The following is a 144,179-nucleotide window of genomic DNA, read 5'->3' as shown; positions in this document are numbered from 1 at the left end:
TTAAATGTACTTAATACTTATAGTATTATTTTAATTATATTTTTTGCCCTCACAACAAAGATGAACCAAAGTCGAGAAAAAAGGTATTTTAGTCAAAATATCCAAAAGCCCAATACCTCATTCCGTTTATACTATATATAATAGTATAGATATATTGTATATTATATATTTGTACTATATATATAATTTCGGTTTACGGATTATGGTTTGATTCAGTTTATAAAATCCAATAAACCAAACTGAAACCATAAACCGCAATTTAGCAAAATGTCAAACCGAATCAAATTACAAATTTGGTTCAGTTTTGTGGTTTGAAACATACAATGAACACCCTACAAAGAACAGAGTTTATAATTTTAGAGCAGTAAGCTTATATATGAATAGGATGATAATGTCAGGTGTGGCCTTGTTGTCATCCACCCTGAAAAAGCTGAAGTACCAAGGAGCAAAAGTTTGTTTTCAATATTATGATCACTGCTACAAATGCATGAAAGTGAAAATCTTAAAATTCTGTAAACAAATAACAAAACAAAGTAAAATTTGAAATAGAACCAAAGATCAGAATTTGTATTCTCATACACCACTGCAAATGAAATTGCACTGAGAACAAACTAACTGGCCTTGGTGAATGATTGGAAATTACTAGCTAGTCAGTTCATCAAACGACTACAAACATAGATTTTACTTCATTTCCACTTCTTTTACTGCCTCTTTTTGTTTTGTGTTTTTTTTCCTACAAGTTCCTCATTTTGTTTGCAACTGCAATTGTATCTGTATAAAGTTGCAGTGGCTAGATTAATTTGCTTTTCAGTATTGATGTGTTTTCTCTTAACTTTGATGGTTTACTTTTTTTAGTATTCGGTGCTATGCAATTGTTTATGGAAATGATCGATCGTAATACATTGGAACCGTCTGCATAGAGACTCTGATCATGTAGACTGGTTCTGTAACTACATCACTGCGTTTAGTAACTTCTTAGCTGTGTTGTTCGAAAAAGGAAAGAGAATTGGGCAATGATAAAAGCTCAAGTCGTTCCAGAAACGTGGATTTGTGAAAAAACTGCGTTTGCCGGGAGTCGAACTCGGGTCTATTGCTTGGAAGGCAATTATCCTAACCGTTGGACTACAAACGCTTGTTATGTTAACAAGAGGAGAGATATAAATGTTTACACGTGTTTCATGATTTCATCTCTCTTAGGGGATCCACTCCCCATATGACCTGTTCCAACATCTCTATCACGAGACATTACAACTGCACGTTGGGAATATCTCCCTTATCATTCATATGGAGATATTCTCAATGCATGGCAATGGTGTTCTATGGATAGTGATGTGGGAATGGTTTGTGGGCAGGAGATCCTAAATCCTAAATGATCTCTCCTACCCTTTATCTTCTTAAAAGAAATATTTGATATGCCCATTACCGAACCCCTTGAGGCATGTGTTTTGTTAATAAGTTGCCACTTGCTAGCCTCAAGGAAGCCATGTTGTTTCATTTCCATAGAGTTTCAGCTTGGATTGGTTGGGTCATATTAAAGTAAATCCATGCCTAGCCTAATACTTAGGGGTTATAGAGGTAGGATTAGAAATTGTGAACAAGAAAGAATCGAACTAGTAGAACCAGATGCCTAAGGATGCAAAACAGTCATTTACCCCATCAAGGTAATGACAAAAGAACTAAATAAAACTAAATAAAGCATTTATTACCATGAACCCAAAAAATGATAATCCACACACGATTGATGATTTTAGATCAAATAGTTTATGTAATGTCATATATAAAATAATTGCGAAAAATTTTTATTAAGAGAGTCAAACAACCTCTCTTGGAAGGTATGATATCCCAATATCAAAATGCATTTGTCCCAAGGAGGTGTATTGCTAATAATATCCTCATTAACCACGAGATGTTTAATATAATGAAAATAAACAAGGAGAAGAGTGGAATCATGGCATGCAAGATTGATATGAAAAAAGCTTATGGCATTTTGGAGTGGGACTTCATAGAAAATGTCCTTAGAAGATTTGGTCTTAACTATGGTGGATCCATCTTGTTATGGAATGTGTTATCACTATTTTGCACCAAATCTTGTTAGTGACTCTCCAATAAAATCATTTACCCCATCTAGAGGAATTGTCCAAGGGGACCCCCTCTCCCCATACCTCTTTGCTTTGTGTGGTGAGGCCCTTAATTACAAGGTTGGTGTGTGCTAATAATGGTAGTGGAAATAACCATCTTGGTTGTAAATACTTCCTTCCAGAATGCTCATAAAATTAAAGAGGTGGCTCTGATGCCTAACTGAGTGGTGACGAGTTAGAGAGGTGGTTCTGATGCCTAATTGAGTGGTGACGAGCTGGAGAGGTGATCTGATGCCTAATTGAGTGGTGACGAGCTGGACAAGTGGCTCTGATGCCTAGCTAAATGGTGACGAGTTGGAGAGGTGGCTCTGATGCCTAGTTGAATGGTGACGAGTTAGAGAAGTGACTCTAATGTTTAACTGAGTGGTGACAAACTAGAAAGGTGGCTCTGACGCCTAACTAAGTGGTGACAAGCTGGAGAAGTGGCTCTGATGTCTAGATGAATGGTGGCGAGCTGGAGAGGTGGCTCTGATGCCTAGCTAAATGGTGACGAGATGGAGAGGTGGCTCTAATGTCTAGCTGAGTGGTGACGATCTGGAGAGGTGGCTCTTATGCCTAGCTAAATGGTGATGAGCTGGAGAGGTGGCTCTGGTGCCTAGCTAAATGGTGACGAGCTGGAGAAGTGGCTCTGATGTCTAGCTGAGTGGTGACGAGTTGGAGAAGTGGCTCTGATACCTAGCTGAATGTGTTAGACAATGTATGCCCTTAGCTCCAATCAGAATGATGTACATTATGACATTTAATGTAAATGAATAAAGTACATATTTGATTCATGTTATTATGGTGTCTTTCTGTGTAATACCCTTAAACTGGACACATATGGGACTCGTGTTAGTTTAGAATCTTCACAGCCATTGGATAGATCTGGGAAGATTTATCCTGCCAAAACTAACACTGATGTACCGCCAAGTTGGTTGGGGTGGTTTGTCTCAGCTGCCAGGGTGAGACATGAGGTACATGTAGTGTGGGGTTTCTTGAAACCCTGAACCAAACCAGAATTCCAGTATTGCCCTGGACCTTGGAGATAGATGGGCAAAACTAGAATGTTACACCTGACCCCTAGACTCGATTATGATACTGCACTACGTGTCGGATTGGGCTATCTTTGATATGCCAATCAATGAGATCCTTAGAGGGGGTCAAAACCTGGGTATGTTGGGACAGTCCGAGAATTCATCTGAGTGGGTGATCAAAGTGACAGGATCAGCCACTTTGTCAGACAAAGTGAATGATCAAGGATGCACTCTCTCTAATGGAAACCAGAACTGCCGGCAGTCGATTTTAACCGTTGAAATTTGTTTTGCAAAATATATTTATATAGAGATATACATATATATATTATGGTTTCAAAACGTTTGCAAAAGGTTTTAATTCCTAGGATCCATGTGAGTAGAGAGTGCAGCACTGTAGTTTGCAGCCGATGGAGAGGTCTTCTCTTGTCGGGCATTCTTTGATCATTATGGGCTGAGAGGTTAAGTGTAAGACCATTGAGGGTAATACCTGATGGGCTGATCTTGCATCTGCCCACAGTCATTGGGTTTTATAAGGTGGCTTGACCCAAGGACCATTTAGTGTAAATGTTGGGCCTATTAAGAGCCCATGGTGATGGACTCAGGGGTTCACTATCTTCTACAGTGAATTCGGCTAGGCCTTGTAACAAAGGCTGGGTTGAACCCATGTGGCTGATGTGTAGATCAATATTTGGGTCCCACGCCATACAAGGATATCCAACTAGGCAGCAGTTTGGAGGATAAGTGAGCACATGGACTTAATGGGCATAAAGCCCAATTTGAATTGGCTTAATTAGATTAATTAAAGAAGGGCAGTTATGGGATTTAGATCAGCAGATAGGATAAGGGATTGCCCCATCCACTCAGAGAGTTTAGATCCAAATAAAGATTTGGATCAGGAATCTTCTAATTGGATTATGAGGGATGATCTTTATCTACAGATAAGATAAGGGATTATCCTTATCTCTTAAAGAGATGTCCAAATCCAAATACAAGATTTGGATAAGGAAACCCCTAATGGGATTAGGAGAACCTCTCTTTAAGGCTATAAATAGAGGAGAATGGTGAACCCCAAATCATACTTCAGTCTTACTGATTCAAGAGAGAAGACAGCATACAGTTGGACTGACGTCATCTTCTGCTCTTGCCTTCTCTTGCTATTACCGCCATTACCAGTTCGATCTCCACATGTAAAAGCGATCAAGAAAGGGTTCTTGATATCACCTTTTGGCAGAAAATGTGATCTGAAGTCGTGCTCACTCGCCCCTCCATCAGATTCTTGGTGAAGAATCAGGTTCTTGTTGAAAAACCATTCTACTGATTCTGCTCCACCCTATGCTATGTCATCCTCAGTGGGAGCAGTCTTTGGTATTCTCCTTGGGCTTGAACACCTTCATTGGGGGTTACTACTACTCTGTATCAAGTATATCCCTCTCCTACCTTTTGGTTTCAGATCTGGTTCGGTTTGGGTTCAAGATTAATCCTTGAAAATGCAATTTTCTAAAATAGGGAATGTGATTCCCACATGGGAGAGAGAAATTTTTGAAATTTCACCCAACCTACCTGCAGGGTTCGGCCATCCATATGATGGATCTCTCATCCCTTCAGAATGGTGACGAGCCAGAGAGGTAGATCTATTGCCTAGCTAAATGGTTCTGATGTTCATTGTTAATTTTCAAAAGAAAGTTGAGATGGGTTAGTGATAAGGAATGTTGGGGGTAGATGTAGTGGGTTTATCGAGAGGTCTAGTAATTTTTTGGAATCTGAATATGAGAATGAAAGTCAAATTAGCAAATGAGATGATGCTCACAACATCTGTTGTAGTAGTTACCAACATTTAAAAAACCAACCCAAAGACCAAACAACTTTTGCCTCTAGGTCACAGGTCACCGATTCGACTAGCCGGGTTGAACGATTCAGATCATGCCACGTCAGTGCATATATGTATTAAGTATATATTTATATACATATTTATATGTATATATATGTGTATAAATATATTTTAGTAATAAATAATGTATAAATATGTTTTAGATATGTTATATGTATTATTTTATATTTAATTTATGTTTTTTAATTCAATTTGTAATTTGAGGCCAAAAAAGGTGTTTCGAAAAAATAGCGAGGCAAGGCGCCTAGGGTTCCTTGGGACAAATAGATCTCGAAAAATTACCCAAAATAAAGAAATCACCCTAATCGGACATCAGAGTGCAAAGTTATGGCCTTTGAAAGTTTGCATGCATTGAGTGTACAACCCGTGACTGGGTCATCGGGTCGAACGAGTCAACGATCTAACCAGACGGATTGAATGGTTCTTGATGGTGTGCGATCTGGTGCTCCCTACTGGAGGACAACTCAAACATCAAGCTGGTGAGGTCACCTGGTCAAGCCACAAGAAGACAAGTCAGAGTGTCCGAGGTGCTTTACCCAACGTGGGTACTCCGATGCTTAAGTTAGTGAATTGGAGTTTTTAGATAGAGAGGGAGAGCTAAAAGCAATATAGCTTGAGTGTTTTGAGAGCTAAATCGTGCATACCTTGTAAGGCTAGAGGCAAGGCCCTTATATAGGTGAGTTGCAATAGGCCTCACAATACGTGTCTGAGATCTTCGGCCCGCCTGGTCCAGAGTTGGTTTAGCACTCAAGGACGAACTCCGTGTAAGATGATAAGGCTTATCTAGGTCCGTCAGAATCACAAGATGAGGATGAACTCCGTTGACATGGTGTCATGACCCCAGGGAGATCAGAGATAGCTGGCTTGATTACGGATAAAGGTTACATGGCACCTCGACAAATCAGTTCATATAGTCAAGCTATTTGAGCCTTGGTCTAGCTAGGTAACCCGAGGTGCGCAAGGTAGCTGAGTTTGCTGAGGTTGTTGAGCTTGTTGAGGTGTCACCTCATTGCTCTGATCATTTGATGAACCAAATTATCCCTCATCAATTGTCCCCACTACTGAACCTAACATGGTCAACTTGGGGCAGGAGTCTTAACGAGCCAAGAGGATTTGGTTTGTACTTCGGCTCAGACGTGGTTCAACCAATTGTTCAGATCTAGTCAATTGAGCTGGTTCGACCTTGGGGGCAAGGTCGCGTCTAGGGCACACACAGACATCACACGATCATTAAGCTCTGTGGATGTCAAAAACACGCTCAACTGTTTTTGCCTCGATATACGAATAGTCACGCCTCGGGGAACCGTTGGATATGTTCTATCTAGATTGTCCATGCTCGGCTTAGGTGGTTATAAATGTGGCCCTTGGGGACCCATTTCTTTTGTCCCAAGTGAGTTCCAAAGCATATTGAGGTCACAGAACGCAGTGTTGTCGGAGTCTTCAACCAGGTCGGCAAGGCCGGTCATTTTGTTCTTTAGGTGAGTCGTCTTCCTTTGATTTTCCATTATGTCTAGTGGTGAGTCTAGTAAGGAGAGAAGGTAACTTGGTCAGGCCGAGGATGGGTCCTCGGTCCAAGACAATGAGGTTCCCATAAAGGGGCTTCGTCTTCCCATCGACCATCTAGGGCCAAGGTATCAGACCACTTCGGTCCCACCGAGTTGTCTGCCGACGATATCCATGGACTCGCAACTCAGTTTAGGATCCCCGACCAATTCGACTACTCCCTTCTTATTGGGTGTTCCCCTGGGAACATGATGAGGACAAGGTCGCCATCTTCGAGGAGGCTCTGAAGGCAGGTCTCTGATTTCCTCTCCATCCCTTTATTCATGAGGTCTTGAAGTATTACAACATTAGCCTCTGTTAGTTACACCCGAACTCCATCTGCACCCTAATCAGTACAATTTCTCTCTATCATCATGTCAGCCTTCCCTTAGACATTAGGACCTTTGTCGACCTTTGCCAAATAAAGCATAACCCTACTAGCACCTCGGGTAGGGATAGTTAAGTTTGGCAAGCCAGGTTGAGTCCTCCGGGTTGGTCATCGTCTCAGGCTCGAGCATTCCCTTTCTTTATTTTATTTTATCTTATTTTATTTAAGTTTGGCCAAGTCATAGACTTCTCATGTAGTAGATATGTCAAGAGTTCCAATTTCCAGGCTACTTCACAACATGAGAAGGAAGAAGAAGAAAAAGGTCACCCACGAGGAAGCAGCTCGGGTATCGGCTCCCGAGCCCACAAAGCCAAGTGCTGCTAAGGAATTCCCAATTGTCAACTTGGTCGAGGAAGATCAGCCAGAGAGGACTTGAACAAAGACCAAGGCAGCCCAGACATCCGAGGTGCACCGTTTACCACTTGGGGCCACTACGACCGGTAGTTCGGTCGTGGAGGACGTTCCCGAGGGTAGGCATACCATCATGGACTTTAGGACCACCCTGATTAAGCATAAGGAGGTCGTCTTCCCTGAGGGGGTCATTGAACTTTGAGAGGTTCGTCCTAGCGAGCTTGGTGGCAAAATCATGCACTACCTCGTGATGGTAAGTTCCCAATCTCCTCATCGTGTTATTCCCGATCTGCGTTCAATTCTTAGCTTCTGTTTTCTTTTGTATGTGAACACCTTAACTCACTCCCTAGTCGGGAAATCCAAAAGGCATCTAGCGAGGGTTGAATCTGCCGAGGCGGCAATGAGTGATTACCAGTCTTGGGTTGAATGGGTCATTTCACTTATCAGCGACTTGAAGAATGAGCTAGTCATAGAGCAGAACTGGATTGGTGAGCTGGAGCTTCACGTCGAGAAGCTCAACTAGAAGCTATCGAAGAAGTAAGCTCACTTCGTCGAGCGCGAGGCATAACTCCTTGATGAGGTCCAGGCTATTGGGGAGTTCAAGACTTTGGCGAACTTCTTGAAGGAAAGGGAGGACTTTGGCACCGGTACCTTTCACTAAGGTTTAAAGCTATGTCGGATGCTAGTGGGGTCAATGTACCTTGAGCTTGACCTTTCCAAGATAAAATGCTCGGCCTACACAGACGAGATGACGGATCGGGTCGACCTAGAGCTTGACTCCGAGGATGAGGTCATCAAGGAAGCAGTAGTTGGTGAGCAAGCCATTGGTGCTAATGTCGATGTTACTGAGGAGGTTGATGGTGGGGCGGAGGACCCCTTTGTACATATGTAACATGCTGAGCCTCCGAGCTCAGCCTAACATTTTTTTCTTCTTTTTTTTAATGATGTCACTCTTTATCAACTTTAGTGAGATTTTCTTTTTTGTGCACCTCACATTTACATCGATGAACTTCAAAAATTAATTATGGGATTATAACCCAAAGTGGCTAGGTGCCGAAGCGAGTAGGGATAGTATGGGATGATGACCCGAAGTGCCTAGGTGTCGAAGTGAGTAGGGATAGTATGGGATGATGACCCGAAGTGCCTAGGTGCCAAAGCAACTAGACTCTTAATTTGGCTAAGGCAAAACGTTGCCAAGGTATCATACTACCAACGTGTCTGGAGGTTGATGTAGGGGGCCTTAGAACTAAAAGCGACTTGGCTTCCCCTTGTGCATTTTAACCAAAGTGCTTGTAGCTCAGCTAGACTAGGTCGCCAAGGCAGGTGGACTCTTTATTTTGTACTTAGTGAAATTTTATAATTTTGGTGGGCATCAAACTTCCAAACTCAAATTTAATAATACCTTCTTAAGTAAACCATGTTCCACAGACGGGGTACATGTCTCCCTTTCAACGTGTTGAGCTCATACGTTCCTTCACTGACCACCCTAAGTAGTTTGTAGGGACCTTCCCAATTCAATCCTATCTTTCCTACACCAGGCTCAAGTACCATAACTTTCCAATGTATCAGGTTGCTAACTCGAAATTGGCATCTCTTGACTTGGGCATTATAGTATCAAGCTACTCGTTGTTGATAGCTCACGGCCCGAATGTAGGTGAAGTCCCAGACTTCTTCTACTAGGTCAAGGTTGGTTTGTAGCTCATCTTCATTGGTCACCTCATCGTACACCTTAGACCGTAAAGCACTTCGATCTCAGTGGGGATGATAACCTCTGTGTCGTACGTTAGATTGACAGGAGTCTCTCCAGTTGCTATTTTGGTCATAGTTCGGTAGGCCCAAAGAACGCTAGGCAGTTCATCTGCCCACAAACCCTTAACTCATAGAGCTGAGCTTTAAGTCTGTAGAGGATTGCCTTGTTCGTTACCTCAGCCTGCCTATTTGCTTAGGGATAAGCTACAGAGGTGAAATTCTACTAGACCTCCATCCCGACACACAAATTCTAAAATTTGATATCTTTGAACCGCTTCCTGTTGTTCGATATCAACACTTTGGGGAGTCTGAACCTACAAATAATACTCTTCCAGAAGAAATTCTGCACATTCCAAGCTATGATGGATACCAACTAATGCTGCTCACTCCTAGGTAATGCAAGAACCGAGGTCACAACTAGATAGTCCCTGCCAATTGGGCAGAACCGAGGCGAAAGGACAAAGCCGCACTCCAAGATATGAAATCAAGAAAATTCCAGGGGCCCAAGGAGTTATCCCCGAGTAGACACTCCAACGCTCAAGTTAGTAGAAAATTGTGGGTGGTCGGGCCGAGTAGTTAGAGAACGGTGCTGGTTCGAGCAGAGTAATAGTATCGACTCAAAATTTCGATCCTTTACCTTGAGTGGGAGGTACCTTTTTATAGCCAATGATCTGTGTCCTTTCCGGATGAGGTTTCTGGAGTTATCGGGATGAGATTAACCGTCGGGGTCTTTGGGATAAGACCTAATCCCCAACGTGGCTAAAGAGACAGGGTAAGACCACAAAGGTGATGCGATGCTGATGTGGCCAAAGAGATAAGTTGGGCCACGAAGATGACACGGTGCTGGCATAGCCGAAGATATAAGGCGACCACGTAGGTGGCATGTGGCATCCAGAGCCAGCTCAACCATAACCCGAACACCACTCCACCAGCTCTGAAGTCGAGGAGTGAAGTGCTCGACCGCGGTGTGGCATGGAAGAGTTCTTTGGTTCTCGGCTGAGGAACTTGAACCTAAGGTTTGGTTGAGCATTTGATCTAGACTGCACGACTCGAGGTTGGACCAGTTTTTTTGGTCAAACCGGTCAATTCAACATAGATTCCATTTCTGAAACAGGTTGTTAGAGGCGTCATGTCACTTCCTGAAGCTCTATGTGTGCAAAGGGTGGTAGCGCCAATTGGCCTTCCCAAACTTGTTAGAGCGGCGCTTGTTCTTTGTCGTCGATCTCGCTTTAATCTAGATCGTTGAGAATTCTATAAATAGAGGGGAAGAGCATTTCCCCTCTGTCATTTGCGAAAGGAGTCACTTGGAGATATCAGAGAGGAGTAGTCTTCGGTGCTCAGGGTTTGCTTAGGTAAGATATCTTCCTCCTCCTTATGTTCTTCCTCTTCCTTTGATTTCCCTACTTCCTATTATGAGTCCGAGTCGGGTTCTTTCATTGAGACTACCGTACTCAATGTTCTTGAGACTAGTGTCTAGCGGGCCAAGGTTGAAGACTTCGAGGGAGTAGATTCTGTTGGGGTTGTCGAGATTGAGGAGGCTGAGGCAGGGCCATCAACTGTGGAGGTCGAGCTTCCTACGCGGGCTGACCACCGATTTGGGACCACTTCGTGCTACCTAAACCCCAGGGATATGGCTCGGATCCGGGCTTTCTACTGTATCCCCGAGGAATACGAGCTAAGGTGTCTGAGGTATGGTGAGAGGCCTACAGATGCTCAATCGGACGAGCTCTATGTATATGAGAAAAATCTAGAGTCCGGGATGAGGTTCCTATTACACGAGGGAGTAGTTAGGGTGTTCAAATGGTACCAAGTATTGTGAATGCAACTGATGTTGAACTCCTTTAGGTTCCTAATTGGTCTTATGTCTTACTATTTTATCCACGATGTCGAGCTTACCCTAGGGATAGTAACCTACTTCTTTCAACTGGAGCACCACCAGCAGGGGTACAACTACTTCTTAACTAGGTAGCGCATTAAGGTGTTGGTCGAGACCCCGTCCTCAGTGAAGCACTGGAAGGAGAGGTTCTTCTTTGTACGTTTTCCCAGAGGCTCACCTTTCCCAGCCGTGCTCCAGGAGCAGAGGATTAAGGTTTAGCATTTTGCTTTAGCCTGGCTTACCGAGGAGGAGAGGGCGGTGATAGGCATGATTGAGCAGACAGACGTGATGCGCTACACGTCCTTCTCGATGTTGATCTGCGTCAGGCTACTGAGCGAGGAGGTCGGTCTGTTTCGTCGCTCTAGTTCTTTATTTGCTGATCTCTTCTTTTCCATGCCAAGATAGGTGTAGCCGCGGTACTTAGGGGGCCCATCCCAGACCTGAGGTAGTGCTGCCAAGGTCTGCCGAGAGGGCTCCCCAGCAGCAGAGGAGAGTTAGGCAACGGTCCGAGAAAGAGGTCATGGTGGTCGACCCAGAGGAGGGCACCCAGGCCGTCCCACCTTCCCAGTAAGTGAACGCGTTAGAGGGTGGCAGTTCACCTCTCCACATGCCATAGTGGAACGTCCATTCTAAGGATGGACTTGCAATGGAAGGTGTGCCTGAGTAGCTTCTCCGCGGCATCTTGATGCGGGCCATGAGGTAGGAGGCGGAGGAGTCTACGAGCGGCACCCTAGAGAGCGCACTCCTTTTTCAGGTCGCGTCGGTAAGTCTATGCTTGCACTTCGTTTTCTTTTTGGTCAGTTGAAGTCATTGTACTGACACTTGGATTTTTCTTTACAAAATGCTTGCTCGGCGGTCGTGGTGGTCGACCATCTTTGGACACTGCAGTGCCTCTATGAGGCAAGTCATGCCAAGGTCTTGCAGCCGATGGCTCGGTAAGCTGAGTTGGAGGTGGCGGGTGCGCAAACGCCGTGCTTGAGGAAGAGTTGGCCAAACTAAAGCACAACATAGATGAGCGGATAGATGATAACTCTATATTTTAATTCCTTAATGGGCATCATTTAAGGGTTACCTAGGCCTTAGAATAGTCAAAATGTGCCCTTTTCCCAATTAAATTAAATATTGTGACCTCTAAGGGTCCTTGTGCAAATCCTGGGTAAATATGGGGAAGTTTCAGGGCTGAAATGCAGTTTTTGGAAAGCTAGTGTGAATTCCAATTGAGAGAAGGTGTGTTTCTGTGAAAAACTGAGCACAGGAGGGCACCTCCTATCTACCAAACCCAGATAGGTACCCCTCCTATTGTATTAGCATACTCCACTCTCCTTAGCTATCCCTAGGGCGCCTCCCGACTCATTCTTTTCACCTCTAACAAACCCTAGTCGCCCCTAATTATCAAATCTCCACCCTCCACTCTCTCCTAACCTCTAATCTCAACCATCCAAGCCTTAGCAACCCCTCATACACTTAGATCTCTCCCTATACAGCATCCCAGCCTTACACCTCATTCTTTAAACCTCAACCAATCACTTTAGGGTGCCATATCACATAGACCAATCACCTTTCTCCAGCTATAGATGCCCAAATCTGCACCCTCCATTCTAGGTGCCCAAATCTCAGCCCTATATAATATTGGGTGCCCTCTCCTTCTCTTTTCAGCCTTAGGATCTCCTTAGAACAATCCTAACCCTCCATTCTCAAATCCTAGGGTGCCTATATTTTTGCATAAACCCAAGAGCTAACCATATCTTCCTCTCTAATCCCAATTATGTCCACCATTTTCTATAAAAGGGACCCAAGGGGCCCTTGAGAAAGGGTTGGTCAACTCACCCAGTTTAGAAGGCTAAGGTTTCTTGAGGAGTTTAAGGGTTGTAGAAGGGAAGGGCGCCTAGATCTTGTCAGGAGGGGTTCCTACAAGCAGTCTAGCCAATCTACAACTACCGCCACTAGATTTGATCAGCCATCCCTTTCATTTTCTTTATTTTCTTTTATGTTATTTCTATTCTGGCAATCTTTTAGGTTGGATTTTGCCCCCAGGTAAGACAGAAGGCTGTTCTTGAGAAGTTCAAGGGTAGAATAAGAAGAGAACACCCAGGCAAGAGGAGGGGTTCCTGCTTGCAGTTCGCCTAGCCACTACTGCGACCTCGGGATCTAAATCCCAACCAGTTTCCCATAGTTTTAGATTTACTTTTTACGCGTGTTTTTATTTTCCGTTCATTAATTTCCTGTTTTTATTTTATTTTTGCAATTTATTTTTATCAAATTTAATTTTTGTATTCCTTTTTGCAGATCTGAAATTCGACCAGGTAAGACGGAAGGCCCAACTCGAGGAGTTCGAGGGTTAAAGGATAAATCCAAAGACTGCTACCTCTGACCGAGTTGCAGATTTTTTTTATTTAGTTTCTTTTTATTTCTGTTATTTATTTATTTTTTGGCAATTTTTACTTTCAACATTGCTAGAATTTTATTTTAATGGATTCCAGTTCAGTTAATTAAATTTTGTGTTTCTGCAATCTCAAATCTTGTTATTTTGTCCGGATTGAAGTATGTAACAATTTTTCCATCGCTACCCTGTGGATATGACCCCTTTCTCACCACTAACTATGTTTTGTAGTTATGTTCAGAATCGAAAAAATTTATGCATATTGAAATTGGTGTTCCAAATTAGTAAACGACACGATTCCGGACACACCAACAGACACCATCCGCAATCTTAAGGGGCGCATCTCCGAGCTGAAGGTGACGTGGTAGTGGCTAAAGAAGGAGGTCGTCGAGAGGGAGGCCCAGGCAGGTGAGGAGAAAGTTGCTTGGTTTAGGGGCTCGGTGGAGTACCCGCATGAGATGGATGATTTTACCATGTGTTCCTTCGAGACGGGGTTCAATCTCTTCCGGAACAAGATTCTGCACTAGTTCCCCAACATCGTTGAGGTCGCACAGAGCTTGGGTCCTTATGATGTCGACACCCCTCCCGCCGAGGACAACACCACCAATGTCGAACTGCCCAGAGAAAATGAGGAGGTCGATGACCACCCTACCGAGGACTGAGGCGTCTACCAACAACTACTACTGCTACTGTTGATTTGATTATGTTCACCCTTTATGTTGTCTTTCCCTTTATTTTTCTTTATTTTTGATGATGTAACAGCTCGTATGCCATGCTTGAAACTATGTACAAACTCTTTGATTAATGAAAAAGATGTTTTTGGTTCCGAGCTTGCATACTTGTGCTGCTCTCTCTTCCCTTTATTTTACTGAACCAAGTTGTAGGCCTCAGTCTTGTTACGACTGAGGTCCGGGGTGGCTGAGATCTTCAGTCTTCAGCTTCCTTGGCTGAAGTGTTTTCTGAGCTCTCATCTCTTGGGGGGTGCTCGATTACAAGTCTCGGAAGCTTTCAGCTCTTTGTGGGCAAGTTGTTACTCAACTATCTCTGATCTTACGGTTAGTCAGTAGGGTGTGCGAAGTTCGATGACCACCCTCTGGCATTGAGAGGTGGAGGTGTTCTTCCCCACTTTGGGTTCTGCTGTCAATGGCCGTGTAAGCTGAATTGGTCAGCTATACGCTGCTGGGCTAGTGTGTCGCTATGTTATGCAGGCTCTGGCTGTTATAGGCCGACCGAGTCATTGCGCAGGCATTTCAGCTATTGACAGTTCAGTTGGACAATGTGTAATGTACGGTGTGTGTCATGTGATCTGTCGGGAGGTACATGGCATGCAACGTGTGTTGAACAACTGAGTGCAAAAGAAAGTTGTCTTTACTGATGTGAAATCATAAGTAGTACATCTTTAGGTTCTCGGTTTTCTAACTCTTCGATAGTTGCCTTCCGTCATCAGGGTTCTTGCGGTTAGGCGATTTTCTCGGCCTGAACCACTCCCTTCTCCGGTGGTCCCCCCACTTGAGATCATAGCTATGACCCCGACTGGGGGTGCCCTAGGTGGAGGTTTGCCCACTGGCCACAACTCCTCCGCTCTCTCATCCTTATTGTCAATAAACCCATCGAGGAATCTGCGCTTGACCAAGACCTTGATGTGGTGGTGCAAATCGTAATAGTTATCGGGGTTGTGGTCTTGGTCTTAGTGGAATGCATGGTATTTGCCGTGGTTCCTCTTACTCTCAGACTTCATCTTCTCGGGCCATTGGACATAGTTACGGTAATGAATTTCCATCAGAATTTCAAACTGCAATCTATTCAGCGGCATGAAATTTTTGTAAGTTGGTGGCGGGGTCCTCGGTCTTCGTCTTGACCGGCAATCCTGTCTCTTGTCGTCTCAGTCCGTCCTCTCTGTCCTACGTTCCACAGAATCTTGTCACTTTTTGTCGGGTTGTTCCTCCACATCTCTTTATTGTGGTTGTCTTTCTTCTGCATTGATGTACTTTTGTTCATGTGTCATCAATGCTGCTATGATTTGAAGAGGATTCTTGGAGATGAAGATGTTGAATGGGGAAGGGTGCAGACTGTGCTAACTAGCTATAACAGCCACTGGCTGGTTCAAGTGCTGAACTTGTAATGCCTCGGTGTTAAATCTCACCAGGTAGTCTCTGAGGGATTCTCCCTTCCTCTACCGCACTTGCATGAAACTTGCCGAAGTCTTCCAGGGCATTTGGCTTGTTGTAAACTGGCTCTCCAGTTGCTCCCAAGAGGAGATGAAGCGCAGGCGGAGGGAGGAATACCAGGTTAGGGCTACTCTTTTGAGTGTCTCCACGAAAGCTTTACACATCAAGCCTTCGAGTATGCCGTGAAGCATCATTTGGGCTTTAAAGGCTACAACATGGTCCTCGGGGTCCACAGTCCCATCGTACCTCTCAAACTCGCCAGCCGATCAGGGAAAGCTTGTCCACGATTTCTTGGGTGAAGGGGGGGCCCTTAGCGGGCTGATTATTCGGCTCCATTAGGCAGATCACGAGAGGGGTTGTACTTCTCTGAGTCTAGCTATGCTTCATATCAGTCTGGCGTTGTCGAAGTTCCTAAATTTCTGCATCTCTGTTATCCAGAACCGCGGTAAGTGTAGATTTTTCCCTTTTGGGCACAACTAGGTGATCTTTCACCGAACAGGACTTGGTGATAGGGATTGGCTATTTCATCCATTTGTCAAGCCTTTCCTTTGTTGGAATCTGGGCAGACTGATGAGCCTTGCTGTGGTTGTCCCGTTCGTGTGATCGAGATGAAGAGCTCAATCATCTCGAGGTCTATTGCTTCCCTTCGTCAGGCCATGCCCTGTCCTTGTCCGATCGGCGCGTTTTGGGGTCCTCAGGGTGAGGATTAGCCATCATACATGTCGGGGCAGGAGGGGGAACAATCTAAGGAGGCGGTGCCATAGATCCTAGCAACTGCATGATCTCTAAGATTTGATCGACCTTTTCTTGCATCGCCTGGAATTGGACAGAACGGGATTCCCAAGATCGGGATCGACATGTCAAGCGTTATGAAGCATTTCTTGGCATCTTGATCGGTTCTTAATTGTGCAGAGAGAGAATTAGGAATGGCCTTTTGTGCGATTCCCATAGATGGTGCCAATCAGATGCTGCTCGATCCTAGGCCATGCTTCTTCTTCTGGGCAACCTATTGCGTTTGTTAGGAGGGGACCTACTCCTATGTGAAGACAACTCCTCCATTGAAGACAGACAGAGGGTTCGACTTGAATTCCCAATGCAAGTTAGGGTGTCAGATGCCATTGACTATTGTGGTGAGCTGAACTACTAGTCGAGATTCAGGATTTGTAGGCGTTCCAAGTTAAACCGCCTGATGTAGTCTTAGAGCATCTCATCAAGTCACTAAACCACGTTTAGGAGGCAGGTCGATGACTTCGAGCATCTCTTGTTGGTGACGAAATGCATCGTGAAGAGGTTGGTAAATTGGTTCTAACTCTTTTTGGAGCCTGCAACCTGCACCGAATACCACATTCGAGCTATGTCTCGGAAAGTGGTTGGAAAGTCCATGTAGTGGCTCGTGTCATTCACCCCGTATAGTTGCATCAGGGCCTGGAAGTTGTCTAAGTAATCAACTGGGTCAGGGTACCATCATAAGACTCTAGGCTCAGGGCTTTAAAGTCCTTAGACCATGGGGTTGCAAGGATCTCTGGTGTTAGTGGGGAGGTGCAGATCAATGGTTGTGCTACTAGTAGGGCAGCAACCTGGCACACCTCTTTCCTTCCTGCCTCCTCATTGTTGTTGGTGGGAACGAGGTGGCTTCTCTCAGCATTGCGGCGTGCATGTTGGCAATTTCTTTTTTTCGACATACACCTCAATCGAATTGGTTGCCTCTGTCCTTATCGGGGCAATTGCTCGACTGAGCTCCTTGACTGGGACATGGTTCCAATCGTCGGCGTGACGAGGAGGGTCCGGAACCTGGTCCTAATTTTGGTCACCAGGCTGCTGGTTCTGATTCTGCCCAGCATTCATATTCTATTGTTGCTGCTACCACTGTGGTTATTGTAGTTGTTGCATCCCTACCAGGGCGGCAAACTGCTCCTCACACATCCTCATTTGTAGATTCATTCATTGGACGTACTGCACCAATTCATTGAATTATTGCACATCGACCCCAATAGGAACCATTGAGGGCTCGATTGGAGGGTGAGGCATGTTCACTTGGTGTAGGGGAAAGGCTGGGTTCTGATGGAGGGTGATTTGACCCGACCTCCTAACTAAGGGACACGTGGATATGACTCGACGTAAGTGACAACTCAGCATGACAGCTTGGCCACAACTCGGCGTAATGAGCTCGCTGAAACCGTAGCAGAACAGCTCGCCACAAGACAGCTCGCTACAGAACGGCTCGCTGCATGGCAGCTCACTGTTGAAGCTCGCTACGAAGGAGCTCGCAATTGGGGAGTTCGCTACAAAGGAGCTCGCTATTGAGCAATCCGGAGTCTTCAGGAAACTTCTTAGCCGACAAGACCGTGCTTGTCATTTTGCTCCCGCGTCTCTTGTCCGGCGGCGCAGCACCTGTCAGCCTAGAGGACTGCGCCCACGTCTCACGTCAGGCAGTGTCATGCACGACAGCTCTGCATAACGTCTCCCAAGTGACAGGACCGTACCCTGTGATGGATACCTGCGCCAATCGAATCAGCCTGATGAATAACGGCTGTAGTAGAGAATCAGAGGCGGTTACACCCGATTTGACAGAGCATTAATATATAAGGGCTCCATCCCCCAAGGAAAAAGGTAATTTGAAATTTTGTAATCGAGTAGTGCGCATCTCCACTCTTAGCTCGTTTCCTTCATTACTCTCAAATCTTTCCACCAGTTCTAACTTAAGCATCGGAGTGTTCCCGCCAGGCGAGCTCCCCGGGAATCCTTCATCTTCTCCTTCTCAAGTGTTGTCCGTTGCCAGCTAGGAGCGAGGCCCCTGCCAGCTAGGAGTGACCAGATCGCGCTACATCATTTGGCGTCGACTGTGGGAACCGCTTCAAAAGGCCTTCCTACACCAAACACTGCAACTTTCAGCAGGACTTCAATGGCTTCCTCCAGCAACGCCGGATGAAGTGCCGACCAAAACACCTTTGGGGAACGACCTCAGCTCCCCACCGTTTGCATTGGATAGTTCACCATCCCCCTCTCTGCAGACGGAGTTCCTACTCTAAACGTGCCTTAGATAATGGCACCTGTGAACGCTCCACTACCCTCCATGGTAGGAGCAACCTTCGTCGAACCTTCTATCCCTTCGGTGACCGGCCAAAACCAGCTTGAAGACCTGGTACACTGCATGCGAGCTATGTAGGCCCAAATGCAGCATTTTCAACAGTTCCAGCTGTATCAGCAGCAAGTGTTGCACCAAGTATATCAACAACAGTTTCTATAACTGCACCAGAACCAGCAACAAGTCCCTCCTCAACACCCCACTGCGTAGCAGGCTAAACCCCGCTGTCGTAGTGAGCAACCCCCCGCCGGGGAGAGACCTCCCAAAGTCAGAACCCTCTTGGGAGTCAGGTCTCATCCCACGGAAGGGAAAGACAAGCCACTCCCCCCACCTCGCAGCATGTGGTCAGGTCGGGAGAATCTCAACCAACCAGGCCCGCATCGCCTTGGCCTTCGCAATTCAAGATCCCGCCTGTTGAGAACTAGTTTGAAGTCGTGGCTACGGATTATAGGCAGGGCCCATCAATTCACAGCCATCAGCAGCAATCCAAGCCCCTTCCTGGGCCCATCGAGCTCGGCAACACAAAAGCGAGCAACACTAATGTCGAGCCAATGCAGCAGCGGAGACGCCACCAAGCTCGCCGAACTGTCACTCATAATCTGCCCAAGCTCTAGGGTAAGGAAGAGGTAAGCTCAGGCAAAGTGAAAGCCACTCTGCTCCTCTCAGTTCCGTCCCCCCTATCTCCAGAACTTCTTGTCGTCCCAATGCCGAAGGACTTCAAACTTCCTCCCTTGGACAAGTACGATGGATCGTTTGATCCAAATGACCACGTCGACGCCTTCCAGTCGCAGATACACCTGGCAAGAGCAAGCGAATCCTGCATGTGCATGGCCTTCTCAACAACCTTCAAAGGAGTGGCCCGCACTTGGTATAGAAACCTCGCTCTCGAGTCAATAAAGAGCTGGGCATAGTTCGTGCAGGTTTTCACCTCTCATTTCGTCACCAGCAAGTGTTGCCCGAGAACCCAAGAGAGCCTCGTTGGCATAGTCCAGAGGGAAGGGGAATCCATTCGGAGTTACATCAAGCGGTTAAATGACGCTTGTTTACAGATACCCGACCTGGACCCTGCAGTGCGGCTCACAGCAGCCAAGAAAGGTATCACGCACAAAGAATTTAAGTGGCACATGGTGGTCAATCGACCCAAGACTGTAACCGAGTTCCTCAAGCTCGCGGACCAATTCATAGGGACGGAGGAGGAGATCGGCCAGAAAAATGAAAGCATGCCCGAGAAAAGGAAAAGGGAAGGTGAGTTCTCGATCCAAGGGGACAACAAGAAGAAAAAAGACCCAGCTTGGGGGACAAGGCCAGGATAGCCTTTTCAAGCTCCTCCAGCAGAAAGGACTGACTATACACCCCAATACGCGAAGCAGGCCGAGATCCTTATGGCAATCAAAGACGCCCAGTATGTGAAATGGCCACCCCGGCTGAAAGGGGACCCCAATGTAAGAAATAAGAACTTGTATTGTAGTTTTCATAAAGATCACGGTCACAGTACCGAAAGTTGTAAGAACCTCCGCGACGAGATAAAAGAGCTCATTCGTCGTGGATACTTGAGAAATTTTGTACAAAATAATAATAATAATAATAATAATAATAATAATAATAATAATAATAATAATAATAATAATAATAATAATAATAATAAAGCAGATTGGCAGGGGGAGCAAGGTAGAGATGCTCCCGAATCCAGCAGCAGGCAAGCAGAGCAGCCGTAGAGACAGCCCCCTGAAGAGAGACCAGTTTGGAGGACTATTCAAGTGATCATCGGAGGTTCGATCGTCGCGGGCTGCAGCTCGAACATCAGCTCGAGAGGTCGGAAGAGAGGAGCAGAACTCCCCGAAGCGGCCAAGGACAGAAGACCTGATCTTCTTTACTGAGGACGACGCGCATGGGGTCCACTACCCCCATGATGATGTGCTCGTCGTAAAGATAAGGATCAATGACTTCGAAGTCAAGCGTGTCCTCGTTGACTCCGGCAGCTCAGCATACATTCTTTTCAAGACAGCATTCGACAAGCTTCAGCTCCAAGAGAGCGATCTCAAGCCCACAATTACTCCCTTGGCAGGCTTCTACAGAGAGGAAGTCAGGCCCCTGGGGAGAATCACAGTACCTGTGGAAGTCGGCACCTGGCCTAGAATAGTGTGGCTCAACCACAACTTCTTGGTGGTCGCAACTCCCTCCCCGTACAACACCATAATTGGTTGGCCCAACACCCATGCTCTTCGTGCAGTGATCTCCACTTATTATTTGGCGATGAAGTTCCCCACGGACTTCGGAGTTGGGGTAGCGCGAGGCGATTAGCTCGAGTCTCGCAAGTGGTACGTCACCGCCCTCAAAGGGAAAACCAAGGTGGTCGACGACCTCGAGCTGGAGCGACCTACGGAGCAATAAGAAGAGCGAGCTACACCTACCGAAGAGACTATTTCCGTGCCCACTTCGGCGGAGGACCCAGCTCGGACACTCCAGATCGGCACCTCAGTTCAGGAGCCCCTGCGATCTCAACTGGTAAGTTTTTAAATTCAAAATTTAGATGTTTTTGCATGGTCCGCAGCAGAGATGCCCAGCATAGACCCAAGCATCACCACTCACTGGCTAAATACTGATCCTTTAGTTAGGCCCGTTAGACAGAAGAAACGCAACTTAGCCCCGGAGCGCTGGAGAGCAGCTGGCGAGGAGGTCGGGAAGCTCCTCGCAGCCGACTTCATCAGAGAAGTCCATTACCCGAGCTGGGTAGCCAACCCAGTCCTGGTAAAGAAGGCCAATGGTAAATGGCGCATGTGCGTCAATTATACTGACCTAAATCGAGCTTGTCCGAAGGATTGCTTCCCACTCCCCAAGATTGACCACCTGGTGGACGCAACCTCAGGGCATGAGTTGCTGAGTTTCTTGGACGCCTACTCGGGCTATAACCAAATAAGAATGGACCCTGCCGACGAAGAAAAAACAGCTTTTATTACCGAGCTAGGCCTGTACTGTTACAAGGTCATGCCCTTCGGACTGAAAAATTCCGGGGCTACCTTCTAAAGACTTGTAAATAAATTATTTGAGCCATTGATCAGCAAGAAAATAGAATGCTATGTAGACGACATGGTCGTCAAAACTCAGTTTTCAAATGATTTAATAAAATATTTGCATTCTGTTTTCGAAATTTTGCATAAGTTTAATATGAAGCTAAACCCAAACAAGTGTGCCTTCGGTGTCACCTCAGGTAAATTCCTAGGGTACATCATCAACCGGCGCGGCATTGAGGCCAACCCGGATAAAATTAAGGCAATCATAGATATAAGACCACCCCGGAAATTAAAGGAGGTTTAGAGGCGGAATGGCCATATAGCCACCCTGAGCCGCTTCATGTCCAAATCGGCAAATCGCTGCCTGCCTTTCTTTAAGGCAATTAAAAGCAAAGGCTTTGAATGGACCGAAGAGTGCCAACTCGCGTTTGACGAGCTCAAAAGGTACCTCGCCAGTATCCCGGTCTTAACCCGACCCAAGGAGGGTGATGTTTTGGAGTTGTACCTCTCGGCAAGTGACGAGGTGGTCAGCTCGGTACTAATAAGAGAAGTAGATCGGGTCCAACGACCAATCTACTATGTTAGCAAAGTGTTGCAGGGTGCAGAGACAAGGTATCCAGAGATCAAAAAGTTGGCGTATGCGCTAGTAATTGCAGCTCGGAAGATCCGTCCGTACTTCCAAGCTCATATTGTCATCATCCTTACCAACAAGCCTCTGAGGCAAGTGTCAAATGATTTAATAAAATATTTGCATTCTGTTTTCGAAATTTTGCATAAGTTTAATATGAAGCTAAACCCAAACAAGTGTGCCTTCGGTGTCACCTCAGGTAAATTCCTAGGGTACATCATCAACCGGCGCGGCATTGAGGCCAACCCGGATAAAATTAAGGCAATCATAGATATAAGACCACCCCGGAAATTAAAGGAGGTTTAGAGGCGGAATGGCCATATAGCCACCCTGAGCCGCTTCATGTCCAAATCGGCAAATCGCTGCCTGCCTTTCTTTAAGGCAATTAAAAGCAAAGGCTTTGAATGGACCGAAGAGTGCCAACTCGCGTTTGACGAGCTCAAAAGGTACCTCGCCAGTATCCCGGTCTTAACCCGACCCAAGGAGGGTGATGTTTTGGAGTTGTACCTCTCGGCAAGTGACGAGGTGGTCAGCTCGGTACTAATAAGAGAAGTAGATCGGGTCCAACGACCAATCTACTATGTTAGCAAAGTGTTGCAGGGTGCAGAGACAAGGTATCCAGAGATCAAAAAGTTGGCGTATGCGCTAGTAATTGCAGCTCGGAAGATCCGTCCGTACTTCCAAGCTCATATTGTCATCATCCTTACCAACAAGCCTCTGAGGCAAGTGTTTCTCAAGCCCAAGGTCTCTGGTAGGCTGACAAAGTGGGCCATCGAGCTCAGCAAATATGACCTCCAGTACAAGCCGCGAACTACTATCAAGGCCCAAGCCTTAGCTGAATTTGTCGTGGAATGCACTTTTAGCATCGAAGTCCCCAGGCCGGTCGAGCCCGAGGCCCCCAAGTCGGATGATCCCGAGGTTCCCAGGGCGGTTGAACTTGAGCACTGTGAGGTAGCGACTAGATCCTTCACGTGGATGGCTCGTCCAACCAGCAGGGCAGCGGACTTGGAATCGTTCTATATGGGCCAAGCGGGGTGAAACTGGAGTATGTGTTACGCTTTGAGTTCGCAACGTCCAACAATAAAGCGGAGTACGAAGCGTTAATAGCCGGGTTGGCTCTAGCAAACGAAGTAAAAGCCAAGCACATCGTCATCTGCAGTGATTCTTAGCTCGTGGTCAACCAAGTTACAAGCGAATATGAAGCTCGTGAGCCAACCTTGATCGCCTACCTAGCCAAAGTATGAGAGCCTCTGCTCGACTTCCAGTCTCACTTCATCAAGCAAATCCTGAGATCTGAGAACGCTGAGGCCGACACCCTGTCCCAGTTAGCCAGCACCAGTGATAATACCATGAGAACCGTGTATACAGAGAACTTGCCTCGGCCTAGCATTCTCGGGGGGGCAGAGGGGGTCGCTCCTATCGTTCAAGCATAGCCGAGTTGGATTGACCCGCTCGCGAGCTTCCTGCTACACGGGACCCTCCCTACAGATCGCAATGCTGCCAGAAGGGTAGAGCGTCAAGCGGCCAAATACGTCATAATAGACGAACGACTGTACCGAAGATCTTACACCCTCCCTTATCTGCGCTGCTTGCGACCTTCCGAGGCCGATCTCGTGCTCCGCCCAAAAAGCGCTATGACATGGATACTACTGGCCAACGATGAAGGTAGACGCGATCGAGCTCATCAAAAGATGTGACAATTGCCAGAAGCACGCCAACATCCACCACTAGTCTGCCACCGACCTAAAGTATCTCACCAGCCCGTGGCCTTTCGCACAGTGGGGGATCGATATACTCGGACCATTTTCGCCAGCGACAGGGCAGAGGAGGTTCTTAGTGGTGGCAGTTGATTATTTTACCAAGTGGGTAGAAGCTGAACCTCTCACAATGATCATAGCGTGGAATGTGCAGAACTTCTTCTGGAAGAGTATAGTGTGCCATTTTGGACTACCCCGAATACTAATCTCTGACAACGATAAGCAGTTCAAGGATATTAAATTCCAGACTGGTGCAAAGATATGAGAATTCAACAAAATTTCACCTCGGTAGCACACCCTCAAGCAAACGATCAAGCGGAGGTCACGAACAAAGCCATTCTCCGCGTACTGAAGGCACGCCTCGACCGAGCTAAGGGACTCTGGGTAGGTGAGCTACCCAATGTACTATGGGCTTATCGGAACACGGTAAAGACCGCAACAGGCGAGACTCCCTTCAACCTCACTTATGGCACTGAAGCAATCATTCCAACCGAGATCGAGGTTCCCACGTTACGTCTAGAAGTGTACGATGACGAAGCAAACGAAGACGAGCTACACACCAACCTCGCCCAACTTGATAAAGTACGCGACATCGCATACATTAGGACTGCGGCCTACCAGCAGAGAGTAGCTCGGTACTATAACGCCAGGGTCATGAAGCGGAACCTCCGCGTCGGAGACCTGGTTCTTCGTAAAGTCATGGTAGTTGAGCCCGGTGCTGGTAAGCTCGGGCCGAATTGGGAAGGACCCTACCGAGTAAAGTGGGTGCTCGGGGAAGGAATGTATGAGCTCGAAACCCTATAACGGAAACAAATACCTCGGGCATGGAATAATGTCAACTTAAGTCAGTATTACCTGTAATCACCGAGCTGAGTGGACTACAAGTCGCTCTTCGAGCCAAAGGGTCAATACGCCGAGCTAACGAAGATCTTGGCACTAAAGCAACCAAAACTAGAATAAACTCAAAAAATATGAACTTAATGAACTAAAAGATAGAGTGGGAGATTTACCTTTTATACGTAACCTTGGTAAGGATTAGGCTTTAAGAAAGCTTAAACATGAAAGAAGACTAAAAAAAAATTAATCTAACTGGCTTTTTTAGAGGATCTCTAAGGGTTTAATCAATCAATCCCAAATTTCCATGATTTTTTCTGGGGTTTCTCATGCCCAATGGGGTTATTTTCGGGCATGTTTATGTTAAGTTCTAATTTAACTTCTCAATGGCCAAAAACCTAAATTTGAATTGGTCATAAAGGCCTATATATCACTTTCCAAGTTTAAGAAATGTTACTTTGGGTTTTTTGGGTTGTTTTAGTCTAATTGGTCTAGGTGTTTTAGTAGGTCAAGTATATGGCTGACATCAACCCCTGCCCTATTGAAGTCTCAAGTTAGAATAGATGAAGAGACGATTTAATCTGGTGTGTTAAAAATAGAATCCTTTTAATTTAATAGCCAAATAGCTGAATTAGGTCATAAAATTTGACATATTGGGGTTTTTGGATCCCTTATCATGGTGTTGAGGTCTGATTGATCAAATGAGATTTGGATTATGGAGATCTATGATTGGTAAGCTCTAATCAATAGAATTTTCTAAAATAGAATCTTGACTTGATAGTAGGTAAAATGAAGGAATATTGGGATGAAATGTGGTGAATAGGTACTTTTGAATGCCCTAAATCTGATGGAAGAGACAGACCGTTGATCAGAGGTGTGGATGGAAAGATTTGGTTCAGATCAATGTTTTAGCTTATAGGTTATCAATAGATGAAAAGTCTTGAAACAGAATCTTGTTTTTTTTTAATGGTCAAATGGATGAATTAGGTTACAAAACTCGACATACTAGGGTTTTTTGGGGCTTTGAGTATGGTGGTGAGGTCTGATTGATTACTTGAGGTTTAGATTATGGAGATTTAGGGCTAATAGCTCTAATTAATGAGATTTGCTAAGACAAAATCTATACTTGATGGGGGTCAAATGAGGGAATCTTGGAATAAAATTTGGTGAGAGGTATTTTTGAATGTCTTGAATCTGATGGAATAAATGGATCTTTTATCAGAGGTGTGAATTAAATATTTTGATCAAATTAAGGTTTTAGCCATTGGTTCATCAACTATTAAAAAGACTTAAATTACAATCTTGCTTGTTTTGGAATGAAATGAATGAATTTAAGGCTAAAATTGGATACATGAGTTATTTTGAAGTTCTTTGGAGTTAATGAGGGGTTTGGTTGCTTAAGCCACAACTTCTTGTGCGATTTAACCATAAGCACCAAATTGGAATCTTTGTTAATCGAACAATTAAATAAGAGAATTTTGAGTTGAAATTTGGTATGTGAACATAGATTAAGATGAAGAGTCAAGTGACAGGTTTAAGTCTAATAAATAATTTGTAGATCTTAGTTGTTTACTTTTATTCATTCAAGGCCATCGAAATGGAACCCTGGCATTTTTTTGGTTTATTGTCATAGGTTTGTGGTGAGATTTGAGGTTGATTGTATCCTACTATCCTTGAGGAAATGGATGTGTTGAATTTGATTCTATGGAGTCAAGGTTCTAAAATTGCGTAGATCAGAACCATTGGATAGGAAGTTGGTATGATGAATGGCAAATCTTTAGAGTTTGGTCACAAAATTCAACGTGCAACTAAGCTATAATATCCTAAGTCTAGGAGTTGTGTCTAATTGGGGTACAAAGACTATGTAGTGTTAGATAGGTGTAGGGATTATTTAGTTAAAATTGAAAAACCGAACCAAAATTTTTGTTTTAGTTTTTTGGATCAATTATTTTGGTTTTTGAATATTTGGGTTTCAGTTTCGATTTTTGGAATTAAAAATTTGGTTAACCAAAAAAACTGAATTAACTAAACTTTTCTATATAAAATGTAATGTATAATATATAATATAATGGAAGTTGATTTCATAATATATATTATATGTTATAATATATAATATAGTATATATATTATTAAAATTCAGTTTTCAATTCAATTTTTAATCCAATAAACCAAATGCTCAACCCTAGTGTTAGATATTGATCTCAATTAGCAAGTTTTAGGTTGACCTGGTTATGTTTTGAAGTTTTGGGGTCTCAAAAGAATGTATAAAGGAACCGAGCAAAAATTGGGTGTTGACACTAAAGGCAGGTTTTTTGTCAAATATGTTTACAATCTGGTGTTTAGGTTGAATGCTTCACCAAATAATGAGAGAATCCATGACACTATGTCTGTCTCAGTGGAAAAAAAATTAGGCGATTAAAGTTCCCCCAAAGATAAAACATTTCAGTCGGAAATGTTCTTTAAATAGTATAAAATTTAACCATGTTTTATTCAATTGAGGTATTAGGTTAAATGAGAAGTGCTCTCTTTGCAATGTGGCTAATGAAAATATTCTCCATGCCTTACTTATCTGTGAACATAATTCTTGGCTTGATGTTAAACTTAACCTCACTTTCAACAATATGGCTTCTTTATCTTCTTTTGCAGAGTGGTGGTGGTGTTGATGGACATCACAACTAACCTCAAATATCTGATCTAATTTTAATGCTTTGGATTATTTAGTTCTTATGTTGTGGTTGGTTTGGAAGGCTAGAAATGGTTTTGCTTTCAATAATGTGATTCCTAATGCAATGTTTACCATCTTATCTGTTAACAATTTGATGAAGTTCTGAACCCAACAAGAATCAATATAATGTTGGCAACATAGTCATCACCAAAATCAAGTTTCATTATCTTGACCTTTTTTGGGTTCCTTTTGTAAAGCGTATATAAATGAGAGCTTTTCCAAGTTTGGTTCATGTGGATATGGTTTTGTAGTAAGAGATAACTCTAATTCTTTTTTACTATCTTGTTATGGGTCTTGTAAAGCAAAACCTACAAAGTATGTTGAAATTTCTACTATTAAAGAATGCTGCCTTGCTGTTGTTTGTAGGGGTGTAAAGAATATCATGAAACTCTATGATTCTTTTTCAATAGTTAAGCTCATCAATCTTGAATGATATTTACATGATACTCTAAAATCTTTGATTGTTCCCTTGATTTTTGACCGATCTTGAACGATGTTTACAATTTATCAAGTCTAAATTTCAAGTTTACCTTGGTAAGTCAAAATCAAAACAGGTTGTCTCCCCTTCTTGCTTCGAAAGGTAAGGTTGGAGTAGTTTCTTCTTGGAGTTCTCTCATGGTTTGGTTGATAGGTGTCTCCTGTATTGTTCCTTTTTTTGTGTTTTTATTTCTTTGTTTGTAATATATTCTCATACCAAAAAAAAAAAAAAAACTCTACCATTAATATGGTGCCAAATTTCATGATGAACTCTTTCAAAATCATAAACAAAACCTTGGTAAATATTGATTGGAGAACTCAAAAGGATGCCTCCATGAACGCCAAGGATGCGACCTTCTACAACGTCAAGCTCTTCCTTTCTTTTTTTTTTTTTTTTTTGGAAAGAACGATGGAGAGGGAAGGGGCTTGAAAAAGAAAACTCCCTCCCTTCCCTTTTTGGTAAAAATGAGAAAAAGGTTAAAACAAAAAATGCAAGATTCAACTGATGTGGCAAGAGTATTTAGGTGAAGGGGACCGTTTCCCTAAGCTGACTCGATGCCTTGGGTCTCCCCACCATCCCCTATTTATAGGGCTTAAGTAGGGGTAGTTTAGATATTTTTAGGGTATTCTAGCAAAAGGAATGGTGAGGTATTTTGGGTATTTTAAGGGTTTTCAAGGGTAAAATAGTTAAACGATGTGTGTTTCAGGGTATTTGAGGTAGGAGGAAAGGTGGGGTATTTTGGGTATTTTATGAGTTTTCAAGAGTAAAATGGTTTACACGAAGTGAACTTTGGGGTATTTTAGGTAGGAGGAAAGGTATGGAGTATTTTGGGTATTTTATGGGTTTTTAAGGGTAAAATGGTCTAAATGAAGTAAATTTTCGGGGTATTCTAGGTAGGAGGAAGAGTAAGGAGTGTTTTGGATATTTTAAGTTCTTGGGGGTGCTCTAATAAAGTTGAAAACAAATAAGTATTCAGTTCCAAGGTTAGCAACTTTTGGGTGGCTAGGATTTATTCAGGAAAGGTTACTATGTTGATGCTATACCATAATAAAGTTGCGCAAGCAAATGACAACTTGTGAAATAAAACCTTGGTTTGAAGGCTAGGGATGGAGTTTTTAGGTGAAATTTGGTAGGGCGGGTTTTTTAGGGTCCCGGACTCGGCGCACTTGGCAGGGCAAGTGGGTCTAAAGAGACATGCATTTAGGGGATTTATGAGATCATGGCTTCTTGCTTTGATCAAGGGGCAAATGAAGGAGTATTGAGGAGAAATTTGGCAGGCCAGGGTTTTAGGGTACCTAGTCTTTAGGGGGTGTCGGATTAGTTGTGTGAAGTGTTTAAAGGGGGATTTGAAGTTTAAAGGAAGTTAGTGTCCACTTTTTTGGTACTGCCACATGGTAAGCATGCTTCAGAAACTTTGGAAGAATAGGAATAATAGGATTTTTAAAAATGCATGTCTCCCACATTTTAATTGTTGGGCAATATGTGGATTAATTGGAGCCCCCCTAATAAGTAAAATTGAAATTAATTTTGATGCCTCTAGAAGAAGTGATGGGGTAACTATAATAGGTATTATAGTTAGAAATCATTTAGGGCTAGTTATTTCCAAGATAAATAAGGATATTGGTTACATATGTAGGCGAAGCTTGGGTTGTAGTGAAGCCCATCTCTTGGTAAGGTTGTTTTAAAGACATGATGTCATCATTGAGGAAGATTCCAAGCTTGTGATCAATTGTTTAAAGGGTGGAATCAACATCCTTGGAACATCAACTTTCTCGTTAATGGCTACTACAATATTTATAGAAGGTTTCATCTCAACTTCTAGTATATGCAAGTATTTTCGTGAGGGGAATGCAATAGCAAATTGGCTTGTCAACCTGAGGGTTCTTCTAGTAGTAGAGTAGGGGTTAGTTTCTTATTTTGATTTTATTTGCTTTTGTTATGCATGGGAAAGAGGCAAAGAACTACCCCCCCCCCCCTTTATGTCTCTCCCATTTCCACTTTATAAAATAAAACAACAACAACAATAATAATAATGAAGAATAAGGTTGTGTTCAGCTTGATTCCATGAGTTTGTTGTTTTTGTTGATGTACATGTTATTTCCATTATCATGCATATTGGTTAACAATCCCTAAACTTAGGTGTAGGTTTAGCATTATTTTTGTCTGACTTTGATATCAAAAGGCATGATACCTAAAGAGAACAGATAACCAGTTGTAGACATTAAAATTTTCATGGGCTCCAAAATGAGCCCTACCCCCATAAAATCAAATTTGCTCATGGGCTTTAGTATGGACTAATCTATTTGGACCATACCCCATACTCTCAAATATGTGCATGGGCATAACATTTGGGCTTTCCTATTACAAATCCATTAGCATGGTGGAAGGGTCCATTTGGGATCTACTTTGAAGTCAGACTTAAATTCAAATTCAAACTCAAATTTAAATTACAAATCTTATTGATTTATGTAAATAATCCAACTAGAACCCATTCAAGTCGTAAGGATGGAAATATAGTCAATAATTAAAGAGAGAATAATTGATAAAAAATCATTCTCTCTAGAAATGGTAAATTGCCAACTCTCTTCTTTATGAAAGGTAACTAGAGCCAACGAAATATCTAGTCAATCAAGGAATACCTTCACATAGATGGAAATTATCCAATAATTGAAGAGAAAATAATGGATGATAAAGTATTCTCTCCAAGAATGGTAGTAATTACAACCCTTCACTCTCTAAAAAGTGTAAGGAGAGCTAATCAAATCCTTAATAGCAACAACATTCTTGAAGTCTTGTAGAATCCTTCTCTTGATCAAGCTTTCAAAGCCCAATTGAAGGAAGAAATTCCATCATTTTCTAAAGTACGGGAGCACGTCATTTCACCATCGGCTTCATCTCAAGTCCTTTTGATCAAGCTTTCAAAGCTCAATTGAAGAAAAAAATCTTCATCATTTTTTAAAGCACGGGAGCACGTCATCTAACCTTTGGCTTTAACTCAAATCCAAATCCTCAAGTTGCAAGAAGTAATCTCATAAAGTCCTTTTGGCTATAACTCATCATTTTCTTGAACTTTCTCAAAGATTCTCATCAAATCCCCTCTCTGACTTAAGCATCGGAGTGTTTTCCTGGGTAAAATATACCCAGGCACTCTAACCTACTTCTCTTTACAGAATCTCTCAGCTCGGACTTCTAGCTAGCCATCGTCAAGTCTGGACTTAGTTCAAGCCACCTCATCAGACACCAGGGAGCCACCTCATCAAGTTTGAACTCAGTTTGAGTGGACTAAAGAATGCTGGCTCGCCTTCGACAAACTGAAGCGATACCTTAGCTCACCACCCTTGTTGACCAGGCCAGAGGAGAGGGACAAGTTCAAGTTCTACCTCTCTACAAGTGACGAGGTGATAAGCTTAGTCCTTGTGAAGGAGGTAGACAAAGTACAGCAACCGGTATATTATGTCAGTAGGGTTCTCCACGCCACTGAAACAAGGTACCACAACATAGAGAAGTTGTCCTTTGCATTGGTATTAGCCGTGCGAAAGTTAAGACACTATTTCCAAGCCCATCATAGTGGTGCAAACTGACCAACCCTTGAAGCAAGTCCTCCTAAAGCCTGAGGTCTTAGGAAGGCTCACCAAGTGGTCAATCGAGCTCAGCGAATATGATATCCAGTTTGAATCGTGTGCGGCAATAAAAGCGCAAGTCCTGACAGACTTCTTTGTCGAGTGTACCTTCAGCTCGCCATCGCCCAGACAAGTAGAGCTAGAAGCTAGAGCTTCAGCCAACTTGGCGCCCCCACCTCACAAGATAGTGAGTTGGGATACAGAGCCCTGGATACTTCACGTAAACGACTCATCCAACCCGGGCGGGAGCGGAGCTAGGTTAATACTATACGGACCTTGCGAAACAAAGCTAGAATACGTGCTTCGGTTTCAATTCCGAGCATCGAATAACAAGGCTGAATACGAGGCCCTAGTAGCAAGCTTAGCACTGGCAAAAGAAGTGGGAGCTGGACAAATAGTCATATGTAATGATTCATAGCTCATCGTAAATCAGGTAAACGGGGACTACGAAGCACTAGAGCCCTCCATGGCAGCATACCTCGCCAAAGTAAGAGAGCTCCTCCCCAATTTTGACTCATGGTATCTCCAACAAATTCTGAGATCGGAAAACACAGAGGTTGATGCCCTTTGTAAACTTGCAAGCACGATTGATTCAACAAAACAAACTATCTACATAGAAGAATTACCTCACCCTTCAATAGAAAGGGCATGTGAGGAAATCACTAGCATCACAAACGCAGAGCCAAGCTGGACAGACCCAATCTACAACTACCTAAAACATGGAATGCTACCAACAGAGAGGAACACAACTCGGCGAATAAAACGACAGGCAGCCCACTACGTGATAATAGGTAAGCTGCTCTACAGGAGATCCTTCACATTACCCTACTTACGATGCCTAAGGTGAGCTGAAGCGAGCCAAGTTTTACACGAGATCCATGAGGGCCTTTGCGGAGGACACCTGGGGAGTAGGGCCCTTGCCCAGAAATCCTTACAGCATGGATACTACTAGCCCACCATGAAAGCAGATGCAACCAAGCTGGTCCAACGGTGCGATAAATGTCAACAACACACGAACATCCTACGTCAACCCGCCGCCGACCTAAGATATTTGACTAGCCTGTGGCCATTCGCGCAATGGGGCATAGATTTGCTGGGACCCTTCCCACCAGCTAAAGGACAAAAGAAGTTTTTGTTAGTAGTCGTGGATTACTTCCCCAAATGGGTGGAAGCGGAACCTTTAGTAACAATAACAGCTCACAGCGTTCAAAATTTTTTTTGGCGGAGTATAGTGTGCAGTTTTGGCTTTCCAAGAGTACTAGTCTCCGACAACAGAAAACAGTTTGAAGACATTAAGTTTCAAGATTGGTGCGGTCAAATGGGAATAAGGTAGAAATGTCGGCAGCACAGCCCCAAGCCAATGAGCAAGCTGAAGTTACCAATAGAGCAATACTACGAGGACTCAAGGCTCGGTTGTCTCGAGACAAAGGATTGTGGGTGGGCGAGCTACCCAGCGTGCTATTGGCCTACAAGATCACTGCCAAAACAGCAACCGGTGAAACGCCGTTTAATCTAACCTACGAAATCAAAGTTGTGATACCAATAGAAATAGAAATCCCAACCTTGCGATCTGAGGTATACACCAAAAAATTAAACGAGGAAGAGTTGCGAGCCAACTTAGACCTATTAGAAGAAACCAGAGAACTCGCTCACATTCATACTGTGGCATACCAATAGTGTGTTGCGCAATATTATAATGCTAAAGTCAGAAAATGTAACTCAGGAAAATCATGATGCCTGAACCTAGAGTAGGGAAGCTCGGTCCGAACTGGGAAGTTCCCTATAGAGTCTCTAAAATTTTCGGTAGGAATGCTTACGAAATTGAGACACTTGGAGGCAAAATGGTTCCCCAGGCATGGAATATAGACAACCTACGCTTGTACTATGCCTAAAATGGGGAGTCGAATAGCTCGCCAGCACCGAAAATCAGCTTGCCCAGTAGTAGGCAATAGATAAGCCTAAAATAACACAACACAGCTTAGTCACACAGAACAGACAAGCATAGAACATTGAAAGAAACAAACTCCTTTAATGCTGAAAAAAGGAAAAATGAGGAACCAAAACTCTTTCCCCTACAAGAAGCAGGCCAAGTGGCTGCCTGAGAAAAAATGGTTTCATTAGTTCAGACAATACGACACATAGTCCCCAAGATCTTAACAAGAGCATAAAGCCCTCTGAACAACTGAGAAGAATCATTAAAGACCACCACAGATTCCTCAGACGAGCTGAGAAGTAGGCTACTCGTCACCACCAGCATCATCCTGAGCCTCCTCACCATCTTCCCCTTCAAACCCCTCTTCCTCTTCTAGGGTCAGTGGCTCATTGTCCACCTGTGTGATGAGCTCGAGCGACACCATTCGAGAAGTAACGGAGTTGACATCGAGGTCGGGGAAAAGAGACTTAAGATAGCGGCGATACAGCTTGCAACCCCTCTCCATCGCAGGGATACCATCCAATGCCCGTTGGTTCTCATACGCAGGGGACTTCAAGTAAGAAGCAACCACCTCTGCCCTTGCCTGCTCAGCCCTTGGGCACTCCTTCTGGGAACACTTTGACCTCGCCTCTGACAGATTGTGCTACAACCGTTGATGCTCTAGACACCCCCCTTCGAGTCCAGCCTGAACTTCTTCACCTTAGGATTAAGCAAACCAACGTTGGTCTGTAGGCTAGCTCGCTCCTTCTGGTTGCAGTAAGCACAATCCGGCAATGTCTGTCCATAAGAGTTCGCCTACAAAAGGAAAGACAGGAATAAGGCACCACAAAAGGGGGGGGGGGAAGAGAGAGAAGGCACATGTATAATACATTGGGTCATCTGAGCCACAACCTCCACAAGGTCCATCTCGACAATCCGCTGCATGTTCACTGGAAGAGTAATGCACCTACCGATTTGAAGTGCCACCCGGGTATCACTCGACCGATCAATCACCTTCACGTCAGGAATATAGGGAATAAAAGGAGAGACTTCGGAGAGATAAGGGCCCACCTCTCGCACAGGCTAAGGGCCAAAAGAATCCTACTCTATAAGCATCGGGTCCCCCTCCCCTTCCAACTCGACAATGGGAGGAGTCCCGAAAGAAGAAGCTCCACCCCTCGACAGCCTGCGCTTAGCTTGGCGCTTCTTGCAGGCAGACCTCCGCTCAACATTAGTAGACATCATGGAAGCCAAGTTCACCATACCTAGAAGAAGCAAAGAGTATCAGTTACCAAATCAAAAGGAAGAAATGAATAGACAAGCGACCTGAACTGAATGTACAATAAGTGGCTAGGCATTCGACCCACCTATCCAGCTCAGGCCTGCCAGCACAAGCATCAACTCAGCCAAAAAATCCTCAATACTAACACGTTCTCGGACGAACTACTGAACAGCGGCCCACAGCTTGTCATCTTTGCACTCAGGAACCTTTTCAGGACTGTTGTACCAGGTAGTACCGCAGCCCTTGTCACCATGCTTCTCAAGAAAAAAGAATCACTGCCTCCAATTCCTAATCTTGTTGGGAAAGTTAAAAATTTTCTTCCCACTACGGAAGGGAAGATAGAAACAGAAGGGACCCAGAACCCGCTTCATGTGCACCAAAGCCGAGAAGGCCTCAATGCTCAGAGGAAAGTCATGGTGATGGAACAAGCTTATCAACCCAATCAGTGTCCTAACCCCATTAGGGGCAAGTTGGCCTAAAGACACTTGATAACGCCTCAAGACTGCCCCTCATGAACAAGCTCCCAAGGATAGCTACCAGGACCAGGCACGATCTACTAGTACTCGTCTGGGACCTCATACCTATGACATACCTCTACTATCTCTTCCCCTGACAACTGGGTCCCCCCAAACGAACTTGTCGTAGCCTCAATCTCTTCCCTTTTTCCTACCAAAGCCCCATCACAGAAAACCTCAAAAGACTCTTCATCAGAGGAGCTAGACTCCTCCCCTGACCCACTACAATGAACTTTATTCTCAGTAGAACTGTGAGACATGTCGAGAATGAAGTACTCACTAGAAGAACGCTAGGAAGGACTCGAAACGACAGCCGCCGAACTTGGTAAAGGAAGAAAATACAGCTTGCCCACAGAGAACATAGTTCACCTCAGCAGTTCAACCACAAAAAACATAAAACTCTCGCCACACACCTATCCTCAGGAAAATCCAAAGAACAGTGACAAAGTGGGGAACTCGAGGGCCCCCATATTTAAAGCTCACAGGAAAGAAGTCAACGGCCTAGATTTGGAAGCAATGTGAGAAGAGCATGTCTCCCACAATCAAGTGGCGCTTGCACTTGACAGGCTGTTGACAGTTGCAGGCAGGTGCACACGCTAAACCTGTTAGCGTTCCAATCGCAAAAATTTGAAAAGAGGAAATGGCACGGGTTTTCAAAATTTAAAAAGCCCACCATCTCACGATAGTAGACCTCATCAACCGCACCGAGCCGAACAAGCTGAACCAGCTGCGCTGAACCAGACCGGTTGAAAAGGCAAACCAAACCTGAGAACAAAAGCAAGTCGAAACAAAAATGCCCCAGGAACTTCTACTCTCTTCACCTACTAGATAGTGACTCGAGAGTGGGAGGCAATTGATGAGGGATATTTTGGTCAACCCACTTGACGGTGGACACGTGGACGTTGTCAGCAACACAACGTCCAAATCAATAAGACAGCTCACCAGTTCAACACGTGGCAGCTTATAACAGGTGCGTGGTCGAGCTGAGGCGAGCTCGGCCCACCGACAACGACAGCTCACCCAAAACTGTCCCGCGCGCCATGTCTAATCTAGTACCGTTACCGAGACTACAGGAACAACTCGTCGAACCATGCGCAATGAGACCCGCGGGTGACCTGTAACCGCCACGTGAATTTAGCAATTAACGACCCAACATTCCCTCAAACTATGGAAACAACTCCGCAGAAAGCTCAAAGACGTTGGTTAATGACACCTGAACACCCAATAACTATAAAAAGAACCCGGGGGCACTCTAAAAGGTAGGTTCACTAGAGTTCTTGAACTCTCTCAAGGATTCTCATCAAATCCCCTCTCTGACTTAAGCATTAGAGTGTTTTCCTAGGTAAAATATACCCAGGCACTCTAACCTACTTCTCTTCACAGAATCTCTCAGCTTGGACTTCCAGCTCGGCATCACAACTTGGTGTCGTCAAGTCTGGACTTAGTTCGAGCCACCTCATCAGACATGAGGGAATGAGCAAATCGTGCATCATCAATAACCATAAAGGATAATTACTTATATATACCTATATATTTAATAAACTATAAATCTTCCCTAAACTTTCAAAATCTACTTATATATACCTTGTTGACATTTCAAAGGTTAAGCCTAATAGATAAAAAGTAAAAGACAAAAATATCCTTAAATACTCATTAAATTTTCAAAATATGTTATTTTCTTTCTTTCTTTTTCTTTTTCTTTTTTTTTTCTTTTTCATTTCTTCCTTCCTTTCTTTCTTCTTGTTCTTGTTCTTTGATGCTACAAACACCAAATCTCCAACCCACGTCATTAGAACGTCAATCCAACGTAGGCCCTATTGTTGTTGGCTCCATAAAGAATCTTTCCATTGGAAAACTTGAGATGCAATGGGAGACTAATTCCAACTCTAACTACAAGTAGGGGCGGCAATTTCTCACCCAACCCACCTAACCCGCCCATTTACTTGGTGGGTTGGAAATGGGTTGATCACCCATTGGGTCAATTTAAATAGGTTAGGTTTTGGATAACATTGGGTTAACCACTAAAGATACAAGCATGAATTTCTTAGCCATTTTTTCTTCATTTGAGTGAAATAATTTATAATTAATGCATTGATTTTCTATTAATTATTGACTAAAATTAGTTTTTCCTTGAATCAACACACTCCGCCTAAATCGACATGCATCTAAATAAATTTGAATCGAGTCTAGATTAGTTCAATATGAATTGACCCGATCACCTCGATTCGATCCATTTGGGTTGGTCAATCTAATCCGAATTGGGACGATGTGGTCTGACCCAAATATAGATCTGGTATGGATGGGCTAACTTGACCAAGATTCGGACTAGCATGCTCCAACCTGAATTGACTTGATCCTCTAGTTTTGGTCAGGTTTGGATTAGTCGGTTCAGTTCAAGCTTACACAACCCGAACCAACACCGACCCGAATTTGTACTGACTTGGACTGCTTGCCTTGACCCAATTCAGATCGGTTGGCTCGGTCCCAAACCCATGCACAACTCGATAATGGATTGGTTCGAGCCAATCCACCATTTGACTAAACCTGTCTGGTCTGACTGGATTGGTCCGAATCCAAACGGTTCAACCGCTCTTAATGTGATTAATTGCCTTTTATTCTCAAACCTGAAACTTGAACATAGTTAAATGGTTTCAAGTGATTAATTGCCTTTTATTCTCCTTGTAAAAATAATATGCATGTAATGTGATTTGAACCTTTACCACTAAATAACAATTACTATTACCACCAAGCTATAACTAAGTTATTTATCAAAAGGGAGTTAGTTTTTAGTTTTAAGTACATAAATATAAGGTTAATGGGTTAGACGATTTGGATTGGCTCAAGGCGGGTTTGGGTTGAACCTAACTCATTTAATTTTATATAACTAGGTCATTAATGGATTGGTGGGTTAAATGAGTTGGGTTGAATCTCAACCCGAACAAAACCTACCTCACCACCCAATTGCCTCTACTAATTACAAGAGGAGACTCTGGAGGGCCAATTGAAACTGAGCCCTATCCATGACATAAATCTGGTTCAATTGGGACCACATTGGAACCTCAATCTGGTGGAATAACCATGGATTGTACTAGGAAACAAAGAAGGAGAAACTCCCTCAATAATAAGCAAAAACCACCTACATAGAAACTCCTCCTCCTTCCCACGACCTTTCATTCATAGTTATTGCTTAATGCCTACTCTCCACTCTCCAGCCTTGTCTCATTCATTACTTAGCCATAGCACCGTCCTTCCTTGACTTATATCCACGGCTAAATCCAAACTGGTCTACAGGGGATTCCAACCTAATGGAGGATTTGGGTTTAATAAGGGTATCAACACATTTTCAACACCTTTTCCAATTCTGAAAGTGCATACACCAACTTTCACTTGGGCTGCATTTGGAAACAATGCAAATAAGTGTGAATGCAAATATGTAATGTAAAACGGTTCATATAAATTGCAAAATTGGGTTAGTTTTGCACCGACAAATTTACCTTCTTACCAAATAGACTTTTAGCTGTAATGGATGCAAACATTCATTCCAATAAAGCATACGCCTTTTTTTTTTATCAAAAGCCCACTTGAATGCAAATTTACTTTTTTTTATTGATGTACTTTTACATCTTATTATCAATGTAAATATGCATTGGTATGTCATTTGTCAATGCATAAGGCCCTGTTCGTTTTTCGGTAAGTTACTTGTCCGGGTAAATGCATTTACCCATTTTCTTTTATTTCTTAGGTAAATAAGGTAATGACCATTTTAGTCATAAAAATCCATTATTAAAAGGGGCATTTTTGTCCCATTCAAGTGTTAGCAACTTTATTCCTAGGTGGGAAAGTTATTTACCCACCTAAGAAAATAAACTTTCCCTGGTCCTCACATTAATCTGAAAAATGAAGATGGAATTCTTGGTCAATGAGAACCAAAATCCCATTGACCAACTTTCCTCCTTCTCAAAATCCAAAAAAAGAAAGCCCCCTAAATGTAATATTGCCAAACATAGGCAAAAGTAAACCAAAATGCAAATTTACCCTGAACCGGGATTTACATTTTATTTGCATTGTTTCTAAACGTAGCCTTGGGTGCAAAACAGAAGTGAAGCAATCCTCCAATTAAATCTTTTTCTATCGTCCTCCACAGCCGTTGAAGGAAGGAAAAAAAAACAAGGTATTAGTCATAGAACCTGTGGGGCAATATTGGTGCTAAAAAAAAGAAAACAGGAAGTATTAATCATAGAACTGGTTCTCAGTTCTGTTCAATCATCCCTCTGTTCAACACAAAACTTTTTAGATTTTGGTTTTTAGTCATAAAACCTATGGGGACAATATTGGTATTATAAAAAATTTAGAATAAGGTATTAACGGTTCTAAACGGTTCATTAACGAAGTCTTGTATATATTATAAGGGGCCGGTCAATAACGTATGTATAAAATAGGTTTTGGAAAGTTCAAGATTTTCCTAAATGTAGAAGGTTTTTATAAAAGTAATTAACCCTAACAATAACCCCATATTCCCATTGGGCAAAGCCTCCGAATTGGGCTGGGCCAGTTATCCACTAACAATTCATGGGCCATGACCAAACTTACTATCGATCCAAATAAAACCGCTGTGTTTTGCCCACCTACCGACTACCGTGCGTGCGAGATACTGAGTATTCTAGTACGATTAATTCGAGAAAGTTCTTTTCTTTGTATATATAGGTTAGAAGCCCTAGTCGTTAACTTCCTTTCAGCCACGACGACGCCTTCTGAGTAGCGGGTTCGATCTCTAGGGCACAGAAACTAGTTGGTACCGGTGGTGGCGCTGGTGCAGAAGGTGTCTCAAATTTAGCTTGAGTCTGTGCCATTCTAGGGTTTTGATTGGAGACTTGAGATCAATCAAGTATTGTTCTTTCACATCATCCAAACGTCTCAAATTTGGTTTTCTGGTTTAGCAAATTCTGTTTTGTTTCTTGATTTCTAACGTTTGGAAGAGGAATGGGGACGGAGAGGAAGAGAAAGGTGAGCTTATTCGATGTGGTGGATGAGACTTCAATCTCTGCCAAAATCGTTAAGAGTAATGGGGGCCTAGCGCACAACTCGGGCATTAACAGATGGAATGGCCGGCCTTACACGCCAAGATACTATGAAATCCTGGAAAAGAGAAAGACGCTCCCGGTTTGGCAGCAGAAAGACGAGTTTCTGCGAGTTTTGAGGGATAACCAGGTCATAATCTTGGTTGGAGAAACCGGTAGTGGGAAGACCACTCAGGTCAGTAACTTGAATCTTCATTTATGAAGTTGCTTTTCTTGGTATTTTTAATCAAATTTCGAATTTTCATTTCTTTATAATTGAAAAAATTAAGAATTACGTGAGAAGATTGTTTATACAATTTCTTCTTTACTTTGAGGGTTTCAGATGTTGGTTGCGCCCAAAAAAACGTGTTGGCTAGTGCCACTTACCATAATTTCCTACTCTTGTTTAACCTTACGATTCCTGATTGTTAAAATACCTATATGTTCATACATTTTGTGATGATATTCATGTGAGCATTTCCATCGTGGTGGATTCAATTTTTCTGATGATGGGGATGGCGTGGTCTTTTACTGAAAAACAGGGTCCATTACCTCATCCATCATTTCACTTATATAGAATGTAGTGTTGTCATCATATTACATTTTTCTGAAAATCTCCTGTGAATGTCGTGCTGTAATTATTGGGACCAAAGTTTTCTGGTTGGCCGTTTTGTTTTAAACACTGGAATTGGTTTAGTTCAATAATTTATTTTATTTAATTGAGTCCAATTATCTAACTAAGAGTGAATTGGCATTCTACAGATTCCTCAGTTTGTTTTAGAGTCTGTTGACATAGAGACTCCAGATAAGCGCAGAAAGATGATGATAGCTTGCACCCAGCCCCGTAGAGTGGCAGCAATGTCTGTTTCCCGTAGAGTTGCAGAAGAGATGGATGTGACTATTGGAGAAGAAGTTGGTTACAGCATTCGATTTGAAGATTGTAGTAGTTCAAAAACTGTTCTCAAGTAAGGCTCTTTTCCATACCTTATTATTTATTAACTTAATTGATGCAGAATGCTGAAATTACTCAAAAATCACAAATTCTATATGATTTATTTTGAATCCGTATCTTACCATGCTGTTGTTGCAGATGTTTCTGCCTTTGGTTACTGTATACTTATTTCTCCCATTGCCTTGCAGGTATCTGACAGATGGTATGCTTTTAAGAGAAGCCATGACTGATCCACTCCTAGAACGCTATAAAGTAATAATTCTTGATGAAGCTCATGAAAGAACTTTGGCAACAGATGTTCTATTTGGGCTTCTGAAGGAAGTACTGAAAAACAGACCTGATTTGAAACTGGTGGTGATGAGTGCAACTCTTGAGGCCGAAAAATTTCAGGGTTATTTTTATGGGGCACCACTTATGAAAGTACCTGGAAGGCTTCATCCAGTGGAGATTTTTTACACACAGGAGCCAGAGAGGGATTACCTTGAAGCTGCTATTCGGACAGTAGTGCAAATACACATGTGTGAGCCCTCTGGTGACATACTTGTCTTCCTTACTGGAGAAGAGGAGATTGAAGATGCATGTCGGAAAATTACAAAGGAAATTGCAAATTTGGGTGATCAAGTAGGGCCTGTCAAAGCTGTGCCACTGTATTCTACACTTCCCCCAGCTATGCAGCAGAAGATATTTGAGCCTGCCCCACCTCCACTGAAGGAGGGTGGTCCTTGTGGGAGGAAGATTGTGGTGTCAACCAACATTGCAGAAACTTCCCTTACCATAGATGGTATAGTTTATGTTATTGACCCTGGATTTGCAAAGCAAAAGGTTTATAATCCTCGAGTGCGTGTTGAATCTTTGCTGGTCTCACCAATATCAAAGGCAAGTGCCCACCAGAGATCAGGACGTGCTGGAAGAACACAACCAGGAAAATGCTTTAGACTCTACACTGAGAAGAGTTTTAATACTGATCTTCAGCCACAGACATATCCAGAAATACTGCGGTCGAATCTTGCAAATACCGTTCTCACATTGAAGAAACTAGGAATTGATGATCTTGTTCATTTTGATTTTATGGATCCTCCTGCACCAGAGACATTGATGAGAGCATTGGAGGTACTGAACTACTTGGGTGCACTGGATGATGATGGGAACTTGACAAAGTTGGGAGAAATCATGAGTGAATTTCCTTTGGATCCTCAAATGTCAAAGATGCTTGTTGTTAGTCCTGAATTTAATTGCTCAAACGAGATCTTATCTATTTCTGCGATGCTATCAGGTATGCATGCATACTCCACATTTTTGCTTATGTTTTCTCTTTGCCTCCATCTTGAGTCTTATAGTCCTCTACATATAGATGTGGGTCTTCTTGGACCAGGGCATGCATATCCATGTTGGTAGACGTGGTCTTATGCTAAACTGTTAGCATATCATATGGTTGTGCTTGTGGATGGGATACTGCAGGCCCAATCTTTATCTATGTGGATAGGTAAAAAGTCGAGCATGCAATGGAGCTTGCGTATATGCAAGTACATGTGCATGTCTTTAGTGTTGTTTACTTTGTCCTATTAGGTTGTCATCAGCAACTGCCTTGTCCGGGTTCCATGCCACAGGTTGGCATGCGCCAAAAGAAGTTTTTATGTAAGTGCTGATGTAGATAGTTGCAGTTTCTCAGTATTCTCTCATGAAGCAAATGGTGTCGTCTCGCCTCTATGCATCTGCTGACCTACCGTGGGCCTCCTCTGTGATAACAATTTCTTTCTTTAGTACCCAATTGCTTTGTCCGGCCTAGGGAGGCGCAGAAAGCTGCAGATGAAGCTAAAGCTCGGTTTGGCCACATCGATGGGGATCACCTTACGCTTTTGAATGTGTATCATGCATATAAGCAAAACAGTGAGTATCAAATCTTATGACCAATGAAATTGAGGTTGACATCCGATATTTGTTATCTTAATTTTTCCTTAATGGGATATTGCAGATGAAGATCCTTCATGGTGTTATGAGAACTTTGTCAATCATAGAGCACTCAAGGCTGCTGATAATGTGAGGCAACAGCTTGTACGTATCATGGCCCGATTCAATCTGAAGCTATGCAGCACAGATTTCAACAGCCGTGACTATTACGTCAATATAAGAAAAGCCATGCTGGCTGGGTATTTCATGCAGGTAGCTCACCTTGAGCGTACTGGCCACTATTTGACGGTGAAAGATAACCAGGTATACATTTATTAGGTTCATCTATAATATGCTTCCTTCATTTCTGTTTTCCTTGACACTGGCTTTGGGCCAATGTTTTCCTTTGCAGGTGGTTCATCTTCATCCTTCAAACTGCTTGGATCACAAGCCAGAGTGGGTCATTTACAATGAGTATGTCTTGACCAGCAGAAATTTCATTCGTACAGTTACAGATGTTCGTGGTGAATGGTATGTTGCTTCATTTCCAAATTTGTACGAGTACCTTCATTTCCGAATTTGTATGAATACCTTCATTTCCAAATTTGTATGAGTACCTTCATCTTATGTATTGTCCTATAATATAGGAGTAAAAGTTCCTGAAATGATACAATCATGTTTGAGTTTAGGGTCAGGGCATGTACTCATCTTTTACTCGGGTTGATCCTTTTATATTTTGACCAATTGCTTAATGATGCCTAGTCACTTTTTTGTCTTATTTTGTTGGCATTTGGTATGTAGAACTACCAATGGTTAAAATGGACCTTGAGGATATGTCCTTGTCAACTGGGGCATTTCCATCTCACAGAAATTGTGTTAATGGTTCTTTCTCCTGACACAATTTCTGTGTTAATGTTTTTTGATTTTAGATACAGAAATATGGTAAAAAATAAAGAATAAGAAGGAAATAGAAATTCCGTGCTCTAGGCCATTAGGCAATGGCAGACGTGTTGGGTGTCAGACATTATCACCACTTGCCAAAAAAATAAGAAAAAAAGGGAACACATTGTCTGAGGGAGAGCAATTTTGACCAAATATGATAAAATGAAATGTAAGTAGCATTTTTTTGTACGTTGTGTAGACAAACATAGCTAGCTATTTTGGTTTCTTTGAAACGCTTCTTCTCATGTGTTCCTTTATAATTGCCTTTTCGTTCTTTCTCCTGAGGTTCTCATAATTGAACTTACATTACTCCTAAAAAGGAAAAAAAATTTAGAAATTATTTATGTTACACTGTCATTTATCGTAATCTTGTTCAGTTGGTTTATATTTTCTTGGGGTGGTATGTTGATCACTATTTTTATTATATTTTGCAGGCTAGTTGATATAGCACCCCACTACTACGATCTTGCTAATTTCCCCCAGTGTGAAGCTAAGCGTGTTCTTGAAAGGCTCTACAAGAAGCGAGATAAGGATAGGGAGGAAAGCAAAAATAGGAAATAATGCCAACTGACCTAGTCACTCATTGGGATTGTCCCTCTGGAGAGGGGTGGACAAGACACTTGATCTTTGTGGTTTCACCATCGCCTCCTTCCAGTTAGGTTAGGTGGCTTCGGTTGTCCTGCACCCCAGCCCAATTGATGGTGTTATCTACACTTAAAAAGATTTTCTAGATATCATGTTGGGTAGAATTTAATATTTATTTTCTTATTTGTTTTCCTTTTTTACCGTTTTTATTCCATTTTGCCCTCTCAGGACCTTACAGGCATTTAGATGTTTTTACTTTTTCATCATTTGAACCGACTGCGGGTATATCTAAAATCTGTAAAATGTTTGTATTATTTCATGTTATCTTTAGTCCTCAATTCATAGTTTAGTAACTTTTTGGACAAACAAAAATTCTACTAGCTTGCAAAACAATTCTGGGCAGCTTCCACCATTAATTTCTGATAGATTAAGTTGTGTGATTCTGATAGCCGATTAAAACTTCCTACTGAGATGTGAGAATTGAGATTTCTTTCTATCTGAGCAGCCTGTGCTTGCAGTTACTGTTGACTGTTGTCACACAATCACACTACGTTGTTGCTGATAGCATGATGCACTTGCTTGAAGCGGCCGTAAAGGGGCCTCTGATGGCCTGATAGCATGGGATTTCTCCCAACACGTTCTTATTCTTTTCCTTTTTCTCGTTAATTCTTCACTATCATGGTGTTTGGAAGCATGGGTGCCTTTTGGGATCGATTTAAAAAAAATTCTCATGTTTTCAAGACCCGTTTTTAACAAAAAAAAAAGTCTGCCATGTAGGCAGTGAGTAACATTATGCTGTTTGGTAAGGTGATTTTTATCACCGTTTTTCATATATGTGTTGACAGGTAAGCATCATATAAGAAATACATCAGTCAACCGTTGGGGGAGACGGTCTCGATTTTTTAGGCACGCCCGATATTTTAATAATTGGCTGAACCAAACAATGAGATACATGGATATTTGTTGAAATGCCTATGTGGATCAATGTGGTATTGTTTTTTTTTTTGAAAATTGGCTACAGTTTCAAACATCCCTTATATTATTGTACGGTAAAGGATTGTAAGAGGGGGGAGGGGTAGGAATAAATTCTTACACCTTTGGTTTGATTGAATTTGGTTTCTGTCCCCTGCTGCTAGTGGAGAAGGGAGAAAGGGAAGGGAGTGGAGAAAGAGGAAGAAGTAAGAGATGGGAGAGAATAGAGCCATGCTTGGTTCAATGGAAAGCTTCATTCTTTCAATTCTTGCTAATTCTGAGCAATAATGAGCAAGAATGAATCATATAAGAGCATTTGGTTACAAAATTCTTGCTATGAGCCTCATTTATTTAAGAATGAAAAATGTGTTCATGGCATAAATTTAAGCCAACTTAAGACATGATATTTGGTTGCCTCATTGCAAATTTTCATTCTTTAAAAATAATGGTGCCTCATAAACTCTCGGCAAAGATTTTTACCAGCGGATGATTGGTAGTATATTGTGAAAAAATATTCCAACAGATGGATGTTGGCCATCCTCCAATAAAAATCTATGCCAACGGTTTTTGAGACCTAGGCTAGCAATTTAAGACCACCTATATATAGCTTCTTTGAAAAATGAAAATAAACAGTATGAGGCCCAATTTTATGGCGTTTTATTATATTTTATGACTTATTAATATATTATTTTCATTGAATATACTATTACCAATTTTATTCATTCTTATATTTCGAATTTCCAACCTCTTCTCTTCGTTTGCACAGTTATTTACTCAATTCAACAAACTAGTTTATTTTTAATTAGTTTTAAATAGGTGCTAATTCCTTCCATAAAAAAATGAAATTTATAACTAAAGAGGTTCAAAATTTATTCTCATTCTTTCCATAAAAAACATAAAAAATCCCTTTCTTGAAAAAAAAAAGTGTTTGGTTTATAGCAACATTTTCTCACTATGCTCATTTGTACCCACTTTTTTCCATTTTAGAATTTTATTATTGGAAAGAAAGAACAAGAATGAAAGTTGAACCATACATCCTAGGTGGTTAGGTACTTAGGTTGTAGCTAGGGCTGCAAATAAGTCGGATCAGATCCGGTTCGACTCCAATACCGATCTGTTTAAGAGGCAGATTTGGGTATCCTTCTTGATCCTAACAAATCAGATTAGATCAGAAAAAGTCAATTTGTTAAGTTAATGGATCGAATTCAAATATTGGCTGATCTGATCCGCTGTGACCCGATCCGATTCGTTAATTATGAAATATTATATATTATATATTTTATATTATTATATAAATAATATAATATATTCTTTATATTATTTATATAAATATAATTCTAATCAAATCGGATATTTGATAATACATTCGACTTTGAATTCGAATCATGCTTTTGAAAATCCAACCGATCCTTATCGGATTTTCTTAATAGATGAATAGAATATGCCCTTACCGAATCCAATCTGATATGTTTGCAGTGCTAGTTGTAGCCTATCTCTATTTTGCAACTAGGGCCATCAATGACCGGATATTGGTCCAACCCAACAAACTAGATCCAATATGAGTCAATTATAGATGGATCAAATCCAATCTAATATGATGAATACTTTGAACCATTCTAAATTGGTCTAGTCCAATGTGAGGATCGCTTGTTTTTTTTAAATTCATATTAATTTAGATAGGGTCCAACAAAAACTCGATGCATTGACACTCATACTCTTATCCTCTACCAAATGAACCGGATATTGATTCAATCTAGCCCAGTCTAATATAAATACATTACAAATGGACCAGGTCTAATCCAATCCAATAAATGCTTTGGACCATTAAGTCTTGATTGGTCCAATTTAATGTCTTATTGGTCCATCCAACCCATTCAAATTGATTTTCATTTGGCTGGTGTGCAATCCAAACCTGATCCACAACCATTTTGTATTTATATTGGTATTATTGGTCACTCCATTAGCGAGCAACAAGTTGCACTTCTTAGGGTACTTCCGTCATCTTGGCCACATATAGGGACACCACTGTCTTTTTCCATTGTCATCAATGCAAAGGTGTTCATTGCGGATGCTACGCCTAGCTGAGCCCTCCCCAACCCATTAATGGTAGGGTAACGCTCGACCATGTGGATCATGCTCCCATTAATTGCCATAGTCACGATGTCCGACATGTGGAGTTGTTACATAGCGCACACCACACTGACTCCCAGGCAACACCGACTATATAAAGGGCCCATGACCTCAGATATCACTCTTATGCACACTTGCACTCTCAAACTGCTCTTTCTTACTGAGACCTCGTATTCCTTTGAGCCCTCGACTAATTTGATCGCCGGAGTCCTCTCACCCCTGGGACCACATCCCAGGGACTTGTACATCTTTTGACTTCTTGTAGGTGGGACCCTAGACCTCTTTACCTCAGGAGTGACGAAGTTGCCCTCTTCTCCATATTTGGTAGCAATAATTGGTGTCATAACAATTTACTAAACAAATATCCCTCTCACACTTGAATTTCTTCACTTCCTACCTTACAAATGGTTGACCATCAGGACAATGTCCCTCCCACTCCTCAAAACTTGTTCAAATGGAGTAGTTTAGCATGTTACTTTAATGATTGGACAAACTCTCTAATGGACTGGAAAACTTGCAGCAACCAATGGGAGGTCAGCCCCAAAATAGCCAACCCATTGACTCATAGGAAAACTAGGGCAGGAGGTCTTCCATTCAGTCAACTAGTCAGCGGTTGAGAGGAAGGGTCAGACAAGAACCCTCGAAATCCGAGAGCAGCAACCGCCTGGTGAGATGATACCACTCTCGCTCCTCCAAACACTACCCCAAGCTGACATGTCAACTGAGAGGCCTCCTATCATCACAAGGGCACAGATGACCGTAGGGAGCACCCCATTGACCAAGCTGCCTCCAATCACATGGGGGTAAGGATGAGCACAAGGAGCACCATAGCCCCTCCCACCAAAACGAGGTTGGCCAACATCTCGCTCCTCCTCCTCCTCCTCAAGTTTCACATCTCTACGAACATCTAAACAATTGGCGAGCTTGGGAGGGGGGTAGGATCTAGGCAACTCAAGATACTCTCTGAACCATCCTAACCTCTCTCGGGTGAGAGAGACACCCAACCAGGCTGAGGTCCTATTTACAGAGAATGATTATTGTTTTCACGACATCCATGTGGAGCTTGATGTCATCTGAGCAGAAATAAGACTAGTGAAAGAAGGTAGGGCCGACGCCTCCACCAACAACCACAACTCAGTGAGTTGTATGGAAGCCTTTGTCGATTCCATCACTACGGGGCCACTCCCCTAGAACTTCAAGGCTACAACCTTGGAGACTTATGATAGAACCACTAACTTGAAAGATCACCTGGAGAGCTTTTGTGCCATCATGCTTCTCCATGGGTTCTCTGGCGCCCTGATGTGTAGAGCATTTCAGACCATGTTCAGGGGTGTCACAAGAAGATGGTTCTCAGGTCTCGCCCCAAGGTCCATAAATTCATGGAACCAGTTTGCAGATATCTTCCTGCCATACTTTGTTAGCAGCCGACGGTGCTAAAAGACCTCGGCTGCCCTCATGGCCGTAAAGTAGAAGCCCGAGGAATCACTCCAAAGTTACATCCAATGCTTCAACATCGAAACACTTGATGTCAAGGGCCTTGACCAAGTGGTGGTCGTAGCCGTCGCCACCAATGGCCTCCTATCGTCTCCCTTCAAGTTCTCCCTCACCAAGTAACCACCTTGCAACATCGCTAATTTCCTAGCAAGAGTACAAATATACATCAATGTTGAGGAAACTGAAACCAGCAAGCGCCTATCGGCCCAAGAGCATACCAGAAGGAAGAGGAAAGATAGAGATGAGCCAAGGTTTGATGGCTCCAATGGCAAAAAGGAAAAGAAGCCACTTGTGCCATCATGCAACAACTACACTCCCTTGAATGCTACCTGAACTCACATTTTAATGTAAGTCGAGAAGCAAGAGTACTTGCAATGGTCGACTAAGATGAAAAAAACCCTAGAAAGGGCAACCAAGATAAATACTATAAGTACCACTACAATGTCGTCTACAACACAGAAGAATGTAGCGAGTTGAACAAAATAAAGTCCCTTATCAAATAGGGACACCTCAAGGACTACGTCTCTAGTGAACACCTGGCGGGATCAGCCTCCAAGCAAGCAAATTCCCAATCAAATTGGCCCGTTGCAAGGGTTATCAATGTTATTTTTGGAGGAACAACATCCGATAGAGAAAGTGCTTCTACCCGTAAGGCCTACACTTGACAAATGTATGTTGGACATAGGCCACCAAAGAAACAAATGCCGGAGGAGGTTATCACCTTCTCCAACGACGATGTGAAAGGGGTCACCACACCCCATGGTGATGCATTGGTCCTAGTGGACAATGGCACTTCAGCCGACATTTTGTTCTACGAGGCCTTTGAGAATATGACACTACCCTTGGATTAAGTCTAGTATACCGAAGTCGCTTTGGTTGGTTTCTTCGGGGCAGCCATAAAACTAGAAGGGAAGATCACCCTGCCACTCACAAGGGTGGAACCTCGATAAAAATTTTGGTTGTCAAGGTCGGCTCACCGTACAATGCCATTCTCGGTCGGCTAACCCTACATGCACTCAAGGTGATGGTGTCTCCATACCACTTAGTGATGAAGTTCCTCATGGAATATGGCATCGGGGTGGTCCCAAGTGACCAACAGACAACAAGAACATGCTACATAGCAGTGTTGAAAGGAAAGAACAAAGAAGCTTTGCCAATAGAAAGGCTCAACTTCAAGAATGAACTTGCTAGCCATGGATAACCAATGAAATACCTCATCACCACTACCGAATAGGCCAAACCCAGGAGAAGAGCTCTACCTTTACCTGCCAGTGAGCGATGAAGAAATTAGTTTAATACTAGCCCGTGAAGATGATGGAATTCAGAAACCGGTATACTATGTCAACAAGGCCTCCACAATGCTAAGACTAAATACCACGATGTGGATAAAGCCACCTTTGCACTAGTAACTATTGGATTTTAATCTCTAATAGGGTTTGATTGATCAATTACATGAAAAACACACATGTCTTAAAAAATAGTTTTTTCTCTTACTAAAACCATGTTTTAACATGTCCCACATTGGAAAATTAAATGACTTATTTTGATTTTATAAATAGCAACTTATTTACACTCCTTAGAAATAAATAGGAGAGTATGGAGGCTTGCTACCGCGCAACGTGCGTGCTTGCATGTGTGCGGCCCATTGAGGTGCTTTAGAGGCGCACACCCACGTGGCTCGCGAAGGGCGGCTTTGACTTTTGGTGTGAGGCTGACCATTGATGTTTTAATGGTCACGATTTGATCAAATGTGATCAAGAGGCACTATTCAAAGTTAACAGTCATTAACTGTTAACTACCTTTTCAACAGTCACAATGTTTGAAATTGTGACTATTCAAGGGGCCTTTTCTTAACCAGCACCTTCCTTTGCTCAGTGACTCTTCATAAATTATTTAAGGAGCATAAATCATACAAATGCACACACAAGTTTTTCGAAAATCACTATTGTCTTTCTTTGTTCAATCTACTTCTATCTCACAGAAGGTTTCTTTAGAGTATCTTTAACTTTGTTGGTTGCAGGTTCTCATCCAAGGCTCTATTGTATCCTAGGAATAAATTTGCCTGTAACCCAACAAAAAACTCAATGGAACTGAGTGGGGGCAAATAACGTTATATAGATAGTGTCTTCAGACACGCCTCAAAATTATCTTCCATATTTTAGTGACCCTATTTTCCCAACAGTAACCTCTACTCAAAAGTTGAAGCAGATCCTACAGAAACCTCAGAGCTCACTCCATAGTTGTCCTAACCAACCAACCTCTGAAACAGATCCTACAGAAGCCATAGACCTCATATCGACTAACAAAATGGGTAATTGAGCTGTAAGAATTTCACACTACGTACAAGTTGAGACCTAAAATCAACACCCAAGTCCTAGCAGACTTTCTGGTTGAATGCACCTGCAGGGGAGTGGAGTTGGCCTCATCATATTGACCTTGGAGCATAACAAAGAGGAATATGCATGTTGGTTTGGCTTCCCCACCTCAAACAATAAAGATAAATATGAAGCCTTACTAGTTGGTTTGCACTTAGCCAAAGATTTGGGGATAAAACAAGTCAAGGCCTTTAGCAATTCACAACTAGTTGTCAACTAGGTGAATGGAGAATACGAGGCCAGAGGACCTGCCCTGGTCAAGTACTTGAGCAAAATCTGAGAGTTGATTGTGTTGTGTGATTTATGCATAGTTAATTCAGGCAAGTGTACCTTAGTCAAATGTGCGTATAATGATGAAAAAAATGTCGATCCCACAGAGACTAGATCACAATACCAAATCAATTTTAATCTAACCTAAGTTGAACTCGTGAATCAATTAAATAAAAACTAAAATAATTAATGCAAATCCAAGAACTTAATAAAAATTGAATTGATGGATGAATGCAGGTAGGGTTTAGATTTCATTCAATCAAAGTTACATAATTACCTATTTAATCCAACTCAAGACCGAAATTACCCTAAGGTATATTAAAGTTACTTGCATGTGATGGTGGATTTTCCTAAATTAATTAATAAGCTTTCTCAAGTCATATTAATTATTTATTAATCCAATTCTACCATCAAATTTCTAAGTGGTTGTCAAAAGGAAAAATAAGCGTTAATTTTTTTGGAAACCTCTAATCGTAGAAGGGGATTTGACTCACTAAGCTTCCTTGATTCCCACACATGAATTAATCATCTTTCGATATCATAGTCTATCATGCGATTTTTATTGCCGAGGGATCTAATTCATAACAATCCTTTGGTCAATCATGCATGAATCATCAAATCATTAAAAGATTGACCAGTTATTTTAAAGCATTAAGCATAGTAATAAAAATTCCTCATGCAAATAATAAAGGTCTTGAATTGAATTAAACAAATAACTATATAATCTTAAGATCAAAATCCATATAAACGCTAGCTAAAAGAATTTAGCTAGACATCATTAAATTCAACATACTCAAGAAAATTAAAGGGCAAACACAGCAAGAACACACCAAATAATGAATAGAATAACAAGAAAACTTTAGCCTTTGAAGGTAGAAGACGAGTGCAATAGTTAAGCCATTCTCCCTCTTGAATTTAGATTCTTCCTTTCCTTCTCTGGCATGCTGAAATTGTTTCATCTTCTCTTCTGATGTGCTGAGACTGCTTCCTCTTCTCTTCTCTACTGAAATCTCTCTAAGGATGTGCCCCTTTGCTTTGAGTCTATGATCCTTTTTATAATGCAGCCTCCCCTCAATTGCTTCTCAATGCAGATTCTTAATTCAACACAAATTAGGTCTCTTAGTCTTTATCTCAGTTGAATTCCTATCTCTTTTTCGTTGCCAACTGCCAGACCCGAAACTTGTAGCTCGAATTGCACTTGGTTGGCGGTGGAATTAGGTTGAGTAATAAACATAAGAGTTTTATCCCTATCTCTTATCTTTAATTATACGTTTGAATCACCTCAATCTGAGTTGTAGGCAGAAAGTTATGCCCAAAATACGGGAACTATATCAAAACCGGAAATTTCCCAATTCTTGTGCATACATATCAAATCCGATTTCAATGGATTATCTCCTTCATGGCTACATCCTGGAGCATCATTGTTGCATGGTCCTTACTCTATAATTATCTCGATCAATTAAATCGAATTCGTCCTTAAAATTGCACAATTATGCTCCAAGTCATCTTGCAAGACAATTTCATCATAATTAGTGCAATACCATGCTAATTCCAAAAACATTATTACCAAAATAATCAAGTTAGAGGTATGAAAATATATAAAAATATAGGCTTATCGGATTGGAAAATTTCAGCACTTCACTCTACAACAAATGCCACGGATGGAGAATGCCTAAGTTGATGCCCTCTTTAATTTTGCTAGCTCCTTGGAGTTGGACCTCGGTGCATTGTTCACATTGAAGAACTATCTCGCCCTAGTATTGAAGAAAAGCAAGTGTGCCTAATCCAAAGGGAGCCATGTTGGATAAACTGAATCCTCACCTATGTGCACCATAAACAATTGCCCGATGATAGGAATGAAGCCAAAAAGGTTACATGTAAATCGACTTTGTATGAACTTCTGGAGGACAAGCTTTATAGAAGATCCTTCGCGTTGCCTACCTTAGATGCCTACGTCTAGACAAGGGAAACTATGTCCTAAGGGAGATACATGAAGGCCTTTATGCTTAGCACAGAAAGAATTCAAATAAGGATACTTTTGACCTACCATGAAAGAAGATGCCATCCAACTAGTCTAGAAATGTGACCCATGCAAGTGACATTCCAACATGCCCAATCGGCATACCACAATACTCTCCTACCTCAGCAGCCCATGGACCTTTGTGCAATGGGGGATGGACATCCACAATCCCTTTCCTCCTTTAATGGGTCAAAGGACATCCACAATCACTTGATCGTGGTAGTCGACTACTTGACCAAGTGGGTGGAAGCTGGGCCCGTTGTAGTTATCACGACGAGGAACATACAAAACTTCTTTTGGAAAAACATCATTTGTCGCTTTGGCAGACCTCACAAGCTTGTCACTAATAACAACCAACAATTTGATGATTCCAAATTTAGGGAGTGGTGCACAAGTTTAGAGATAAAGTAGTGTTACACCTCGATCGACTACCCTCAGACTAACGACCTGGTCGAGGTCACCAACATAAAAATCCTTGACGGCCCAAAGACCAGACTAGACAGAGCCAAAGGACTATGTGCAAATGAATTTCCTAGTGTATTGTGGGCTTACAGAACCACACCTCAGATAGCCATAGGACAAAGCCCCTTCAATCTTGCCTTTGGAAGAGTGCAGTCATCCCAGTAGAGATCCACAAGCCAACACTTTGGACCGAAGCCTATGTCAAAGCTGATAATGAGGAACTCTGGGGTAGCCTTGACATACTAGAAGGTGTTTGAGAATAAGCACAAATCATATTGCAACCTACCAACGGAGGGTGGCACGATACTATAACTCTCGAGTTATGAAATGCCAATTCAAGGAAGGTGACCTCGTCCTCAGAAAATTCACTGTTGCAAAGCTTGACATGAGAAAACTCAGCCCTAATTGTGAAGATCAATGCCTCTCACTAAGAACTTAGAAAACCTCCGAATGTATTACAATTGATGTAAGCTGATGTGCTTAAGTTTAATAAAAAAGAAAGTGTTCATCTTCACCATATGACCTTGGCCACAGCTTAAAGCATACAACCTTAAGTGGTTACATGCCTAACAGGTCATCTTGGTCGAGCAAAGGACCTCAGGACCTTGATATTAACTAAGATGTTAACATTCCAAGGTTTAAATAGTCATCAGCCACTACGGGTCAAACACCTCAACCGCTCATGATGACTAATTATGTAGGGAAGGGGCTCGGGAAGTCAATGCCCTACACTACTATGAGCATTACAAGTCTAAATACCAACACATTAAGAAAAACTACGTTGTACAACCATATGTAGCAAAAAAAATTCTACTTCCATTGAATCTCTTTGATGAAGCTTGGGCATCAGGCCAAGTAGGCCCAACCATCACAACTTTTAAGAAAGTTAAACTTAGGCATCCCTAGTATGCCCCTCAGCCCCGGTCGCCATCGTCTTCCGAAGGATGTTGTCTCCTTGAACCTTAGGCTGGACATTGTTGTCATGGTCTACTACCCATTCCCAACAGTCTTTAGGCTTTTGGCCTCAGTGAAGAGGTCCAAAATGTTGACATCGAAATCAAGGATAAGAACCATCACCTGCCCCTTACATAGCTCAAACCCCTCCAAGTAAGATAGGCCTTTGAAGTCAGCCAATATTGATGGTCGACGAGAAGCACTATCCCTATTGTAAGATGTTGGCCAACACCTTCCTTCGAGATGGTATCACTCTTCTTCAGATTCCAGGTAGGGTGGAAAGGAGCTCAACAAATGAACGACTCGTTATCCTTCGACAACGTGGTTAGGGTAGAAAGCACCACTTGCTGATAGGCTGGAGTTGCAAAAGGGCTTTCATCATGACACGAAGCCCCATGAATTGATGGCTTGATAGCCATCTTATTTGGGGGCCTTTCATCCCTTCCCCCTTCGAAAGGCTTCTTCATTTCCATTCCCCTCTTTTGGGCAGATTCAACCCCAACCCTCTTCCTTGTATTATCATCCTCTACCCTTTTCTAACTAGCCCCAACCTCGGAGCCTCTCTTTGTAGCCTTATCCTTTTCAGTGGTTGGGGGTGGCAATGAGTCGAGCTTTTCATGAGCTATTCGAGCTCAACTCATGAAAAGCTCAATTTAAACCAAGCTTTGAGCAGAGCTCGAGCCCATTTTAAAGGATCATTTGCTAATTGAGCTGAGCTCAAGCCTAATAAAGCTTTGTTCATGAGGGTTGCGAGCCTAATTGAGTCTCTACATACATACATACATACATACATACATACATACATACATACATACATACATACATACATACCATATCTCTATCCAAATTCGCCCATGTCACATGACTAGTTAAGATGTCATGTGACACCTGATTAATCCAATTAACCTTTAGGCTTTAGGTCCACTAAGGAGGTGGCTTACGTCCCTTATTAATTGTTGGCTAACTTGGATCTCTTTGTATGGCGTGGGACCCTAACATTAATCTCACAAAATCCATATGGGTTCAGCCTAGCTTCTGTGATAAAGCTTGGCCAAATTCATTGCTAAGCACAGTGAATCCCTGAGTCCATCAGTATGGGCTCTTAATGGGCCCAACATTTACACTAAATGGTCCTTGAGTCCAGCCATCTTATGAAGGCCCAAGGACAATGGTCTTAAGTGAGATTAGCCCTTCAGGTATAAAAGTCCTAAATTGTCTTACACTTAACCTCTCGGCCCTTAATGATCAAACACTGCCTAACAAGGGAGGACCTCTCCCTCTATTGCAAAACAAATCTTAAACAAGTTTGAAATCAACTATCACCAATTTTGGTTTTCATCAGAGAGAGTGTAGCCCCGATCATTCACTTTGTCCGACAACGGGGCTGATCCTGTCACTATGATCTCACTAAGGATCTCACTGATTGGCATATCAAAGACAGCCCAATCCGACACCCAGTGCAGTACCATAATCGAGTCTAGGGGTTAGGTGTAATTTTCTAATTTTGCCCATTAGTCTCCAAAGTCCAGGGCATAACTGGAAAATGGTCCGGGTTCAGTGTTTCAAACAAACACACACTACATATGCTTCGGGTCTAACCCTGGCAGCTGAGACAAGCCACCCCAACCTTCTTGGCAGCACATTAGTGTCAGCACATTAGTGTCAGCCTTGGCAGGATAAACTTTCCCAAGTCTATCCAATGGCTGAAAACATTATGGACTAACACGAGTCTCATAAGTGTCCAGTTTAAGGGTAATTACACAGAAACACACCAAGTATAACATGAATCAATTATGTACTTTTATCCATTTACAATAAATGTTTAATGTACATCAATCTTATTGGAGCTAAGGACATACACTATCTAGCATTACATGTATTCATATACTAATACTAAGGGCTTCTCCCTCAAACATAAGGCTAGCCTCTTATGGTCTTAGGAAATTTTGATTAAAAAAAATATATATGTAGAATGGGGCAGGTCCCGCTCCATGTTATTTCCCAATCCAAGTTTGAAAGAAATTTCATTCATATCTTTTAACAATGGGAAAATCTATGATGCAAAAAAGATACGGTATGGAAAGAGTTTTGACCAATGAAAACCCACCCATGAATTTTGATAAATAACACCATATTCCCTACCATGTTTATGATTCTAGTTTATTAGTCAGTTGATTTTCGGATATCATATCTTTTCCATGTCATAGTCGAACCCTTTAACAATAAATCAAATCTGATTTTAATTTTATAACTCGAATAAGAAAGCATATAAATTTTTTTGAGATGTTACATCAGTGTTGCTTTATTATTTCTTTATTTTTAGGCCTGGAAGGCAAATTCTTCATTTAAGGCTCCATTTGGAATGAGTACAAATACAAATGCATACACTACAAACTGAGCCTAAGTTGTTTACTGCACTATATCAGTGTTAGTCTTATTTGTTTAGATAAGGTTGACAATTATAAATCGAGGCTATGGTTGCATTTTTCTTTTGGTAATAGCTAATGTTGCATTTGGACAAATTTAGATTTTGTGCTTTCAAAATCCAAAAGCACAAAGCCCCAATGTTAGGCTTTGTCAATTGTCATGCTTTGGGATTTTTTTTTCTTTCTTAATTTTTGCTTTGATGGGGCTACAATGGGGGTAGCCCATCCCCACCCTTAATCCCCCAACCCTGTTGGTAGTGGGTTTTCATCACACGTCTCTATTCAGATCAGTTAGAGATCCTACCATTTCTTTTTTTTTTCGTTTTAGACTATAATGTTTTTAAAAGTGACTTTTACCAAACATTCAAAATAATGTTTTTGAACTGTCATTGACCTAGATGGTCGGACTGTTCGGTCTAGGAACCATCCAGGCAACCGGTTCTGTTTCACCCTTAACTTGGTCCTTGGCCAAAAACCATCGACTTGGTCAGCGATCCATTTACCTGAGCGGTCAAACCGTCAATCCGTTTGGCCTTTTTATTTTATTATTTTTTTTATTTTAAAGTTTGAATGAACTATCCATTTGAACCGTTGACCCAGAAACCAATGGCCAAAGCAGTTCTGGTTTTGGATAGGTTTTGAAAACCTTGGTTTAAAACACTTTTTAGCATATTCTTTTCCTATATCCCCTATCAAAAGTATATAAAAAAACTATCCTAACAGAGCCTTCTGTGTCCTAAATCAAATTTTATATACTCCTAGATTTACCCATCAGTCTCAAACAATCTATTAATAAGTAAAGTCAGTGTCCAATGAAATCAACATATGTTTTTCAACCTTTTTGTTTTATGAATTCGAAGTAATATGTTGGAATCCAGGTACTACCAAAGAATGAAGAAGAAGATATAAGAAGATAATTCGTCCCTTATGGATCTTGGTTTGAGATGAATAAAGTCTTATGGTATACTCTCTCTCTCTCATGTATGTATGGTATAATTATGTACATATTGAGCTGATAATTTTTTTGACAAAAAATGTCTTATAAAATAAGGTTTAACTAATAAATAAAAGGCAAATGTTACCATGTGCGATCACTGTTCATTTTAGATGATAGGAAAAGGAATTGTGATAACACCCCACAATGATCACTTACAGATAAGTGGGATTTTCTCTTCACAGAGTGTACTTCACACTAACCTCACAGTATGTTATAACCAGGCATTTGGAACATTTCCCATGAAAGATCATTTACAAATATAAAGATGTTCAAGATGTGCAGCTCTAATGCATATTGGTGCTAGGAGCAAATCCCAATTCAAACTCATACCCCCTTCAGCCAATGCATATATTCTATTCATGGAGAGATATTCCCAACGCAAGCTGTAAGTGCTGTGAGGATGAAATTTGTGAATAGAAAATTTCAATTCATCTTTTTATATATATCCTACAGAATGAACAATGTTCTCATACGCTGGTATAACCCTTTATAGTTTCAAAAAATTTCACAACATGACAATTAATATTGGATACCCATTAAAAAGCTTTCCTGCTTTTAGAGTTTCAGTGAAGTATCTAGCTAGATCAGCTATCAATCAATCTATTTTATATTGACCCACCATGAATCCTCTTTCTATTAAATTAGGGTTTTAAGAAAACAAGAACCAATACTTTACAACCCACCATTTACTTAAGAGCATCATATCATACTATTGTACGTGATCTCTGATTGTAATTGATGGAAAACAAAAGGCAATGTATATGTTGATCAATGTTTTAAAAACTGGCTCGGAGGCTGAATTGTTTTTGTCTCCGGGTTGCAGGTCAACGGTTTGACTAATCGGGTCGAACGGTTTAGATCGTGCCATATTAGCGTATATATGTATTAAGTATATATATATATATATACATATATATGTGTGTGTATATATGTATGTGTATAAATATATATTTTAACAATAAATTATAATGTGTGAATATGTTTTAGATATATTATATGTATTCTTTTATATTTAATATATGTTTTTAATTTTTTTATTTATAAAAAATATTAAAAATTGCAATTTGAAGCTAAAACATGTTTTTTTTTTACGAAAATAGCAGGGCAAAGCACATACGGCCCCTTGGGACGTATAGATCTCGAAAAGTTACCCAAGCTAAAAAAAATCACCCCAATCACACATTGGAGTGCAAAGTTATGGCCTCCGAAAATTTGCATGTATTTAGTGTGCAACCTACGACCCGCTCATTAGGTCGAACAGATCAACGGTCAAACTGACTGGTTTGAAAGGTTCTTGACCAAGTCAATGATTTTGACCGTCTGACTGGTCTTGACTGAATTGGACCCAGAATCCTGACCGGGTGATAGTTCGAACAGTTCAACCGACTGGGTTAAAGACGGATTGAAAACTTTGATGTTGATCAATGGTTGCTTGTATTTTCCCCTCCTTTTTTTTTGAAAAAGGTGGTCATATCTATAGTTCTATACAAGAAGTATATTACCTACCATTTATAAAAATGAGAATGATCAATTCTTTGATCGAACACCCTAATTTTTATTTCCAATTTTACCCCTTTTTAATATATCTCTGAAGAGATTGGTGAACAAACTCAAAGCCTTTTAGTTTGCCCCTACATATAACAGAAGACAAGTGTTCCAAAAACACAAACACGTGGATAGAAAAAGTCTACATGATTTCTGTCAATTTACTTCTATTTTGTAGACTTATTTAAAACTGTATTTTGAAGTTACATGGAGGCAAAAAAAATCATGGCAATGTATACGTGGTGCGGTACTATGGAGATTATGATGTAAAAGAAATGCTAGAATATAATTTGAAAATTTTGAAATTATTTGTAATGTCAAAATTTATTGAGGTTACTAATAGTTAAAATAATAATAATAGTAATTTTTAAAATGATTTACAATTATTACAAAAATATTTATAATTCAATAATAATTATTTTGTTATTCAATAATTTGATAATTTCGTAATAATGGTAATTTAAGTAATTGTTATTATCAATTTATTAGTCATTATTAAAAATAATTATTTATATTTTGACTATTAATAACCGCAATAATTTCAAAATTATCAAATTATTGAATAATGAAATTACTGTAATTACTCAAATTTCCACAATTATAAAATTTCGGAAATAATAAATCATTGAATAAAAAATAATTTTAACAAATTATTGAATAAAAAAAAGTTATTTTAAAAACCACTGTTATTATTTTTAAATTCTCAATAATTTCCAATAAACTTGAAATTATCAAATATTTCTATGGGATAATTATAATTGTTATTATTATGTAACTATCATTTTCGAATTATTTTAATTACTATTATTATTTAACAAAAATTATTATTATTCAATAATTCTCGTTATTATTACTGATTTTCTCATAATTATCCTTAATGAAAATAGATAAATAGAAGAAGTTAAAAGTAATATAATGATAACTTTAGTTTTAAAATTAGTGTTATTATTATTTAATTATCAATAAAAATGTTAGTAATTGTCATTGTTAATAAGAAAATTACTGAAATTACCATAATTATGAAATTATTGAATAAAAAATTGTTATCAATAATTGTTTTGAATAACAAAATTTAAATAATTTTCTGTAATTTCTAATAAGAAAATTATTTTAAATAATGGTAATTATTGGAATTGGCATAATTATAAATTATCAAATTATTGGATAATAAAATAATGGTCTTCTTATGGCATTTTTTAGAGTGTTAGTAAGGATTTTTCAATTTCTTAACAATTTCTGTGAATTTTTGTACTGTTTTAGGAGGATGGTGTTTTGTTCAGAACATGAGTTAGATATCACAACTGAGGATTATGATATGTTGATTCAATGATAGATTTCAAGTTGTCGATGTAGGCATTGCAGAACAAAAAGTTGCTCTAACAATTCTTCAGTTTCAAGCCAATTTAGTTCAAAGGTCCTAAGAATAAGTGCTTAGTTGATGATTTGGGTCGCAATGGAACTACTAAAATCAGTCAAGTTGATAGTTTGAGAATGACAAAGTGAGAAGAAAAAAAAGAGGGGATGCCTTACCTGGTTAATCGGTTGAGTTGTAGTTCTACCATTGGTTAGAGAAGACAATGGAGAATAAAGTGTCATTTTGAAATCTAACCCTATGTTTTTGGATGATTGAAGGGCATAAGTGGAATTTTAAAATCTAATTGGGGACAATTTTGGAATCAAATTTTTGAATAAGTGCTTATTGTATAAGCACTTAAAAAAAGTTGAAATTTTAGGCTTCTCCAATAAGCACTTATTTCGAGCTTATTTCTCAAATGCCAATAAGTGCTTAATGGTTTGGTCCCGGCCCAAAATAAGTTCTTACTCAAATAAGCATTTATTATTAAGCACTCCCAAACTTGGCCTTAGTAGTTGATGAACTTTAAAGTTGATTGCATTGGGTGATTTTTTTTGCTATGAACATTCATTAGGTTATTTAAATCTTCAATCATATTCTTTTCATCTAATCATGTAAAGCGTGTCAGATTATGAGTAGTTTATCAAATTGATTAAACTTCCACGACTTCAATCTTAATTGTCTGGTTCAATTTAGCTTGGTCCCCATCCTAATGATTAGCTTATAATCTTAATTGTTTGATTATAAGCTAAAGTTGGCCTATAAATTGATGAAGAATTGAGTTATTATTATTATTATTTTGAATAAGGCAAGGCAAATTTATTAGAAAATAAAACAAAGTATACAAAACATATATGAAAAGCAGAAAATAGAGACAAAGCAGGTCCCATAAGCCACTCCAACAACACAAACTTTGAGCAGGCCTAAGATCACAAGAACAAGACCTAACAAAGACAACACCCGAACACAAAGACCTCGATTATCCTACCTACAGAGGCCCAAAGCACCACCCTAAACCATGAAAAAGCAAAAAAAAAAAAAACAAACTCGCTAGAGGACTTAATTACTTCTACCTCTACCTCTTATATTCTCCCTTTGGTGCTACAAGTCCCATGGGAAGGAGTATAGCAACGGGCAGGTCATAATAGTCCATCAGTAGCTTGGACAAAGCAGATCCCACAGTCCATTATTATTTTTGTGTATTATTTTTCATACTTGAAATTTGAAAACTAATTTATAATAATTCAAATATATTCTTTTAGCAATAATATGATAAACATGCGCGTGCAATGCACTGCACCCCACTAGTATTATCTAAAAACCAATATGATCGAATAACATCAAGCATATTTCATTTACCTATTTGAATTTATTATTAAAATTAAATTATTGGGGGGTAAATTGGAAAAAAAATAAAACTTGGGCAAAATCTGTGATGCATAGAGGTGTAAAGTGGGTCGTGCCGCCCTCCCCGGTGAAAAATTTGGGGGTCGACCCGACACAGCCCACGGCCCGGGCCCATGTGGGCCCATGGGTTGGGCCTTGGGCCAGGTCGGGCCGTATATCGGGCCAAAGCTATTTATTTAGAAAATTGACAAAAAAACTTAAAATTTTAATTTTATATGAATTTGGTGTATAAAATTGCTTATATATGCAATAATTAAATAAATTAGTATAATAAAATTAAAAAGAATAATTATTTTATTAATATTTTATATAGTATATATTATTATATAATTATAATATATATAAAATTATATATAATATATATAAAATATATATATGGGCCGTGTCGGGCTGTGCCACTAGCCGGGCTACGGGCTGGGCCGTGCCAGCCCGTGGACCTAAAATCCCAGGCCCAGCATGGTCCGCATGGTTGTGCCGAGCCGCTGGCGGCATGGCCCGATTTACACCTCTAGTGATGCATTCACTGCACCATGCATCAAAAGATGTAATTAGTTGAATGTGATGGCAAATAAATCTTATTAAACGTAAAAATACAGTTTATAAAGTGTGAGTTAATGAAAAATAAGCATATTTTAATGTAATTGGTTGAGATTTAGATTTATTATACAGTGAATATTAGTCTTGAATTTGGAATTGTTTTATTCTCATCACAAATAGATTGTGAGAAAAGGGAATCTAGATCACCTGCGAACAAAAGATGTTCCAACACCCTTCCAATATGATCGACACCGCACATCTCATACATGGTGGGCCCCAATCACATGTTAGTAGGATGTTGGACATCTTTTGTTCACAGGTAAATAGGTAATCCCAACTCGAGAGAAGGACAACTTGGGCTGTCATATGACCATCATGTTGGCTGGGTCCGACCCTAGTGTCTGCACCATCCAAATGTGACATTGGACTTATTTGTACGTGTGTGTGTGATTGGGGCAGCAATCTTGGGCCTTGATTTTTGGACGGTTTAATGCTAGGGTCCAATTAAAAATGGTGGACCTCTAGAAAAGCTATAACCACTTCTTGGGAATGGGACATTATCAACTCAAGAGAGGATGCCCACAATTCACAAGATCGCAAGAAAAAATAGTTGTAGATTGGAATCCTTTATCAATGGCAAAGCAAAAGGAAATCTAAAGGACTCTCATACAGTGCATTACTGGGCGCCCAATAAATAATGGACATGGATCCTTTAGGCTGTGTTTGGTTTGAAGAAAAAAGTAGGGAAAGGAAAGGAAAGGTAGGGAAATTCATACAAGGTTTGTAAAAATTTCTTTACCTTTCCCTATTTTTTCCTTTAAACCAAACATAGCCTTAATAGACCCATCAAGTTTCAGTGAATGGCTAATGTGGTGATGGTACTGGTTTTCAACCGGTTGATGTTGCAAGTAGGAATGGCAATGAGGCAGGTTTGGAGAGGGTTTTGTAAATTTTTAGATTCTCTCCGTCTCTCTAAACCTCCTAACCCATATTTGTCAAAACCTATAACAAGTTAGATTTTGAGAATCCAAACCCTCCCCACTCATAAAAAATGCAAAATCCTCCCCGACATTGCCCTCCCCACTCATAAATAATTTTCTATTATTTCTTGTTATATATGAAAAATAAATAAGTAAAATAACACAAATAAACAAGTTTTCTACTTATTTGACTAAAACATTTAAAAAATGCATAAACTATTAATTATCATTCATATAAAATTCAAAATATTATTAAATTTAACACCTAATATATAAAGTTTATTTGCTTTCTAAAAATATGCGAGTTGGAGGTTTAACCTAATACCGTATCCTACCTGCACCTATATAGGCTGTAGAATCCTAAAACTCATCTTTCAAACAAAAGAAACTACCCCATTAGGACGAATACCCACTAAATAGGATAGAAATTGCCATCCCTAATTACAACTCCACTTTCTATATCAAACAAGGTAGAGTCTGACTATGATGCCAAAAAGGCATATACCTATAATACTAATAACCTTATAATCAATCCATTGCTATTCATCAAAGTTCACTTGGGATTCTGATCAGCCAAAGTTCTTCGAGTATCATACTCTTTTGGCATCATATATATTATAAAGGGTAATTTTTTTAAACTACCCTTATGGTTTAATTAATTGACTAACTCTACACTTACTATTTAATTATTGTCTTGCACTACCCCTACTATTTCTGACAATTGCCTAATACCTCCCTTATATCGCTTTATCATAAACCACCCACATGTAACATCATGTGACCGTTATATTTTTTAAAAAATTATAACTTGCCCTTTTATAGTTAAAAATTCCTTTATCCGTTTGGGCAAGACAATTCTCCTCTTTCTTTCTCTTTTTTTATTTTTTATTATTTTTTTTTTATTTTTACAATGTTTTTATCTTCCCCTACGAAAACCTCCTAGGTGAGCTGGCCCCATTTTCGTGCATTGAAGCTCCCACATCTTTATCCTGTGATTCAGATGCAAAGGCACCATTACATCCATTTCCATTTTGTAACTCACTTGGTTCTCATTCTCCCATTCTAACAGAAACTCCGCCTTGCCTGTGGCCACTAGCGGTGTTGCCTGAATTGCTCGTGCTGGAAGAAGAACGGTAGCCACCATTTTTTATTTCCCTCTCCCACACGATCAAAGCCCTAACTGAAAAACAACAATACTCAACTTAAAACCACACGATCAAACATCTAAAATTACAATAAAAGGATGTCCTAGACAAGTATCACGGACTATGTTTCGCTCCATCGCCCACTCCTCTCCCCTTCGAGTACCAGAAGTCTTCCAACAATGATATGCAAGAGGAGAAACGGAGGACGAAACAACCATGGAAGGGACCATGTTAGGTTCATCCGCTGCTCTAATTGCAGCAAATGCTGACCTAAGGACAAGGCAATCAAGCGATTCCTTGTCAGGAACATCGTAGAATATGCTGCAGTTTGTGATGTTCAAGAAGCTAGCATTTATGATTCCAAAGCTATACACCAAGATGCAGTACTGCGTCTCCTGCGCGATCCACTCTCATGTGGTTCGTGTGAGGTCTCGAACCGACCATCGCAACCGTGAGCCTCTGTAGGCTGCAGCGTTTCCGGCGCAGGGAGGACTTGGGCAAGCCAGGACAAGCTCCACGAGTAGATGTTGCCGCTACTCCGGGCCGCACGTGAGGGGTGCTCAGTGCTCTCAACTCAATTCACTAGGCTTTATAGTTTTTTGTTTTATTTACATTAAGTAAATGTAGTCGATTGAGAGTTGATTTTGTTGATGGGATTTAACCTACCTACAAGTTCAGAATTCAGTGATAAACATTTTGACAAACAAAAAAACGGGGAGAAGTACAGACACATGCCTAATGCAGATTTGTGATTTACAATGCAGAGCTATAAACATTCAAAATGTCAAAAATCCCTATTCTATACACCAATGCCTGTGGATGGGCATCAATTCCGAACTGACACCCACCCCAACTGTACTTTAGGCCTAAAAATTTTGGCCCTGGGCTGAACTGTCATTCTCCCCCCAAAGACAAGTATCATGGATCTCCTCTCGTTCTTTACAATTAGAAACTAATCGGAGGCCCCCTAAGGAAACCGTCTCGAGGCGCTCTTAACGAGCAAATAAAACACAAACGCATGCACCACCGCTTTATATCTTAAGGGAATTTTAGCGAAAACGAAGACAGAGACAAAAACAGGGATCTTAAATTTTTTCTTTTATTGGATTTTATTTTAAAAATTTAAGGAATAGTAGAGGATAAATTTAATATCTTAAATCGATATCAATTATCAGAAATAATAGGGATAATGCAAGACAATACTTACAATTATCATAAACAATAGGGATAATGAAGGATAATAAAAAATTTGCCCTTATAAATTGTATGATAAAGAGAAAGTTTCTTAAATTACCCTTACAGTTTAGCTAATTGATTAAGTATACCCTACTGTTTGACTATTGTCTAATGCTATTCCTATTGTTTTTGGAAAACTACCATTACCGTTAAAATATTAACGGAAGGGCTGAAATGCCCATTTAGCCCTTAAGTCAAATTGAAAGCTCCTTTGGTTCTTCTTCATTTTCCTCAGTTTGTCTTCGCTGCTCAGGTCCAGATCTGGGTTCCTTCACATGAAATGAGGTGGGTAGGTATAAAGCTTTGAACAAATACAAAACAGCACCAACCTCTTTCTCTCTCACTCTCTCCCCTTCATTCTCTCTCCCTCTTGCCCCTGTTTCATCATCGTCATTGCTGCAAGTTGCAGTGGTGGCAGCAGACCTCTCCACATCTAGGTTTTGAAGCTTGTTGAAGATGTCCATGGTGTGCTTTACCAAAGCCGACTCCGCTTACACGATTCTTGATGAAATTAATTACCATATAATAGACGTTTGATCAGAGCTCCACCCAGAAATGCCCAAAAACCCAAAAAACCCACCAGTGACAATTCCCATTGGTTGAGTCTTTTTTTCCAACTGATTCCATTTTAGTATCGACAAAGCCCTATCAAAGGTAATTAGTCAACATTTAAACATTGCTTGGACGGTTGCCGAAGAGCCATGTGTTGCCACTGGTTTGAACGCCGAAGAGTTGATTCCATCTCCGGTTGTTAAATGAAAGCTAGGGCTCTTGTCATTCTAGCCTAGGACCCACAAATCATTGTTGGTGATGAAACAGTTTAGTTGTTCTTCCTCTCGTCCCTATTTCATCACTGCTGGCCCTTCTACATCCATGCTTGAATGCTACAGAGTGGAGTTGCCTCTGTAGGGAGCCGTCTCTGGTGAGATTGAGGCTCGGAGAGAACCAATGAAAAGAGGAATAACTTTTTTTGCCATCAAGATGGATTTTTACTTCACCACAGAGTGGAGCTTCTGGTTTTCATTGGCAAATTGGTAGGAAGTGCTAGTGACTCTTTAGAAGATAGTGAAGGAGGGAGAGGGATGAAGGGTAAAATTGGGTTTTAAAAAAATATTTATCACGAATATTAAAGAATGCTAACAGTAAGAATAGAGTTAGTCAAATATTAAAAACAGTAAGAGGACGATAGTCAAACAATAAGACTATACTTACTCAATTAACGAAATCATAAGAGCAGTTTAAAAGATTTACCCTATAATAAACTCCAACAGGGGTATAACAGTAAATTAAACCGGTGGGGATGGACCGCGGGCGGGGGGGAGCAGAAATTTTATACTCTTATACTTACAAACTTACAATTCATAGATCAATCATTGCCTCACTTGTTCGACTCCAGAACTACAATCGTCAAACACGCTTTCTTCCTTTTCCTGTCTTCCTTCATTTCTTTTGGGGGATTTCGTCGAACACCACAAAGAAGTAAGAAAGAGGAGCTAAACACTAGACGAGCGAGCAACAATGTCTCTTCGACCCAGTTCCCGAACCGATGTTCGCAAGAAATCCTACAAGACTGGCGTTGATGCAGACGAGGCTCGGCGAAGAAGGGAAGACAATCTTGTCGAGATCAGAAAGAACAAACGAGAGGACAATCTCCTAAAGAAACGCAGGGAGGGGCTTCTTCAAGCCCAGCAGCCTGCCGAACTTTCTCAAGCCACTTCTGGAACCGAGAAAAAGGTATTCCTTCTTGTCTTCAAAAATTCGGTTGATGTTTGTTTGTAAATGTTCGATGATTTGATCTTTTTCCGATTTTCCAAATTCTTACGATACGATGATTCCTGATTCTGCGTTTATCGGTTGTATTTTTATTGTTTGTTGTTTTTGTCTGTTCCAGAGTCGATTTTTTTTTGCTCTGTTTTAGTGTTGTTTGAGAAATTAATTCCTTATACTATTCCTTTTCATTTTTCTCTTTCCTCCGTTACCTGAGGTTGTAGATTGATGTATTAAGTTCTAATTTTCAAGAAAATAAAAGAACATTTCTAACATATACCCAACTTGCAGTTATATTTTTATTGTCAACCTCTCTTTCTCTCTCTATGTTAGTATCTGGATTCTAGAGGGACGAGAGTAGTGTTATTAGATTTAGATAAGAATTATAAGATTTACTACGGAGTACCATCTAGTAGTAATTGTTCTTTACTTTTTTCTCTTTTGTAATTGTTAATGTTGCAAACTTACATGTTTCATACAATCTTCATTTATTACGCTAACCTTCTGAAGCACAAAAAAGGATCCAATTATCTTATTAAGCAAAAAAAAAAAAAAAACTCGGGGATGGTTAAATAGGCTCTTTCTGACAAATGGCTATGGATGTTCAGTGAAAAAATAAAAGTTCATGGATAAGTGTTATTGTGGTCGAATATGGAAGATCAAACATTGGTTGGGTTAGTACTGAAAGTCCCACAATTGAAGTCTATAAAGTTGAGCAGTTCTTGAAAAACAAACAGTTCATCACGAAAGGGTTTTGTTTCCCTGTTAAAATGTACAATCTTCGGTGTCTCAGGTGCTTTTTCTTTTGTCCAATTGTTTGCATTATTTCATTCACCTTGTACCATAAGAGGACTGAAAATCTTCCCTTCTCTACTCCTGGATTCGTAAGTAAAGCCATCACTTAAGCAGATCTTGAATCAACAACACTGGTAATGCAGTCAGAAGGTTTTACTTCTATTTTGTAATGGAGTAATTGAACCCTGAGGTTGTTTACTTGACAAAGCACATGAAATGAGTACGTAACTTAAAACTAAATTAGAATAACAAATAAAATATCTGCAAATTATACCAAGGGACTTAATTAACACAGTTCCAAAAAATATGAAACCCCCTTCCAAAAGGGAATTAATACCCAAGAATCTATCTCCTGGTTTGATAATCAATAATAAATAAGCAGCCAAGATATCTAATAAATAGTTTTAGAAGTTTAAGTTGGAGGGTCTCACCTCTGATCTCGGTCTACAATTGATAAAACTCAGATTAGATGTTTGTATAAGTCTAGATCCGAAGAAAGAGAAGAAGAAGAGGGAGAAGAAGGAGAAGAAGAAGGAGGAGAGAAAAGAATTGTCTCTGCCGAACTAGAGAGAAAAGTTACTCTTCTCTAGTCGTCCCTTCTTTTATTTACTCTTCTAAAGTATACAAGAATTACTATTGTGCCCTCACTTAAGTGAGATCCACATCAGCTGAACAAATATATATAACTTAACATAAAAAGTCTATACTACCCTTCTACAACCGACTCTAACACTCCCCTTCAAGCTGGTGAGTATATGTTATATAGTCCCAGCTTGTTACATATGTAGTCCACTCTTCCCCGATTCAACCCTTTGGTAAACATATCTGCCCATTGATTTCCTGTGTTCACATATGTTGTACTTATCACTCCACTAAGCACCTTCTCACGTACAAAGTGACAATCCACTTCTATATGCTTCGTCCTTTCATGAAACACTGGATTAGAGGAAACATGAACTGCAGCTTGATTATCACAGTATAGCTTCATAGGAGTGTCAATCGAGTATCCCATCTCCTCTAAGAGATGCTTCAACCACACTAGTTCGCATGTTGTGTGTGCCATAGCCCTATATTCAGCCTCTGCACTGCTTCTTGCTACCACTGTTTGCTTCTTGCTTTTCCATGTCATTAAGTTCCCACCAAGAAAAGTGCAATACCCTGTAGTGGACCTTCTGTCAGATATGGAACTGGCCCAATCAGCATCCGTGTATCCCTCTATCTCAAGACTTCCTCCACTCTTATATAACAAACCGTGACCTGGAGCTCCCTTCAAATACCGCACAATCCTTAGGATTGCTTCCCAATGTGGAATTTGAGGATTCTGCATAAACTGACTCACTACACTGACCGCAAATGAGATATTAGGTTGAGTGATGGTTAGGTAATTAAGTTTACCTACCAACCTTCTGTACCTTCTCGGATCCTCAAACTCCTCACCTGCATCACTACCCAATTTAACATTTGGTTCCATGGGTGTTTCAGCTGGTCTGGCACGCAACAACCCTGTTTCTTCTAGCAGATCAAGAACATATTTCCTCTGGTACAGATTAATACCATTCTTGGACCTCGGTACCTCTATCCCTAGGAAGTATCTTAATTTTCCAAGATCCTTTGTCTGAAAGTGATCATGCAAGTAAGTCTTCAACCTGTCAACCCCTGGTCTGTCACTGCTTGTGATAACAATGTCATTTACATATACCACCAAGAGAATCTTCCCATCATATGATTCATAGTTGAATACAAAATGGTCAACCCGACACTGTTTCATTCCAAACTTCTTCACCACTTCACTAAATCTCCCAAACCATGCACGGGGAGATTGTTTAAGTCCATAAATAGCCTTCTTAAGTCTACATACCTTCTCACCCTCCCCCTGAGCAACAAACCCTGGTGGTTGCTCCATGTACACCTCCTTAAGGAGATCACCATGTAAAAAGGCATTCTTGATGTCAAGCTGAAACAAGGGCCAATCAAACATAGCAACAAGAGAAATCAGAACACGAACTAACCCAATTTTGGCGAATGGAGAGAAGGTGTCCATGTAATCAATACCATATAGCTATGAATAACCTTTGGCAACTAACCGAACTTTCAACCGTTCAACACTCCCATCAGGTAAGTATTTAACCGTGTACACCCACTTACAGCCGACAACATGCTTACCAGGCGGAAGAGTGGTGAGGTGTCTCACGTATGAGTACGAGTCAGGGCTGAGAGTTCTTCTTCCATTGCTTGGTGCCACCCTGGAGAAATGAAGGTTTCCTGGACATTCTTGGGAACATAGACAGAGGATAACATAGAAACAAGTTGACGATGGGAAGCCGAAAGGTGAGATACAAAAACATAATTGGAAATGGGGTGGAGAGTGCAATTGCGTTTACCTTTTCACAAAGCAATAGGGAGATCAAGATCAAAAACCGGGGGTGGGACAGGGATGGTAAAAACTGCCAGATCTGGCGACGGTGATGAAGCTGGAGGAGGAGCCGGTGCTTGACGATGTGTATACACTTGCCGGATAGGTGGTCATCCCGCAGGTAGCTGCATTGGAGGCAAAGACTGGGTCACAATTGGAACAAGGGGAACGGGGTCCTTAATAGGAACGGGAAGAGGAGGTGATGGCAATGGAGGAGATGAAGTATCCGACTCAGAGAAGAAAGGAACAAACTCAAAGAATGTAACATCAGAACACACAAAAGAATGCCGAGAACGAGGATTATAACACTTATACCCTTTTTGAGTCCTGGAATAGCCAAGAAAGACACACTTAGTGGATCTAGCATCTAACTTGTCCATTCCAGGCCCAAGATTATGAACGAAATACACACATCCAAAAACTCTGGGAGTAAGGGGAAAATGAGACAACCTGGGAAACAAAACAGAGAAAGGGGACTAACCTTCAAGGATAGACATGGCCATGCAGTTAATAAGAAAGCAGGATATAAGCATAGCATCACTCCGAAAGGATAGACATGGCCATACACCAATCTAACTGCATGTAGAGTCTTAGTCGATTTACTAACATACATTAGGTTAAAGGGAAACTTGGGAACATATAAAACTGATGATAGGGATAATGAGTCTATGTCAACATTACCAACACCACATATGGCTGATGTAGAGACATTGGAAAGAGTAAAAAATTGGGATATGGAGGACGGAAAAATGGATGAAAACACACCTGGAGTCCTAGTCATATGATCGGAAGCTCCAGAATTTATAATCCAACGGGAAGGTGTGGATGCTAGACAAGCCGTACCTGAGTGTGCAAGGGTAGCCGTGTTCTGTTGAGATGTACCCTGAATGAACCGCTCATACTCATCCCGTGAAACACTCACCATCTCCTTTCTGGAAGCATCTATAGATGTAGTGGGGATCTGATCAGTAACTTGAGATTCTTGTCTTGAATTACCACCATTTACAGCTGCATGATTTGCCCAGGTTGAAGGTGGGCCATGTATATCATAGCAGAAGTTGATAGTATGTCCCTCCATACCACAATGAGTACACATTCTCTAAGTATTACCACGTCCTCTACCACGGGCTCCCCCTAAGTCTCGACTTCTAACATGACCACCACCACGACTATACATTCCACACCACCACGACCATACATGGGTCCACCACCACTACTACGGCCAGGTTGACCTCCTCTACCACCACGACCTCCCCCTCTCGTAATTGCAAATGCAGACCTATCCGATATAGTGGAAGTCTGTGGGTCCAACTGAAATCCTCCGAAGACGAGCAAACACTTCCTCAAGAGAAGGAAGAGCAGATCCACCTAGTATCTGTGCCCTTACTGGTTCATATTCAGAATTGAGCCCTACTAAAAATCTGGTCACATCTAACTGCTCTCTCCTGTTGTTGTTGAATTTTGACATCAGGTGTAAGAGGGTGATAAACATTCAGCTCATTTCGTAGATTTCTCATACTTGCATAATAGTCCTCAAGACTCTGATTCTCTTGTTGCAAATTGAAGTACTCTTGGTACAGTTGATAAGCCCTAGTAGTGTTATCTTGTCCAGAATATAGTTTCCTTGCATGTAGACCTGTTCATGGGCCGGGCTCGGGCCGAGCTTTCACTTGTCACTAATGAAAATATACTAGGCCCGAGCCCGAGCCCGGCCCTGGTAAAAAGCCCGAAGCCTGTAGCCCGACCTAATTGAAAAAAAAACAATTTTACCTATTCAAAATAGAATTAAAAATTCAGATATGGGCCTACAAGATGGTATTTTTCCCTTTTTTTTATATTTTAAAACACAATTTTACATTCTTAAATAAAAAAATTTATTCAAATGGACATAATCACATAACTAATTTTAAGTTTAATATTAGGTCGGGCCGAGCCGGGCTCGGGCCAGGCTATTTTGACAAAACCCGAGCCCGGCTCGAATTTATTGTGGGCCGGGCTTTTTGGCCCGAATTTAAGCCCGCGGGCCTATAAGAATGTCCAAGCCCGTCCGGGGGCCGGCCGGGCCAGCCTGTCGGGCCACCCGGCCCATGAACAGGTATACTTGCATGACCCCAGTGAAGGGATGAGAGATCCATCGTATGGACGCCCAAAGAATGCGGAATAAGGGGGCGAATTTCAAAAATTTTTCTCTCCCTTCAACTGGGAATCGCATTCCCTATTTTAGAAAATCATATTTTCAAGGATCATTCTTGAACCATAAACTGAACCAGATCTGAACCAAAAGGAGTAGGAGAGGATTATACCTGATACGGAGAAATAGTATTTCCCAACGAAGGTGTTCACGCCCAAGGAAGGATCCAAAGACTGCTCCCACTAAAGATGGCGCAGTGCAGGATGGAGCAGAATCAACAGTGTTCTCCAAGAACTCTGTCCTTCGCAAGAATCAGCAGGATGGCACGTGAGCACAGCTTCCTATCAATTCTTTCTCAAAGAACTGATGTCAAGATCGAATCTTGACTTCTCCCACAACTGGAGATCGAACTGGCAAACAGGGTGGCAAGAACAGGGAGGCGGCAAGAGAGTATTCGCAGGGTGCAGAATTCTCTCTTCTTGTGAATTCAGCACTGAAGAAAATCTGATTGTGTGTGTTCTAAAGGCTGCCGCCCCCTCCTTTTGTTAACTTAAAAGATCAGCTCCTAATCCAATTAGGAGCTGCTTATCCAAATCATATTTGGATAAGACCTCTTTTAGGTGATAGGGATAAACCCTTATCTTATCTGCAGATTAGATTGGCTTTCTTCTAATCTCATTAGGTGGTTTCTAGATCTGAATCACATTCAGATCTGGACTCTATGAGTGGATAGGGTCAAGACCCTATCCTATCTGCTAATCCATCTCAGAATTCGCCCCATTATTAACTAATAAAATAGCCCAGTTCGAAATGGGCTTTAGGCTCATTAAGCTTATATGCTCACTTAACCTTCCTAACTACTGCCCAGTTGGGCTTTCTTGTATGGCGTGGGACCCAAGCATTGATCTACACATCAGCCACATGGGTTCGGCCCAGCCTTTGTTACAAGGCCTGGCCGAATACACTGTTATGGACAGTGCACCATCTGAAACCCATCAAATGGGCTCTATGGGCCCAATACTTACCCTAAGTGGTCCTTGGGCCAAGCCACCTTGTAACACCCAGGGACTGTGGGCAGATGCGAGATTAGCCCATCAGGCATTATCCTCAATGGTCTTACACTTAACCTCTCAGCCCATAATGATCATACACTGCCCGACAAGAGAGGACCTCTCCCTCGGCTGCAAGGAATAGTGTTGCACTCTCTACTTATATGGATCCTAGGAATTAAAACCTCTTTGCAAACCTTTTAGAAACCATAATATATATACTTTTATATCTTATATAAAATATACTTTGCAAAACAAATCTCAACGATTGAAATCGGCTGCCGGCAGTCTTGGTTTCCATCAGTGAGAGTGCATCCCCGATCATTACCTTTGTCCGACAAAGGGGCTGATCCTGTCACTATGATCACCCACTCAGATGAATTCTCGGACTGTCCCAACATACCCAGGTTTTGACCCCCACTAAGGATCTCACTGAATGGTACATCAAAGACAGCCCAATCTGACACCTAGTGCAGTATCATAATCGAGTCTAGGGGTTGGGTGTAACTTTCCAGTTTTGCCCATCAATCTCCAAGGTCCAGGGCAATACTGGAAATCTGGTCTAGTTCATAGATTCAATTAATCCTACACTATATGTGCCTAGGGTCTCACCCTGGCAGCTGAGACAGGCCACCCCAACCGACTTGGTGGCACTACAGTGTCAGCCTTGTCAGGATAGGTCTCCCCAGATCGACCCACTGGCTGTGAACATTCTAAACTAACACGAATCTCATTAAGTGTCCAGTTTAAGGGTATTACACAGAAACATACCAAGGGAACATGAATCAAATATGCACTTTTATTCATTTACAATAAACTCATAAAGTATATCATTCTGATTGAAGTTAAGGGCATACAAAACTGTCTAACACCCAGACCTCCTTGGCTGTATCTAAAAACATGAAGTTCACACTGATTTTGGGCTCCATGCTGTTCCATAGCCATGCCATAATTTGAGCATCCTCTTGCTCTCATTCATCATATACCGGAGAATCAATTGGGGGTTTATCTTCCCTCACATGCTTCACTTTCTTTTTGGCTTTAAGGAAAACTTCAACAGACTTAGCCCAAGGGACATAATTCTCACCATTCAGTTTTATAGAGGTCTTCTGCACATTTAGATAATCAGAAGGCACCATCACACTTGATTTGCATTCACTGCTGTCTCCCATGACTGCACAAGGAAAAAAGGGAGAAATTGTACCACTAGGTTATCACTCTACTGCCCTAATGAATCACCACACTACACACGAATGACTGAGCCCTACTAGGGTTCCTCGTATCATAGGTTTCAGCAACAACACTCACAACTCTTCACCACTATTAGCAACAACACCACTGCTGCCGTCTACTGTCAGCACTAGAAACCCTCACAATACATCTCACGAATAGGATATTCAGTTCTGCAGCATAAAAAAAACTTGCTACATAACACAACTTGATTCGAAGATCATGTACCTGTCAAGTAGAGGGTACCAAGTCTGCACTGTCACCATCACAAAACCAGCCCTCTTCGAACTGCCGAGTAGAGGGTTTTCTACCAACCACACAAAACCACAACAACTGCACTCATTGGAGGCATAGAAACCCCTAGAAGGAGAAAACGACCAGTCCTTTTCTTTCTTTATGGAAATTCCTAGTGATTAATGGGAATTCTGCAAAACCGTAGAACAGAATGCGCAGAACAGAGAAAAGAAGAGATGACTGATCTGAACTGATTATCGTGGCTCTGATACCATGATTAAACTCAGATTAGATGTTCGTATAAGTCTAGATCAGAAGAAAGAGAAGAAGAGGGAGAAGAAGGAGGAGAGAGAATTGTCTCTGCCGAACTAGAGAGAAAAGTTACTCTTCTCTAGTCGGCCCTTCTTTTATTTATACTCTTCTAAAGTATACAAGAATTACTATTGTGCCCTCACTTAAGTGAGAGCCACATCAGCTGAACAAATATATATAACTTAACATAAAAAGTCTATACTACCCTTCTACAGCCGACTCTAACAACAATCTTGAAAGCAACTGATCTATGCTAATTTTGATGTTTTTTTTTTTTTTTTTTGTGAAGCAGTGCTCCTGCTAGACCTCACCCATTCTGTCAGCAATATGGCCATAAATACCATAGGTGACATGTCATTCAGATAGATCTGGAGGCCAACAAACACTTTGGGGATAATTTCTTTTCTTTCTTTTTTCTGTTTTTTTTTTTTTTTTCGTGAAGCAGTTCTCCTGCAAGACCTCATCAATATGGCCATAAATACCATAGGTGCCATGCCATTCAGAGATGAGTGTGTGTGTGAGTGAGCAATATGGTCATAAATACCATAGGTGCCATGTCATTCAGATGTGTATGGTCATAACTACCATAGGTGACATCTCACTCAGATAAATGGTCAACAAACACTTCGGGGATAATTCGACTCAGATAGACGGTCAACAAACATAAATACCATAGGTGCCATGTCATTCAGATGTGTGTGTGTGTGTGTGTGTGTGTCAGCAATATGGTCATAATTACCATAGGTGACATCTCACTCAGATAGACGGTCAACAAACACTTCGGGGATAATTTTATTAGGTAAGGATGGACTATGGAGCAGGCAGGCTAATTTGTTTCGGTAACTTTTTCCCTTCTTAGTTTTGGGTTAAAATGTTTCTCTTATTGAATCAGAAAAAATATAAAAAACAGAGAACCTTTCTTAAATGACATTAGATTTGCAAGAGTTTGCCTTGTTGGTGAGATAGCATATCCAATGCCATCAAAATCAAAGCAATGGATAAGTTTGCCACCTAAAACTTAGGCTGCAAGAAAAGCACTGGACTTGAAACATCCAACATTCATACGATCTAAGAACTCTCTAATAAGACTCTTAAACCAAATAATATGGAACTCCAATCCAATGGGGAAGACTGCTATCCAGTGACACAAAACCATGACATGGCTAACCTGTTGAAGGATACCAACAGTACCAAACTAATAATGCAAATTTCTATGAGCTTCTTAAGGGCTTTTCATGCCTTTCTCCAAGGATCTAGGAACAAGTTGGATGCCCCTGCATCATCCAGGTGGATGGTGGATCTTTAATTCACTTAGATTTCTTGATTAGGTCTTGGTATTACATAGATACAAATCAGTACTTCTTGATGAAAATTCTCCAAAATGTCCCTTGCAACATTATTTAGACCCCGAGAATCCTTATACACTGAATCCCCAATGTCAGATAGGAGATGGTCCTGCTGAGGAGAGGAGGCTGATTTACCTTTGAAAGTGTGGGTGTTCCTTTACTCACAATCATCATCATCATCCAAGCCTTATCCCAACTATATGGTGTCAGCTACATGAATCCTGTTTCACCATTCTGTTTTATTTAATGCTGTATCCATTGTTAAATTATGGGTGCTTATTATCAATTCTTACTACTTTTGCCTATGTCCTTTCTAGCCTATCCCTAGCCCTTCTAGCCCTTTCAACTTACAACAAATCACTTCTTCTTATGGGTGCTGTTGATGGTCTTTTATGCACGTGACTAAATCATCTTAGTTTACTTTCTCTCATTTTATCACCTATTGGAGCTACCTCCTAGGTTCCCTTGGATGATTTCCTTATTAATCCTATTCTTCTAGTTTTTCCACTCATTCATCTTAGCATATGCAATTCTGTCACTCTTTGTTTTGCACATGTTGTTTCTTGACTGCCCAACACTCTGCTCCGTACAACATAGCTGGCGTTACAATTGTTTTAGTGTTTTATAGAAATTTCCTTTCATTCTAAGTGGTATTCACCTATCACAGAAAAATCCGGATGCACTCCTCCATTTGCCCCATCTTGGTTTCCTATCCTAAGTGTATCCTGATTTGCACTCCTATTCAATGATTTAAAAGGCACGCCTAGGAGCACAGGCGAGGCACATTTTAGGGTATGCACCTCGCCTAGGTCCAGGTGTAGCATTTTCAAAAGGCATGTGCCTAGTGTGCTTGATGCACCTAGGTGTGCGCTTGGTGTGCCTTGTGCTTCAGCCCAGGCGTGCGCCTTTTGAAAAGATATTTTTAAGAGACTTGAAATTATAAAACCTTTTTTATAGAGATTAAGAATTTTGTTGAGTTATTGGGCCGACTTTATTTATTTTTATTTACATAACTTAGTTAAGAAGTTATTGGGCCTTAGGCCCATTAGTTTATGTTAAGTGTGTTTTTCAGCTTCTTACAAGTAGCTGAGTTACTAAGGGCATACTTGTACTTGTACACTCTTTTTTATGAGTATATAATTAAAAAGAAAGGGCGGTCAAACCTAATTTTTGGCTTCCTCTCATTCTCTTCTATTTCTTCTTTTCTTTTCTAGTAGAAACTTTTCCCTTCTTCTTTCTTCTTTTTCACAAAGTTCATATCGAAGCAACTATCAAAACTTTTCTACTTGGTATCAGAGCAAGTTTCAAGACTTCTTGAGCTGCTCCATCATGCAGCCCTAGATCGGTTGACTGCATGATGAGGTGAAGGGATGATCGAAGACCTCAGGAAGCCTAGTTTTTGGATTTTTTGGTGGAATTACAATCCCTTGTAGCTGGTCTAGGGTTTTACCCCAAAATCAGGAAGAACTGGAGAAAGGGGAGAGAGTCCTGTTTTAGTAGGACTCTTCAATTTTGACCTAGGAAGTGGCACCCTAGTTTTCTAGGGTTCCTTGGAGCTTTCTGAAGGGGGTGGTTTAAGTCCCACCTTTTGGAGGCCTCTGGAGGGAGCGACAACCTCTTCTCTCTCTCCTCCCTCACCTACGGAAAAAGGGAATCTTTGGAGGGAGGAGATTCTAGGGTACCAGAAGGGTGTTTGAGGTGTCTAAAGGAGATAAATACCTCATTTTTCATCTGAAGTTGATTTCCTAACCCTTTTTGGGAGTTATGGAGGGCTATGGAGTTGAAAACAAACCAGGAAGTGAGATGAGACAAGGGAGAGGAGGTGCTGGAGACCTTTTTGGGGCTGGGACTATCACTACAGTTAGGTTAGATGGTACAAACTACTTAGAGTGGTCACAATCTGCAAATGTGGCTATTGGTGCTCGTGGGAAATTGGGGTATGTCATCGGCGAGGAAAAGAAACCCGAAACTAACTACTCCCGATGGGTATAGGAGAACTATACGGTAATGATTTGGCTGTGCAATTCCATGTTGCCCCATATAAGTAAAAACTTTTTATGGGCTAACACAACTAAGGAGATTTGGGATGGAGTTGCAGAAACCTATTCATAGAAGGGAAATGTTGCTAGAGCCTACCAATTGAGAAACCAGGTAATTGCTATCAAACAGGGAGATAAATCTGTTGCTATTTATTTTTCAGCCCTCAAAACCTTATGGTAGGAGATAGATCATTTGGAGACTATGGTTTGGGAAAATAGCAAGGATGCAACAACTTATCAGAAACTGGTAGAGAATAGGGTTTTTGAGTTTCTAGCTGGACTTAACCTTGAGTATGACATTGCACGGCAACATATTCTTTCTAGAGACAGTGTAACTCTTTCTTAGGCATATGCCTTTGTGTCAGGAGAGGAGAGTAGGAGGAATGTGATGATGAGGAACCCAGGCCTTGAGCAGTTAGCTATGGTTAGCACAGTGAAACCTAAGCAGAGTGGAGACAAGGGTGGAAATGGACTTAGGAAGGAAGATAAGAAGGATATGATCTGTGACTTCTGTAAGAAGCCTAAACATATCAGAGATACCTGTTGGAAGCTTTACTCTTACCTTGTGCCGAGTTGACTCAGAAACAAGAAGGGAAATGTGAATATGGCAGTGACTAGTGACTTATTAGGACCACCTACTATAGCTTCCCTAGAATCCGTTGCAGCAGATGTAGTGAGGGTCGAATTGGAGAGATATGGGCGGTTACTAAGTCAGAGAGATACAGTTAGCCCTAACCTATTATTAGGTGGATAGCAAGGTATAGGTGCATAGTTTTCAAGGCGCCAAGGCGAGGCTAGGCAACAGGGGGGCACCTTGTCGCCTAGGCGCCCGCCTAGGCGATGGAGTTTTTTAAGTGAAAAATACATATCCTAGGTAGTTCCCTAGGTTCCATAACCATCTTTCCTTAATAACTATCCATAATCTTCATAAGAAAATTATAAACTTCATGTTTATGTCTAGAAAATCAACATATTTATGAGAAGAAAAAGAAGAAAGAAAAGAAAATTAAAAAAATATGGGGACTAAACCCCTATTTTTGTTATAGGAAAAGAAGAAAAGAAAAGGTGGAAGAAGAAGAAGAAGAAGAAGAAGAAGAAGAAGAAGATGTGGAGGAAGAAATGTGTTGATTAGACAAAACTTTAAGTTTTTTCCTTATTGGTTCAAATTCTGAAGTCTTTGAGGGTTCAATACAACAACTAGCAATGTTATTGTTGATTAAACCCTAACAAATAAGAAAATAATAAAAAAAATTAGTTTATAAACACAAAAAATGAATACTTTTCTTTAATAATGTCTATTTTATAATTATAATCTCAAAAAAGTAACAATTGAAGGGATGGAAGATCCATCATATGCAGGGTGGCTGGGCGAAATTTCAAAAATTTCTTTCTCCCATTCGGGAGTCGTATTCCCTAATTTAGAAAAATTGCATTTTTCAAGGTTCGTTCTTGAAACAAACCGGACCATATCTGAAACCAAAAGAGGGAGAGGGATATACCTGATATGGAATCCACGCAAGTAGCTCCTAACGTAGGTGTTCATGCCCAAAAAGGTCACCAAAACCCGCCTCCACTGAAGATGACACATCTTATGGTGAGGCAGGATCAACAAGGAGGTTCTTCAGCAAGAACCCTAATTCTTCAACAAGAATCATGTAGGGTGTGAGCACGACTTCAGATTGCTTCTTCTAGCAAGAAACAATATCAATATCTAATCTTGATCAGTTCCAAGAATGGAGATCGAACTGGGTAGGGGAGGCAAGAGCATAGGAAAAAAACGGTAGAACAATTCACCTATTGAGGAATTCGCCCCCTTATTTATAACCCTTTTAGGATCAGCTTCCTAATCCAATTAGGAAGGAGTTTCTTGATCCAAATCTGATATTTGGATCTAGACTCTTAAGTTGATAAGACTTATCTTATCCTATTGTTGATCCTAATCAGATTATAAACTAGATTCACCCCCTTTTAATTAATCTAATTAAACCCAGTTCAAAATGGGCTTTAGGACCATTAAGTCATATGGCTCACTTTCCCTTTTAAATGCTGGCTAGTTTGGCTCTCTTTGTATGGTGTGGGACCCTAGCATTGATCTCCACAAAAGCCATATGGGTTCAGCCCAGTCTCTGTTACAAGGCCTGGCCGAATTCACTGCTGAAGATAGTGAACCCCTGACCCCATCAGTATGGGCTCTTAGTAGGCCCAACATTTACACTAAATGGTCCCTGGGTTCAGCCACCTTATGAAGGCCCAAGGACTATGGAGTTATGTGAGATTAGCCCATCAGGTAAAAACCCTAAATGGTCATACACTTAACCTCTCAGCCCGTAATGATCAAACACTGCTGACAAGAGGACCTCTCCCTCGGCTACAAGGTACAGTGTTGCACTCTCTACTTACATGTATTTCGGGAATTAAAAACTTTTGCAAACATTTTGTGAAACCATAATATATATGTATATCTCTATATAAATATATTGTGCAAAAACAAATCTCAACAAGTTTGAAATCAATTGCCGGTAGTTTAGGTTTTCATCAGAGAGAGTGCATTCCCTGATAATTCACTTTGTCTGACAAAGGGGCTGATTTTGCCACTATGATCACCTACTCAGGTGAGTTCTCAAACTGCCCCAACATACCCAGTTTGGGGTACGGGGCAAAGTGTTTAGATCAGGCAATGCCAAGGAATATTTTGAAAAAACTTGACATCATACCTATCAGAGCATGGAACAATCCATCAAAGCAGCTGTTCATACACTCCACAACAGAATGGTGTAGTAGAAAGGAAGAACAAACACATTGTGGAAGTTGCAAGAAGCCTGGTAATGACCTCTACTCTTCCAGTTCGTTTTTGGGGTGATACAGTTCTTACAGTGATTTTCTTGATTAATTGGGTGCCTTCTCGTGTTCTTGGATATAGCACCCCGTTCAACCTTCTTTTTCTTGAGGGGGAGATGTTCCATATTTTTTTTTGATCAGTAAGATGTTCCATATTCCTTTAAGGGTATTTGGTTGTATATGCTTTGTCCATGTTCTTGGTCCTCATCGCTCAAAACTAGACCCTAAGGCAAAGAAGTGTGTCTTCCTTGGGTATGTAGGAAACCAGAAGGGGTATTGTTGCTATTAGGGGTGTCTATAGTTCGGTTAACCGAACCATGGGCATATTTTGCAAACCGAACCGGTGGTACCAGTTTTTCCATTTCTCTAAGTCGAAACTGAAACGGTACCACCGGTTAACCAGTCCGCCGATTTCGATTTTTGACTTGTTCGGTTCTTTGTTTTTTATATTTATAATATATATTATATAAATATATGTACAATATTATATTATAAATAATAAATGATATATAATATATTATAAATATTTTAAAAATATATAATATATTTATATATAAAACATAGAAAATATGTGACATATATTAAAAATATAAATAAAATATACATATAAATATGTATACCGGTCGGTTTGGTTAATTGCCGGTTCTTTTATAGGTTAACTGAAAAACGAACCGGTCCTTCGATTTTTCAAAAATTCCAAACCGAAACTGAATTGGTCGGTTTGGTTAACCACATTTTACAGTTCGGTTTTCTCGGTTCGGTTCAGTTTTTCAGTTTTTCATGGACACTCCTAGTTGCTATGACCCAGTCTCTGGGAGTTGGTATATTACTATAGATGTCACCATTTTTGAGTCCACACCTTTCTTCCCCTGGGGTTTTTCTCAAGGGGAGTGTTTTTGGGAAGTGAGCGATCTATACCACTTCTAGTTCCAGCCTTTTTGTCCACTCCAGTGTCCGACCCACCTATTTCACCCACTTTACCACCTCCATTACGTCCTGTTTCTCAGTGTTTTGCACGATAGCATCTGCAACTGCACAGGGAGGTTGATTCCATAGTAGAAAAACCCATATCACTTTCTATCGACTCCTCAGAGACTTCGGGTTCGACTAACACTGATCTAGGTATGCCCCTTGCCTCTAGGGGTAGATTCGAGCCGAGACGAGCCGAACATTTGAGTATTCGAGCTAAACTCGGTAGGCAAATGCAAGGCTCGAGCTCGGTTCGAATTGGAAATATAAGCTTGAGATTGGTTCGATTACAAAATTCACAGGTTCGAGCTCGATTTGGCTCGAGCTTGATAATGAACCGAGCTTATTCGAGCTCGAGCTCGAACTTCGAAGTCCCAACTCCTATCTGTAGAGAAGAACCCCAAATCAGAAATATCCTTTGGACCTGCCGCTACCGGCGCTCTTGTTGGTGATGATAACTGCTTCAAGAAGCAGAGAAAGGAAGGTGCAAACTGTTGTTGTTGGACGTCGGTTGTGAAAGCAGTGAGAGGAGAACGAAAACCTGTTTTTCTGCACCTTTTCGTGTATTTTGTAATTGTAGCAGAGAGATCCAGAACCAAAGGCGTCGAAACTCTAACTCTGAGAGTTGAGAGCTGAGAACCTGAGACCAGAAGGCTCCTCAATCCTCCCACTTTCAATAACTAGCTGAGAGCTGAGAGGGTGAGACCGTCGACCGGTGAGAGCTGTGGCCTGTGAGAGCAGAGCTGCAATTGTAGAGGAGAACGAAAGCCTGAAAGTCAAGGAAGAAAAAGAAAGGGTTTAGCCGCTTAGGTTTTTTGATCGAAGAAGATGAAATATTTCTCCCTCTCTAGTCTTGAAGAAGTATACTATTTGTAGGGACCATGGTATAATTGTGTCCCTACCTATAAAATTTTCTAGAAAGGTATATATACTTATATATATAATATATATAATATAAATATATATGCTGATATACATATATGAGGTTCGTTAGGCTCGCGAGCCTAACGAGCCGAGTTTTAAAATGTTTGAACTCGACTCGATTGACAGACGAGCCATATATGAGGCTCGTATTCGGCTCGAAGTTTGGTTTGGGTCGAGCCAAGTCGAGCTTTTCACAAGCCGAACTCGAATAGCTTGTGAAAAGCTCAGTTCGTGTCCACCCCTACTTGCTTCCTCTGATGGTTTAGATCCTATTGATACTATTAACCCCATTGCAGATGACCTTGACCTTCCTATTGCACTTAGAAAAGGGAAGAGAAAGTGTACTGCTCATTGCATTTCACACTATTTCTCCTATAGTGGACTATCTCCTTCCTACCAGGCCTTCCTTTCCTCCCTTGACTTCGTGTCTATACCCAAGGGTGTTAGTGAGGCTCTCTCCTAACCTGAGTGGAAGACAACTATGCAAGAGGAAATGAAAGCTTTGATTAAGATTCAGACGTGGGAGATTGTGGATCTACCAGAAGGCAAGGAGACAGTTGGATGCAGATGGGTTTATAACAGTGAAATGCAAGGTGGATGGGAGTATAGAAATATATAAGGCAAGGCTGGTTGCAAAAGGGTATACTTAGACTTATGGCATAGATTACTTAGAAACTTTTTTACTAGTGGCAAAGATGAGCTCAGTCCGGATTCTTCTACCACTAGTAGCTACATACTCTTGGCCTCTCTTCCAACTTGATGTGAAGAATGCTTTTCTCAATGGGGACTTGCAAGAAAAAGTGTATATGGATCTTCTAGCTGGTTTCTACAATGATGTGGAAAAGGGAAAGGTATGCAGGTAGAAGAAGTCTCTATATGGTTTGAAACAATTACCCAAAGCTTGGTTTGACAGGTTTAGAAGAGCATTGGTTGGTTTTGGCTATACTCAAACACAATCAAATCATACTCTATTTGTGAAGAGGAGGGGGTCTCTGGTGTATGTGGATGACATTGTAGTTACAGGAAATGATCTGAGTGAGATTGATACCTTGAAGAAGAATCCACACAAAGAGTTTGAAATTAAGGATCTTGGGGAGCTGGGGTACTTTATGGGCATTGAGGTGGCAAGATCAAAGCATGGAATCTTCATCTCATAGAGGAAGTATGTTCTGGATCTACTACAAGAGTTTGGGAAACTTGGGGCAAAGGCAGCTAATACACCTATTGATCAGAACCACAGGATAAATGTTTCAGAGGGCGAATTAGTGAAGGATGTTAGGAGGTATCAGAGATTAGTGGGGCGGTTGCTATACTTATGTATGACACGACCAGACATCTCTTGTGTAGTGAGTCAATACATGCATGCCCCACGAGTTCAGCATTGGGAGGCTATTGATAGGATACTTTCTTATTTGAAGGGACACCCGGGTAGAGGCATATTGTTTCCTGACCATGGACAGCTACTGATTGGGCAGGGTGTCTAGATGACAGGAGATCTACATTCGGAGTTTGCACTCTTGTTTGAGGTAATCTAGTTTCATGGAAGAGTAAGAAACGGACAGTTGTGAAGGTCAAGTGCAGAAGCTGAATACAGAGCCATGACACATGGTGTTTCAGAGCTCCTCTGGATCCATTCCTTATTGGGGGAGATTAGGATTGAGGCAAAAGAACCTATGATGCTATTTTGTGACAATCAAGCAGCAGTTAACATCGCCCACAACCCAGTTCAGCATGATAGGACTAAGCACATTGAAGTGGACAGACATTTTATAAGAGAAAGAGTGACTTCAAGAGAAGTTTGCTTGCCATATGTTGCATCTGATTTGCAGCTTGCGGATGTTCTTACAAAAAGTGTTGCAAGAAGCAAGCTGGAGCATGATCTACGCAAGTTGAGAATGTGTGACATTTATTCCCAACTTGAGGGGGAGTGTTGAGTTATGGGTTGACTTTATTTATTTTTATTTCCATAACTTAGTTAGGAAGTCATTGGGCCTTAGGCCCATTAGCTTATGTCAAGTGTGTTTTTTAGCTTCTTACAAGTAGCCGACTTACTAAGGGCATACTTGTACTTGTACACTTTTTTATGAGTATATAATTAAAAAGAAAGGGGCGGCCAGACCTAATTTTTGGCTTCCTCTCATTCTCTTCTATTTCTTCTTCTTTTCTTTTCTAGCAGAAACTTTTCTCTTCTTTCTTCTTTTTCACAAAGTTCATATCAAAACAGCTATCAAAACTTTTCTACTAATTTTAAGACCCTAATATGGACTTGTTTGGACTTGCCTTGAGGGGCTTGGTACAAAGGTGGCTTGTAGAATTAGGAATGCATAATGTTTAACATCACATTATCTATTTGAAGTAATGCAATTGGGAAAAAAAAATAAAGAGACTAAGAGTTTACATGCTTGAATATGTTTTATATGTTATGCTTGATTTTATATTTAAGTTTTCATTCTAATTATGTTTTACATGTTATGTTTATATGCAATTGGGAAAAAAAATAAAGAGACTAAGAGTTTACATGCTTGAATATGTTTTATATGTTATGCTTGATTTTATATTTAAGTTTTCATTGTAATTATGTTTTACATGTTATGTTTATATATTTTAATTTGAGAGTAGGTTTTTTTTTCAAGATTTTATTTGAAAATATAAGTTTATATTTTTAATTGATAATGTGTTTAACATTTTTAATATTTTGCATTTCTTTTGAATTTTTGGCTTTTTTATTTGTAGAATTGTTTTTGCATTTTTACGCTTTTATTCAAAAAGGTGTGCACCTTGCCTTGTGCCTTGTACCCCGGGCGCAAAATGGCTCTTGTGCTTTTAAAACACTAATAATTGTATTTACAAATTTGCATGGGCGCCCCACAACACATCCCAACCGTGTATTGGGAACATCTCCCAATGACAAGTTTGGGAGATGTTCCCAATGCATGGTGAGATGTGCATGTGGGGCACTCTCTAAGGGGCACCAATATGAACATATCATATATTCTGTTCTAGTCCTATTTATTTTAAAATCTCTTGTTTCTAAGGTATTTGCCTATAAGCTTAATTTTGCATTTAATCCCTCATTAGTTTCATGAATTAAAACAATGTTTTCAGCAAACAACATGCACCATAACATATCATATATTCTGTTCTAGTCCTATTTATTTTAAAATCTCTTGTTTCTAAGGTATTTGCCTATAAGCTTAATTTTGCATTTAATCCCTCATTAGTTTCATGAATTAAAACAATGTTATCAGCAAACAACATGCGCCATGGGACCTTCTCCTGAATATGCTTATCAATGAAAATAAATAAGGGTTAAGTGCTGAACCTTGGTGAATCATAAGGACTACATTTTTTACCTTCTCATACTTAGATTACTAAAATAAATTAAGCAAAGTAGCCAGAATTATCCACGTATTTCCAAAATCCAAATATTTCAAGGAAGAAGGTCAATGCATCCTAGCAATTTGGCAGTGGAAAAGCATATGGATGATGAATTCGTTAGCTTGCAAGCTCAACGAGAGAGCATTCAATCATAAGAAGTTGAAATCTCTCTTCTTTCATTTGAGGACATTGCACTTGTTCAGTTTTTTTTTTTTTGTTTTTTTTTTTTTTTGGAGGCTTCTCATACAAAAGTGCTCAGCATGACCAGTATGTAGGGCAGTCGCATGTTAATCCAATGGAGGGAAGGAAAATGTTACCTGCTAAGAATCTGAAAAGAAGAATTCCCAAAAAGTGCCCTTGAAGTTTGTAGGTAGGCTGGTGAAAAATAAATGATGGGATAACTTGGAACATGCTAGTTGCTAGAAGAAATTGATTATATAATGTCATTTGCCATGTCTAATTGGTTCTTAAAATATTAATTATTAAGAAATCTACAGTAATTAGCAAATATTTTACACTTTCAGCTCATGCTGTAACCAAAATTTTGGTGTTTATTTTTTTTGCTCCTGGTGTTCTCTGACAGTTGGAAAGTCTTCCTGTAATGGTACAAGGGGTATGGTCAGACAATCCTGCTTTGCAATTGGAAGCAACTACTCAATTCAGGAAATTACTATCAATTGGTAAGTTTGACATTACTTGAATTGGGATGGATTTTTTCACTGGTCTTTCCCTGGTTTCCTGGTAATTAGTTCTGCTGGGTTTTGGTTTACATACTTGTGCAGAGCGTAGCCCTCCCATTGAGGAGGTAATCAAGGCAGGTGTTGTACCTCGGTTTGTTGAATTTCTTGAAAGGCATGATCTGCCTCAACTGCAAGTATGGACCATTTATAACCATCCCTCTTTTCTTTGAATTATATACTCCATGCAAAGGAACTATTGTCCAACTTTCATTAGGTTTAATTAAATCTTCATGTGCAGTTTGAGGCTGCATGGGCTTTGACTAATATTGCATCTGGGACATCAGAACATACACGTGTTGTCATTGACCATGGTGCTGTCCCTAAATTTGTGCAACTTCTTAGTTCATCAAGTGATGATGTCCGAGAACAGGTTAGTTCGAGTTTCCTTTGTCAATTTTTTGGTCCTTGGAGAAGTGGTCTCATTCTCTCTCTCTGTCTCTCTCTCTCTCTCTCTCTCAGGCTGTGTGGGCCTTGGGTAACGTAGCTGGTGACTCACCAACCTGTAGGGATCTTGTTCTTGGTCATGGTGCCCTCATGCCATTACTGGCTCAGTTAAATGAACACTCAAAGCTATCTATGCTACGGAATGCTACCTGGACCTTATCGAATTTTTGTCGTGGCAAGCCACCAGCACCATTTGACCAGGTGAGACATCTATGGAGTTATGTTAATTTGCTAGGATTACTTTTGAAGAGGATGTATATTCTTAGACCTGTTAATTTACTATTACTGTGCTGTCTTTTGTCAGGTGAAGCCTGCACTGCCAGCCCTTCAGCACCTTATCCACTCAAGTGATGAAGAAGTTCTAACGGACGCATGCTGGGCCTTGTCTTATCTTTCTGATGGCACAAATGACAAAATTCAGGCTGTGATTGAGGCAGGAGTCTGTCAACGACTTGTGGAGCTTCTCCTGTAAGATTCTATTGAAGCACTTCTCAACCTTGGGTTTTACTTAAAAGGAAACTTCTTGTAACAGATATATAGTTGCTGTTACCGAAGCTTTTTGTTTAAGTGTAGGAGGATTTTTGTAACTACCATTTTCCCCCAAGAGCTGGTTTTGTTTATCTTCTCTATATTGTATTTTTGGTCATGGATGGAAATAGTAAAATTACCATAACCAACTTTTTTTTTTGATTTTTTTATATCAGACATCCTTCACCTACTGTTCTTATACCTGCTCTTCGGACAGTTGGAAACATTGTCACAGGAGATGATGCCCAGACTCAGGTATTTATCTTGTTTATATGGGGAAGATTTATTACTATTTTTATTTTTGTTTGAATGGCCATTTCCCAATAACACAATTGTTATCTTTGTTTGGACTTTGGACTTCTATGTGTATTTACTATAGATTGTGGCCTACACCTAGATATGTAATATTATTTTCCTATGTAGTTTGGTTGCCTTGTTCATTTGAACATTTATCATTTCTTGACATCTGAGTCTAAATACTCTATCTTGAGAAATTTGGTGGTTCTAGTCATTCCTTGATATATGAGTCTTCTTGGATTTTCTATGGGAGTATTGTTTGAAAAGGGGTTTCTCAGTTGGTGATTGCTCGGGCAGGCAATAGGTTTGGTATTCCTTGTAGATTGCTGCATTATATTAGGGGACTTCATGAAGTGCATCTAGATTCGAGTTACTTGGGGTTATTTGCTACTAAAGGGGGGAGGGGGGGTAGCATGCCCCCAAATGCTTTTGGCCTCTTAGGCTCTTGGTTCATGGGTTTCTTTAGGCCTTTGATTTGCACTTCTATCCCCCCACCTCCAGGTTGCTTAAAGAAAGAAAGGGATGCCAACTTAGTTCAAATCAGAGAAGAAGAACTAGGTACGAGCTCAGTTTGTCAACTAGAAACTGGTGGTGAGCACGAGTCATAGCCTTTGTTAATAAGTCAACAAGCTGTAGGGCAGAAGACACGTATGGCAGAGATATGTGTCTAGTAGACAATTGATCTCTAATGTAGTGGCACTCACATTATCATCATAAATAGGAATTAGAGATGACAAGGAGATGCCAAGGTCATCAAGGAGGGCTCTTAGCCATATAATCTCACTGCAAAGAGATGACATAGCTCTATACTCAGCCTTGGTAGAGGACTTGGAAACAGTTGGTTGCTTTTTACACTTCCAGGATATAAGAGAGTCACCAAGAAAAACACACTAACCAGTAGTGGAGCATCTAGTATCTGGGCATCCTGCCCAATCAGCATCTGCATACGCAGATAAGCTAAGTGAAGGAGATGCAAGAAAAAATGCCATGTGAAAGTGTTCCAAGAATGTATCTGATAATACAAAAGACTGCAGTCATGTTCGGTTGTCGAGAAGAGACAAATTGACTGACCACTTGGACAACATAAGAGATATCTAGACGTGTCATGGTGAGGTAGATTAAACTACCGACAAGCTATCGATAAAGAGTGGCATCTACTAGGGGTCCCCATCATCCTGATTCGAAAGTTTCAGATTCAGCTCAAGAGGTGTGTCAACCTGTTTGTCATCACTCAGGTTTGCAGATTTCACAAGGTCCATCTCATACTTGTGTTGATTAACAAAATACCCATGGGAAGAGTGAGTAACTTTTAGACCCAAGAAATAAGTGAGATGACCAAGGTCCATCTTGAAAGACTGATTGAGAAGCTGTTTCAGAGAGGAAATACCCTGACTATCATCACCGGTAATAAGAATGTCATCCACATGCAAAAGTAATAATGTAATTCCTTGGGGATGCCTCGATATGAACGATGAATAATCTGAAGAGCTTTGGGTAAATCCTGCTAAAAAAAAAATCCTGCATTTGTGATCATTGAACGAAATTTCTCAAACCAAGCCTTGGGGGCTTGTTTAAGACCATACAATGACTTTTTAAGTCGACACACCAAGGGAGAACTACAATAGTATCCCGGTGGAGACTTCATATAAATAGTTACCTTGAGGTCCCCGTGTAAGAAAGCATTTTTTTGACATCCATCTGATGAATCTCCCAGTGTTTTAATTGCAAATATAGCCAACAACAGACGAACAGTGGTCATCTTAGCTATAGGGGCAAATGTCTCATCATAATCTATCCTGTACTCCTGCTAATACCCTTGTGCCACTAAACGTGCCTCGTATCTATCAAGGCTCCCATTAGATTTAAGTTTCACTGAATATACCCATTTGCTTCCAATAAGAGGGGCATCTGGAGGGGTAGGAACCATATCCCAAGTATCATTTTCAAAAGAACTTGGAGCTCAGTATCCATGGCTTCTTTCCAATGTGGGATAGCCATAGCCTTTTGGTATGATATGGGAATATCTGTGACAGACAAAACAACAGAGAAGGAGCTATGGTTTGAAAGAAAGCCATAGCGATCAGGATGGCGAGAAACTCGAGAAGAACGATGTAAAGGGGGATTAGAGGATGGTTGAGAATCACGGATAGGTGCAGGTGTACTTACAAGATCAAGAAACAAAGAAGAAATCGTGGGTAGAGATAATGGATCAGCTTCTGGTGATGAAGGGGCCAGAGTGGTAGGAGCCAGGGTAGCTAGCCTCTTCCTAAAATAGACACAGAGCAATTCCGGAATAGAAGGTGAATAAGAAGAACAAGCAAAGTCAAAAGAATACAACATCGAAATGGAAGTAGCAGGCAACTTAACAATGTGGGCAAAAAAGGAAATGTTCTCAAGAAAGATGACATTGTGGGATACGCGAACTCGACAAGACTTCGGATCATAGCAAAGGAAGCCCTTATGATTAGGGCTATACCCCACAAAAGCACACATTGCTGATTGGGGAGTAAGCTTTGTGCGCTCATGTGGTGGAAGGTGAACAAAACACACACAACCAAAGGCATGAAGAGCAGAAAAATCAGGTGAACGGTGAAACAAGCTTTGAAAAGGAAAGGTATTATGTAAGATAGATGAAGGAAGAATGTTAGTAAGGTAAACAACAGTGCTGGCTGCCTCCACCCAAAATGAAGTAGGAGCATGGGAATCATGAAGAAGGGTCCGAACTATGCTTAAGATATGTCCGTTCTTGCGCTTTGCCACTCCATTTTGTTGTGGAGTGCCAGGACAAGATCTCTGGGATTGAATTCCATTGTCTCTCAAAAAATTTTGAAAGTCTCCATCAAGGTATTCACCCCCTGAGTCTGAATGGAGAACTCCAATCCCCCTCGAGTCTGGGATTGAATTCCATTGTCTCTCAAATTGGTTTTTGATCTTTGCTAGGAAAGATCTATAGGTAGAAAAAACTTAAGATTTGTTTCCCAAAAAATATATCCAGGTAAAGCGAGTGCAGTCATCGATAAATGTAACGAAATATTTATATCCCAACTTGGAAACAACTGGAGACGAACAAACATCACTATGTACTATTTTAAAAGGAATAGATACATGTTCAACAACTGAAGGAAATGGTAAAACATGGCTCTTACTCAAGCAACAAGAAATGCATGCCTTATCAACATTATTAAAAGAAGTAGCTTTGGAAGACAAAAAGCCTTCATGAAACAAAGACAAGTTTATTTGCATAGGGGTGACCGAGTTGCCTATGCCACAAGTGCCATACATTATTTCTGCAAATAACTTCAGTACTAGGGGTAGTAGTAAGTAAACAGGATGTGGATGAAGGCCCCGGTGTCTTCAAATTCCAAGGCAAATAGCCGATCCAGTCTACGCCCCTTCCCTTTCACCGTCCTAGTGCGTTGGTCCTGTATCAAACAACCATCATGGGAAAAGGAAACAATGTTACCATCTTCAACTAGCTGACCGACTGAGATCAAATTTGTTGTAAGTTTAGGAACAAAGAAAGTTTTAGGTAGATGAAAGCAAGAATTGAAGATGTAGTCAAAGACAAATCATTGCAACCAACAATATTCAATTTCTCTCCATTAGCAGTAATAGTATGTTTATTCAAAGATTTGGGTTTAACAGACTGACCAATGTGTGCCCCTGTCATATGGTTAGAGGCCCTGAAATCAATGATCCATAACTGACTAGGAGAGGAACAATAATAGGATGACTCACCTGAAAGACTGATGGATAAAAATGTAGAGGAAATAGCTGAGGATACTAGCTGCCACATTCTTTCTTCTGTAAGAGTTCCAGAATTTTCATCCATTCATGCTGAAGCTGTACTCCCTGTATCTGCACCTTCAGTTGTTGTCTGGAAAGCCTATGTTGACTCTTCTTAGAATTTGAGCCATTCCCCTTTGCTGGTCGAGTAGGACATTCAGGAATAATATGCCCATGTTGTTTGCAGTAGGAATAGAATTTTTTTTTTCGATGGTGTGAGATAACATGTCCATATTCCTTGCATTCATAGCACTGTACTCGGGACAAGTCCTTCTTGGGCTTGGATTTGTTTATCAAAAAGGTTGTCTCTGTTCTATAATCAGATTTTGACCTCAAGGTCGATTGAGTAATGAGTCTAGTTTCCTCCCTGTGAAGCTCCCCCAAAACTGTGTCAAGTGTGGGAGGAGTGCCCCTACTGAGAATGTTGGACTTTACAATTTCATATTCAGGTCTCAGATGCATCAGAAAATGCATGATCTTCCTCCTATCAAAATGTTCTTTCAGATTTTTGATGCAGCAAGCAGAAGTGCTTTCACCCATGTGAACTAATTCATATTCTGTCCACAAATTCACAAAGCCAGCATAGTTCCCCTGTATTTTCTTCTTACCCTGACTGTAAGAAAAATCTCTGTCTCAATTTGATACTGACGAGAGATGTAGGACTGTTGATACACATTTTCCATATAACTGAACATCTCACTAGCAGTTCGATAATTTCTCAATGGAATAGCAATCTCAGTTTCAACGGAGCCAAGAAGCCAACACACTACTTTGGCATTGTCGATCTTCCACTGTTTCAGCTCCTTGGAGTCGGATTTATCAAGTTGTTTTGTGGAACCATCCACAAATCCCCATAGGCCATTTCCCTCAACATAGAACTGGAAATGGAATATCCAGAAGGCATAGTTTGTCCCATTGAACTTTACTGGTAGAATATCCTTTTTCTCCATGGCCATTTCAGCAATGAATAAAAAAAAAAAACTAAGTAGAGCAGCCGAAGGTCCAAAAGAAACCAAAACTTGAGGAAATATGTGTGTCTAATCACACATCACAAGGAGGAAGCAAAACCCAATAGAAAAACAGCCACACAGTTTTCGAACTGATAACAGTCCAAAAAAGGCAAGTTTTCTGGACTGTTGAACAAGGAGGGCAAAACACCCTTAAAAGTAATCTGAACCAGAACTAAAATATAGATCTATATAAATCTGACCTGGGCGACTTCAGATCTGAAGTTTCACAGTGTTTGAAGTAGTCGATTGAGAGAAAGAGAAGAAACATTGTTGCTGATGGCGATCTTCCAGAGAAAGAACAGCAGAGATGTGCAACCTACGAGATCCAAAATTGAAGTAGATGGGTCGATCTCACAGGCCTAAACAGATTTCAATCAAGAACAGGTTGAGAAAACCTGCTCCGATACCATGTCAACTTAAGTTCAAATCAGAGAAGAAGAACTAGGAATGAAAGGGTTTGTTCTCTTGAATCAATCACCCAAAAATGATTAGCTTATAAAATAACGAGTACAAGGTTATGGAAAGGACAGTTGTGCCCTTCTCTCACAAGAAGGAGTAAAACAAAAAATAGTCTACGTAAGTTACAACATAAAAGAGTGGTCCCAAGAGCCAAAAAAGGAAAGAAGATGTAAGAGACATAAATCAGTCTGTACAAGGGATTGGTAGTACGAAACTGAATATAATCAATGTTGGTAAAAGAAAAAGGCTTAGGCTCTCTTTGTATCATTGCTATGGGAGTATTATTGTGGAAGAGTATTCTCAGTACAGTTTGTGATTGCCTGGCCAGGCAGCAGGCTTTGGTGGTCCTTGGAGATTGCTGCATATGTCATGGGGGTTCATGAAATTGGCATCTAGTCATCTAGTGCAGAGCGTTTTGGGGTTATTGTATTCTTTTGGCCTCTTAGGCTCTTGGTTCATGGGTTTCTACACCATTGGCTTCTTTTCTATACCCTCTCCAGGAAAAGAAAGAAAGAGAGGAATAGACAAATACAGGAGTGGATAGGTCAAATGTTGCTAAAAGAAATGAAGAAATGTATCCTTGAAAATTTGATGTACCTGAGCCAAAGCTATTTTTATTTCAAATTTTGTTATTCTTCATTAGAGCATTATTGGCTACCTTGTGACTTGTGTATGTTATCTTTCAATCCTAAAGACTTTTAAGATGATCAACTTCACCCCCATTGTTGGAAATACTTGAAAGAACAATAGAACTAAAGAATTCTAAAGAAACTCTTTTTTACCCTGTATAGTTCCACATGTAGTTTCAGGGAAATCATTTCAAATTGAAATCCTAAAATTGCAAAATCAGTTTAAAAAACTCAATATTGGCAAGTAGTATAATTTTCTTTGGGTGGGAGAAATTGGACTTTACAAAATTAAATTTCTTCTGCATCATAAGCTGCCAATATTTGGGCTTTTCATTAGTTCTCCATGTTGGATCTTTTATTAGGCTTTCTTCATGTGCTTGTCATAACCACAAGTTCAGTTATTTCTATATCCATAAAACCATGACCCTTGGGACCATTGATCCTGTTCTCTGAATGTATAAACAACGGGCTTTCCATTTAGACCATCTTGTTCTTTATCCTGATTCTATGAATATTTTTTTTGATAAGTAGATTCTATGAATGCTTTGATTAATCAACTATTAGAGGATCAACTTTCATATAGTATTTAGAGTGGCTATTGTAAAACTAAAACTTTCGATTTTTTTTGTCTTTTCTGGGAAAAGTGGAATGGAATTCCAAATTTTGAGAACTCTTTATATCTTTTGTTAACTTAAGGTTTTTTTTTTGGGGGGGGGGGAGATTCTTCATCTTTAGATTGAAGTAGTTAATGGGGGTTATGCCTAAGGGAACTTGTAATTAAAGGATTCAAAGGCGGTGGTTAGCTGAGGCCTGCTGCCCTGTTTCTACATTGTAACTTGTTTCTTGATTAATTAAGTAAAGTTTTAGATAGTTACTGATCCAAAAAAAGGTTGGTAGCCTATTATCATCATCCAAGCCTTATCCCAACCTTATACATGAATCCTGTTTTGCCTTTCTGTTTTGTTTAATGCCATATCCATTGTTAAATGAATGAACTTAAAATTTTGTCTAATCAACACATTCTTCTTCCACCCTTTCTTTTCATTATATTTTCTGATTTTTATGTCGTTTCTTTTTTCCTCATGAATATGTTGATTTTTTATGTTTTAATTTGAAGTTTTACTTTTTTTTTTGAAGATTATAGATAATTACTAATGGCAGATGGTCACTGGTTTCTATGGAACCTTGGGTTACCCTAAGACTTATGTTTTTTATTTAAAAAAAAGGTTCAGCTATGATACCGGAAAGGCATGATATCGAAAAAACTAACAGCCAATCAACTGGCATCATAAAAGATATGACCAATTAGGTGGTATTAGTCAAAATTCACGGGGTGCTTTGATTGGTCAAAGCTCTTCAGATACCATATCTTTCTGTAATCATAGATTTTCCCTTAAAACAATCCATAGCCTGACTAGCTGATAGGCCCATCTCGCCTAGCTTTGCCTTGGTGCCATGAAATCTATGCTCAATCTGACCTCTTTCGCTATTTTGGTTCAATGATCCACAAGGGAGAGATTTAGGAGGATAACACCCATAGAATCAAAGTAGGATGGGCAAAATGGATTGGTGCATCCAGAGTCTTGTGCGATAGGAGAATACAAAGGCTAAAAGGAAATTTTTATAAAACGGCTATAAGGCTAGCAATGCTGTATGGCACAGTGTGTTTGGCAGTCACTAATATGTCCAAAAAATGAATGTGGTAGAAATGTGAATGTTGAGATGGATGAGTGGGAAAGCTAGAAAGGGTAGGATCAGAAATGAACTTGTTTGGAGGAGATCCTAAGAGTAGTTCAAATAGGTAATAAAATGAAGGGAAGTAGACTAAGATGGTTTAGGCACGTGACCTATAAAAAAAAGTTGGTTTAGGCATGTGACCTATCAAAAAAAAAAAAGATGGTTTAGGCATGTGTAGAGAGGACCATCTACTTATCTACATCACCATGAAGAAGTAATCTGTTACAAGTTGGAGGGGCTAGAAAATCTAGTGGCAGATTGAAAAGGACATTGGTTGAAGTAGTGAGAAATGATTTTAGGGCCCATAGCACTGAATAGAATGGAATGGCAGAATAGGATTCATGTAGCCGACAACAAGAAGGGCACTTTCATCAGAAATGTTACTTCCTCAAACACTCCAAGAAGAGTCCGGGTTCTTGGTTATTTTGTTATCATTGATGAAGTTGTGGGGGTGTATGTGCACCATCTTATGGGGATATACCATCTTCTGAAATAAAGGCACATCCTGGGAAAAGCCAGTGAAGTAATCCTCTTCTTGACTAGCAAATGCTTTAAGGACTTCATTTGTTAATTGGTACCCAAAAAATCTCTGTTAAACTCTTATTGGTGGTTGAAATTCTAATAGACATGAAACTGATGTTTGTGCATTTGTTCTTTTCTCAATGGATTCTGTTTGTTATAAATGTGCATGAGCATGCCGATGCTCACATACACACAGATGAATTTGTTCATGCATTGGATGCACATGCATATATTTGTTATTTATTGTTTACCTTCTATTGGTGGTTGAAAATTTAGACACGGACTTTTGTTTGTGCATTTGCTCCCTTTTCAATGAATTCTGTTTGTCATAAATGTACATGAGCATATTGATGCTTGCATACATAGATGCATTTGTGCATGCACTGGGTCAACATGCATATATTTGTTATGTATTGTCTATCTTCTATTGATGAGAAAAGGATTTACTAATTATGTTTCCAGTTTGTAATTGACAACCAAGTTCTCCCCTGTCTCTATCAACTTCTCACACAAAATCACAAAAAAAGTATCAAGAAGGAAGCGTGTTGGACAATCTCAAATATCACTGCCGGGAACAGAGGTCAAATACAAGTAAGTTCTCACCATTTATGCATTTTCCTGATTATCTTACTAACAATAAAGAGTGCCATTTATTGGGAGCAACTAAGTCACAGACTAATGGTCAGTGGGGACTTATTATCGAGGAATATTAATTTCCAATTTAGCCACTTTAGAGTAGGTAGTTTCTAGGGTTCAAAATAATGCTATCTTCTTATTTGTAGTTTCATATATATCATGTCTCTAATTCATTTTTTTTTTCAATTTAAGCTATATGAGTTATTGAATGTGGTAGCAAAATGTTCTTTTCTGACCATTGTCCAATTAAGATAGGTGTAGAATCCTTCATCAATGGTCCTAGGCCCTTTTTATTTGAAAATATGTGGTTAACACATCTAGAATTTGAGGCTAAAGTGAAGGAGTGGTGGAATAAGGAGTTAAGGGGGGGGGGTAAAATGGAACTCCAGTCTATGTGTTGTCAATTGGAGCCAGCCTCTGTGACTGTTTGAAAATGGACTCCTCATTCTAACTCTAAGGATCTGCACGCGAGGGACAAAGTAATTGTTTGAATCTTGGGGCTACCGTTTCACCTATGGATTTCAGATGTTTTTGTTTCAATAGCAACTCTGTGCAGAGCAAGGTTAGAGGGCTTTTTTGTTAGAGACCTCCATTCAGCTGCAGTATGTTTTGAGTAATGTAAACTTGGAAGATATCTCACGTTCAGTAAAGGTACTGGTTGATGGAATCTTTTATTCAGCCTGGTTAGTTACAGTCATTGAAGCTGAGCTATGGAGGGAGGGAAGAAGGGAAGAAGATGAGAAGGTAGAAGAAGAATGGTTATGTGGAAGAAGTCAAGTGGATGCAGGAAAGGAGAAAGGAAATTACACTGAAATAGGAAAGCAAAATCTGTGGAGAGGAAAAGATGAAATAAAAGAGGAAGAAGTTTATAAGGAAAGGAAAGGAAGGGATGAGACACACGGCTGGTTTTATGCTGAGGTTCTGACCAATGGACCTCTACATGTGAAACAATCCCAAATTCAAAGGTTAATAACTCATCACATGGCACTTTAAGTAATCACGTGATGGGTAATAAGAAAAATGGACCTAGGTTTTTGACACAGGTTGGGTACCTTGAAACATACTTTGGGCCCAGCTGTTGGGCCTCAAAGGGCAGCGGCACATGACATACTTAAAGGGCACATGAGTCCTAAGGACAGCCCATTGATGGATGATAATTTTGGTCCATCTTCTTCCTCTTCGATCAAGTCAGTGACAAAAGGAAACCGAAAATATCAGAGGCAGTGTTCGTTGATGATCTGGGTACAGAGTAAAGGGAAAACTCTGGTTTCTCCTGAAAAGCGAAACCCAAAATTTAATAGATGCGATGGTAAAGGTAAGGAGAAGGTGCAGGACCCAGATTCAGAGTTTGAAGAGAGTTCCAACGAGGACAATTCAGACTTAGTTAATCCTCAAGCTTGGGCAGCATAGATCAAATAGTGTGGATTGATATGAACAAAGCAGAGAGTTTCAACACTGAAGAATTGTTCTTGGGAGAAGAAAAGGAAAAGTCGATCAATACAAAAGAAACAAAGGAATCTGGGCGGGCAGTGCATGCAGTCGAAGTTGAGCAAACGGCACCCTCCCCTGACTTAGAGAGATTACCTCTAGTGTTCCAGCAAGAACAATATGCACAGGAAGTGAGTCAAGAGGAGACTTTGAAGATGAGTATGGAGGCAATAGAGAAGGGTGTACTTGAAAAGGTTATTGACGCAACCAGAATTGTTAATAATCCCACTCCCACTCAATACAGGCAAATTTCAGAATTGTTAATAATCCCACTTCCCAACCACACTTGTCTCTGATCCTCGTCCAACATCTTCAAGTAAGCGTGTCCTTTAAGTTTTGGCTGCTGGTATGTGTGCTTTTCCTGAAATAGGTACGCTAGCTACCCAGCCTGATTGGTTAAGGAGTGAGGGTGGAGATGGGATTGTGAGATTAAAAGAGGGAGAGGTAGAAGATAGGAGGGGGGGGGGGAAGAGGAGGTGGAAAGGATTTGGGGCCTAATCAGTGAGTTCCTTGATGATTGTAAAAAAAAAGGAAGAGATAAGTCAGGAGGGTGTGCAAGAAAATGATGGCCCAATCAGAAGGGAGAATACACAAGATCAAGGAATTCAAAAGACAAAGATGTATTCTAGAAAGAGTGAAGAAAAAAAAAAACAAAAAGCGGAAGAAGAAAAAGACAGAAGTAGAAAGGTTGATCTTTGATGTAGAGGGTGATATCGAATTTAGTGGGAGAGGAGATAGACGGAAGCAACCAAAGTAGGGAGGGAAGAATAAAAAGACGGTTCAAATTAAAAGGTGAAAACATGAAATTAATCAGTTGGAATGTAATAGGTTTGAGGAGTGCGAGGAAAAGGAGTGTATAAAAGGCCTAATAGAAAGAGAGGATCCTGATGTGGTAATGCTGCAAGAGACCAAATTAACAGAACTGGATTGAAGGTTGATCAGTAGCTTGTGGAGATCGAGAGGAATAAGATGGGTTGAGGCTCCATCTTGGGGGGCTTCAGGGGGTATAGTGATATTGTGGAAGGATGAAGTGCTCGAAGCAATGGAAGAATTGATAGGTAGGTATACAATATCATTAAAATTCAAGAGTGTGGAAGATGGATTCAATTGCGTGTTAACTAGTGTCTATGGACCAAATAGTTATAGAGAGAGAAGTGGTATGTGGGAGGAACTGTATGCAATTTGAGGTTTGTGGGAAGGTGCTTGGTGTTTGGGAGGGGACTTCAATGTGATAAGATTTTCCAATGAAACTTCTACTCCCAATCAGTCTATTACCACTAGTATGAGGAAATTTAATGAATTCATAGACATGTGTGAATTGAAAGAGATCTCCCTGTTGCAAACCAATTTCACTTGGTCCAATATTTAGGAAAACTCACTATGCTCAAAACTGGATAGATTTCTGTTCAATATAGGGTGGGAAAATCATTGGGAAGGTTTGGTTTCCAAAGAATTGCCTAGAGTCACTTTAGATCATCACCCCATTAGATTAGGAAAAGAAATCTTTTTACGTGGCCCTACTCCTTTCACATTTGAAAACATGTGGTTGACGCATCCGGATTTTATTCAGAAAGTGGAGGAATGGTTGAAGGAGGAATTAAGGGGAATAAAGTGGGAAGGAATCAAATTCCATAAGAAATTGCAAAGATTAAGATCTAAAATACAGGAGTGGAATAGGGATCATTTTGGAAGATTAGAAGAAAGGAAACTGACTCTAATTTCCTAGATTGAAGAGTTGGACAATGTGGAAAGTGAGAGAAACCTCCATGCGGAAGAGTGGGACTTGAGATGGAAATCAAAGAAAGAATTGGAAGAAATCCATAAGAGAGGGGAAATATCTTGGAGACAAAAGTCAAGACAAAAATGGATAAAATTCTTTCATGCGATCACCAATGGAAGAAGGCACAAAAACTTTGTGGCTAGGTTTGAGTTTAGAAGGATTGGAGTGGCCTTTACTAGATGAGGAGGCAGCAAATTGGCTAGAAAGAGATTTTGAGGAAGAAGAAATAAGAAAGACAGTGTTCTCCATGAATAGGGTTAAAGCACTGGGCCCAGGTGGATTCACAATGGATTTCTATCAGGATTGTTGGGAAGTGTTGAAAGATGATTTACTTGAAATCTCTAAGGAATTCCCAAGTACACATATTGTTAGCCTTGGAGTTGATGCAACTTTCTTGGCCTTTATTCCAAAAAGATGATGCTAGCCATCCAAAGGATTTCCGACCCATTAGTCTAGTGACCAGTGTCTACAACATAATTGCTAAAGTCCTATCAATGAGGATCAAAGTAATTCTCCCCTTTCTCATTAGTCAGTATCAAGGAGCTTTTGTTCAAGGGAGACAAATGGTTGATCAAATTCTAATAGCCAAAGAATGTGTAGAAGAGATGAAGAGATCTAGGAAGGAAGGTTTTGTGTGCAAATTGGACTTAGAAAAGGCCTATGACATGGTGGATTGGGGTTTTTTGAAAGAAGTTTTGCATCAACGGGGGTTCGGGGAGAGATGGTGCAATTGGATGCTTGGGTGTGTACGATCTTGTCATTTTTCTATCCTTGTTAATGGAGTGGTAAAAGACTTCTTCCCAACTTGTAGAGGGTTAAGGCAAGGTGATCCCCTCTCACCCTTCCTTTTTACTTTAGTGGCAGATGCCTTTAATAGACTCCTCTCTAAGGCAGACAAAGAAGATGACTTTAGGGGTTGGAGAGTGGGTAGAGACAACGTACCAATTACTCATTTCCAATTTGCAGATGATACCATTATTTTTTTGTGAAGGGGGAGACATCAAGAAAGTCGGGAGAATGAAAAATCTAATCAAAAAGTTTGAAAAAGTGTCAAATCTGAAATTCAATTTGGACAAGAGTTGCATTGGCAAGGATTTGTTGAGTAGGAGAAGAAGAAAGGAAAGAAGGAAGAAGAAGAAGAAGAAAGAAGAGGCTACTGAGTTAAGGCCTCAAAAGAACTACTTCAGTCAAGTGAAGCATTTGTATTTATACTATACTGGCCGTACAACACAAGAGGTCTACAAAATTACAAAAATACCCCTACGGGCACTAAACCTGCGTACAATACATATAATACACCTGTCAACACTCCCCCTCAAGTTGGGGCATAGATATCAATCATGCCCAACTTGTCACAGAGACCTTGGTGTTTGGAATGGTTTAGCCCTTTTGTAAAGATGTCTGCTAGTTGGTCTTCAGAGCTGATGTATGGAGTGCATACTTCGCCTGTGATGATTTTATCTCTGATAATGTGCTTGTCAACTTCAATGTGCTTTGTTCTATCATGTAGTACCGGGTTGGCAGCGATACTTATAGCCGCCTTGTTGTCACAGAGTAAAGTCATGGGTTTGTCAACTAGAAAACCCAATTCTCTCAATAGATTCTTTATCCACATACCTTCGGCTACTCCGTGTGCCATTGCACGGTACTCAGCTTCAGCACTGGATCTAGCTACCACGGTTTGCTTCTTACTCCTCCAAGTAACAAGGTTCCCTCCTACAAAGGTGCAATAGCCACTAATAGACCTTCTGTCACTTTGAGATCTAGCCCAATCCGCATCTGTGTAAATTTCAACTCTCAAATGTCCATGTTTCTGGAATAATAAGCCAGCACCCGAGAACTTCTTAAGATACCGCAGTATTCTCTCCGCTGCTTCAAGATGAGTGGACCTAGGTGCATGCATGAACTGGCTGAGGACACTAACAACATATGCTATGTCTGGACGAGTCATAGAGAGGTACAACAATCTCCCTACAAGCCTCTAAAATTGCTTCACATCCTTAAGATGTTCACCTTGGCTGTCACTTAACTTATGGTTGGGGTCAATGGGAGAGTCAACTGGTTTAACCCCAATCTTGCCAGTGTCCTTAAGCAAATCTAAGACATATTTCCTTTGGGAGATGAAGATACCCTTTTTTGATCGGGCAATCTCCCTACAAGCCTCTAAAATTGCTTCACATCCTTAAGATGTTCACCTTGGCTGTCACTTAACTTATGGTTGGGGTCAATGGGAGAGTCAACTGGTTTAACCCCAATCTTGCCAGTGTCCTTAAGCAAATCTAAGACATATTTCCTTTGGGAGATGAAGATACCCTTTTTTGATCGGGCAACCTCAATTCCAAGGAAGTATTTGGCGGGTCCTAGATCTTTCACTTCGAACTGAGTGGCAAGGAAACCCTTCAAACATTGAATTTCATCATTCCAGTCACCAGTAACAATTATGTCGTCTACATATACTATTAGGGCAGCCATTTTACCTTCTACTCTTTTTACAAACAGTGTGTGATCTGACTGACATTGCTTGTATCCCCTCTGCTGAACTGTAGTATGAAATCTGCCGAACCAAGCTCTTGGTGATTGATTCAGCCCGTATAAAGACTTCTTTAACTTGCACACTTTTTGTTCACTTCCTTGAGCTAAAAAACCGGGGGGTTGAACCATATAAACTTCCTCTTCAAGGTCACCATTCAAGAAGGCATTCTTGATGTCGAGCTGATGTAGATCCCAATTCAGATTGGCAGCAAGAGAGAAAATGACTCTAATAGAGTTCATTTTGGCAATAGGGGCAAAGGTTTCTACATAAGCAACTCCATATACTTGAGTAAAACCCTTTGCCACTAAACGAGCTTTATACCTCTCCACGGTTCCATCAACCCCATGCTTAACGGTGAACACCCATTTACATCCAACTGGATCCTTTCCCTTAGGGAGATCAACAAATTCCCACGTGCCATTCTTATGAAGGGCATCAATTTCTTCCTTCATGGCCTTTGTCCATTCTGGTACTGAGAGAGCTTCTGCCACATTCTTGGGAATAGGGATACTGTCAATGGAGGTAATAAAAGCACGAAATGAAGGTGAGATGTTCTCATAGGAAACAAAGTTGGAAATGGGGTATTTAGTGGTGCACGACCTAACACCTTTCTTGTGGGCAATGGGAAGGTCAAGATCATTAGCAACAGGGAGGTTGGGAGTCAAGTTACCTGAGTGAGTATGATCTTCCCCCAAGGAATTCGATGGCACTTGAGGTACGGCTTCTGGATTCTCCACAGCTCTTGAACCTGGTTGGCCTTTACGACGACGAGAAAAAACACAGAAAGGTGGAGGATCAGAACGAGAAGGGGGAGAAGGAGGAGTAGGAAGAGGAGGAAGTTGAACCAGTTTCTCCTCATGCCTACACTCCCCCTGAGGAGAAACAGGAAAGAAGGGCTCATCTTCAAAGAAGGTAACATCCATGAAGACATAGAATTTCCGAGAAACAGGATCAAAACAACGATACCCTTTTTGAGAGAATGAGTAGCCAAGAAATATGCACGGGATAGCACGAGAGTCCAATTTCCCCCGAGTGGGAGATAGGTTTTGGACAAAGCACCGACAACCAAAAACACGAGGAATAGAAAGAAGAGGGGCCTTAGGAAAGAGAAGCTGATGTGGGGCTTTGTACTCTAACCAACGAGAGGGCATTCGATTAATGAGGTATGTAGAACAAAGGATGGCCTCAAGCCAAAATCGTTTGGGAACATTCATGTGGAGTAATAAACCCTGTGCCACTTCAAGAAGGTCTCGGTTCTTCCGTTCATCCACACCATTTTGTTGTGGCGTGCGGGCACAAGAGCTCCAGTGAAGTGAGCCATGTGAAGCAAAGAACTCTGTGAGGTCACTATGAAAAAACTCTTTTGCATTGTCTGATTGAAATATTTGAATTTCAGTCTGAAATTGGGTGAAGACCATCCGCTGAAAATCTTGGATAATTTTTGGTACTTCCTCACGGGTTCGCATTGGATATACCCAAGTGTATCTGGAATAATCGTCAATGAAGGTAATGAAGTACTTGTAGCCACTCTCAAAAGGTAAAGTAATAGGGCCCCACACATCAGAATGCACAATGTGAAAAGGAAACTCAGATTTACTATTTCTTTGAGGAAATTGAGTTCTACAATGCTTGCTTAACTGACACGTTTGACAAGAAAAATTAGAAACAGACACTGACTTACACAGTTCTGGGAAAACAACTTTCAAGGACTCAAAAGACAAATGACCTAGACGACAATGCCACAAATACATTTTACTCTTTCTGAACTGACTCATAGACTCTGTAACATGAAGGCCAGCCGTATTCTCTAGCATATAGAGTCCATCAACCATACGTCCCCTACCAATCGTCCTCCCCGAGGCCAGATCCTGAATCACACAATAGGAAGGGAAAAAAGTCATAGAACAGTTTAAGGAATTTGTAACACTACTGACTGAAAACAAATTCATAGGGAATTTTGGAACATGAAGAACATTAGAAAGAGTAAGGCTGAGGGGAAGAGAGAGAGTTCCTTGACCAGCTATGGAATTGTATGATCCATCAGTTAGTCTCACTTTTTCTCTTCCGGAAAGAGGGTGATAAGTTTGAAAGTAAGAGGACATACCAGTCATGTGTTTTGATGCTCCAGAATCAATGATCCATGGAGAGTCAAGGTCGTGAGAAGTAACATGGAAAGCTATGGCAGGATTACCTGATGTGGATGCAAAAGAGGTGGTGGGAGGAGCATCCATCTGGCGAATTGCTCTACCATAAAGCTCTAAATGGTCACGGAAGGAGTTTACAATATCCTCCCTTGGGTCAGATCCAGAGTAGCTATGTTGGCCATGTGGTGTTTGAGTCACAGTAGAAGTGGAGAGCTGATTCTCCCGAGTAACCATGTTGGCCATGTGGTGTTTCTTGGTACTTTGTTGCCCGGGTCTTCTAATTACATCTGAGCCTTGCTTCTTTGATGCTCCAGAATCAATGATCCATGGAGAGTCAAGGTCGTGAGAAGCAACATGGAAAGCTATGGCAGGATTACCTGATGTGGATGCAAAAGAGGTGGTGGGAGGAGCATCCATCTGGCGAATTGCTCTACCATAAAGCTCTAAATGGTCATGGAAGGAGTTTACAATATCCTCCCTTGGGTCAGATCCAGAGTAGCTATGTTGGCCATGTGGTGTTTGAGTCACAGTAGAAGTGGAGAGCTGATTCTCCCGAGTAACCATGTTGGCCATGTGGTGTTTCTTGGTACCTTGTTGCCCGGGTCTTCTAATTACATCTGAGCCTTGCTTCTTAGGTAAATCCTGAGCCCACTTTGGTTTCCCATGGAGATCCCAACAAGTATCTTTGGTGTGCCGGGGCTTCTGACAATTTGTGCACCACAATTTTTCCTTATCTTCTACTTTCTTCTGGAGATCCCCTCTCTTGGAAGAAGGTCCACCACTAGTAGAGGTACCCCCCTTTGCCGCCAACACAATTGCATTCCCTCCGGTGCTGTTCATCAAGTTTCTCCTGCTCTCTTCAGACTGGACAAGAGCATAGATCTCCTGAATTGAAGGAAGATCCTTAGAACTTTGAATTTGTACTCGATGGATTCGTAGATAGGATTGAGACCATGTAAAAAAGCAAACACTCTTTGCTGTGAGACAAGTTTCTTTTACAATTTTGCATCTTCATCACACTTCCAATCAATATTCTGGTGGTCTAACTCCTTCCAAACAGTGGCCAAATCAGAGTAATAAACTGATAAACTCCTCTCCCCATGTTTACAAGTAGATGAAGCTGTTTGCAGTTGATAAATCTTGGCATAGTGTCGAAGTTCAGAATATGTGGATTTTGCCTATTCCCAGATCTCATTTGTAGTTTTAGCCCACATGAAGTTCTTCCTTATTTGCGGTTGCATGGAGATCAAAAGCCATGACATAACCATATTGTTCTCCTGATCCCATCTATCATGTAGTGCATTTCCAGAAGGTGGTTCTTTGATTCTTCCATTTTTGTAGCCTATTTTTCCCCTTGCAGTTATGTATAGCTTGATCCCCCTTGACCACTCTAGGTAGTTTAACCCATCAAGAGGAACAACAGCCATAGGGAATGACAGGTCACTGCTCCCACTCATTCCATTCAGCATTGTAGAGATTCCAGATGTAGCTGAATCTTCACTATTCATACTTCTAAGTTCAGAACACTGCCTTACAGAGCTGCTACAGTCCACAACTAGGCACTTGCTGATTTTTCGGTTTCACAGAGAACCAAGCACAAACACTGCAGCAGCAGTACTAGGTTGTATGACCTACACTGTGTAGGAGTCCACAGAACAATATACGAACTGCACTTGCAGTGTAACTAGGTCTGAATGACCTACAGTTTTACAACTCTAATGCAGCTTCTCAGCTGAAAAAAAACTCAGTAGGAACAACAATACGAGTGGTGGTTCACCACACCTAATCGGATGATATCCACTTTCCAGGGCAGCCGAACAGTCACTTAGGGTTTAGGGTTCATCAACAGTCCCTTAGAGAGCTGAATAGAGCAACACACAATCGGAGGAAGGGGGACAGTCCCTACTCAGATTTTGGGACATTAACAGTCCATCGAAAGAGTGCAAGAAGAGAACCACAAACAGAAAAAAAAAAAATTCAGTTCAGTACCTAGGTCACCCGAACTGTGAATAGGCAGTACAGTCATGGACACAAACTTTTCTTCAGGTCAGAACCCTCCTTCGTACATCTGGGATGGTTTTCTACAGACTTCTTAGCCGAGCAACTCCAGTTACCATCACCTTGGGCTGAAGGATGAAGGATGAAGAAGAAAAAACTTGTAGCAAAACCTTTTTCTGCACTAGGAAGTTGAACAATCAGCTTTCTTGTAGCAGAACCCTACTCGGAAGTGGAGACTAATCGCAGCACTAGAGAAAGCTTCCTCTTCCTTATCTTCGAGCATCAGGACTGTAGCTTCTACTTAGCAATGGAGAGAGACCTCAGCTGGTTGTTTTCCAGGCGTGGACGGTCCTGCTCTGATACCATGTTGAGCAGGAGAAGAAAGGAAAGAAGGAAGAAGAAGAAGAAGAAGAAGAAGAAGAAGAAAGAAGAGGCTACTGAGTTAAGGCCTCAAAAGAACTACTTCAGTCGAGTGAAGCATTTGTATTTATACTATACTGGCCGTACAACACAAGAGGTCTACAAAATTAGAAAAATACCCCTGCGGGCACTAAACCTGTATACAGTACATATAATACACTTGTCAACAGGATTAATATGGAGGGAATGGTCCTACATAGGATAGCAGAATGCTTAAAATGTCATATCACCCCTTGGCCTTTGACCTACCTAGGGCTTCTCTAGGTGCAAACCCGAAGGAAAGCAGTTTTTGGAACCTAGTTATAGAAAGATGTAAAAAGAACTTGGCTGCTTGGAAGAGAAGTTATATCTCTTTGGGAGGTAGGATCACTCTAATAAAATCAACTTTGGCTAACCTACCCATCTATTTCCTCTCTGTTTTTAGGATTCCACCAAGAGAAGAAAAGAAATTAGAAAAAAATTATGAGGTGTTTCTACTGTAGCTACAGTAGTCCGAACCAGTAAGGAGAAGAAGAAAGAGAAGGAGAAGAAGAAAGAGAAGGAGAAGAAGAAGAAGAAGAGAAGAAGAAGAAGATGAAAGAACTGTCGAACCTGATAGCTAAACCCTATCAGTCGACCTCTTAATAGTGATTAGGCTTCTAATTAAATGTACAAGGACTAAACTGCCCCTACTTAAGTATGGGACAGAGAACCTCTAATAAGATTGCCACATAAGCTCATAACTTAACCAAGGTGAGTTGACTAATCTACCCTTATTCGGCTAACTCTAACACTCCCCCTCAAGCTGGAGAATATATGTCATATAATCCCAGCTTGTTACATATATAGTTCACTCTCCCTGAGCTTAAGGCTTCTGTAAACAAATCTGCCCACTGATCACCTGAGCTTACATGTTCTGTGCTTATCTCTCCAGTAAGAGCCTTCTCCCTCACAAAGTGGCAATCAATCTCTATGTGCTTTGTTCTCTCATGAAAAACAGGGTTGGATGAGATATGGAGCGCAGCTTGATTGTCACAGTACAACTTCATAGGTTTATCCATGTGGAACCCGATTTCTTTTAGGAGATTCCTCAACCACACTAATTCACATGTAGTGTGTGCCATGGCTCTGTACTCGGCTTCAGCACTGCTTCTAGTCACAACCGTCTGCTTTTTACTCTTCCATGTCACAAGATTTCCTCCAAGAAATGTGCAGTAACCTGTAGTAGATCTTCTATCAGACACAGAGCCCGCCCAATCTGCATCCGTGTACCCAACTACTTCAAGTTTTCCTCCTAGTTTATACAATAGCCCACGGCCCGAAGCTCCCTTCAAATATCTTACAATTCTAAGAACTGCATCCCAGTGAGATATACGAGGGTTCTGCATAAATTGGCTCACCACACTGACTGCAAAGGAGATGTCTGGTCTCGTGATAGTCAAATAGTTCAGCTTCCCCACTAGTCGTCTATACCTTCAAGGATCATCAAATATTTCCCCTGTATCACTGCTCAACTTAACATTTGGTTCCATAGGAGTCTCAGCTGGTTTTGCACCTAACAGTCCTATTTCGTCCAATAGATTGAGAACATATTTTCTTTGGCACAGGTTTACACCTTGTCTTGATCTAGCAACTTCTATACCCAAGAAATACTTTAATGTCCCAAGGTCTTTTGTTTGAAAATGATTTTGCAGAAAGACCTTGAGTTTGTCGATCCCCAATTTGTCACTGCCAGTTATGACAATATCATCCACATAGACCACTAATAAAATCTTTCCAGCTTCTGAGTCATAGCTGAACACTGAGTGATCAACCTGACATTGTTTCATTCCAAAATTCTTCACCACTTCACTAAACTTCCCGAACCAAGCATGAGGCGATTGTTTCAACCCATAAATTGCCTTTTTCAGTCTGCACACCTTACTAGCCTCCCCCTGAGCAACAAACCCAGGTGGTTGCTCCATATATACCTCCTCTATAAGGTCACCATGAAGGAAGGCATTTTTTATGTCAAGTTGAAATAAGGGCCAATCATACATAACTGCCAGGGAAATTAACACACAGACAAAGCTAATCTTAGCCACTAGAGAGGTCTCTATATAGTCCACTCCATACAACTGTGAATACCCTTTAGCAACAAGTCTGGCTTTCAGACGCTCCACACTACCATCTGGCAAGTATTTAACAGTATACACCCATTTACAACCCACAACATGCTTACCAGGAGGAAGAGTAGTGAGCTCCCACGTGTGAGTATGCTGAAGAGTAGAGAGTTCCTCCTCCATTGCCTGCCTCCACCCAGGTGAACTAAGAGCCTCTTGGACATTGTTAGGTATGGAAATAGATGACAATAGTGAAACAAACTGGCGATGTGAGGCGGAAAGGCGAGATACTGAAACAAAATTGGAAATGGGATGGAGAGTAGAACTACGTTTACCTTTCCGTAAGGCAATGGGTAGGTCAAGTCCTGAAGGTTCAGCAACAGGAGCAACGACAGGATCTGCGGACAAGGTAGAAGCTGGAGGAGGGGCCGGTGTCGTTTGATGTGTAAACACTTGCCGAATTGGTGGTCGTTCAGTAGGGATCTGCACTGGATGAGGTGACGAGTCAACTCCAACAGGAACACCCGGAACGGGATCACTGACCGGAAGAGGAAGAGGAAGTAAAGGTGGGGACAGAGATGCTTCAGTTCCTGAGAAGAAGGGAACAAACTCAATAAAGGTGACATCAGGACAGACATAGCACTTCCGAGTAATGGGATTGTAACACTTGTACCCTTTTTGAGTCCGAGAGTAGCCAAGAAAGACACACTTAATGGAGCGTGCATCTAACTTGTCTATTCTAGGACTCAGATTGTGAGCAAAGCACACACAACCAAAGATACGAGGTGTTAATGAAAAGGGAGACAAGGTGGGGAACAGGATAGAGAAGGGAGACCGACCATGAAGAATAAAGGAGGGCATCCGATTAATGAGGAAACACGCAGTAAGTACAACATCACTCCAAAACTGTTTAGGAACACTCATATGATGAAGAATAGACCGAGCTATTTCAAGGAGATGACGGTTCTTCCATTCAGCCACCCCATTTTGTTGAGGAGTGGATGCACAAGAAGTTTGATGAATGATGCCATGCTGTTCTAAATACTATTGAAAGTAAGTTAGAAAATATTCACGACCATTATCTGAACGAAGAACTTTGATTGGAACACCAAATTGTGTACGTATTTAAGTATGGAATTTTTGAAAAATGGAAAATAATTCACTCATTTCTTTCATTAAATAAATCCATGTCATTCTTGAACAATCATCAATAAAAGTGACAAAATACTTGTAACCATTATAAGACTCTATTTTGATCGGGCCCCAAACATCTGAATGAACCAAAGCAAAAGGACTCAACATACGACTTTCAACTCTAGGACTGAAGGAAACACGACGATGTTTCCCAAACTGACACGACTCACACTGTAACACTGACAAATGACTCAAAGACGGAACTAGTATCTTGAGTGCCTTGAGAGAAGGATGTCCCAGTCGATAATGCCACTGTAGAGGAGTGAGTGAAGTCTGAAGTGCAACTGACGATCCACCACCGTCAAGGTAATACAATCCACCAGCTTCATTCCCCCCACCAATCTTCTTCCCCGTCTTGAGATCCTGAAAAACACAAGAGGAAGGGAAAAAAGTAACAGAGCAATTAAGAGTCTTGGTTAATTTACTAACAGACATAAGATTGAATGGAAACTTAGGGACATATAGAACAGATGATAAAGAAAGAGAAGCCATGTCAATATTGCCAACACCACAGATGGGAGAGGAGGAACCATTGGCAAGGGTAACAATTTGAGATGTGGAAGTTTCAGAGAGAGAAGAGAACACACCTGGAGTCCCGGTCATGTGATCAGAGGCTCCAGAGTCAATAATCCAAGGAGAGGTTTTAGATGACATGCAAGCTATACCTGAGTGGGCAAGAGTAGCAGTAGTGTGTTGTGAAGTGGACTGAAGGAACCGCTCATACTCATCATGCGGTACACTCACCATCTCCCTTCCGGAAACAGATGTAGATGTGGAAGGAGTTAGGTCTGCCTGTTGATTATCACTGACATCAACCCCACCAGCAACAACATGATTGGCCCATTTAGAGAGAGGGCGGCCATGAAGATCATAACAGAAATTTACGGAATGTCCTTCCCTGCCACAGTGGGTACACTTCCTTGTAGAGCTGCCTTTTTCTTTGCCACGGCCTCCCCCTGAGTCACGACTACCACCACGGCCAAATATGGAACCACCACGACCTCCTCGGGAGGCATGTCCTCCCCCTTTCGTATCATGTCCACCTCCTCTGGCTGTCACAAAAGCTGATCTATCAGACTGTGTGGGATTCTCTGTCTATCCCAAAGAAATCCTGCGAAGCCGAGCAAACACTTCCTCAAGTGTAGGAAGGGTAGAGCCCCCCAATATTTGGGCCCTAACTGGTTCATACTCTGATTTCAACTCCACTAAGAACCTTGTGACATCTAGTTGTTCCCTCTGTTGTTGCTGAACCTTAACATCTGGAGTGAGAGGATGATAGACATTGAGTTCATTTCTGAGGTTCTTCATACTGGCATAGTACTCTTCTAGGGTTTTATTTCCTTGTTGCAGACCAAAGTACTCATGATAGAGCTGATATACCCTTGTAGTATTATCTTGCCCAGAATACAGCTTCTTGGCATGTTCCCATATGTCCTTAGCTGTATCTAAGAACATGAAGTTGGCACTTATTTTGGGTTCCATACTGTTCCATAGCCATGTCATGATTTGAGCATCCTCCTGTTCCCAATCATCAAACCCTGGAGAGTCAGCCGGTGGTTTATCTTCTTTCACATGCTTCACTTTTCTCTTTGCCTTGAGAAAAACTTCCACCGACTTGGCCCATGGAACATAGTTCTCACCATTCAGTTTAATTGAGGTCATCTGTACACCTAGATAGTCAGAGGAAACCACCACACTAGGTTTCTAATCACTATAGCCATCTCCCATTGCTGCCATGATACTCTTTCAATGCTGCCTCTAATCTGAATTCCCAATCACCAACTAAGTGCTGCTGTCAAGAGTTTGATGTTCCAGAACCTACAGCAGTCCCTAAACACAATGATAGATACACACGCCTTTGTTCTTATCCACACCACTACTGATTTCACAAAAAAAAAAACACAGACTACACCGACATTAATTCAGCACTTACTAACCACATGCAAGCTCTCTTACAACTACTCAACAGAGTTTGTGCATCACATGCACCACCACACAGCCATAGCTGTCACACACAATACAGACCTGCTTTAATGCTTTTAAGAGGGCACCACAAGACCAACAAAAACTCAACTAGTACCATTGCATTACACCTTGCACCATTCGGCCACCTACAGTAGCAGCCCTTACACCATTTGGTCACTGTAAACACAGCCTGTTCTTGGAATTTTTCCAAGAACCAGGGCAACAACCAACCTAGTTCTCTAGGTTCTGATCAGTCCTCTCAAGTTCTTGAAGATTTTCAACCCAGAATTACCAACAGCACACAGAGGAGAGATAACCAACCTTCGTTTGAGAGCTTCAGCCAACCATTCACTGCTGAAGTTGTTTTCTTAGGAAAGGAGGTTCTGTGCACCAGAAAAAAGAAGAGTTGTGATGTTTCAGGCCTGGGACGAACCACTTTTCTCCATTGACAGCCCAGAGAAGAAAAGGAGAGAACTGAAGCACGAATTGAAGTTGTCACGAACTGAAGTTGTCACGCTCTGATACCATGTTTCTACTGTAGCTACAGTAGTCCGAACCAGTAAGGAGAAGAAGAAAGAGAAGGAGAAGAAGAAGAAGAAGAGAAGAAGAAGAAGATGAAAGAACTGTCGAACCTGATAGCTAAACCCTATCAGTCGACTTCTTAATAGTGATTAGGCTTCTAATTAAATGTACAAGGACTAAACTGCCCCTACTTAAGTATGGGACAGAGAACCTCTAATAAGACTACCACATAAGCTCATAACTTAACCAAGGTGAGTTGACTAATCTACCCTTATTCGGCTAACTCTAACATGAGGGATTTCCTTTGGGAGTTGGGAGAGACTAGAAAGGACCACTTAATAAATTGGGAGATTGTGTGTAAAAGAAAGGTAGAAGCTGGTTTAGGTCTAGGGAATGTAAGGAAGATGAATACAGCCCTGTTAGGGAAATGGTTATGGAGATGGCTTCTTGAGAGAGAAAATTTGTGGGTTGAGGTAGTGGCAAGTATACATGGTAGATTGGAGAACAGCTAGGATGCTGGTGTATCGCGTAGAGCTACTTTGGCAGCACCTTGGAAAGCAGTTCATAGCCTCCTCCCTCAGTTTCTCAGGTACATCAGGTATGATGTTGACTTAGGGAATTTAATTCGGTTTTGGGAAGACACTTGGTTTGGTGACCAGCCTTTAAAGGAGGTGTTTCCTTCTTTGTATTTTATTTCGTTGTATAAAAATAAGGTCATTTCAAATTTTCTTGTTCTTCTTTGCCTTTGAGTCTTAATTGGGATCTCGGATTTCGAAAGGGTTTGAGGGATGAGGAAGCAACTTGTCTGTCAGAGCTTCTCCTTCTTGATAGTGGCTGCTTATAGCTTCCTTGTCCAGATAGAAGAGTTTGGTTCCCAAGCAAAGGTTCCTTTTCTTGTGCCTCCTTTTTTAAAGCTCTTTGTCAATCCCCTTCCTCTTTGTCCTTTCCTTGGAAAGAAGTGTGGTTTCAGCTGATTCCCCCTAAAATCTAGGCCTTCTGTTGGGAAGTGGCTCTTGGGAAAATTAACACTCTAGATCATTTGCAAAAGAAGAGGCCTTTTTTGTGTATTTCCCCGAATTGGTGCACTCTATACAAATCTGACGGTGAATCTTGTTACCATTTATCATTCATCAAAAAAAAAAAAAAATCTTGTTACCATTTACTAATTTCCTGTTCATTTGCTACAAATATATTGGATTGGTTTTTCTCTTTGTTTGGGTGCAGGTGGAATATGCTAACGGAGATAAAAATGCTGATTAACCCATCTACCTTTGCTTTACTGAAGAAGAGGGGAAGAGTAATGTGGAGGCACACTAGAGCAGTAGTGGTGTGGACCTTTTGGGAAGAGAGAAATGCCAGAATCTTCCAAGAGAAAGAAAGGAGCAAACAACAAATTATGGAGTGTGTAATGATTAGGGTTATACTCTGGCTACAAAGTTGGAACTATTCAAAAATTTCACATTTGTTGATATTTGGAGGAATTGGCCTTTAGTGGCTTCTAGCTTTGTGCAGAAGGTTAAGGCAAGGTTGGCTTGGACACCTCCCATTGAAGGATTTCTGAAACTAAACTTTGATGGGAGTAGTCAAGGCAACCCATGCGCAGCTGGAATAGGAGGGATCATCAGAGACAAGGAAGGAAATTTAAGAACACTCTTTTCAGAACTGGTGGGGAATGGAGACTCCTTACAGGCAGAATTGTACGCAGCCCTACAAGGTGTACAGATTGCAAGAGAGTTAGGATTGGAAAATTTGGTGATAGAAGGGGACTCCAAGGTAGTGGTGGGCTGGCTAAAAAACCCAAATTCAGTGCTTTGGGCTTACAGAAATGAAATGAAGAAATTCAAATAGATAACTTAATAGATGGAATACAATGGGTGGGGAGGGAGGCAAATGCTTCTGCTGATTCTCTAGCTAAATAAGGAATAACTAGGGATTAGTTGTACCAGGTCCACTTGTAACTTTATGATGTTTCTGTATTAATGAGTGAGGCTGCACCTCACGCTTCGTATTGGTATGCTGTTTATGTGAATTATTCGACATTGTCTATAATAATATAACATCATTGATGACTCAAAACATATTTCTTTTGCTGCAAGATGACTTGAAACATATTGGGAGCAATAGGAAACCTAACCTCAGCCAAAAACTAGCATTTACCTAATTGTGTTGATAACTTTAGACTTTATACCAACCATGCTTGTGGTTTACCACCATGGCATATTTAATCTACATCTCTAGCAAGGATAATGATCGTCACCTACTTGACATATTTGGTAGAAGAAAATGGCAATGTGTTAGCCCATCAAGGCTACTGTGCTTTCTTAATACATTAGAAATCAAACCATTGTTTTATTTAGCAACATGCAGTTTGTCATGAAAGTACCTCACGCCTCATATTGGTATCCTTGTAACACATTCTTAATTATTTGCTTCTAATGAAATCAATTGAATTTTTATCTATAAAAGGGGGGGGGGGTAAAATGGAAAGGAGTGAAATTTTATAAGTAGCTATAGAGGCTAAGATTCAAATTGAATGGAATATAGGTCATTTCTAAAGAGTGGAGGAACAAAAGCTTAACATATTCACTCAATCAAAGTACTAAATGAGAAGGAATCCCAAGGGTTGTTGAATGAACAAGATAGAGAACAGAGAAGGCAACTGAAAAAGGATATAGAAGGTGTGTTGCTAAAGGGAGAGATTTGTTGGAGGCAGAAGACACAACATCAGTGGATTATAGAAGGTGATGGGAATACTAGATTTTTCCATGATTTGGCAAATGAATGACAAAGAAAAAACTTTGTGGCCAAATTGGAATTAGAAGGGGAGATAGTTACTAACTAAGAGGAAATAGTTGGAACCTTTGTCAATCTTTTCAAATCTTTTTAGGGATGACCTTTTTATGGATTGGAGTGGCCTAGTCTGGGAGAAGAAAAGGCATGTTGGATGGAAAGAAGCTTTGAAGAAGAGGAGATTAAAAGGGCAATGTTTTTGATGGATAAATTTAAGGTATTGGGCCCAGATGGTTTTACAATGGCATTCTATCAAGATTGCTAGGAGATTTTGAATGATGATCTTTGTGAGTTGTTTAGAGAATTTGCAAATAACCACATAGTAAGCCCAAGAGTCTATGTTACCTTTTTGGCTTTAATTCCCAAGAAGGTTGATGCTTCTCACCCTAAGGATTGTACACCAATCAGCTTGGTGACTAGTATCTACAAAATTTTATCTAAAGTACTGTCCTTTAGGATCAAAGAAGTTCTACCTTCCTTGACCAACAAATCCCAAGGGGCCTTTGTACAAGGGAGACAAATTACAAACCAGATTCTGGTAGCTAATGAGTGCCTGGAGGACATGAGAAGATCTAAGAAGAAAGGTTTTGTTTGTAAACTAGATTTGGAAAAGGCCTATGATTTGGTGGATTGGTAATTCCTTATACAAGTTTTGAGAAATTGTTGGTTTGGAGAGAGGTGGTGCAAGTGGATTCATGGTTGTATTAGTTCTAGTCACTTCTCTACCTTAGTTAATAGAATGGTAAAGGATTTCTTTCCAGCATGTAGGGGTGTAAGGCAAGCGTTCCTCTTTCACCCTTCTTACCTTATTAGCGGATGTGCTCAGTCGAATGGTTCCAAGGTTGATAGGGAGAATATAGTAAGTGGGTGGAAAATAGGTAGGGATGGAGTGTTAATTACTTATCTTCAATTTGCAAATGATATATTAGTTTTCTATGAAGGGGGAAATCTTAAGAAGGTGAAGAATCTAAAGATTTTGTTGAAAAGATTTGAAAGGGTCTCCAATCTGAGAGTCAACCTTGAAAATTGTAATGTAGTAGGGGTAAATTTGGAAAATAGAGAGGTAGAGGCTATTGTGGGATGTTTAGAGTGCTCTATCTCTACTTGGCCTATGACCTACTTAGTACTTCCATTAGGCTATTGTGGGATGTTTAGAGTGCTCTAACCTACCAACTTATTTTCTATCTGTCTTTAGGTTTCCTTCTAGGGAAGCTAATAAACTAGAGAAGTTGATGAGGAACTTTCTCTAGGAACCAGGGGAAAGTAGGAAGGATCATTTGTTAAAGTGAGAGGTGGTGTGTAAAAGCAAAGAGGAGGGAGCTTTGGGAATAAGGAACATAATGCAAAAGAATACGATAGTATTGGGGAAGTGGTTATGGAGGTGGCCTCTAGAGAGAGTAAGAGATTGTGGCATGAAGCGGTAGTAAGTATTCATAGTCACTTAAGGACATTTCGCGCATTCCTGATGTTCTCACGTCGCAGAAACATGTTTGGTACAAGAAAAACAAAAAAACAAGGTGTTCTCGTGTGAGAACAACACCCAAAGAACACATTCTTTGGGAGTGAAAAATCGACGCTCCCAAAGAACGCGTTCCCAGGGAACGCGCGGTTCCCACGATGTTAACCCCTATTAACGAACACGTGCTAACGTCTCCCATGTGAGAGAAGGGGTATTTTGGGTAGGTCGCACTAAATGATAGAAAGAAGCCCTACCAAACATTTTCGTTCGACAGTGAACTCCAACTTGCCATTGCAAATCTCAAAGAAAGGAGGGACTCTCTTTTCTCCAACTAGATGGTGAGCAAACAGTAGAAAGCACCACATTTCCGGCTAGGAACGCGTCAATAGGTATGTTGTCTTGTCAACATACCTAGTTTTGTATCATGTGCTCTGTTTTAAACCCACCTTTTCTCTGACCAGATTCACATGAATTCGTTTTTGTTCCCACTGCAAAGATGAGTTTTAAACAATCTCTAACCGATGCGATCTGAAATCATTTTTCTTGTATTATTTTGTTTGCATTTGTTTTATGTTATGCCAAATGGGTGTGGTTTCTTCTCTAATCCCATTGATGGTTATATGTTATGCCAAATGGGTGGGGTTTCTTCTCTAATCCCATTGATGGTTATATGTTATGCCGAATGGGTGGGGTTTCTTCTCTAATTCCATTGTTGTGTTTTGTTATGTCATTTGTTATATGTTGAATATCATGAAAATTGTCCTTGTTATGTGTTATGAACCTTTGCAAAACTGATGTTAAGAAATAATTTCATTATCCAAACGCTATTTCTGTTCTTGTAGAACAAAAATTCATTCTCGAAGAACAATTTGCCAAACGTATCTGTTACTCTTGAAGATCAAGAAATAAAATTCTTGTTCTGGAACAGGAATTTTTAAAAGAACAAGAACAGGTGGGAACATTGCCAAACAGGGCCTTAGAGAACAAGTAACTTTGGCAACACCTTGGAAGGACCTCCATCGGTCTTTTTTCACTATATCTCAGTATAAAAAAGAGCCTATGTCAAAATTCTTTTCCCCTTGGAAACTCCTTTGGCATCAGTCTGGGACTTTTGAGTTCCATAGAGGTTTTAGGGATGAAGAGATTGAGAGTCCAACTATAACTAGTCTTTTGAGTCTTCTTGAAAAAGTTTGTTTGGGTCCCTCTGAGCTACACAAAAGAATTTGGACACCTTTGCTCTTGTGTTAGTTCTCTCATGCTTCCTTCTTCAAGGCCCTTTGTCATTTTGGGTCTTAGCAGTTTTCCCTTTTAAGGAGGTTTGGACTAGGCCTATTCCCCCTTTGGTCTTGGAATTCTATTGGGAAATGTTTTGTGGGAAAGTAAACACCCTGGATAATTACAAAAGAGAAGGCCTTATCTTCGTCTCTCACCTAATTGGTGTACTCTTTGTAGGTCTCATGGTGAGGGCTGTTTCCATTTACTAATTTCCTGTGTAGTTACTGCTGATTTGTGGGGTTGGCTCTTCTTGATCTTTGGGTGCAGGTGGAATAAGCCACAGATGTGAGCATGCTTTTTGATCCATCTACCTTTGCTTGGCACCAACGAAGAGGAAGAATAATGTGGAGGTGTGCAAGAGCAGCTTTGCTTTGGACAGTGTGGGAAGGAAGGAATGTTTAGGGTATTCCAAGTGGAGAGAAGCAAACAAGAATTGAAGGAGTGTGTATATTGTATAGGACTATCTTGTGGGCACAGGCAGTTATCTTTGGACTGATGAAATTCATCATTTATCTTTTAATGATCTTTGGGGGCACAGGCAGCGGTGGCAAGTAGTTATTCTCAGAGGAATAAGGTGTATATGAGTTAAGCACCCCTCCTGAAGGCTTTATGAAATTAAATTTTGATGGCAGCAATCAAGGTAACCCAGGTCCCTTTGGGATGGGAGGGGTTATAAGGGATGAAAGTAGTAATGTGGCTCTATTATACTCGGGCCCTTTAGATGTGGGGGACTCCACTAGGGCGGAATTACTAGCTCTGCCCTTCAAGGGCTACAGTTTGCAGTACAGCTAGGTGCAACAGCTACTAATAGAGGGTGGTTCCAAGGTGGTTGTAGGGTGGCTACAGAACCAGAGACTGGTTTGGTGCTTCAAGAATGAACTTAAAAAATTCAAGTGGCTAACAAGAAATATGTGCCCGAAACAATGGGTGGGGAGATCAGCTAACGCAATGGCTGATAGTTTAGCCAAGCAAGGGGCAAATAGGGAATAGTTATATTGGGCACATTTTTTATCTGTTTTCGGTTTTGACTGCTTGGAGAGATTGCAGCTCGTGCCTCTCCTTGAATACTTATAACTGTTTTCTCAACTTTCTAATAAAAAATTTTTTCTCATTTATCAAAAAAAATGTTCTTTTCTGATTTCATTCATCAACCTTGGGATGGAATTGATTGTAGAGAAGTAAAACTTACTTTTAACTTCCCCTGCTTCTCTTTGTGTAACAGGCTGTTATTGATGCCAACATCATCTTTCCTTTAGTTCAACTACTACAACACGCAGAGTTTGAAATCAAGAAGGAGGCTGCATGGGCTATTTCTAATGCTACCTCTGGAGGGTCCCATGAACAGATTCAGTATGTTTTTCTCTTGATCTTCCTTTTCTTTGACATTCCATAGCATTTCCTGATGCATGCACACAACCTAAAGTGAAATTCATGAAGATGCCACTTACCAATTATCTAACACTATCCTTTTCTTAATATTGTTTCTTATTGTTGGCCAGGAAGTAGGAAACTTTGGTAATGTCAAACGTTACTAAAATGTAATTTACACTAGTTTCTACTGAGGCAGCATGAGTCAGGTGCTGGTGCTGCTATTACGGTCATGCTATTGTTGATGTCTTTATGCTAGTCATAAGTTATATGTACTTAGATTATGAAAACCTCTTCCACTATTCCACTCTGTTAAGTGTGATATCCCTTGTTAAATTATTGGCCCTACAAATCATTTTTTACTACCCCAAGCCCTTTTTTCTCTCTCTCTCTCTCTTTTAGACCCTTTAACTTGTAACAGATCACTTCTCATTAGTGCTGTAAATGGTCTTCTCTGAATGTGATGAAACGGTCTTAATCTATTCTCCCTCATTTATAACCTATGGGGGGTACTCCTAAATTTCCTATTGAATTGATATATGTTCATTTCTGAACCTTTCTTTCCATTTGTCATTCATTCGTCTCAATGTTTATAATGTCTGCTAAGACCAATTTTTTTGGACATATTTCTGGAATGCCCAACACTTTGCTCCATATTAAATGACAGTTCTGTTGCAGATATTTGGTGAACCAAGGTTGTATCAAGCCACTTTGTGATCTTCTAGTTTGCCCAGATCCAAGGATTGTGACTGTGTGCCTTGAGGGCCTTGAGAACATTTTAAAGGTGGGTGAGGCTGACAAAGAGTTAGGAAAGACTGGTGGGGTGAATATCTATGCGCAGATGATTGACGAATGTGAGGGGCTAGATAAAATTGAGAATCTGCAGAACCATGACAACAATGAGATTTACGAGAAGTCGATGAAAATCTTGGAGAGATACTGGGTTGATGAAGAAGAGGAAGAACAGAATATTCAGGATGGAGAAATTGCTCAACAAGGCTTTGAATTTGGAACTAATCAGCCCAATGTTCCCTCCGGTGGATTCAAATTTGGGTGAAGCAGGCAGCTCGACAATATTCCCCCGGTTTTTTAGATTTAAGAGGGGAAAAATGTACTTGTTGGTTTCACTATTTTCCGGTTCCAAGAGTCGGGGTTTTTGGTCTGGCTCAAAGGTAATGATCATCTGAGGATTACCAATAGTGTAAGCATTTAGGGTTAGACAATGTGGTTCTCAATTTTATATGTAACTATTATTTTGGATTTTATTACAAAGTCGGTACCAAGATTTATGAGGGTAGCCCAATGGTCATTGTCTCGTTACCAACAAATTGTAACTTGTGTTCTTTGCTATTTGCTAGTTATTTGGAGTTTTAAGCATGATTGTACACAAGAAATGATGTGCTTCTCTGAGTTGGCCTTTTGGGATCTACCAAGAGGAAATTATCAGTGACCATGTAATTAGCCATTAGCGGTGGCTAACCACATCGGAGTGGATACTAAAATATAGAAGAATGCAAATCCAGATCCACGAGTTACCCTAACAATTGTGCTGTATTTTTTGCTCCATTCCATTTCTCTATAGTCTATGTACTGTGCTAGTAAAAAATTCACGTCAGCATTTGAGAGGCAGATGGGAATTTATGGTTGGCTTTCTCCTGTTCCACCTAGACTAGACTTTGATTATGACCTAACATGTAATAACTATGGAAACGGTAGCAAAGTGAGGAAGCCTCAAGCATAAACAAATTAAGACGGCAAGTATAATGCTAAGAAGTGGACAATACAATTAAATTGCCCACTAGTCTAAGAAGCATTATATTGAAAAGCATCAATAGAAAACGGCCCCTTTGTATTAGGCAATAATATCTCAGTGAACAATACTGACCACCTAATTGATCAGTATTGTTCACTGAGACGAGAGACATACGCCAAATGACTCTTAGCCCCCAACACATCTAATATATATATATATATATATATTTTTATATATATATATATATATATATATATATATATAAAATTAATAATTAAAGGAAGACTTTCAGGTTATAGTCCCTCACCATTCAGACATTTGGTTTTTTCAAATTTGGATATATGGCATTTTCTGAGAAGTTGTTAAAGCCCACAGTCCACTATTACTGTTCAGACACATGGCCTTCTCATTTTGCCGGAAAGTTAGACACGTGGCATTTTCTGAAAAGTTGTTGCTAAAGCTCACAACCCACTACCACCATTTTCAATCTATTCCTAAAAAATGCAGAAAATGTAAAAATGGTTATCCATAACCACTTCTGCTTATATTCTATCAATATTTAATCATTAACCCTCTAGGTACTATAACAAAATAAAACTATTCATATTCTAATAATTATTGAAAAGCTATTTTTTAAAATAAATATTTCTTGAAATTTTAATAATTATTTAAAATATTAATAAATATAAACTTAACAGTATTGATTCCACGGTGTAAATTTAACATCACTGATTCCCTATACTTAGTACAGGGTTATTCACTAGTATCCGCTGAGACCTAGCGGCAAAATTAAAATGCCACCGAAATCCCCCTTATTAGGCAAATCAACAAATGTGATTAACGTCTAAAACTCATTCAATTCCTTTGACAAAAATACCCATTTCATCATAGTCCTTTATGCGTTCCCATTATTAATTTGGGCCCCACCAAGGAGGCTTCTCGCTTGTCCTTTAAATAAAGCGTTATTTCTGCATAATATCACTACACTTTTCCTCTTCAACGTGTTTCAACAAAATTGACTTATTTTTTATGAACAAATTGATCAAGTTGTCTTGGTGATCTTACCCATTTGAGAGATAACCAACAATACACCCTTTTGATATTAGCTACTAAAATAAGAAAATTCAAATTTTCATAATACCGGTTCCATAAGAAAGCATTACCGGGCATTTAAGAATCGGCTACTACACGTAGGCTTGTAATCGGATTGGATTAAGAAAAATCCAAATTTGATCTAATTACTGAAAAATTAACATCCAAGTCTAATCCTAAATTCAATTGGATTTAAAAGACTTCAGATTCGAATTCCGAATGGTTTTGGCTCGGATTTGGATTTAATCCGACTTCACTTTAATCTTTTAAAATACAAAAAATTAAAAAGTTAATTACTTTCAACTTTTGTATATAATAAATTAATATAAGTGTAACATACTGACTTTATTATTATATAAATTCATATATAATATAATGTATAAAATATATATTTTTATAATTTGAATATAATTATATAAATTTATTTATTAAAATCAATAAATATTATAACATAATCGGATTCAGATTTTAATAGGATTGGATGGTCAAACCCAAATCTAATGTGATTATTAATTTGATGCAGATTTCAAAATCCGAATATGATTATATAAATACACCATCTGAATCTGAGATAATCGGATCGGATGTTGGAGTGGGCCTCGAATTTTCAGGCATCATTGATAGGCCTAACTACATGTGATTAGTATTCATAAGACCAATTCCATGCTAAAGCATTATCGAGAGCTTGTTGTTCACAACACTACGTATACTTCATCTTCTAAAAACAATTAGTAAATTTTTATGCGTTACTATAATTAAGGTAAAGGTGTCAATGGTATTCGAAAATCCGAGTTTGAATTTGAGATTTAACATAATCAAATTGAATTCAAAAACTCAAATATCATAACTGGTCAAATTCAGATATCCTATACATACCATTTAAGTAATTGAATCAAGTCCAGATATGACTTGATTCATTTTGATAAATATCCAAATTTGATTGATTATTTAATTCTTATTTATAATATATGAAATATTTAAACATTTTATATAATTTATATATTTATCAAGGTGCTCATCTAATGGCTAGAACCCCCATAACAATCATTAATAGTTCAAATTATAAAATCACAATTTTCCCTGCCACAACCCTCTTTGGCAATTAGAAGTGTTGGGACAAATTGTGTTGTCCGTTGTGCTAATTTCACATCCATAGGTAAAAGATGGTGTCATTCTAAGTGCCAAAATGCCTATAACGGTCCTTAATTGTTAAAATTGTAAAATCATTGTTTTGGCTAGTCTGACCCTATTTTACGATTTCATGTCATGGAACCAACTACACCATCTGTTATACTAGTTTCCACATTTGTATGTAAAAGATGGTTCCCATCTGGCCAACATAACCTCTATAACAGTCTTTAACGGTTGAAACTATAAAACCTCATTTGATGTCGACTTGACCTTATTTGGCATGTCCAGGTATTGGGATCAATTATGGCATATGTTATGCGGTTTTCTACATCTACTTGTAAAAGATGGTGCCAATCCAACCACTGAAACCTCCATATGATTCCTTAACAATTGAAACTATGAGATCACATTTTTGACTGGCTCGACCATGTTTGAGGATTCTAGGTGCTGGACCGGACAAACTATATTATCCATTAATTGGGTTTCAACGTCCATTCATTGAGAAAGGTCCATATCTAATTGTTGGAACCCCATAATAGTTTTTAATGGTTGAAACTGTAAAATCTCAATTTTGTTTGGCTTAACCTTGTTTGGCAGTTTTAGGTGCTACGACAAACTACATTATTTATCGTATGGGTTTCTAGATTTACACGTAAAAGATGGTCCCCATCCAATTGGTAGAACCCCCTAAAACCACGCTTAATAGTTGAAATAGTGAAATCACAATTTTGGCCAACTTGATTATTTTTTGGTTTCAGGTGTAGGGACCAACTGCGTTATCCATTGTGTTGGTTTTCACATCCACAAGTAAAAGATGGAAGATGGTGCTCATCCAGAAGATAAAACCCCTGTAATGGTCCTTAACAATTGAAATTGTGAAATCACAGTTTTGGCTATTATGACCTTGTTTTATACTTGTAGGTGTTAAAACCAGCTGTGCCAACTATTATACTGATTTTCACATCTATAGGTAAAAGCCAATGCCCATTTTGAAGCATAACACCCATAACAATCCTTAATGGCTGAAATTTTGAAATCAAAATTTTGGCCAAATCAAGCCTAATTGGCATGTCCAGGTATTGACACATGCTATGTCGGGTTTCTACATCTATCTATGTGTAAAAGATGGTGCCCATTTGACCACCATAACCCCATAATTGTCCTCAATAGTAGAAACTATGAAATCACATTTTTTATTAGCCCAACTATGTCTGAAGGATCCAAGTGCCTAGAAAAATTACGTCATCCATCAAATGAGTTTCCACATTTATTCAAAGAAGGTCTCCATCTAATTATCGGTACCCCCATAACATTATTTAACGATTGAAATTGCAAAATTACAATTTTGGGCATTCCAACCTTGTCTAGTAGTTCTAGGTGCTTGGAAAAAATGTGTCATCTATCATATGAGTTTCTAATTGGTTGACAAGGGTAGGTTGGCCAAAATTGAGATTTTGCAATTTTGATCGTTAAAGACTACTATGAGGCTTTTGATTATTAGATGAGGACCTCCTTCTATGAATGTATGTAGAAACTTATTTATTAGATGAGATAGTTTGTTTAGGCACCTAGAACTTTCAAATTTGGTTGGGCCAGTAAAAATGTGATTTTGTAGTTTCTACTATTAAGGATTGTTATGGGGTTTCGATTGTCAAATGGGCACCATCCTTTATGTGTAGATGTGGAATCCTGTATAATAGATGGTAGAATTTGTTCCATCACTTGGGCATGCCAAATAGGGTTAAGTCAGATAAAATTGTGATTTTACAATTTCAACCGTTAAGGATTATTAAGGGTGTGTCATTATGGCCGGATAGGCATTGTCTATTACCTACAAAAATAATAGATGGTGCAATTGGTTCTAGTACCTGGAATCATGAAGCTAGGTCGCACTAGCTAAAACCATTATTTTACAATTTCAATTGTTAAGGACTGTTATGGGGGTCTTGGTGCCTAGATGGGCATCATCTTCTACCTATGGATGCGGAAATTAGCCAAAACTATGATTTCACACTTTCAATTGTTACGCATCGTTATGGGGTTCTCGCAATTAGATGGACTCCATCTTTTATAGGTGAATCTAGAGACTTATGATAGATGGCACAGTTTGTCCAAGCACATAGAATTGCTAGATAGGGTTGAGCTAGTCAAAATTGTGATTTTACAATTTTGACAATTAAAGACTATTATGGGGGTTCTGATGATTATTAGATGGGGACCTTCTTCTTTGACGCCCATTTAATAGATGATGTAGTTTGTTTGGGTACCTAAAACCTTCTGACATGGTTGGGCTAGTAAAAAAATGTGATTTAATAGTTTTGACTGTTAAGTATTGTTATGGGGTTCTGGTGGTTGAATGAACACCATTTTTTACATATAGATGTGGAAACTCGTATAAATGATGTCAGAGTATGTGTCAGCACATGGACATGCCAAATAGGCTTGAAATGACGAGAAATGTTATTTCAAAGTTTCAACCGTCAAGGATTGTTATGGGTGTTATGGTTCCAAATGGGCACTATCTTTTACCTACGAATGTGGAAACCAATATAATAGTTGACACTGTTGGTTCTAGCACCTACAACCATAATGCAAGGTCGGGATAGCCAAAACTGTAATTTCTCAAGTTCAATTGTTAAGGACAATTATAGGGTTTTGTCTTTTGGATGGGCACCATCATCTTTTACCTACAAATGTAAAAACCAACACAATACATAACACAATTGGTCCCTACACCTAAACCAAAAAATAAAGTTAAGCTGGCCAAAATTGTAATTTCACAATGTCAACTATTAAGCACCGTTACAGGGGTTCTACCAATTTGATGGGCACCGTCTCTTATGTGTAAACTCATAGTTTTGAGTAACCTAACCCTACCTAGCATGTTTAGGTCTCAAGACCAATTCCATCATTCCCTAAATCATATTTTTGGTCAGGAAAGCCTTCCCTAGTCTGTTTAGGTCTCAAGACGAGTTACACCATTCATGAAACATTTCATGGCGTGTTGAGGTGTCAAGACCATCCAATTCCATGATCTATCAAATGGAGTGTCAAGGAGTCACGAACATTTTTGCCATATACTAAATAGATTTCCACATCAACCCCTATAAATAGATTTATGTCAAATGGAGTGTCGAGGTGTTAGGACCATTTCAAATTCAATTCAATATCGAAAATCAATGTTTAAATTCAAATTTGATCGATTAATTATTTTAGGTAATTAATAAATATATACAATAAATATTGTATTTATATAAAGTATATAAATATATAATTATTTGTATAATTTAATTATTATTATATAAATTATATAAAATGTTTTAAGTATTTCATATATTATATATAAGAATTAAATAAACAGACAAATTTGGATATTTATCAAAATGAATTTGACCAGTTATAAGTATTTCATATATCATCATACCCGGATTCGATTTGATTACGTAAATGGTATGTATAGAATATCTGAATTTGACCGGTTGTGATATTTGAATTATTTGAATTCAACCGATTATGTTGACTCTCAAATTTGAAATTGGATTTTTAAATACTGTGGCACCTTTACCCAAGTTATAGTAATGCATAAAAATTTACTAATTGTTTTTAGAAGATTAAGTATAAGCAGTTTTGTGAACACCAAACTCTCGATAATGTTTTAGTATGGAATTGGTCTTATGAAAACCAATCACATGTAGTTAGGCCTATCAATTATACCAAAAAATCCGAGGTCCAATCCGATTATCTCTTATTCGAATTATGTATTTATGTAATTGAATCTGATTTGGATTTTGGAATCTACATCCGATTAATAATTAGATCGGATTCGAGTTTGACTCCATCCGATCTGATTAAAATCTGAAGTTGGCTTTATTATAATATTTATTTATTTTAATATATCAATTTAATATAATTATATTCAAAATTATAAAATATATATTTTCTATATTATATTATATATGAATTTATATATAATAAATTCAATACGTCATATTTATATTAAAGTTAAAAAGTAATTGACTTTTTCAATTTTTTTTATTTTAAAAGATTAAAGTACATTAAATCCAAATCTAATCTGAGTCCGTTTGGATTCATATTCGAATCCAAAATCTTCAAATCCAATCAAATTTTGGATAGGATTCGGATATAAATTTTCAATAATCGGATCGGATTTAGATTTTGCTAAATTTGATCCGAATCCAATCCAATTACAATCTTACATGTAGTCTCGGTAATACTTTCTTATGAAATTAGTATTATGAAAATTTAAATTTTCTTATTTTAGTAGCCAATTTCAAAGGGCGTATTGTTGGTTATGACACGTGGATAGAAATCCAGTTATCTCTCCGAAAATTAAGAGTCAATTTTGTTTATGAAAGTTAAACGGTTGGAATTCTAAAACGTTGAGAGAGGAAGGTTGTTTTGATATTATACGGAAATTATGGTTATGGTTTTTTTAGAGGACAAATGAAAAGCCTCCTATGTAGGACCCAAATTAATAATATGAATGAATAGGAGATTACAGAATGGGTATTTTCGTCAAAACAATGGAAGGAGTGTTAGACGTATATCACGTCTGCCGAGTGGGGGGTTTCTTTGGCATTTTAATTTTGCTGCTGGGTCTCAACAGCTGGGTTTTAATGTGTTATGGAGTTTTCCTTTTGTCAAGTGGGGCTAAGAGTCATTTGGCCTAATAAAAGAGTCACGCTTAGATGGTCGTATATCATAGGCTAGCTTTACTCGTTTACCTTTATGTATCAATTTCTTTTAGATAGGGAAATGCAATGCGGGTTCGAATCTACTACCTGTTGAGGGATAATTTGGTCCTCCAAATGACATTATGGCATGTGGCATTGCAGAACATTGGGTGACATCTCAGCACTATGTAAGCAGATCATCTCGGCAAAGCCGCTAGCAGCACCTTGTCCATGGCCGACCTATAGTACCTCGTCATTACTGGTCCAAGGGACCTTGGCATGAGGAGCGACCTCCTCGAGGCATTGCTGACCTGACTAAGGTGTGGCGACCTATGAGACGTGCTCACTGACCTCTTCCCTAAGTAGGTTATTGTTTTCAACTTCTTTGGGATCACGACGCCTGGCCGTTAAGCCCATCTATCCACATCAGAATTGATCGAAAGGACCCTCATCCCTCTATGTAGATCACATAACCGACTGAGAGATCTCCTCCAAACTTAGCGGGAGTAGTTCCCTAGGAATCTCTGACCCATTATAGGGAGCCCTTGGTTTCTTACGCCTATATAAAGGCATCTTCTCCCTAAGTAAAACTACGAGCGATTTAGCTCTCGCATACTTTGGTTATCTAGCACTTTAGCTCTCTCCAAAATCTCCAGTTCGCTAATTTAAGCATTGGAGTGCCAACTCTGGGTAAAGCATCTCGGGTACTCTAATAATGTTTCTTTGCAAGTCGACCCAACAAACTAGCCAGCTCAACATTCGAGCAAACCGAGCCACCTTCCAGTAGGGAACCAACCAACTTGGCATCCGGGCCACCTACCAGCAGGGAACCAACTAGCTCGGCATCCGAGTCACCTTCCAGTAGGGAGTTGCTAGATTGTGCATCATTAATTGATGCTGTCTGTGGGAACGTTGTACAAAAGTCGTGCTCTCATATTCATTTTTCTGAATGGCATCCTCTAGCAACACTCCCGTCAACAACAACTCAATCACAAGAGGGCAAGACCAGCCTGCAGTACATCCTGAGGTCTCCTCTGTAGCTATCAGTCCATAGTGTCCCTGACCCTACCAGGCATTCCTGTTACACTGAACCTAGTTTTTCTCCTGCACCAAGTGAACGCGCCTCTCCCTCCAGTCAAGCCCTCAGTGGTTCCTGTTGGGATTGATGTGTGCCAGTTCAATGAATTGGTGCAGTACGTCCGTGGAATGAACCTACAAATGAGGACATGGGAGGAGCGATTTTCCGCTCTAGTAGGGATGCAGCAACAACAATGGTGTGTCCAGAAGTGCGTCGTTAAACATTCCGGAACACCAATTTAAACATTTATAATTTATACTGTTTCTTAAACAACTACTAACGTAGTAAGGGGTGAGAATGGGTCGTATCCATAGAGAAGCAAGGGAAAAATTATTACAAACCTTAATCCGGGTAAAAGAATGCAAAGGGAAATTGCAGAATCACAAAACTTTCATTAATTAAATTGGAATTAAATAAAAATGGAGTTCGAACATTGCTGAAAATAAAATAAATAAACAATAGAAATTAAAAAGAAGAAATCTGCAATTCGATCAGAGGTAGCAGTCTTCGCATTTTGCCATTAACCCTCGAACTTCTTGAGCTAGGCCTTCCATCTTACCTGGCCGAATTTCAGATCTGCAAAAAAGAAATAAAGTACAAATTAAATCTAATACTAGTAAAATTTGCAGGAAGGAAAAATAAACTAGAAATTAAAGAACAGAAAGTAATTCTAAAACTAAAGAAAAAATGGTTGGGATTCAAATCCTGAAGTGGCAGTAGTGGTGTTGGCGAACTGCAAGTAAGAACCCTCCTCTTCCTCTACCCTTGAACTTCTCAAGATTAACTTTCCTTATTACCTGGGTGAATTGACCAACCCCTTGTACAAGGTCCCTGGGTCCTTTTTATAGAGAAGGGTGGATATAACTAGAATTAGGGAGAAAGAGGGGGGTGGCAGTTGGGTTTTAGCAAAAATATGGGTGCCTTAGGGTTTAGAATGAAGGGTTAGGATGGTTCTAGGATGATTCTAAGGCCGAGAAGAAAAGGAGAAGGCACCCAATATTATGTAAGGCTAAGATTTAATGGCTCCTAGGGTTAGAATGCTAAAAAGAGAGTGCCCTAGAATGGATGGTGGAGATTAGAAGAGATGGAAGGTGAGGATTTAGCAGTTAGGGTTAGATAGGGTTTGTTAAGGATGAAAAGAATGAGTTAGAAAGAGCCCTAGAGTTTTCTAATACGTGGGTAGTATGCTAATACAGTAGGAGGGGCGCCAGACTAGGTTTAGCAGCTAGGAGGCGGCCTCCTGCTTTCAGTTTTTCACAAAAACACTCCTGCTTTTAGTTTTTCACAAAAACACCCCCTCTTTCAGTTAGATTTCACACCAGTTTCCCAAAATCTGCATTTCAGCCATGAAAATTTCCCAATTTTCCCCAGAATTTGCACATAGACCCTTAAAAGCCACAACATTGCATTTAACTGGGAAAATGGCACATCTTGACTATTATAAGGCCGAAAATACCCCTGAATTGATGCCCTTAAGGCATCAAAATGTAGAGTTATCAAACAACAACAACAAAACCAGAATGTCGGGCATAATCTAAATGTTGAACCGAATTAGAATCAGAAGCCTGCCAACCAAAACTTGAACCAAGTATCGATGAAAGAACAGAACCGAGCCACAACAGCAATTGGGACTAGGTGACCAGCTTGACTGTAGGGTCCCGGAGGAGGTGTCGTAAACGCACACGCCATGCCACGCCACAAGAAGGAGGCCAGCTAGATCGGCACCTTGCTGCTAGCTATCGAGATCCTCACAGCCCCGTGGCCTAAAGACTTCAAGGCCCCCAATATGGAATCCTATGATGGTACAATTGACCCCATCAACCACCTCGATAGTTTCCATGCCCTGATGCAGCTACATGGGGCAAATGACGCAAGGCTTTGCATCGCTTTTCCAACCACCTTCTGAGGCACAGTTCAAATGTGGTACTCGGGATTGTCGGCAGGCTCGATAAGAAGCTAGAACTAGTTCGCCTACCTATTCACCATGCACTTCGTAACGAGTAAGAGGTTCCCAGAATTTGTGACTTGTTTACTAAATGTTGTCCAGTGACCAGATGAAAAGCTCTGGGACTACATCAAAAGATTCAACCTAGAGCGGTTACAAAGTCCTAACATTGACCCAACTGTCCAACTCATCGTAGCAGTCAATGGCATCTGACATCCAGACATGCGCTGGGAGATTGAGTTGAACGCTCCGGCCTCGATGGAGGAGTTCCTTAACCAAGCGGCCAAGTTTATGAAGGTCGAAGAGGCACTCAGATCCCAACTAGAGATGAGTGGCAAGCGGAAGAGGATAGAAGAAGAGTCGGGGAGCAGTAAGCAATGCCGAAAAAGCAAGTCACCAAGGCGCAGTAGGTCTCCTCGGAACCGACGTAAAGCAGCCGGTCTTCGGGACGACGTTCACACCCCCCCGGTCCATAATAGGAATTACACCGCGTTGAATGCAAAAAGGGGGGAGATATTGATGCAGATAAAAATGGCCGAGTATGTCAGATGGCCACCTCTGATGAGAGGTGACCCTGCTAACAAGAATCCCAACATGTATTGCCACTTTCGTCGGGACATTGGCCATGATACAAAGAACTGCCTTAACCTCAAGGATGAGGTGGAGAAGCTGATCCGCCGAGGGTACCTGAAGCAGTTCATTAAGAGGGAAGACAGAGGCTGACCTTTCGGACAACCTAGAGACGTACCGAAGTTGATCAAGGGTCAGGATAGGGACCAACCTCCTAGAAACCATCTGTGGTGTCATTAACATGATCACGAGTGAGTCCATAGGAGCACCATGCATCACCTCAACAAGCAAAATTTAGTTTGGGAGCTCGAGCATGAGGATGAGAACTCGCCAAAGTGCCCCCGTGTGGAGGAGCTAATTTAATTCACCAAGGATGATGCTCGTGGGATCCAGTATCCAAACGATGATGCCCTCGTGGTCAAACTAATGATAAATGACTTCGAGGTAAAGCGAATTCTGCTCAACTCTAGAAGCTCATCCGACATCATCTTTCTGGAGGTATTTGAATGGATGGTGCTTAGAAGGAAGGACCTGTAGTCGACCGATGTCCCCTTGATTGGATTTAGTGGAGAGGTGGTCCGGCCCCTAGGTCGGGTGAGGGTGCTAGTAATGGTGGGCTCAGCGCCAAAATCGGTACGGTTTGATCACAATTTTTTAGTGGTAACAACCCCCTCACCCTATAACGCCATTTTGGGCCGACCTATCTTGTGCACCCTCCGAGCAGTGGCGTTGACCACCATCTGGCGATGAAATTTCTGACCTCTTGTGGAGTAGGAGTGATGTGAGGCAACTAGCTCGAGTCTCGCAAGTGCTACGTGGTCATATTGAAAGACAATGGAAAGCAAGCCGTTGATATCGACTTGGAGCCGCCCCTAGAGAACGGAAACGAAAGAGCTCGCCCCATGGAAGACACCGTCCTAGTACTTGTCTCAGATACTGATCTTGAGAAGACGGTGCATATTGGAACCCACCTCGTCAAATCGTTGCACTCTAACTTGGTAAGTTTCTTAACTAAAAATTTAGATATTTTTGCTTGGTCGGCAACAGAAATGCCCGACATAGACTCCATTGTCATAACTCACAAGTTAAATGTTGACCCTTTAGTCAGACTAGTCCGGCAGAGGAAAAGGAACCTCGCCCAATAACAATGGAAGATAGTAGATGAGGAGGTAGGGAAGCTCCTCGCAGTAGACTTCATTAGAGAGGTCCAATACCTAGTGCTCGTCAAGAAGGCCAATGGCAAGTGGCGCATGTTCATCAACTACATCGACCTCAATAGAGCCTGCCCAAAGGACGACTTCCCACTCCCTAGAATTGATCGCTTAATAGACACGATCTTGGGGTTCAAGCTGTTGAGTTTCATGGATGCATACTCTAGCTACAACCAAATCCCAATGCATCCAGCCAACAAAGAGAAAATCGCCTTTGTAACCGATATGGGCTTGTACTTTTACAAAGTTATGCCCTTTGGTTTAAAAAACACTAGGCAACCTTCCAACATCTTGTAATTAAAATTTTTGTTGATTTGATCGGAAATAAAATTGAAGCTTATGTTGATGATATGGTAGTAAAAACCCAATTTTCAAACTATTTAATTTTTTACTTGAACTGTGTTTTTAACGTTCTAAGTAAGTATTACATGAAACTCAACCCGAATAAGTGCGTCCTCGGGGTTACGTCGGGCAAGTTCCTCGGGTACATAGTGAACCAACATGGCATCGAAGCCAACCCGAACAAAATCTAGGCCGTCTTAGATATGCGACCACCCAAAACAATAAAGGAAGTACAAAGACTAGTCGGTTGGATAGTTGCCTTGAACCGGTTTATGTCTAAGTTGGCTAGGCGGTGCCTTCCATTCTTCAAAGTTGTAAAGAAGAACCAAGACTTTGAGTGGATTGAAGAGTGTTAGCTCGCGTTCAACAAGCTCAAGATGTACCTAAGTTCGCCACCTATGTTAACTAGGCTAGAACTCCTACGAGCTCAAACTCTACCTCTATACGAGTGATGAGGTAGTCATCTCAGTCCTTATTCGAGAAATAGATAAGGTACAGTGACATGTTTATTACGTAAACAAATTTTTGCATGCTGCAGAGACTAAGTATCCAAACATCGAGAAGCTGACCTTCTCATTGGTGCTGGTAGCACATAAATTGCAACCTTATTTTCAAGCCCACACCATTGTGGTCTTGACCAATCGACCCCTTAGGCAAATCCTCCAAAAGCCTAAGGTCTCGGGTAGATTGAAAAAATGGGCAATCGAGCTCAATGAGTACAATATCTAGTTTGAGCCGCACCCAACAATCAAGGCACAGGTCTTGGCTGATTTTGTCGCCGAGTGCACGTTTAGCATGCCTACCCCTAAAGTTTCTAAGCTCATAATCACCTTGGAGGCATAAACCAATGCAACACCCGCCCTGACTTGGGATGAGGAGCCCTGGATCCTCCATGTGGATGGTTCGTCCAACCAACATGGAAGTGGGGCTGGACTGGTCCTCCATGGACCTAGCAAGGTTAAATTGGAGTACGCCCTCCGGTTTGTGTTCCAAGCTTCAAACAATGAAGCTGAGTATGAGGCGTTGATAGTCGGGCTACCAATGGCGAAGGAAGTCAGTGCAAAGCATCTCGTGGTGTGTAGTCGCTCACAATTAGTTATAAACTAGGTGAATGGAGAGTATGAGGCCTGGGAGCCCACCATGTTGGCTTACCTGGCCAAGGTCAATGAGATCCTGCCCAGTTTCAACTCTTGGTATATCCAACAAATACCGAGGATAGAAAACATTGAAGCCGATACACTCTCAAAGTTGGTCAGTGCGACAAACATTACGAGCATAACGGTCTACATCAAAGACCTGCCATGCCCTAGTATAGAAAGGGTGGTAGAAGAGGTCGCTCCAGTTTTGGTTGCAAAGCCGAGCTGGATGGATCTGCTCATTCATTATCTATGCCATGAGACCCTACTTACAGAGTGTAATGTAGCTCAGAGGGTAGAGCGATAGTCTGTTCCCTTTGTAATCATAGGCGAGCAACTGTACCGGAGGTCATTCACACTCCCCTACCTGTGCTGCTTGTACCGAATTGAAGCGAACCAAGTGCTACGCGAGATCCATGAAGGTCTCTGTGGAGGACACCGGGGGGCAGGGCACTCACCCAGAAAGTGCTATGACAAGGCCCACGATGAAGGTTGATGCACTAGAGTTGGTTCAAAAGTGTGATAAATGTCAACAGCACGCTAAGATACCAAACCAGCCCGCCGTTAATAAACTTGAATAAATCTCTATCTAGAATTGCTCGGAGGTTTAGATTGTAGGATTCTTCTCTACCCTCATTGTTTATTGATTGAGCACCCAATATTCCAACTAGCTCATCCATAGCTTGTTCGGTTGTGACTACTACACAGTTGTCTTCTTCATATCCTATTATTCCACACCTCACACATAAGGTCGGTAGTTTCTCATATTGGAACGAATACCACTTCCTAGATCTATCCTCATCAACATTGTAGTTTCCTTTTACTAGAGGCACGCCAACCTTGATCTTAACTCTGATGCTGAAAACCCTATCCTACATTGGCTCTGTATCTTCTTCTTCTTCTTCAAGTTTTTCTTTGAAGTCCCTCACTGGGATCCTGGCTATACTGACTAGATTAGCACCCCATTCCCAAGTCCTTTTTTTCCGGTGGAACTCCAAGAGTCCTGATTGTGATGCCTAGTTATGAAAACTAAATCATCTTGGTGCCTTCCCTAGGAAACCATCGACGTAGTAACAGAGGATAGCCTTTTATGAGCCATGGTTCTTGGTTTAGAAAAGCTTCCATATCCGACTCCTTTTTGAAATAAATCCACAAAACTTCATCACCTAGCCATTCCACTTCGTATTTGTTGTTTGGCCAGAATTTATCTTATGTAAAACTCCATGGGTGTTCATTTGTTTGTCTGCTAGCACTTTTGCAAAAAGACCTTTTGTGCATCTTTTTTCTAACGCTGAGTTTTGACTTCTTTGTGCAGGTAGATTGGCTTCTAGATTTGAAGCCATTCCGTCTATCTGGACTCTGGTAGTAGTTCGTCTTCCAGCTTCGCTTAACTCAGAGGCAAAGGGGAAAAATGGTGCTAAGACCAATACCGACTATCGATTTAGTAGGGTGCAGAAGCAAGTAGATAGTTTAGTGGACTCACTGTGGAAAACAACTTTTGTGGGCCATTAGTGAGATGAAATAACTCTAAAGATGAGTTCGGATATGCTCCTCACAAAGCGCCCTCACAACACATTTAGTCGTGCATTTTGAACATCTCCGTACCTGAAAATATGTATTCATAGATGTTCCCAGTGCATAACTAGAATGTGTTGTGAGGTCAGTGAGATACATTCTATGAGTAGATCTGATCTCTCTAAAGATGAAAATCACAGTATAAGTGCAGAACTGAGATCTGTTCCTCACAAATGGGCACCTCACATGCATATTCATTGTGCATTGGGAACATCTCACGTGAATAATAACTAATAAGTATGGGAAATGTTCTCAATGCATGGTAGGATGTGCATGTGAAGCGCATGTGAGGCACCAGGTGTAAGGAGTAGATCCGATCTCATAAGTGCATGGGTGGAATGGGATGAATATCTATAAAAAAAGAATGAGGTGGAGTTCAAATCTGCTCCCCCAGAACACGCCTCACACCGACCTCACAGCATGTTTTAACCACGCATCAGGAATGTCTTTCGTATTTGCATTTATTATTCAGGAAGATATTCCCAATAGAGAGTGAGATGTGGGTGTGAGGCGTGCTCTATAAGGAGCAAATCCCAATTCAATGGGATGAGTTGATAGCAATCCATTCAACATGTATCTATCATTGTCATTGGTGTTGAACCGTTGATACTTCATACTTCATGTTTGGTTGAGCCTGATTAGAATCCACGAGAAAGAGAAAAAGGGGCTTATGGGCTAGGGGTAAGCATTATTTGTTTAAAACTAAAAAATTGATTTGTGAATTTGGATTTTGGTTTTATCAGTTTGACTATTTCGATTTTTGTTTAATTAAGTTTGGTTATTTCGATTTCAGTTTTTAGAATTAAAAATCCAGTTAACCGAAAAAACCGAATTAACCGAACTTTGCTAAATAACATGTAATATATAATAATATATGGAGAAACATCCAAATTAGTACCCTGTACTTTGGGCCTATTGCCATTTTGGTCCCTGAACTTTAAAATGCGACAACTCAATACCCGAACTTTCAAAACATGCCAATCCATTACTTATCGTTAAATAGGAGAAATGGCATTTGAAAAGACAAAAATGCCCTTCGAGTGTCATCTAATTTTCTTTATTAATCGTCCAAACATTGATAAAAAATGAACAGTCCAAATCCTTTTCTCTTCTATTCAAGAAAGTTGGTGTCACATCTCAGTGGGCATTTTGGTGACCCCAACTTTCTTGAATAGAAGAGGTAAGGATTTGGGACTATTCATTTTTTGTCAACGTTTGGATGATTGACAAAGGGGCGGGGATTACATTCCCCATCCCTGATCCCAACCCCCAAATCACCCCCTGATGTAGCGCGATCTGGTAACTCCTAACTGGTAGGGACCTCACTCCTATCTAGCGACGGATGGCACCTGAAAAGGAGAAGATGAAAGATTCCTGGGGAGCTCCCCCGGCGGGAACACTCCGATGGTTAAGTTAGAACTCGGTGGAGAGCTTAGGGAGTTGAGAAGAAATAAATGCTAAGAGTGAAGATGTGCAATTTTCAATTACCTTTGCCCCTTGGAAATCAGGGCCTTTATATACTGATGCTCTGTCAAATTGGGTGTAACCGCCTCTGATTCTCTGCTACAATCATTATTTGCCAGGCTGATTCGATTGGTGCAGGTATCCGTCGCAGAGTACGGTCCTATCAGTTGAGGGACGTTATGCAGAGCTGGTGTGCACGACGCCGCCTGAAGTTGAGACGTGGGCACAGTCCTCTGGACTGGCAGGTGCTGCGCCGCCAGACAAGAGATGTGGGAGCAGTTTGACAGGCACGGTCTTGTCGAATAAGAAGTTTCCCGAAGACTCCGGGTTGCTCAATAGCGAGCTCCAATAGTGGTTGCCTTGCAGCAAGCCATTCTGCAACGAGCTGTAGTGAGCTATCTTGTGGCAAGCTGTTCATGCTGGGTTTTCAGCAAGCTCACTACGCCAAGTTGTGGCCAAGCTATCATGCTGAGCTGTCATTTACGTTGAGTCATGTCCACGTGTCCCCTGGTTAGGAGGTCGGGTCAAATCACCCTCCATCAATTGCCCCCCACTCCTCGAGCTAAGGGTCTTGCTCTAGCACGGGGAGTTCACGAAATGACGGGTGGATTTGACCCGTAATTCAAACTTGGTTAACCGACCGCATGAAGTATATGCGCGGATGTCAGGCGATTTCTAGATTTTTTGGGCGCCAAAAAATGCACCAAGCTGCCTTCAATTTCGGAAGACGTGTTGTCAGCTTTATTTCAGTCTCGGAAGACGTGCAACCGGTTTTGATTATGAGTCGTTGGATTCGCTTTGATCGAGACCATTGGCTTTCGGGCACAGTGGCTATAAATAGAAGGGCCCCCAGGCCTCATTTTTTTTACGCCAACTTGCCTTGCTTCCGGTTTTTGACGTCGTGCCTTCGCCTTTGCTCGAGCTCTCCTCGTTCATCGCTTTCTCAATGTCTGGGTACCTGTGGGATGGTAACCAGGGCGAGGTCCCCTCGAGCTCGAGGGGAGCTTGGGGTTTACCCGAAGGGCGATCTTTGGAGGCTCGGGAAGCCTCCGGTAACTTGGCTTCCACTTCCCGAGGTCGGGAGCCGGATAGGTTCGGCCCTTCTTCCATGTCTATGGAGAGACTTCAGGCCCTAGTCTTTCATTACAACCTCCCCAGGGATCTTATTTATAGCCTCCCATCCAACAATTATCCTTGGGAACACGATCACGACGAGATCGTGATTTTTGAGGAGTAGCTCGTGGCTGGTCTCCGACCCCCTTTACACCCTCTGATAGTGGAGGTTCTTTCCCACTTCAATGTCACCAAAGACCAACTGCACCCGAACTATGTTCGGAACTTGGTGGGGACTATTTCCTTGTTCTTTGAGTACTGTCTTCCTCTTTCCCTTGATACCTTTGCCACTATCTTGTCAATTAAGAATGCCTCCCCCGGAGCCCCTCCAAAAAGGCGCTCTTATTAGTTTTCCCCCCATCCGGGCTTTAAGCTCCTCCACGAGCTGCCTAACAGGATCCCAGCCTGGAAGCGGGGTTATTTTGTAGTTCGCAACCCCGAGGGGTGGCCCTTTCCGACCCACTGCAGTCCTGGGCGGGGGTAGGCTTCCTCTGTTCGGACTACTTGGTTGAGGACAAGCTCGTGCAGGCTGGCTTGAGCCCCGGTAGGTTACCTTTAGGTTGCCTTTTTTTTTGCGAGTTAGACTATTGCCTTGTGATTCTTGCAGCCAACATGTCTGATGTGGATGCACGTCACCTGTTGTCGAGCAACCAGAAGCGTAGGGCGAAGAGGTCGCGCCCCGACCAAGCGTCCACTTCTGGGGCCGCCGAGTTCGAGGCTGCAGACCCAGCCTTTGTTCCACCGCCGGAGGTCCCACCTGTGCCGTTCGAGGGAGTAGCCACGGGAGGCGGCGAGGAAGAAGAGGTCCCACCCCAGGAGCAGTACCCTCCGGCCACGCGGTCCGGCCCCACCATCTTCCCGCGGTTTCCTACCGAGGGGAGGGATGAAAGCGTCACCAACTTCCTCGTGGCCTTGCGGAGGTGCCGACAGGCGGTCGGTCATGAGGAGATCGCGGACTGGGCCGGGATGCACCCTAGGCAGCAGTTCCACGACCTCCAGGTTGAGTATGGCTCGAAGTCCTACCGTTCGGGGTTCAAGCTTTGCCGATGGCTGGTCCAGAAGAAGTTCTCCAGCCTTAACCTTGAGGGCGTGACAATGAAGGACCTAGCCTCAGAGACGGCAGACACAGTGGAGGAGGAGGAGCCCGACTCCCTGGAGGAGAGCGACGAGGATGTAGAGGTGGTGGGACCTTGAGGCTGGTTGTCTTTTTCTTCTTCTGAATGAATCTTTTGAAGTGGTTTCTCCCGGGCGGCTGAGCCCGGTTCTCTTTCTTTTCTTTTTGCCTTGATGTACTCTTTCGGGCTGTTAGGCCCGGTTTTTTTTTTTTTTTTTTATAAGGACTAGTAATGAAATGTTTCCCTCTTTTTTTTGCTAAGTGTCGTGCGCTTTACTCTTTTGCCGAAGTGACTATTTCACTCGAACTATTAGAGCTAAGTGCCCGAAGTGGGGTTTCTCAACTATCGTTACCCCGAGCTGTCTCCCAGTACTTGGTAGGGGTGATTTTATAACGTAGGCCAAGGTGACCAACATAACGAGCATATGTTCGACCTGTATGCACCTGAGTTACTTAAGTTGAAGTCGGTTGTCCCTAATGGGTCCAACATGTATACCGGGGCGGGCTATGCATCATAGGATTCACCCCCGAGCTGCCTGCGCCTTTGGTATTAATACTTAGCCTATGCCGATGAAGCGGTTTGGTCTTATACGATGCCGAGGTCTTCGTTAGCTCGACATTTTATCCCTTGGGATAGAGGAGTGACTTATGGTCCACTCTCCTAGAGTTCTTCCATGCCATAGAGGTGACTGGGTCTTATAGTGCCAAGGTCTTCATTAGCTCGGCGTATTGGCCCTTAGGCTCGGGGAGCGACTACGGTCCACCCCCTTCTGGAGTTCGCCCATGTCAAAGAGGCGACTGGGTATTATAGTGTCGAGGTCTTCGTTAGCTCGGCGTATTGGCCCTTAGGCTTAGGGAGCGACTACGGTCCACCCCCTTCTGAAGTTCGCCCATGCCGAAGAGGCGACTTGGTCTTATAATGCCGAGGTCTTCGCTAACTCGGCGTATTGGCCCTTAGGCTCCGGGAGCGACTTGTAGTCCACTCAGCTCAGTGATTACAGGTAATATTGCCTTAAGTTGACAATATTCCATGCCCGAGGTACTTGTTTCCCTTCTAGGGTTTCGAGCTCATATGTTCCTTCCCCGAGCTCATATGTTACTCGGTAGGGTCCTTCCCAATTTGGCTTGAGCTTACCAACACCGGGCTCAGGCACCATAACTTTACGAAGAACCAGGTCTCCGACGTGGAGGTTCCGCTTCTTGACCCTGGCGTTATAGTACCAAGCTACTCTCTACTGGTAGGCCGCGGTCCTAATGTATGCGATGTCCCATACCTCGTCAAGTAGGTCAAGGTTGGTGCGTAGCTCGTCTTCGTTTGTTTTGTCGTCATATACTTCTAGACGTAGCGTGGGAACCTCGATCTCGGTTGGGACCCCGTGCACATCGTCGTCGGTGAAGAAGGTCGGGTCTTCTATCTTTGGCCGCTTCGGGGGGTTCTGCTCTTCCCTGCCAATCTCACGGGCTGATATCCGAGCTGCAGCTGAGGTGCAGCCCGCATCGATCGATCCTCCGACGATCACATGAATAGTCCCCCGAACTGGTCTCTCTTCAGGGGGCTGCCTCTTCGGCTGCTCTGTTTGCCTGCTGCTGAACTCGGGAGCATATCTACCTTGCTCCCCCTGTCCCCCTGCTTTATTATTATTATTATTTTGTACAAAATTTCT

At 41.0% G+C, this 144,179-nt stretch overlaps 2 protein-coding genes, 1 non-coding gene and 1 pseudogene across 4 annotated transcripts; 3 read left to right on the top strand and 1 right to left on the bottom strand.

The window, feature by feature from the left end:
* Positions 1-1,060: 1,060 nt before the first annotated feature.
* TRNAG-UCC (transfer RNA glycine (anticodon UCC)) lies at positions 1,061-1,132 on the bottom strand. The gene has a single exon. It is a non-coding gene; the product is annotated as a tRNA-Gly (tRNA).
* Positions 1,133-40,064: 38,932 nt separating this feature from the next.
* LOC104605025 (putative pre-mRNA-splicing factor ATP-dependent RNA helicase DEAH2) lies at positions 40,065-45,135 on the top strand. The gene is made up of 7 exons (XM_010269615.3): positions 40,065-40,593; positions 41,160-41,362; positions 41,538-42,622; positions 43,111-43,236; positions 43,322-43,560; positions 43,649-43,767; positions 44,613-45,135. The coding sequence occupies exons 1-7, from the start codon at positions 40,321-40,323 to the stop codon at positions 44,737-44,739; spliced, it is 2,172 nt and encodes a 723-aa protein (XP_010267917.1). The 5' UTR covers positions 40,065-40,320; the 3' UTR covers positions 44,740-45,135.
* Positions 45,136-65,770: 20,635 nt separating this feature from the next.
* On the top strand, positions 65,771-66,604 carry LOC109115247 (small ribosomal subunit protein eS26y pseudogene; annotated as a pseudogene).
* Positions 66,605-68,428: 1,824 nt separating this feature from the next.
* Positions 68,429-123,691, top strand: LOC104605023 (importin subunit alpha-4-like). Of its 2 annotated transcripts, XM_010269614.3 has the most exons (10): positions 68,429-68,801; positions 89,076-89,172; positions 89,275-89,366; positions 89,471-89,602; positions 89,692-89,877; positions 89,981-90,144; positions 90,381-90,459; positions 99,107-99,235; positions 122,152-122,279; positions 122,976-123,691. In XM_010269614.3, exons 1-10 carry the CDS (start codon positions 68,586-68,588, stop codon positions 123,352-123,354), a joined length of 1,602 nt encoding a protein of 533 aa, XP_010267916.1. In that variant the 5' UTR covers positions 68,429-68,585; the 3' UTR covers positions 123,355-123,691. The 2 variants fall into 2 exon arrangements, with proteins under 2 accessions (XP_010267916.1, XP_088758673.1); XM_088902547.1 differs by lacking the exon at positions 99,107-99,235.
* Positions 123,692-144,179: the final 20,488 nt, after the last annotated feature.

The sequence above is a fragment of the Nelumbo nucifera genome, chromosome 4 (genome assembly GCF_055504915.1).
Source record: "Nelumbo nucifera cultivar China Antique chromosome 4, China Antique-T2T, whole genome shotgun sequence".
NCBI classification, from domain to species: Eukaryota; Viridiplantae; Streptophyta; class Magnoliopsida; order Proteales; family Nelumbonaceae; genus Nelumbo; species Nelumbo nucifera.
This window is presented reverse-complemented; position numbering and strand designations above follow the sequence as displayed.

What these genes read in the sequence shown, in the direction of transcription:
- LOC104605025 (XM_010269615.3), top strand. Translation starts at nt 40,321, where the DNA reads ATGGGGACGGAGAGGAAGAGAAAGGTGAGCTTATTCGATGTGGTGGAT. An exon ending in TGACGGTGAAAGATAACCAG is followed by an intron (nt 43,561 to 43,648) that starts GTATACATTTAT and finishes TTTCCTTTGCAG; the next exon opens with GTGGTTCATCTTCATCCTTC. An exon ending in ACAGATGTTCGTGGTGAATG is followed by an intron (nt 43,768 to 44,612) that starts GTATGTTGCTTC and finishes TATATTTTGCAG; the next exon opens with GCTAGTTGATATAGCACCCC.
- LOC104605023 (XM_010269614.3), top strand. Translation starts at nt 68,586, where the DNA reads ATGTCTCTTCGACCCAGTTCCCGAACCGATGTTCGCAAGAAATCCTAC. An exon ending in ATGATCTGCCTCAACTGCAA is followed by an intron (nt 89,367 to 89,470) that starts GTATGGACCATT and finishes CTTCATGTGCAG; the next exon opens with TTTGAGGCTGCATGGGCTTT. An exon ending in CGACTTGTGGAGCTTCTCCT is followed by an intron (nt 90,145 to 90,380) that starts GTAAGATTCTAT and finishes TTTTTATATCAG; the next exon opens with ACATCCTTCACCTACTGTTC.